The following is a 111013-nucleotide window of genomic DNA, read 5'->3' as shown; positions in this document are numbered from 1 at the left end:
CAAAACCTCATCCTCCATTTCAGACAAGTTCAGGTAAAACAGCATTGCAATTTTCGATGCGTGTGAATCAACCTCAACATTGTCACTAAATGGATAGCACATGAATGTAGCGACTGGCTCCAGTAAAGCAAAGAGGCTTGAAAGCGTCTGTCAAACTCAGTGTTAAATTGCGCACAAGCCTTCCACTGTGTCTCCAGCTCTGAAGCAAGGTTTTGGGAAGTTCCCAAAATCATGGCGTTGCAGCTTTGAGGACAGAAGTAGCATTTTCCATTTAAAGGCATTAACTGAGCTGATCATATTGACCACGGTTTTGTTCATTTAACATGTTGGTCAGATCGGTTAAAAATGCCAAGCCCAGCAGCCACTGATCATTTTTGAGTTGGGTGTATTCTGTATGTTTAACAACAAAAAGAAAATCCCTTATCTCCAGACAGAGCTCTCAAAATCTCTGCAGGAGTTTACCCCTACTAAGCCATCTCCCATCAGTGTGTAGCACTGGTTGGCGAGCGTCTCGTGCACCTCAGGCAGGGGACGAGGAGCGTGCAGGCCTTCGCCCTGGAGTTCAGGACCCTGGCGGCGGGGTCGGGCTGGAACGACAGGGCACTTATTGATCATTTCCGGTGCCACTTACAGCCTGACGTCCGTAGGGAGCTGGCATGCCGGGACGCCATGTTGACATTTGACCAGCTTGTCGACATGGCGATCCGGCTAGACAACCTGCTAGCCACCCGCGGACGCACCGGGAATGATCAGCCCCCTCTGGCACACCCCGTTGCCAGACCTGCACCCATGGAAGTGGGAGGCGCCGCACGTGCGGTCTAGGGAGTGTTCCTTTTGTGGGAGGAAGGGACACTCTGCCTCCTATTGTTTCCAGTGAGAAAGGGCTGAGCGGAGGAAGCCTGACACCCCTACACTGAGTCAGGTGAGTAGACCACACACACTGTCAGGTCTCTCTGCGAAGCACATGACACTTTTGGTGGCCTTCCCTGATTTTCCTGCTAACTACCAGTGTAAGGCGCTCGTAGACTCAGGCGCAGCTGGGAATTTTATGGACAGCGGTTACGCACAGAGACTGTGCATTCCGCTGGTGCCATTGTCTCAACCTAGGTCCATTACGGGCTAAGACAGCAAACCACTAGGCACTGGTCTCGTTGAGCACGTCACGGTGCCCATCACTATGACTGTACAGCACACCCATACTGAACAAACTGAATTCCATGTTATCCATTCACCTGCTTTCCCTGTGGTGGTGGGTCTTCTCTGGTTGTCAGGACACAACCCGACTATTTCCTGGTCGCAGAGAGTGTTGACAGGGTGGTCTCAGGGGTGTCAGGAGAGGTGTCTAGGTGTCTCCGTTGGTGCGACCTTGGTGGAAAGTCCAGACAGTGTCTCCGCAGTGTGCATTCCCCTGGAATATGCTGATTTAGTGCTGGTCTTTTTATGGCTAGTCGGTTGCCACCACATCAGCCCGGGGATTGTGCTGTAAATCAAAGGCGATACGCTGTGCCGCCTTATTGTCATGTGTATCCACTGTCGCAGGCTGAAACGGCAGCGATGGAGACCTACGTGGCCAACTATCAGGTATCCCTCCTAAGCGTCGCCCCAGCGCTTTTTACTCGTGGAAGCTCAGTGAGGCAGAGCGCAACTATGGTGTCGGTGATAGAGAGCTGTTGGTTGTGTTTAGCGCCTTGACTGTTTGGAGACTTTGGCTCGAAGGAGCGAGACACCCGTTTGTAGTCTGGACGAAAAACGACAAGGCAGACGCACTGTCTCTGTTGTGCGACGCGGGTGTGAGGCGAGTAGATGAGACACTGATTCTACCCGCCTCATGCATTGTGGCGCCGGGTCTGTGGGGCGTGGACACGGACATTCAGCGGGTGTTGCGCGGTGATCCTGGGCCTCCTGGGTGTCCTGCGGATCGTCAGTACATCCCGCTGGATGTCCGTGACCGTCTCATCTACGGGGCCCACACGTCCCCTTCCACAGGTCACCCGGGCATAGACCGTACTGTGCCCTGCCTTACCGTACTGGTGGCCTGGTCTGGCCAAGGATGTGAGGGCGTACATGTCCTCCTGTTCGGTGTGCGCTCAGTGTAAGGCACCTCGACACCATCCGGCAGGTAAGTTACATCCTTTGCCCGTTCCACAACGACCATGGTCTCACCTGATTTTTTAACCGATCTACCCCCCTCACTAGGCAACACCATGATCCTGGTTGTTGTGGACCGGTTTTCAAAGGCCTGCCGCTTCCTTCCCCTCCCCGGTCTCCTGACGGCTCTGCAGACCAAGGAGGCTCTATTCCTGCGGTCCTATTGCCAGGACCGGCCGAGGGAGTGGTCGGAGTTCCTGCCCTGGGCAGAGTATGCCCAGAATTTGCTCCGCCACTCCTCCACTTCTTTGACCCCTCCAGTGTGTCCTAGGGTACCAGCCGGTCTTGGCACCCTGGCAGCCAGCCCGAGACCGGGGCTCCGGCGGTGGGCGACCGGGTCTGGCTCTCAACCCGGAACCTCCCTGTCCGCCTGCCCTGCCTGAAGCTGGGCCCGTGGTTTGTGGGGCCGTTCAAAGTCCTGAGGAGAGTGAACGAGGTAACCTATAAGTTACAACTTCCCCCTGATTACAGGATTAATGCCTCGTTCCATGTGTCTCTCCTCAGGCCGGTGGTGGCAGGTCCCCTCCAGCGATCAGAGGTGCGTTCCCTCATTAGATTGCATATATAAGTTCCTGTGTTTCTGGGTGTCTTTGTGTGGTATTGTTCTATGTCCTTTGACTGTACTGGAGTATACGGATGCACGCTTGTTTTGCGCTTGTGCGCTTTTCTTTTGCGTGTCATTTCACTGTGTTCAATACAAGAAACGTTCATTGCCTCCCTGCATTTGGCTCGCCTTTTTTCGACGCACTCCACTACACCCACACCGTGACAGTGCCGCTCCACATTTCCCTTTTTCGGAATACCAATGGTAGCTTGGCAGATCAGACAAATCACTTCGAATATGACATTGTGGAAAAGAAATCATCCTCCCATTCCGTATGGAAGTGATAAGTATTGGGTTTCTTGCTTAATCCCGCTACCTCACTCATTTTGTACCCTTATATATATTTTTTCTTGCTTGTAGTTCCTCAACCAGCGTCTTCTACAAATCGCTCTTCATGGGTCCAGAACAACGATTCATGGCGTGCAGAGATCCTGTGGGCAGTGAAAAGTGGAGTCTCCCACCACTCCTGCAAAGGTTTAGAGGACAACAATACACTCTTCCCTTTGATGATTCCTGTCTGTGCAATTGGGTTAGGGTTATTGCCAAATCATATGCCTGTGGGTTGAACACCGCACACATGATTAATGATGGTCTTGCACCGCCTCCTAGACAAGTAATCAAAGAAAAATGGGTATGTGCAGATTTTTGACAAATCACTTAATAAACAAGTTCATGTTAGGTAACCCTACAATCCACAAAGTGACCATACAATTTGGACTCATCTTTCATGGGACTTGGCACAACTGAGGTGTCTTTCTCACTTCACAAAGTTGACAGGCAAACATGTCTAACCTTCTCCAAATGTCTATGGATGGACCAAATGTTAACCACAAGTTTTACAGGGAATTCACATCTCATGTCATTACAGAAGCCACTGATAAAAAGCTAATTGATATTGGTTCCTTGCACAATGTCCACAATGGACTTTGAAATGACTGGGATATGACATCCCCACAAGAAGGGAGCATTTTATGACAATTACAGGTTGCTCACTTTTCCCAAAGATATTTTGTGTTCATCGGTGGATAGAAAACATTGAGGTAGCCAGCAGAGCCCTTGAGGTTTTGCCAAACCTTATAACCTTTATAAATACATGTCACGATGCTGTTGTGGTGGAAAGGAAAATAGAGTAGAAATGGACAAACATTTCAGAACACCAACATGCATTACATTCAAAACCATTAAGGAAGCGATTATAGACAAACCTCTTCCCACTAAACAAAAGTTTTCTATATTTGTATCTAAGCACTAGGAAGAGTGCTTAGATCATCAGGATGGGGATTACATGACATGGGGCGACTGGTCATTAGGGGCAGGTGGGGCACAGCCCCAGTAGGTCGTAGGCTTAGCATGAATGTGGGGCTAGCCCCTCTCTCACAATGCAATGTACCTTGTAGGGTGAAAATATTAATACGCATGCTCAGAATGTTAATTAATACGAATGCTCAATGTAGATCACATGAATTTGATGCCAAGTGTGGCTGACAGCCGGTAGTCCCATTACAGCGTTACCCGTATTTCAGACCTGATTGGCTTTCTGTTGGTCTGGTGCCAACATTAATCGGCAAGAAGAGCGAGGAGGCTAGCTTGTTAGCTTCACAAAAGCCAGATTACTTGAGACCCTAACCCTAACCGTAACCCATACTCGAGCACCAGTTTGAAACCCTTAATTTGGAGGAGAAACTTGAAGTAAAGCGACTTGGTGCCAATCAGCCACGGGATATTGATGGTAAATGTAACTGGGATCTTTCTGGTAAAAGTAACCGCGGGTTAAACGTGGAGTGGTTTTTGAAGAAAAAGTGGCTAACGGTTAGCATACAAAAGAAGGCACTCTTCTGTTTCCATGTCTGCTATTTGGTGGAGATGGTACTTGGTTGAGGATGGGTTACAAAGATTTGAAACATCTTTCTGAGAGGATTGCACAACATGAGAACAGCGGGAGACATCTGGACAATGCTGTGAAATTTGGCTTACTTGGAAGGGTAAATGTCGCAGCCCAAGTTGACAGTACATACAGGCGCTCCATTGACCAGCATAAAAACATGTGGAGGAAAACCGGTACGTTCTCAGTTCGATCATAACATGTGGAAAATGTGAACCGACGAGTCGGTGGACTCCCTGAATCCTGGAATATTCTGATTCATTTTCGAGACTATGTGTGAGGGTGATTCAAGTCTTCAGAGGCACTATGATGCTCAGCCTGTCTTCAAAGGGGCATCTAGAACTGTACAAAACGAACTGCCTGTATGTATTAAGTATAAAGGGAGGAGATAGCCAAGCAAGAGGACAAGACATAATTTGTTTCCATACAGGCAGATGAAACAACTGATGTCTCCAGTAAATCACAAATGCTGGTTGTGTTGCGATACATGTTGCCTGACAATATAGTGACAGAGAGGTTTTTGGAGTTTGTGGAAGTCAAAGAAAAAACTGGACTCTGCCTCTCTAATAGCATCAAGTGTGTGCTGGAACCACTGAAGCTGGGAGAAATGATCGCTCAGACTTATGATGGTGCAGCTGTAATTAGTGGAAAAGTCTGAGGGGTACAGACGCTAATGAAAGAAACATACCCCCATGCCCAGTTTGTTCACTGCTATGCTCACCAGCTGAACCTGATCTTGCAACAACTTTGTTCAGCAAGGATAAGCATCCTGAATGTGTTTTTTGCAGATTTAACTGCTTTTTATTTTCTCTGGGGCTTCAAAACGTGTTACGGCATTTGCCGAGGCAACACAGAGACCATTCCAAGGCCACCCGCTGTATGATGGAACTTTAAAAGTAGAACTGTCTATGCAGTTTGGGAAAGCCACGCTGCGCTGCTCCTGTATATGGAGGACATATGCACACAACCAGGATGGGATGAAGCCACCATAAGTAAGGCATACGGCCTGTCAAAAAAACTCCAGGACCAAGCTTTTCTCCAGCTGCTGGAAATTTTTTCTTCCTTATGCCAGAAGTTTATGTTTTATACAACACTCTGCAGAACTGGAGCATTGATTCATCTGGGATTAGCAGTGCGCTCACCCGTTTCAAGGAGAACCTCCAGAATCTGCGGAAGCAAACTGATGAATGGGCTGCCATCATTCAATGATGGAACAGACGAGCCAGGCTGACGAGTAACCAACACATGATGAAGGAGGCATGCGCCACAGTCATCTCCCAGGTGGAGCAACTCGCTCTTCCCACAATTTGTCCTGTCATTCCCTACATCTGGAGTTGACTGTGTGGTGAAACTATGGCCTCTAGGAAACAAGGAAAAGTTGAAGTCTGAGCTGACCACTCTGTACCGCCACACTGAGCTTCACACTGGTAAGATGGCCTTGCCTCTGTTAAGATCCATCCATAAGAACAACCTAGAGGAGGCTTTTGCTGAGACCGTCACTCTGCTGAAAATTATCATAACAACACCAATGACGACATCCGAGTCAGAGAGTGAAGGTTTAACCAGAAGAAGGTAAAAACCTTCACTACCACTACTTCTTTCTGCTCGAGGGACAGCCGCGACTCAATGCACTGGCCATGTTGTCCATCGAAAGCCAGCTTATTCAGCAGCTACATTCCCAAAGTCATCGGAAAGTTTGCCCAGAGGAAGAAACGCCGTGCCACCTTTCTCTTCAAGTGAGCCCTCAGCCTTGGTGAGTGAAAGCATATTTTATCATCCTGCCTTTGTGGTGCTGGTCCGTGCATTGGCCATATTTTTGAGCTGGATCGATTGATATAGATGGTGACGAGTGTGTGTCCATGCTTATCCATTAATGTTGTTGTCATAGAATGGATCTGTATCCCTAAATAGTTGTCTTTCCGCTTCGTTGTGGCCTTCAGTGGTGTTGAGCTCATTGATGTTTGCGTATGGCCCTGTAGGCACATTGGTTCTGAGCTTGGTTGCATTCCTAATTTAGGTTTGTAAATGTGACTGGTAATTTTACATGTGTGTGAGAGAGAAGGAGAGCAATAATATAAGAAGGTATCTCTCTCTCCAGTATGTGTACTACAACACCTAGTAGAAGCAAGTTGCTCTGTCGTTAAGTGTTTTGTGGAGCCACGCTGTTTGTTGATGTGTTAAATTAACACATCAGTAGCAAGAAGGAGTTTTGTAGCTTTACTGGTATGTATCCTATATTTTAAAATGGTTTGTGCCCCACCAATGTTTTACATATACTGTACATGACCACAGTGGAGGGTGAAGAAAGGAAGAACAATAGATAGAAGAGGAAAAGAAGAGAAGGGGAGTGATATCAACCCTATCAGCACTTGAAGCTGCTCTGACCCAGTGATGCAGGAGCAAAATAATTGGTCATTTCTCGCATGGAGTTGCCTTTCAATTCTTTGTTTCTGGCCATTTTGAGCCTGTAATCAAACCCACAATTGCTGATGCTCCAGATACTCAGCTAGTCACTTATATAACTAGTAGTCTATACAGTGATATAACTTGTAGTCTATACAGTGATATCATTAGATGCGTATACAGTGATATCACTAGTAGTCTATACAGTGATATAACTTGTAGTCTATACAGTGATATCATTAGATGCCTATACAGTGATATCACTAGTAGTCTATACAGTGATATCATTAGATGCCTATACGGTGATATAACTAGTAGTCTATACAGTGATATAACTAGTAGTCTATACAGTGATCTCATTAGATGCCTATACGGTGATATAACTAGTAGTCTATACAGTGATATCATTAGATGCCTATACGGTGATATCATTAGTAGTCCATACAGTGATATCATTAGATGCCTATACGGTGATATAACTAGTAGTCTATACAGTGATATAACTAGTAGTCTATACAGTGATATAACTAGTAGTCAATACAGTGATATCATTAGATGCCTATACGGTGATATCATTAGTAGTCTATACAGTGATATAACTAGTAGTCTATACAGTGATATAACTTGTAGTCTGTACAGTGACATCATTAGATGCCTATACGGTGATATCACTAGTAGTCTATACAATGATATCACAAGTGGTCTATACAGTGATGTCACTAGTAGTCTGTACAGTGATATCACTGTGTTACTGTGTTACTAACCTCACACTACACAAAACATGCAACCTGTGTTACTGACCTCACACTACACAACACATGCAACCTGTGTTACTGACCTCACACTACACAACACATGCAACCTGTGTTACTGACCTCACACTACACAACACATGCAACCTGTGTTACTGACCTCACACTACACAACACATGCAACCTGTGTTACTGACCTCACACTACACAACACATGCAACCTGTGTTACTGACCTCACACTACACAACACATGCAACCTGTGTTACTAACCTCACACTACACAACACATGCAACCTGTGTTACTGACCTCACACTACACAACACATGCAACCTGTGTTACTGACCTCACACTACACAACACATGCAACCTGTGTTACTGACCTCACACTACACAACACATGCAACCTGTGTTACTAACCTCACACTACACAACACATGCAACCTGTGTTACTGACCTCACACTACACAACACATGCAACCTGTGTTCAGAGTGTGTCTGTGTATGTGTGTATGTAAGTGTGTGTGCTATACCATTTTAAAACCTTTCATATTTGAGAAAATCAGTTTTTTGTGATCAGGACATCTGTGGCTGGTGCTATTTAATACAGCTTAGTGCTTTAATGCTGAGCTTTATTTGGGTGGTTCCGGAAAGTAGTGACTTTAGTGGATGATGATTATAGTCCACTAATCTACTTGGAATCAATGAAAGAGAATCAGTGTTCACAAGTAACTTTCTGCTATACAGTAACCCCCACCGCCCTTCAAGTGTCCCTCACTATAACAGAGACAGGGAGCCACTACAAGGACGCACACAGCCCTTGCACCCGGAAATGTCCCTTATTATAACAGAGACAGGAAGCCACTACAAGGACTCACAGAGCCCTTCCACCAGGAAATTTCTCTCACTATAACAGAGACTGGGAGCCACTACAAGGATGCACACAGCCCTTCAACCAGGAAATGTCCCTTACAATAAGAGAGACAGGGAGCCACTACAAGGTTGAGTGATGAATAAAGGGGAAATGTGACTCAATGCGTCTGTGAGTGACATTGTGATGGTATGAGATCAGGTCCACTCTGCAGATAGTGAGTCATTCTGGACTCTGTTTTCTGCAGTTCTCTGTGTGTCATGGCTGTTTATATTCTGGAACTCTTCAATGTGTGAAGGACCCAGTTCAACCACATATCTGACTGCTAGTAGTACATTAAATACATATTTAAAATGGATATAAATATAGAACATATGTAACAGATCTCTTGACAATGACACAGGATTTCCTCTCCCCCATCTATTTCCTTTTTCCAACTAGAAAACCGTGCTAGTGTGTGTGTTTAAGTGTGTTGGCGTGTGTGCGTTATTTTTACACTCCGTCCAGACATGGGGTTGCGTTGTATTCTGTGGACAGACTGGACTCTGTGTCTGTTTGAGCGCATGGTGTAAATGTTTGTATGTGGGTCAGTCTGTGTTTCAATAAACTTTGCCTACTCCGACCAAGATGGTATAGCCAACATCTCCCAGAAAAATCCCCTATGCCATTTGCCCTACGTCCACCCAAGACCCTAAAAGAATGTCCAAGAACTGTTGATCACTCACCAACTGAGGTCATGTAGCTGAGTAGGACGACTGATCACTCACCAACTGAGGTCATGTAGCTGGGTAGGACGACTGATCACTCACCAACTGAGGTCATGTAGCTGGGTAGGACGACTGATCACTCACAAACTGAGGTCATATAGCTGGGTAGGACGACTGATCACTCACCAACTGAGGTCATGTAGCTGGGTAGGACGACTGATCACTCACCAACTGAGGTCATGTAGATGGGTAGGACGACTGATCACTCATCAACTGAGGTGATGTAGCTGGGTAGCATGACTGATCACTCACCAACTGAGGTCATCTAGCTGGGTAGGACGACTGATCACTCACCAACTGAGGTCATGTAGCTGGGTAGGACGACTGATCACTCGCCAACTGAGGTCATGTAGCTGGGTAGGACGACTGATCACTCACCAACTGAGGTCATGTAGCTGAGTTGCAAGAGGGAAACGTAGCAGGGCACCCATATTGCATTAATAACCCCCAATACTGAACTGGGCTGGCCAGTTGCACCGCTCTCCTTGGGAACCCTTGGTTAATCGACAAGCAGGAAGTCGATGCAGTCACGTTAATACTTTTTCATTGAGGGGATCCAATAACATTGTTTTTGAATATCTCACAGAGTAAAGTCTCAATAATACTGAAATTATATTAAAATCCCTGTCTGAAGTATTACTTTTTCTAAATGAAGCAGTACTAAGCTATCAGTGTTATTTCAGAATGGGCAAAACAGATGCTACAAAAAAAAGTCTCAAATTTAATATGTTCTTATAAAAGAAATTCTACTTTTATGAAATGAGCATTATGTTTCTGAATGACATAGCAAGTAGATGTGTTGAAATAATGTCACCCAGGCAATTATCAAGTGTTTATGGGAATCTATGTAGGTGAAATAATGGAAAACTAGGTAGGAAAGAGTAATCAACTCACAGCATCCCTACTGCAGAGATCAATCAACTCACAGCATCCCTACTGCAGAGATCAATCAACTCACAGAAGCCCTACTGCAGAAATCAAAGAGGGGGTTAATAAAAAAAAAAGACACAAAATGATAACGAATCATAAAATGTATAAATCATAAAATGTATAATTTTTATTTAAGGTAAAAATATTTTCTATTTAAAATAAAATCCAAATAATTTTGAGAACAGATATTTGATGTACCAAAACCATGTAAAGCTGATCAATAAAAAGACAATTAACATGTCCCTCTGCGTTTTTCACTTTAACACATTAAATAAATAATTGGACATTGACATAAGTTTTGTTATTTTGGTAGTTTAACAAAATATATTCAAGATACAGTTAAATAATGAATACGGACTAAAAATGCAGTCACTCAGCTTTAATTGGTGGGTAAGACAACAGTGGTGGCTGATCGTAGGATCCCTTCACAACATCCAGCCAAGTGAAGACCACTCTCCAGGAGGTAGACATATCATTATCCAAGTCTACCATAAAGAGAAGACTTCAAAAGAGCATATACAGAGGGTTCACCACAAGGTGCAAACCATTCATAAGCCTCAAGAATAAAAAGGCCAGATTTTGTCAAAAAACATCTAAAAAAGCCAGGCCAGTTCTGAAACAGCATTCTTTGGACAGATGAACATAAGGTCAACCTGTACCAGAATGTGAAGGAAAATTATGAAGAAGGCATGGAACAGCTCATGATCCAAAGCATACCACATCATCTGTAAAACATGGTGGAGGCAGTGTGATGGCATGGGCATGCATGGCTTCCAATGGTACTGAACCTAGCATTTGGTGATGTCCATGTGTTTCCAGACTTCAAGCAGTCATTGCCTCTGTAAAAGATTGACTGCAAAACTGCAAAAATTCAGTACAGAGTCAAAGTACAATCTTTCTACCAGGGCTCCAATACCAGGAACATGTGGAGTGGTCTGAGAACCATCACTGACTATAAAGGCAATACAGGTAGTGTGGGGGAAGTGCCAGCTTCTCTCATTATTTAAAATGTATAGAGTGTTGGTGTAAACATCCAGAAGGTTCTGTCTGGAATATTGGTGTAAACATCCAGAGGGTTTTATGTGGAGTGTTGCTATAAACATCCAGAAGGTTCTTTCTGGAGTGTTGGTGTAAACATCCAGAAGGTTGTATGTGGAGTGTTGCTATAAACATCCAGAGGGTTCAATGTGGAGTGTTGCTATAAACATCCAGAGGGTTCTATGTGGAGTGTTGCTATAAACATCCAGAGGGTTCTATGTGGAGTGTTGCTATAAACATCCAGAGGGTTCTATGAGGAGTGTTGCTATAAACATCCAGAGGGTTCTATGTGGAGTGTTGCTATAAACATCCAGAGGGTTCTATGTGGAGTGTTGCTATAAACATCCAGAGGGTTCTATGTGGAGTGTTGCTATAAACATCCAGAGGGTTCTATGAGGAGTGTTGCTATAAACATCCAGAGGGTTCTATGAGGAGTGTTGCAATAAACATCCAGAGGGTTCTATGAGGAGTGTTGCAATAAACATCCAGAGGGTTCTATGTGGAGAGTTGCTATAAACATCCAGAGGGTTCTATGTGGAGTGTTGCTTTAAACATCCAGAGGGTTCTATGTGAAGTGTTGCTATAAACATCCAGGGGGTTCTATGTGGAGTGTTGCTATAAACATCCAGAGGGTTCTATGAGGAGTGTCTCTGTAAAGCACTTTGTGACAACTGCTGTTGTAAAAAGTGCTTTATAAATACATTTTGATTGATTGATTGATTGTTGCTACAAACATCCAGGGGGTTCTATGTGGAGTTTTGCTATAAACATCCATAGGGTTCTATGAGGAGTGTTGCTATAAACATCCAGAGGGTTCTATGTGGAGTGTTGCTATAAACATCCAGAGGGTTCTATGTGGAATGTCAGGGAAAACAGCCCTCTGCTCTATTCAAAATGACCTTTACACGCACAAACACTACTTGAATGCATGCACACATACGCACACACACGTGCACAGACACACAAAGACACTAAGTTGTTTTCATTTAAGTAATTCAGCTCTTATCCACGGTAGTGAGTGCATATACTTTCATTATTTTGTCTCAACCACGCACACACACACGTGCACACAACAACAACACAGTAAAGAGATATTGATCAGCCAGAGCTGTTGACTAATGGTGGAGAGCATGGAGGAGGAGGAAGTTGTCTAACTGTTTTATGTTCATAATGGAGAGAAGATAAGTGTACTAATGCTTTCCCTCTCTCTCCCTCCATCTCCCGCCTCTCTATCTCTCCCTCTATCTCTCCCTCTACCTCTATCTATCTGTCTCTCCCTCTATCTCTACCCCCATCTCTCCCTCTCTCTTCCCCTCCCTCTCTATCCCTCTCTCCCTCAATCTCTCCAATTTCCAAAGCTTTATTGGCATGACAAGAAAATGTTCAAGTGTTGCCAAAGCAATACAACAATCACGAATAGAATAACAACAACCACTGTAATGATACATATTATAATAATAATAAATGAATGATAATAAAGAAAATATATATTATCAAAGTAAACAGGGTAAATATATACCGCCCCGAAAACAATTAAGAGACCACTGCACCTTTTCTTTACTTTCCAAAAAAGTCGAAAAAGAAAGCTTTTGAGTGAGGAACAGAAGGGTTACATTATTTTTTTTCCAGAGCTATATATATATGTACATACAGTGGGGAGAACAAGTATTTCATACACTGCCGATTTTGCAGGTTTTCCTACTTACAAAGCATGTAGAGGTCTGTCATTTTTATCATAGGTACACTTCAACTGTGCCGGAAGACATGAGTAAACAGTGCCTCCGCGGTCTGCAGAGCCGTCGGGAGACCGGGGAGAGGGAGGAATTGGCAGGCCTTTGAAAACCGTTCCACAACAACCAGGATCGTGGTATTGCCTAGTGAGAGGGGAAGATCATTAAAAAAATGGACAAGTGAGACCACGGTCGTTGTGGAATGGGCAAAGGGAGTAACCAACCTGCCAGAAGGTGTCTAGGTGCCTTACTCTGAGCGCACACCGAACAGGAGGACACATACACCCTCACATCCTTGGCCAGACCAGGCCACCAGTACTTGTCGGTAAGGCAGCGCACAGTACGGTCTATGCCCGGGTGACTCGTGGAAGGGGACATGTGGGTCCAGTAAATGAGACGGTCACGAACATCCAGCGGGACGTACTGACGATCCGCAGGACACCCAGGAGGCCCAGGATCTCTGCATACTGCACGCTGAATGTCCGCATCCACATCCACGTTTGTTTAACGCTCTGTAGTCAATGCATGGACGCATCCTTCTTCCTCACAAAAAATAAACTCTAGGAGGTGGGAAAGGTGGAATGGCGGATCTGCCCCTGCCGCAGGGATTCAGCCACATAGGTCTCCATCACCACCGTCTCTGCCTGCAACAGGGGATACACATGACAATAAGGCGGCACAGCATCTAACTTAAGGTTTATCGCACAATCCCCATACCGATGTGGTGGTAATATGCAAGCCATGGTTTTAGAAAATAGCTAAATCGGCATATTCCGGAGGAATGCGCACTGCGGAGACATTGTCTGGACTTTCCACCGACGTCGCATCAACGGAAACACCTAGACACCTCTCCTGACACCCCTGAGACCACCCTGTCAACACTCTCTGTGACCAAGAAATAGTGGGATCGTGTCCCAATAACCACGGTAGCCCCAACACCACCGGAAAAGCAGGAGAACAAATAATGTGAAACTCAATCTGTTCTGTATGGGAGTGTTGGGTAACCATAGTGAGGGGCACTGTGATGTTCGTAACCAATTTAGAACCCAGAGGTTTACTGTCCAAGCCCGTAATGGACCTAGGCGCGGTAAGTGGCACCAGCGGAATGCGCAACCTCTGTGCGTAACCGCCGTCCATATAATTCCCAGCCACACCTGAATCTACGAGCGCCTTACACTGAGAATTAGCTAGGAAATCAGGGAAAGTCACCAAGGGTATCATGTGATTTGCAGAGAGCCCTGACAGTGTGTGTGGTCTACTCACCTGACTCGGTGAAGGGGTGTCAGGCTTCCTCCGTTCAATCCCGGAGGGGGTAGATCATGGTTAGTAAATTGTCCATCCGGATCGTCATGTCGACGAGCTGGTCAAACGTCAACATGGTGTCCCGGCATGCCAGCTCCCTACGGACGTCAGGCTGTAAGTGGCACCGGAAATGATCTAGAAGCGCCCTGTCATTCCATCCCGACCCCGCTGCCAGGGTCCTGAACTCCAGGGCAAAGGCGTGCACGCTCTTTGGCCCCTGCCTGAGGTGTACGAGACGCTCGCTGACTTCCCTGCTATCGGGTGGATGATCGAAAACGGCCCGGAAAAGGCCAACGAACACCTTGTTGTGAGCCAACTCCGGTTCATTTGCGGACCATGCAGAGTTGGCCCAATCCAACGCCTTGCCTCTCAGGCAGGAGACAAGGGTCGAGACCTTCTTCCTAACCCCCAGGTGTGGGTTGAGAGAGGCGAAGTAGAGGTCAAGCTGCAGGAGGAATCCGGAACAATGCTCTCCCTCAAATCCCTGGGGAAGGCTCAGCTGGATGGTCCTCCTCTGCGACGGTGGTGATGCCGGCAAGGGCACCTCTGCTGGGCTGATCACTACCGGCACCTGCTCGGCCGGCATCCTCGCCTCCAACCGTCGCATCGATTGGACCATGGTGTTCATGGCCTCCCCCGTGGTGGCGTAATTGATCCGCACCCTAACCCTAACCCTAATCTGTCACGGGGATGGTGTGTACGCAGGTTTTGCTAGTACAGACAGTCTGTGTTGTTTTGAATGTGGTGATCTGGGACATAAGAAGTTTGCGTGTCCGCACAGAACTCAAGGAAAGGGTGAGCAGCCGGGCAGAGTGTCCAACCAGTAGGTAGGGAGGGGGATCTCCCTGTTGTGGCCGGTCCTAGCTCCAGTTTGGGACAGCAGACCGTGAGGGGTCGTGGTGCCCGGGAGAGTGTGGCTGGGTTGAGTGATAGTGTGCAGCCCACGGTGTTAGTTGGTGTTGTTGATGATACAGAGGTTGTGGTGTCGATGGATAGTGCTGTTGCAGTGGAGAAGGTTGTGGTGGGAGATTCTCCAGTGAGGATTGTTGGGAATGAAGGGAGTGGTGTGGTGGTGGATGCTGTGTTTGTGGAGGGTATGAGCGAGGGGGGCCTTCACAAGCCAGTTGGTGGTGTTGTGGAGCGGTTCACTCCAAGGAGGAAAAAGGGTGTGAAGAAAAGTGTGGTGGAGGAGGTGTTGGCGTCCCTGGGTATTTCACCTGGCATTGGGGAGCAGGGCCTGGGTAAGAAAAGGGTGCAGGTCAGTACGGTGTTGGGTCAGGGAGAAGAGGAGGTAGGGGAATCAGGTGAAGGGGAGTGTGAGGAGATGTCCTTCTCTGACTGCTCTCTAAGTTCAGTGCCACCAGCCAGTCAGGATGCAGGCCCTACTTACACGGTAAGGGAGCTGTCTGAGTTTTTGACTGATACTAAGTGTAAGAAGAAGGTAGTTCTGGAGTCCCATTTTCCTGACTCTGTGAGATTTATGAGGTCAGTGCAAAAGGCTATGAGAACTGAGGGCCTGGGTGTCCTCTCACCTAAGAAATGTTTCCGGTTGAAGGAATGGGTCACTGCGGTGCGAAAGGGTGTGCCTTGTGATACAGCTTAAATGGCTTGGTTTCTTCCAACATGTTGGTGTTTTGGTTCTCACTACTGGGGTTTGTTCTTGCTCCTTTTCCTCTCTTTTTTCATGGAGGCTCTGCGGGTTGGCTCTCTTAATATAAATGGTGCCAGAGACCAGGGAAAGAGGGGTCTGTTGGGGGAGGGCTCTGGTGGAAGGGGGCACAGGTGCTGAGCCACGGTATGAACAGTAGTGTAAGGGGGCTGAGCCATGGTACCAACAGTAGTGCAGGGGGGCTGAGCCATGGTACCAACAGTAGTGCAGGGGGGCTGAGCCATGGTACCAACAGTAGTGCAGGGGGGCTGAGCCATGGTACGAACAGTAGTGCAGGGGTGGCAGTATTTTTCTCCCTTGGTCTGGGCTTCAATATTACATCATCAAAGGAAGTGCGTGGAGGCAGGTTCTTGGTTGTAAAGGCAGAGATTGAGAATGTGCTGTTTGTTTTCATAAATGTGTATGCACCTAGTACAGGTCGGGAGCGGGGTGTCTTTTTTGGGTGCTTACGCAAAGAACTGGCACTGATAGATCAGGCTGAGGTGCTGGTATTAGGGGGGGATTGGAACTGCACTATCAGACAGTATACCTGAGTGAAGGTAGTCGGTGGGAGGGTTAGTGCCTCTCGCCTGGATCGTATTTATATGTTCAGGCACCAGAGCAATAGGCTGGTGTCAGCCTCCATACTCCCAGTTGGGTTTTCTGACCATCATATTACCATGGCTCAGCTCTCTGTTACACCGGGGCTCCGGCATGCGTCCTATTGGAAATGTAATGTAAAGCTCTTACAAGATGCTGCTTTTTGCTCTTGTTTTCTTAAATTTTGGGGGTGTTGGGTGCAGCGGAAGGATGATTGATGTCTCTTAGTCTTGGTGGGATGTTGGGAAGGCACAGATTCTGCTTTTTTGTCAACAATTTACGTCTTTTTCCTCAGCTGAATCTAAGAGAGTGTTGGGGAAGCTTGAACAGTACCTTAGTGAGGCGGAGGCTGAGTTGCTCGGGCAAAACGGTGGGGGGCTGGTTCAGAACCTGCCTGAATTGCGTAGGGATCTGGGTGAATTTTTTCAGTTGAAAGCAAAGGGGGCACTTGTAAGAGCTAGGTTTTCTATGTTGAATGAGATGGATGCTCCCAGCTCCTTCTTTTTTGGCTTGGAAAAACAGAGTGGAGAAAGGAAGTGTATGAACTGTTTACGTATGGCTGATGGTCTGGTGTCTTCTGTTGTGGGGGAGATGTAGGAGCGAGCTGTGGAGTTTTATTCTGATTTATTTAGGGCTGAAATGTGTGATCCTGCTTGTTCCCAAGAATTGCTTCCGGACCTTCCCACACTGTCCCAGTCACAGAGGAGTGACATGGATGTTCCTCTGACATTGGGTGAACTGGAATGACATGGATGTTCCTCTGACATTGGGTGAACTGGAATGACATGGATGTTCCTCTGACATTGGGTGAACTGGAGTGACATGGATGTTCCTCTGACATTGGGTGAACTGGAGGCAGCTGTCACCCAGATGAACTCTGGCCGTGCTCCAGGACTGGATGGATTGGCAATTGAATTTTATAAGACATTCTGGGGCCTCATTGGTCGAGATTTATGTTGTGTTTTACATGAGTGTGTCAGGGTTGGGGAGTTGCCATTGAGCTGCCGTAGGGCAGTTTTGACTCTCCTCCCAAAGGAAGGGGACTTGAGCAACCTGAAGAACTGGCAACCTGTAGCCTTGCTTTGTGTGGACTATAAGGTCCTTGCTAAGGTCCTCGCCAATCGGCTTAAATCCCTACAGGACTCTGTTGTACATGTGGACCAAACTTACTGTGTGCCAGGTCGCACTATCACAGATAATCTGTTTTTGATCAGGGATATGTTGGATTTGTCAGGGTCTTCGAAGGTGGCATTTGGACTGGTTTCTTTGGACCAGGAAAAGGCGTTTGACAGGGTGGATCACATATATTTTATTTAGGGGGTTGTCTGCTTTTGGGTGTGGGGAGCGGTTTTTGTCCTGGGTTAAAATGTTGTATGCTGAGGCTTCTTGTCTGGTGAAGGTGGGAGGGGGCTCAGTAGGCCAGTCCAGGTGGGGAGGGGCATACGTCAGGGTTGTCCTCTATCTGGGCAGTTATACACTCTTGCTATTGAGCCCTTTTTGGGTCTGTTACGCAGGAGACTGCAGGGAGTGGCCTTGCCAGGTATGGGGTTGAGGGCAGATTTGGTGATGTCTGCCTGCGCTGATGATGTCTCAGTCCTGTTGAAGGACCAGGACGTCCTGGCGTCCTGTTTAAGGGTAGTCATGTTTAAGGGTATATGAGGGAGCATCATCTGCCAAGTTGAACTGGGACAAGAGTGGAGCATTGCTGTGTGGGGCATGGGGGGACAGAGTACCTCCTGGGCTTCCTGGGGGGTTGGAATGGGATAAGGAGGGGCTTAGGTTTTTAGGGGTATATTTGGGATCAGAGTGTTGGGTCACAAAGAACTGGGAGGGGGTGGCTCAGGCGGTGGTGTCCAGGCTGACGAGGTGGAGGTGGCTCCTCTCCCAGGTGTCATACCGAGGAAGGGTGCTGATCATTAACAACTGGGTGGAGTGCTCCCTGTGGCATCGACTTGCTGTTCTTAACCCCCCGGACGGGCTGCTGGCGGACTTACAGCATCGGCTGGTGGACTTCTTCTGGTCTGGACATCATTGGCTGAGGATGGCTGTGTTGTTTTTACCGGTCCGGGAGGGCGGTCAGGGCCTGGTGGACCTTGAGAGCAGGGTGGCAGCCTTTCGACTTAAAGCGGCATAGAGACTGTTATATCAACCAGGTGTCAGTTGGAGGGGACCAGCTTGTGCTTTGCTGAGGAGGGCCGGTGGTCTCGGGCTGGATCTGCAGCTCTTCCTCATGAGACTGCAGGGGCTGAAGCTGTCCTGGGTCTCAGACTTCTATTATGCAGTTCTGAAGGCCTAGGGATTGCTGAAGTTTGTGCGTGAGGACGGAGTGATACCTGGACCTTGGGTGTGGAAGGAACCCATTTTTCATAACCCACTGATCCCTTTGGTTTCTGTCCATTCTGCAACCCTGCTTGGACGGTTAATGGCAGCAGGTATCAGGACACTGGCGGATTAACGGCAGCCCGGGGGTGGAGGCTGGAAGACCCCACAAGAGCTGGCACGGCAGTCTGGGATTACGTCACACCGGGTGCTGGAGAGGTTCATGGGTGAGGTACAGGATGCGCTGTCGGAACCGGTGAGGGGAGTCTTCGAGTGGGCACAAGGGGAGGGGCCACCACCGGACTGGCAGAAGGGGGGACATATTGTCTTTTAGTTCTCCTGAACTGGGTGATTTTGCAGAGGTGGGGAGCAAGGGTTTGTACTCCCTCTGTGTGAAGGTCAGGCACATTAGGGAGTTGGAGGGTGTTAGGGGCCACCAATGGCAGGGGGTTCTGGGCTCTGATGGCCTGGCTGGGTATAGGTGGAGGGTGCTCTATAAACTCCCAGCTCCCAAACGGTCTGGTGACCTCCAGTGGAGGGTTTTACATGGGGCCCTGGCCACCAATAGCTGGTTGACTCGAGTTGACCCTGGGATTGGGGAAGGCTGTCCTTTTTGTATGATGGCTGAGACCGTCCAACATGTCTTCTCTGTATGTGCTGGATTGGTGCCGTTGATGTCATTGTTGGAATCTGTGTGTGTGAGGTTGGGGGAGTGTTTTTGTTTAGAGATGTTTGTGATGGGACCTCAGTATTCAAGGGAGGAGAAGAGCAAATGTGTTTTGTTGAATTTTTTGTTTGCCCAATCTAAGTTGTCTGTTTGGTTGACAAGGAGGAACCGGGTCAGGGGGTCAGGGGTTACGGACACGGTGTTGTTATTTAGAGGGATGGTCTCTGCGCGCCTTACGGTCGAGTTTGAATTTTACAAACTTATAGACAGTGTTGAACTATTTGAGGAGGTTTGGGGACTTGGGGGGCTGTCTGTGTGGTTGGACAAGGGGGCTTTGAGGTCCAATTGTGATTGGGGTTCGATGTATGTATTTGTGTGTGGTGTAAGATGTATTTGTGGGAGGTGTAGCAGCACACCATGTGTTTTTATGGCGGTTGGGTTGTGTGTGTGCTGGGGGTGGGGATTTCTTAATGTAATGTAGTCTTATTAAAGAAGGATAAAAAATCTCCCCCTCTCTCTATGTCTCTCTCTCCCCCCTCTATCTCTCTCTCTATCTCCCCCTCTCTCTATGTCTCTCTCTCCCCCCTCTATCTCACCCTGTCTCCATATTCCTTTCTCAGTGCAATTACATTGATTTTAAAGGGCTGTTTTGACATGCAAAACATGTGTATTTACAGTGTTGTAATTTAGTTGTTGGGTAGTTCTGAGTTAGTTTTAGTGTAGATACAGACAGACTCAGTGTGTAGTTAGTTATACAGACAGAAAGAGACTCAGTGTGTAGTTAGTTATACAGACAGTGAGAGACTCAGTGTGTAGTTAGTTAGACAGAGAGAGATTTATCATGTAGTTAGACAGACAAAGAGAGATTCATCATGTAGTTAGATAGACAGAGAGAGACTCATCATGTAGTTAGATAGACAGAGAGAGACTCAGTGTGTAGATAGTTAGTTAGGCTCTGATACACATGGCCTGTTGTCTAATTAGTAATATGGCTCATATGTGTCTCTGTAAGCATTTGTGTGTGTGTGCGCGCCTGTATGTGTGCCCTTTCTAATTGTTGTTTGTCAGTGACATGCTGACCGCCTCTCCTACCCCCAGGACATACATATGAATGACAGAGCTGAGGAGGGGGTCAGAACAAAGGGATTTACAGAGTGAAACAAAGACACAGAAAGAGGAACAGCAAAATAGAAATTGACAGAGGGACGTTAAAAAGAGAGAGAGCGATGGTGAAGGAGAGAGAGAGATGGTGAAGGAGAGAGAGAGAGAGACAGATAGACTGAGGGAAAAAAGAGAGGGAGGGAGAGAGAACAAGAGAAAGAGGGGAAGGAGGGTGAATCAGCCAGTGGGAGGAGAAGAAAAGGAAATAAAATAGGATGGTTGAATGAGCTGGTGAAAGAAGAAAGGAGAGGAAGGGAAGGAGAGAGGGAGGGGGAGGATAGAGGGACTCAGAGGGGGGGGGGGCAGGAAAGAGGGACTCAGGGAGGGAGGGGGAGGGCGGGTGTTTCTGCTGTTAGTCAGTCAATCGACTGCTGGTCTCCTCAAAGGCAGAGCAAGAACTGGCCAGAGAATCAGAGAGGTGTTTTAGAAACAGCCAATATAGTTAACCCAGAACAGGAGTGAAGAAGAGAAGACTGGATTTAACCCAGAACAGGAGTGAAGAAGAGAAGACTGGATTTAACCCAGAACAGGAGTGAAGAAGAGAAGACTGGATTTAACCCAAAACAGGAGAGAAGAGAAGAAGACTGGATTTAACCCAGAACAGGAGAGAAGAGAAGACTGGATTTAATCCAGAACAGGAGTGAAAAGAAGACTGGATTTAACCCAGAACAGGAGTGAAGAGAAGACTGGATTTAACCCAGAATAGGAGTGAAGAGAAGACTGGATTTAACCCAGAACAGGAGCGAAGAGAAGACTGGATTTAACCCAGAACAGGAGTGAAGAGAAGACTGGATTTAACCCAGAACAGGAGTGAAGAGTAGACTGGATTTAACCCAGAACCCAACAGAACAGAACATTTCCATGGATTAATACTGTCATTATTACTAGAAAGTAAGATGCCCAGTAATAATAATAATAATGTAATAATAGAAAGACAAGACTGCATTATTATAGCCTTTCAAAGATCAAACAATGTCAGTTGAAAGTGGGATGGATAGCGTTAATGTGTGTGTCTGTGGTGGAGATAGATCTGTCACAGATGTCATCTGTAGAGGGATACAGTATGTAAAAAATGTTTTAACTGATTTGGTACATAATTGATTTAGTGTGTAACTGACTCTGTGTTTTGCTGATTTAGTGTGTACATTACTTAGTTCTTAACTGGTTTACTGTGTTACTGAGACTCCTCTTCTCTGTAGGGGTGATGCTGGATGCTAACATTAGCACTGGTGCTAAATCTCCAACCGGAGGTCAACCAGATATGACCTCTAGAAGGGGCATCAAGCCCCCTTCTCTCCCCCAGGCAATCTCAGTTCACTCTGGGCCTGAGCTCAGGGTGTACTGCCCCGGATCTAACCACAATCCTAGCATTCTTCGGAAGCAGCGCTCCCTCACCAACCTGTGTGTTCTGACTGACACAGAGAAGAAGTTTCACTTGTACCAAGCCCCCTCCTGGACAGATGACATGGATCGGCCCACAACAGGCATCAGTAAGAAGGGCCGTTTTAACAAAGGCCGGGTGGGAATGGGAGAACAGGGGAAAGCTTCTCTGACCCGTAGCCTGTCCAAATCAGAACAGTCTTTGTTCCACAGAAGCAAACCCCTCTCCCCTTCTGCCATGGCCTGTGTCCCTAAGCCCGGCATAAAGCCCAGCCGAATCCCCAGGGGGCCCTCCACAGAAGGCAAAGGCAAGGCCCCTAAGGAAGGCAACTGCAATCAGAAGGCCCCTTTGGTGGAGAACATCCTTCAGGACCAAGATAAGAGGAACAGTACTGGGGCTAGTGACGGGAGGGCAGGAGAGAGGAGTAGTTGGACATCGCAGTCAGTGGAGGAGAGGAGAAAGAGGAACGAGGGAGATGTTGAAGAACAGGAGAAAGGTTTTCTGAAGGTGGATCCTGAGCTGGTGGTGACTGTGTTAGGAGATCTGGAACAACTGCTCTTCAACCACATGCTAGGTGAGTTACTATTTATAACTATGACTAGTAAATATTACTAATACTACTATACTACCAATATTCTGCAACTATATTACTTCTACCATATTACACCTATAAAACTCCTTCTGCAATACTATACAACTTCTATACTAAAGGCTCTACTGCTACTCTTCTACTATAATGCTACTATAATACTGTATTGATACTATACTATCACTATAATATAATAATATGCTAAATTGCTGCATTTTCACCGGTGCTTTACCCCCGTACCAGGGCTCCACCAGTGATGTATGCTAATGTTGGCTCTAGACTTTCCTGTTTCCACTATACATTTAGTACCAAAGACTTAAGGAGGGGCTCAGGTGGGAGGAATAAACTATCAACGTGATTTGGTTTTCCAGTTACAAAAAATAAAAGGCAATATTTTTCCAGTAGTAAAATAAAATAAACAATAACGACTTTCTCAGTTTGTTTATAATACAACATTTGAACTTAATAAAAGTGATTTCTTCCTCAAACTCTCCCGACCGGCTCCTTCTCCACATACAGCTCCTTCTCCACCTACAGCTCCTTCTCCACCTACAGCTCCTTCTCCACCTACACTCGTGACACTGCAACTGTAAGCCAGTGTATTCATGATTTAGTTTAAGTAGTCAAAACTATCTACCTTTATACCAGGATTTGGGAGGATGCTGAGGTAATTTTGTGTTGTTATAAGTTCTCTAGGTTACATCTCGGTCTCAGTGCTCCGTTTTTGAATCAATGGCATATTGTGAGTCTTTGCTTCCCTGTACTATTGCTTTATTTTCTTTGTTTTATCAGGGATCTGTTTGTTAGATGAAAACCACTACGAGAAGCCTAAAGACTGAAGCTTAAAGACTTCAGCAAATTATAGGCTACACATCGCTATTTGAATGGCACAACATGCAGCGTTTTCGCAGCACATAACACATCAAACCACAAGCCCCGCCCATAGTCCTTTAGTCCAGGGCTTGGCATCAAGTGACAGCCAAGCCACTCGGCCACTCTACCAAGAAAAATTGTTATATGATGGAGATGATCAAATCTAATTTTGAATTCTTGAATTAGCTTAAAAGGAACCTCATGTTATTAAAGGGATAGTTCGTCCAAAAATTATATTTTGGTGACATTCCACTAACCCCGAGTTGTTCCTTCAGACACAAACTGTTGTAAAATTAAAACAATCCATTATTCAGCTCTGTCTCAGCCAGTAATTAACGTTTTAGCATTGTACAAATTAATTAATGGAAACGGTATGTACTGCTATCGCAAAGCTGCATTGCAAGCTGAAAACTACTCTAAAACACTCAAAACTAAGACAAGTGGTGTTGTAACCTCAAAGAACATGATATTGTATTCCTCAAAATAAATTTTAAATGTTGATGATATGTGACTGTGTTCACCAGTCAGTTTTTGTTCACAAAACTGATCAATCCACACATTCTTTCGGGAAGAGTAAGTAATACATCAAAGTAAATGAAAGTTAGTATTCGCTAACAGATTTAATTTAAAAGTGAAATGTTTCCAGTTGCGTCACTGATATATTATGAAATGTTTTTGTAAAGAAATCTACTAATAGCCTACACAGAAATAAACACTTTAATTACCTTAAGAAATAATATAACACAAATCAAAGAAATTTGCTTAAATAATGTTTTTGAAGTAGAGTATGTTAGAAGAACATATTTTGACATGACAATTTGCGAATTCACTTTAAAACTAGCAGTAGGAAATACTATAGGCTACTATAGGCTATACTATCTAACAAGGGATAATGACAGAACCGTAGATTTAAACCTTATTATCTATGGACAGAACTACCTTTCAATTTCACTTTCTGTTTTTTTTATTCCACAACACTGAATAAAGCTTGAGAATGAGAGTTCAGTCGTTGGAGAAACTAAATTATTATATCCTTATTATGATTGGCTTTTCTGTGTTGACTTTGGCAAATTATTAAACCAAGTACAAGCTATAAGACCAAAAATATGATACTGTATCAACTATACTAGAAGAGATGATGAGGTTGTTTTCTCCAAGTGAATAGGCTACAGAAACCATGTTTCTTTGCGGGTCTCTCAGGGGTTGTGATGGGGATAACAAGTTGATTTCAATGCAAGTGCTTAGGTCCAAATCGAGAGGATTTGTTTGGGGCAAATATGTTGCTTAAATTACGAGTCTGGTCCTATGAACTGGCACTGAAATGTACCCATTTCAACGCCAGGACTCTTGGGACAGACACACAAAGACGCTCCGTTCTTGCAGCCTACTCGCTTGGTGAAAACTTTGTGTGATTGGCAACATGGGGACCAAGGACCAGCACTCATCGTCTTCACAGTCTGATTCTATTTGGCACGTTAAGTAGGAATACAGTGTAAAAAAATTGTCTTAGAGTTTAGAATTTTGAACAGAACAATGTAATATACACCTATTTAGAAAAAGTCATGGAAGACGTTTGTAGCTTTCAAAATGGTAGTTTCCATATAAATTGCATTGACTAATAAATAAAAGTTACATTGCAACAGCCAGGTACTTTAGGCCTGACAATTTAATTTTGTTGGAAATGAAATAATGAAAAAAATCCAGATTTGTCTAATTAACATTCAAAATAATCATACATTTTAGTCGCTAAACTACAGAGGTAAGACCTTGTTTTATGTGATCAATGTACACTCACCTAAAGGATTATTAGGAACACCTGTTAAATTTCTCATTAATGCAATTATCTAATCAACCAATCACATGGCAGTTGCTTCAATGCATTTAGGGGTGTGGTCCTGGTCAAGACAATCTCCTGAACTCCAAACTGAATGTCAGAATGGGAAAGAAAAATTATTTAAGCAATTTTGAGCGTGGCATGGTTGTTGGTGCCAGACGGGCCGGTCTGAGTATTTCACAATCTGCTCAGTTACTGGGATTTTCACGCACAACCATTTCTAGGGTTTACAAACAATGGTGTGAAAAGGGAAAAACATCCAGTATGCGGCAGTCCTGTGGGCAAAAATGCCTTCGGGGCTGTTGCTGGGCAATACAGACTTTCCAAAATGCTAAATTTTTGTCTCATCAGACCACGTGACCTTCTCCCATTCCTCCTTTGGATCATCCAGATGGTTATTGGCAAACATCAGACGAGCCTGGACATGCGCTGGCTTGAGCAGGGGGACCTTGCGCGCGCTGCAGGATTTTAATCCATGACGGCGTAGTGTGTTACTAATGGTTTTCTTTGAGACTGTGGTCCCAGCTCTCTTCAGGTCATTGACCAGGTTCCTGCTGTGTAGTTCTGGGCTGATCCCTCACCTTCTTCATGATCATTGATGCCCCACGAGGTGAGATCTTGCATGGAGCCCCAGACCGAGGGAGATTGACCATCATCTTGAACTTCTTCCATTTTCTAAGAATTGTGCTAACAGTTGTTGCCTTCTCACCAAACTGCTTGCCAATTGTCCTGTAACCCATCCCAGCCTAATGAGTGGAGAACAGGAAGGCTTCTTAAAGAAAAATTAAAATTTACTTCCACCACAAATAGCATCTATGAACTGCATGGCTTTTGCCACTGGTCATTTTAAAACCTTATAAGCCAGTAATACTAGTATCTTAATATTTGGAATAGAATTGAGACATTTCCGGTGAGACTAAAGACAAACTTTACACTGCTAGTTCATTTCAGTGCACAAGAATGGTTGACATTGATCCAATAACTATCAATATACGTGACGATAACTGACTTTTTGGTCAAGTGATAAGATGAAAGAATCATGGAAACCCCTCCTCTTTCACTGTGCAAGTAGTTGTGGTCTATATTACTCCAATAAGCATGCATGGGTGCATACTTAAAAAATCCACCAGAAATAGGAGACCAACTGGGAACGTTTGGCATACTATTTTCAGCAGACAATGGTTTGAGACAGTTTTGGCATACTATATAATATGCAATTATGCAATTTGAGATTCAGCCTATATAAACAGTGCATCTAAAGACCAGCCAGTTGCAACCATCTATGACATGTCCATTCCTCAACAACCCTGTGGATGAAGGTGCTTAGATTCTGCCCAGAGTGTTTATACCACCAGCCCCAAGGATCTTCAGAGACAGACGTTCTCCACTGGGCTTCCCTGATGAGTATCTGTGGGAGAGGTTCAGGTTCAGTAGGCCCAGGAAAGTTTCCCTATGCAGTCTGCTGGAACCACACAAGGAAGCACACTCAACTCAGCCAAGCCTTGGCCACTATTCTGTCTGTCTGCATAGCTCAGCGTTTCTTTGCGTGTGGAACATTCTTGTACAGTGTTGGTGATGCAAAGGAAACTGCATGCCAGGAAATAATATGAATATTTTAATCACTTTCCCTGGTCATCTTGAAATACAGAGAATCAATGAGGTGTTTTATTCAATTGCAGGTATGTGACAGTTAAAATAAATGTAAAGTAGCCTAAAGGTTGACAAGCCTCAATAATAACATAATCCTCTTTTTCAGGCTTCCCCAATATTATAGACCCAATAGACTATATCCATGTGCATGCGCCACCTGGACTATATCCATGGGAAATCTTTCTATAGCCTGAACATACAGGTATATACTGGGGACATCTGTCCACACACTGTCAGGCAGAATAGTAGCAATTGGATTTGGATTAAATGTGCACATCTGTGAAAATAGATGAAATAAGTTTGGATGTCAAGACTTCTTTGGATTTAAATCCTGTTACCCAAGCAGTTGTCAATTTCAATGTCAGCCTCACACAAAGTAGTAACTGTACTGTACAGAGATGTTTCACTTCACTTCAGCACAGATCGATCAGAAAAAAATCTCTTATTTCCTTTTCTAACTTAATATGTCATAGCACTAACATGTACAGGCAGGGAAACATTTTTCATCCCTTGCTGATTTTGTACGTTTGCCTACTGACAAAGAAATTATCAGTCTATAATTTTAATCATGGTTGATTTGAACAGTGAAAGATAGAATAACAACAACAAAATCCAGAAAAAACAGATGTCAAAAATTTTATAAATTGATTTGTATTTTAATGAGTGAAATAAGTATTTGATCCCGGAACTGGAATTTACATTATGAAAGACACCACTGCATCAACTGTTCTTAATCATTCTGAGCAATTTAAAATGAATGCTCTGCCATTCAAAGTGTGCCATATCTTCGGTGACCCTCTATGCTGACAGATGATCTGCAATGGAAGTTGCCTGATATCTAATATAATAGCTGTTGCCACATTCTTTTTGGCTATTCAGTTGGCCCCTGTTGAGATGTAAACGCCCGAGAATGAATAGGCCAAGGGTTACTAGGTCAGAAAGGCTTCAATCCTCACTGAATTAGGCTAATTAACAGTAAATGCATTTTAGTTCTGTCAGTTCACATAAGTTAGCGTAATTAATTTGTATTGATCATAAATCTGATATCATTTAGCCTGACAATATAGCCAGTCTTACTTATCTTGTGATCTGAATGTTCATTTATAAAAAAATTACAATAAATTGGCTAGAATGACTTGTGCATTTAATCTGTCAGATTAATCTTGCCAAGTCATCTCCTCTCCTTGTCAATTGCAGCAGTAGTGCCCTTTTTGGGGATGATTCTTCATAAAGTCCCATCAGTAGGGTTTGTTCTGCTGTTGAGAAGACCACCGCTCTAGTTTTCTTAATTTCGATGATCGCTTGTTCTGGACTGCTTATTTACTCTGTGAGCGTGCACAATGCAAGCGTGTTCAAGCCTGGTTTGAGTTAACGTTGTCAAGACACGGCTAAATTGTGTTAATGGAATGGCTTGAGCCTGAAGTGGAAGTTGGATTTCATTCAAGCCAGGCTTTTTAATCAAGGGCAGATTTGATTAGCGTTGTTGATGGAATACCCCCCTGGAACAGAATTTCTGGGTTCATGACTTTTCTTGTTGTGGTGCATTTTTATATTGTTGCAATACAGAACTTTTTTCTCTCTGACAGCATTTACTGTTCGTGGTCTTGAAACAATGTGTGTTAGTTGTGTGGTTGAATTTATTCTGCCACTCTTTGAGTGACTGTTTTGGCAAATGTTTATTTGAAACGACACAACTGTATTTTCGTGGAACATTGTTCCTGCTAGCGATATTTGCAACCATTGTGTAAGCTACGTTTACTGCTTCTGAGACACACCTGAGGCGCGGTTTAGGATTATTTGACTCTGTCATCAAAGAATTGCTTCTCCTACATAGGTCTGCAAAAGAAAGGTCTCAAGTCATGCTCTGTATACAAAGGCTTCTGAGGTTTCTATCTATATGTACGACATCAGATCTGTTTCCGCTACTGAGGGCCTAGCTCCAATAGTCACAGTTCACTGCTACTGCTGTACTATCATACTATGTTAGTATACTACTATAACTTAATATACTATTACAAAATATTACTACCACTGGTGTGTGTGTTTGTAGTTGTCAACATCATAGGGTTTTGTTGTTACAGTTAAAACTATAATTTTGTCTTTCCCATCTTATATTATCTGATATGCTCACCCCTGTTTGTATATAATGTTACTTTGTGTAGATTTGCTGGATTCTCATCTGAGGTTTATCACAAGCAGCATCATATATTCTGTCTGCGCTGACTTACTGATTAAAGGTGATTCTGATTTTAGATTGTTTTTATTGTTGCATCATTAGCATGCTATTATTATTAATGTCTACACTGCAGCCAAACTATGGCTACTTCTCCTGGGATCCAAACATAAATCAGAACTTAACAAATCTAGGGTTGGCAGAGTGTTCAATTTAATCATGGCATCATGTATTGCTAATAGATAGAGACCTGTGGTAGCATGTCTTGTGTGGTACTGATGGAGAAGTGTGTGTTAACTGTTTGAACAGACCGTTCAGTACCTTTAACTAACCAACACTTCTTACAAAAAAACATCTCAGGACAGATTAACATGCTGTTGACCATCTGTGGGAATCTAAATCCTCAACATGCTGCGCTTTTTTGCAAATGTAGTCTTTTTATGTATGTCTTTTTGGCACTTGAACATGTAACTGGGCAGTGGTCCAATATATGGAGGGTCTGCAGGGCAGTAACTGTAATTACATTAAATATCGTTGAATTCTTTACTGAGTTAATTAATATGGCTTCATCCACTATGCAGCTCAGCCTCTGTAGGAATGAATCAGTTAGGATCAGCTCATCTTTACTATAACCACCTCCTCCTAACCCTTCTATTCCTCCTTCCATCCTTCTCTCCCTTCTACTCCTCCTCCTCCCAACCTTCCACTCCTCCTCCTCCCAACCTTCCACTCCTCCTCCTCCCAACCTTCCACTCCTCCTCCTCCCAACCTTCCACTCCTTCTCCTCCTCCCAACCTTCCACTCCTTCTCCTCCTCCCAACCTTCCACTCCTCCTCCTCCCAACCTTCCACTCCTCCTCCTCCCAACCTTCCACTCCTCCTCCTCCCAACCTTCCACTCCTTCTCCTCCTCCCAACCTCCAATTCCTTCTGATCCTCCCATATTTGATCTCCCTTCTCCTTCAATCCCTCCTCCTCCTAGGGGGTTCATTGATCTCGGGGCAGTGGACAGATGGCTTACACCGCCCCACCCCATCTTTGTAACCAGCAATGTATCAAGGACTGGGGGGTTTGACAGGACCCATATAGACACAAAAAGGGTTACACACACACAGACACACGCACACAGACAGGGTTAGACACACACACACACACACACACACACACACACAGAGACAGGGTTAGAGGGTTAGAGACACACATAGACAGGGTTAGAGACACACAGAGACAGGGTTAGAGACACACAGAGACAGGGTTAGAGGGGTAGAGACACACAGAGACAGGGTTAGAGGGGTAGAGACACACAGAGACAGGGTTAGAGACACACAGAGACAGGGTTAGAGGGGTAGAGATACACAGAGACAGGGTTAGAGACACACAGAGACAGGGTTAGAGGGGTAGAGACACACAGAGACAGGGTTAGAGACACACAGAGACAGGGTTAGAGGGGTAGAGACACACAGAGACAGGGTTAGAGACACACAGAGACAGGGTTAGAGGGGTAGAGATACACAGAGACAGGGTTAGAGACACACAGAGACAGGGTTAGAGGGGTAGAGACACACAGAGACAGGGTTAGAGACACACAGAGACAGGGTTAGAGGGGTAGAGATACACAGAGACAGGGTTAGAGACACACAGAGACAGGGTTAGAGGGGTAGAGACACACAGATGATCAAGTGTGGCAAAGAAGCACATTAGTCAGGAGATTAGGAAGTGCAGCTCCATTTCCATGCTTTCTCTACATAGCCTGTCTTTTTTCCAAAATTGGGTTGGTCGCTGTGGGCATGTATCATGTGTAGTTTTTGCTTTAGGACATATAGTATTCCATTTTGATCAGTTATAGGCTGATTCTTGTGATTCCAGTATGTAAATATATTTTTCTTTCAATGTCTATAAATAGGGGAAAAGGGTTTTTCAAGACTTGAGGAATATTTAGCCTTTACATTTTAATAAGTAAAAAAGCTACCAAAAATATTTTCTTAAGGGATCTACTAAAGCTTAAATGATCTAAGCAGCAGAGAAAGCAGAAATAAATAAAATAATAACAGGCATGTAGGAAATCTATTATTGTGCTATGCCTTTGGCATTATTTGCTAGTTAATTACATGTTTATGTGTTTAGCTAACCAGCTCAATAGAGCTGACTTGTTGGCTAAAGGCATCAGCCTAGAGTAATGGTTACCAACCAGGAGTACTAGAGCTCCTGGGGGTACTTGATTTATCCTTGGAGGGTATTTGATTTACATTATCCACAGAGGGTACTTGATTTATCCACGGAGGGTACTTGAGAAGAATCATGAGACCATAGGGTGAACTGGGGATTAGAATACTTTAAGGTTAATTTAGGTTTACTGGTAAAATGTCTATGAGGGGGTACTTTAAGTTTAATTTAGGTTTACTGGTACTTTAAGGTTAATCAGTGCAGAGGTTATAGCATGTGACTAAACATATGCTGATCAAGAGACTTAACACTAATTGTTTCTGTTAATTTAGATTATTTCCATGTGAATTTACAATTTTTTTCTAAATGTGTAACCTAAGTAGGTGGTATGATAACCTCTTACCGTAGCTGTCTAGATTTAGTAACTTGGTCATCTTTCCAGCTGTCTAGGTTGTTAGTTGGTTTAGTATCTAGTTGGTTAGATGGTTAGTTAGTTTGGTACATAGATATGCAGTTGGTTGGGTGGATACATTGTTAACTATTGTATCAGGCCAGTTATATAGTTGGTCGGGTGTATAGTTAGTTATTTGGTCAGGTGTCCTACTAACGCTCCCCAGTCAATACCCTGCTAACTCTGCCCCCATTATTCACCCCCAGTCAATACCCTGCTAACTCTGCCCCCATTATTCACCCCCAGTCAATACCCTGCTAACTCTGCCCCCATTATTCACCCCCAGTCAATACCCTGCTAACTCTGCCCCCATTATTCACCCCCAGTCAATTCCCTGCTAACTCTGCCCCCATTACTCACCCCCAGTCAATACCCTGCTAACTCTGCCCCCATTATTCACCCCCAGTCAATACCCTGCTAACTCTGCCCCCATTATTCACCCCCAGTCAATACCCTGCTAACTCTGCCCCCATTATTCACCCCCAGTCAATACCCTGCTAACTCTGCCCCCATTATTCACCCCCAGTCAATACCCTGCTAACTCTGCCCCCATTATTCACCCCCAGTCAATACCCTGCTAACTCTGCCCCCATTATTCACCCCCAGTCAATACCCTGCTAACTCTGCCCCCATTATTCACCCCCAGTCAATACCCTGCTAACTCTGCCCCCATTATTCACCCCCAGTCAATACCCTGCTAACTCTGCCCCCATTATTCACCCCCAGTCAATACCCTGCTAACTCTGCCCCCATTATTCACCCCCAGTCAATACCCTGCTAACTCTGCCCCCATTATTCACCCCCAGTCAATACCCTGCTAACTCTGCCCCCATTATTCACCCCCAGTCAATACCCTGCTAACTCTGCCCCCATTATTCACCCCCAGTCAATACCCTGCTAACTCTGCCCCCATTATTCACCCCCAGTCAATCTCCAACTAACTCCCCTTTCTTTTCATCTCACCCCGGGAAAATTAGGTATCTGTCTTCCTGAGCCCCCCCCCCCCTTTCTCTTTTCTCCTTTTTTATGGCCCCAGCTGGATTTTGGAGATGGGAATTAGTAATGCAAAAACCCCTATCAGGAGTGCGCACACACACACATACACACACGCAGGCAGACACACACACACACACACACACATTCATTCATTCATACACACACACACACACACAGGTTTGTCTTTATATTCTTATAGGGACCTGAGACCCCCCGATATAGCAATCCATGCTCCCTATTCCCAAGACATACCCGAACCCTAAATCTAACCCTTACCATAATCTAAATATCTTCACCCTGAAATTCACCTAGCCCATCACCTCACTCTAGACCTAAATGGTGAAGGCTAACAGTAACTCAAATTCTAACATTATGACACATTGTAAGTTTTAAGCTAAACCTAATCCCAAAACCACAAATCAAATTTGTTCAAAACAGCCTTGTGGCTTCAGCTTTTAATATTTATTTTACTATATTTGTACACATTCATTTGGATCCCACACACACTCTTCTTTGCTTTAATTGGTAGAATTTAATTACCCTTACTGGGAGGTTTGTTTTTCATTCATTAATATATTTTTGTGGGTGGGGGGGTTTAACTGACAGAGACAGAGACGTCAGTGTATTATACTGGTCTGTCCCCAGGGAAGTTAATCAATTGCCAATCTGAACACTCACTTACATAGGATCAATCTGCACTGAATGGTGATCTGATCTGTGTGTGTGTGTTTTAGGCAGCAGCTGTCGTTGAGGCTGACACCATTAGAAGATCATGACTCCACCCATGTCATTAGGACACACACACACACCCCTCTGTTGTTATGAAGATCTACTGCTCTGTAGCCATCTGGTCTGATCCATGGGGACACCACTGCTGGAAGGGGCTGAAGTGGGGGGGGGGGTGTGTGTTAATGGGACTGTGTTCATTTGGTAATGTTACAGAGGAAGTTGTCATTGTATTTCTCACATCCTTTTATTTTCATTTCAAGGTGAAACACACTCACACGCACTCTTACACACACACTCTCACACACACACACACACACACACACGTGTGTAGCAAACACACATGTCATACATATATATGTTAAGTCATACATATGTTCCTCACATGCATACAAACCCATGTTTAGCACACACATGTATTTAGCAAAAATATACACTCATGCATACATGTTTAGCTTACATGCATAATTTACAAACACATTTAGCTCATACACACCCTTACACACAAATTCACTTTATTTTACCAGGCAAGTCAATTATTAACAAATATTGGGATACTTTTTTTTTTTTTAAAGGAACCAGGCAAGCGTTCTGCAATGTTCTCCAATTAGTCAAAATTCCACGATTCTCAAAACTAGTTCCCTACATTACCTAACATCCAAACCAACAACAGGTATAACATGATTGATACTCTACATTTCTCATTTAATTAGTTAAATTAGAAAGATTACTGTAGGGACCGATTGGGACGTACTACCTCTTCATAAAATTGCGTTTCAACATTAGATAATTTTGTCACGCATTAACATCACGGCAAGTTTGAATATTTAGCTAGACACCATTATGCATTGTGTTAAACTGACTAACATTTCATATTAAGTTTACTTCCACCACAAATAGCATCTATGAAATGTGTGGCTTTTGCCACTGGCCATTTTAACAGCTTATTAGCCAGTAATAAGCTTAGTAGTATCTACAGTACTAACTTACTACTTGGAATTGAACAATTGCTAGCGAGACTGAAGATGAACTTTGCACTCCCAAAGCAATTTAATATCATGGCACAACAACATTTGTTTTGATTTCATTCGTGAAAGTTATTATATCAAAGCCAATATAGGTGAAAATAACTGACTTTTCATCAAGTGAAAAGATGAGAGAATTGTGGAAACCCATCCTATTTTACTGCCCAAGGGGTTGTGATCTACACTCACCTAAAGGATTATTAGGAACACCATACTTAATACTGTGTTTGACCCCCTTTCGCCTTCAGAACTGCCTTAATTCTATGTGGCATTGATTCAACAAGGTGCTGAAAGCATTCTTTAGAAATGTTGGTCCATATTGATAGGATAGCATCTTGCAGTTGATGGAGATTTGTGGGATGCACATCCAGGGCACGAAGCTCCTGTTCCACCACATCCCAAAGATGCTCTATTGGGTTGAGATCTGGTGACTGTGGGGGCCATTTCAGTACAGTGAACTCATTGTCATGTTCAAGAAACCAATTTGAAATGATTCAAGCATTTTTGCCCACAGGACTGCCGCATACTGGATGTTTTTCCCTTTTCACACCATTGTTTGTAAACCCTAGAAATGGTTGTGCGTGAAAATCCCAGTAACTGAGCAGATTGTGAAATACTCAGACCGGCCCGTCTGGCACCAACAACCAAGCCACGCTCAAAATTGCTTAAATAATTTTTCTTTCCCATTCTGACATTCAGTTTGGAGTTCAGGAGATTGTCTTGACCAGGACCACACCCCTAAATGCATTGAAGCAACTGCCATGTGATTGGTTGATTAGATAATTGCATTAATGAGAAATGTAACAGGTGTTCCTAATAATCCTTTAGGTGAGTGTATATCACCCCAAAAAGTAAGTTTTATTTTAGGCTTACTATATAACGTAGCTACTGAAGCTTGAAGCAAGCAAGGGTTTTGTTTATCCTGAACAAATCCTAATGCATCATTTGTTTTGAAGAATTGAGCAATTGCTACCGAGAAAGAAGATTACATTTACACTGCCAAAGCTATTTAATTTCATGGCACAACAATGTTTGTTTTTCTTTCATTCGTGAATGACATTGACACAATAACTATCAATATAGGGGAAAACTAACTGACTTTGTCGTCAAATGAAAAGACTAAACAACTCTTTTACTGTGCAAGGGGTTGTGGTCTATATTACCACAAAATGCATGCACGGATGCGACTTTGAGAATCCACCAGATATAGTCACAATATAATCTTTAACAGTTTTATTTTAGGCTTACTATAATGTGGCTACTAAAGCATATTGTAACAAGGAAAGTTTGTCTATCCTGAACAAATTCTAATGCGTACTTTGTCCTGCCCAAGGTGTGGATTGAACACCAGCCTCCCACATGGGAGTCCGCATATCTAACCACTAAGCCATTTAACAATGGGTAGTGATGTAACACTTCTGTGTCGTGTTGGTTAGGAACCAGGCGCAGGCAGATATCACGTTCGTGGGTTTTAATAATCAACAAACAAATCAAACACGAACGGAAAACAATACTAAGGACTGAATGAAATCAAAGTGCGCGACAACGCGTCTTAACAGCTAACATTCAAACAGTACATTAAACAACACTCACCGATTAAATGGACAAACATAACAGCAACAATGATCCACAATGTGGGGAGCAGAGGGGAAACATTTAAACACATACAAACGCTACAAATTGGGACCTGGTGTGGAAGATGGGAAACATGTGACAGTCCGGGATGTGTTCGTGAGATATGGGAACTCGAGAAATGATGGCACGGTGGCGCTGCTGCTCACCGCACCATGACAAGTAACTTACTCACTAAGAGACATTCTCTCTTCTTGGTCGGCTCCGCTTAAGTAGTCCAGCAAAAAGACAGATGACACAGGGCAACAGCACAGTACTAACAAAGAAACATTAAAACATAGAGAGACACTGCTAAACTACATAGCAATGTTTCCTCTGGAAACTTTTCTTACTGTTGGGGGAGTGTTGTTGACCTGGGGGACAACAACACTATTCCCTCCTCTACATCTATTCATTAGTTTCTTCCTCTCTCCTCTATTCCTTTTCCATTATCTCCATATCTTTTTAGCTCAAGTTACCTGACACTATTGTGCCTGCTCCCCCTTTCTCTTTTGCTGCAACAAATTTAAATATTTCATTAAACTCAACTTAAGAAAACATATCCATCTACGTTGAACAACTAGCTAACATTGCAAAATAGTACTGTTAACTAGCAAAACTAGCTTTGCTTAACATGTTTCCCAATAACTGGGGATAACATTTTTGCAGCAATATTGATAGCTACATCTAAATGAGGTAAGAATAATTCATGTTTTAACTGAATAGTTAGCTATTAACGAAGTCAAGTAAAAAAATGAATGCTAACTTCAACGTGCGTTCCTCTGGTGAACTTTATTTCCTTCCTTCTATGGAGGCATACACTTTGAAATAATTAGTTTTGCGTATTGGGAAAACAAGACTTGTTTCACGCACGGTGCTCACTTTGAGAACGAGAGCAATTTCGAACGCGGATGAGAACGTCTGTGCTTCTTGTACATCTTGTCTGCATAGTGCCTATGGGTGGCTCCGATTACTATGATAATACGATCTGTGTTTCTCAAATTGCAGGCAGAAAATAGCACCATGAGATAAAAACCCTTAAGAAAGATGTTGTACCCTGACAAAGTAGTTGTCAAAACAAAACGTTTAGATTATTGATTTAATTCTTGATGTGGCGGGAAAGATTTTGCCATGGCAGGCTGCCCCGGTAAAATTAATGCAAAAGAATCACTGCTACATAGAGAGAAACCGCTAAACTACATAGAGACAGCGCTAAACTACATAGAGACAGCGCTAAACTACATAGAGACACACCGCTAAACTACATAGAGACACACCGCTAAACTACATAAAGACACACCGCTAAACTACATAGAGACACACTGCTAAACTACATAGAAACACCACTAAACTACATAGAGACACACCGCTAAACTACATAGAGACACACCGCTAAACTACATAGAGACACCGCTAAACTACATAGAGACACCACTAAACTACATAGAGACACCACTAAACTACATAGAGACACCACTAAACTACATTGAGAATCACCACTAAACTACATTGAGAATCACCACTAAACTACATTGAGAATCACCACTAAACTACATAGAGAGACACCACTAAACTACCTAGAAAGACACTACTAAACTACATAGAGACAACACTAGACTACATTAACACGACTAAACTTCATAGAGACACGACTAAACTTCATAGAGACACAACTAAACTTCATAGAGCCACAACTAAACTACATAGAGACACTGCAAAACTACATAGGGACATGACTAAACTACATAAATACTGCTAAACTACATAGAGAAACACCACTAAACTACATAGAGAAGCACCACTAAACTACATAGAGAAGCACCACTAAACTACATAGAGAAACACTGCTAAACTACATATAGACACCTTTATACTACATAGAGAAACACCACTAAACTACATAGAGAAACACCACTAAACTACATAGAGAAACACCACTAAACTACATAGAGAAACACCACTAAACTCCATATAGACACCTTTATACTACATAGAGAAACACTACTAAACTACATAGAGACATTACTAAACTACATAGAGACATGACTAAATTACTTAGAGACACGATTAAACTACATAGAGACACGATTAAAATACATAGAGAAACACGACTAAACTACATAGAGACACGACTAAACTACATAGAGACACGACTAAACTACATAGAGACACGACTAAACTACATTGAGAATCACCACTAAACTACATTGAGAATCACCACTAAACTACATAGAGACAACATTAGACTACATTAACACCTCTAAACTACATAGAGAAACTACTAGGGCTGCAGTGCCATAATCAAAACCAGAACAGAAACCAAACTGCAGACTTCATATTTCACTGGGGTTTAATTGTGAGGGTTTAACTTTTTCAGTCATCCATCAAAATATTGAAAGACAGAGGACACACAAATGAAATGAGGCATAAAGGGTTACACGTAAAACAGTTAGCACCTTGTATAGATTAGCAATTGTCATGTCACTACTTCACAGCAGGGATCAATGTGTAGACTGTTAGTTTTGCGTGCGCTAAATAAATACTGGCTCTAAATGACTCTTGCTTGAAAATTCTTCTATTGTTTTCTGATTGGCTCAGAGTTGGAGTCTTGTGACTAGTGGTTCAACAAGATGAAATGCTAACTGCTAGACGCTACCCGGTGGGTAGTCATCAAAACACAGCAGCAGATGAGTTATGAAACTTATGTAAGACAAGCACCAACCGCAGTAGTGTGCCCCTAACCCCAACGCTTAAGGTTATTGACTTTTTTACGTAACCAATGGCTATGAACACCTCCAAGCTTGAAAATATCCATCTCCACTATTAGCTGATTTGTAAATGTGTGATGTTTCTTTTGTTGTGTAGACCCAGAGACCCAGCGGAAGAGGACTGTTCAGAATGTTTTGGATCTCAGGCAAAACCTGGAGGATACAATGAGCTGCCTGAGGGGGGACACACTAAGACACAGGTAGCGCTGGACTCTTCACTCTAATGGGCTCTCCCTAGTCAACATGCATATATTGATATGCTATGCACTCTGGGGCAGAGATTTGTGTTTTTATATTATCCACTAGAGGGGTATAGCATAGGTTTGAGTGTAACTTCAACAAAGGCTCTATCACTTCCTTTGCTTTTTGTGCTATTTGACTGTAGTGACAATATTTAACTTCCGGATCTGATTGTTCTGTAAATCTGGCTCTCTACTTTTTATTTGTTGAAATTGCCAGACAAGAATGAAACTGGTCTACCATTAACGATTAAAAGAAAAAAGGTGTTGCAACATTTCACTTTTCCATCCATGTACAGAAGTACTAGCTCAATGAAAAATAACATTCTTCACTACCAATGCTACCGTGTATATATTTTCCAACAATCTCCTCAATACTGTCCCTCCAGCATACACATGGTAGTACTGGCCCACAGTCACCACTTTATGTGGGGTCATCTGCTTTCGTAATTGGGTCTAAAGAGAAAGTGGAAATACTCAATATTTTATTTTAACAAAGTTACATTCATATGTTGGTAGAAACATGGTCACGTTAGATTTTCCATTGTAATAAACAGCTGTTTATAATAAACAGTTGTTTTGGCAGTAAATCATTCTTTTTCTAAACTATATTTTCTCAACTTCCTAAAACAAACTGTCAGTTATCACAATTTATTTTCAAGGCTTTATCCCAATGAATAGTTAAATATCAGAATGTGGTCATGGGACCAAACATTTTAAATTAAATAACCTGTTCTAAAGGGTGTCTCCTCTCTCGGTGTAGATGCCTTAATGGGGGCGTGTCCTACGACAGTGACGATGTCACCACCTACTCTGTCTCCAGCCAGTCAGATCACTTCTCTCCATTGTCCTGGCGACAGGGCCAAGCCAGCCCCCGTTTACAGGCAGGCGATGCTCCCTCCACAGTCCACACACAATCACATGACCACACCCATCTAGGCCATTTCCACGGCATCCAACTCCTTGAGGAATTGGATGATGCTGATCCCTCCCACCTAAAGAGTGGTTACCTTAGCAACACCGACCTGGGAGGAAACAGCACTGAAGATGATCCGGTCAATGGGTGAGTGGAATAATTAACTGATCAATGCGGCCCGGGGTACAGCCAGGTCAGATCAACACGGCCCGGGGTACAGCCAGGTCAGATCAACACGGCCCGGGGACAGCCAGGTCAGATCAACACGGCCCGGGGTACAGCCAGGTCAGATCAACACGGCCCGGGGTACAGCCAGGTCAGATCAACACGGCCCGGGGTACAGCCAGGTCAGATCAACACGGCCCGGGGTACAGCCAGGTCAGATCAACACGGCCCGGGGTACAGCCAGGTCAGATCAACACGGCCCGGGGTACAGCCAGGTCAGATCAACACGGCCCGGGGTACAGCCAGGTCAGATCAACACGGCCCAGGGTACAACAAAGTGGGATTCATCGGGCTCAGCTATAGGCTACAGCCTGTCATGTTTTTTTCCATGTTTGCACATGATAACACAGTATCACACTCACCATTCTTATAACTGCCAGTTGATATACATTATATTTGCTTAAACAATTTAAAAAAGGTACACACCAGCACCTAAAAAAAGAAACAGCAGCTAAACAAGAGAAACAGCAGGTAAACAAAAGCACAAGCAGTTAAAGAAAATAATCAGCAGCTGAACAAAATAATGAGCAGCTAAACAAAAGTACAAGCAGCTAAAAAAAGAACCAGCAGTTAAACAAAAGAACCACCGGTTAAACAGAAGCACCAGCAATGTTTGATAAGAAACGTTACCATAACTTCAACCGTACTGGACAGAGTAATTATACTTCCTGATATTTAGATAGAGATAAAGCTCATTATAACTTCTACATGTTTGCTAGAAATGTGTGAGACATTCTGTTGTTTCCGAAGCAATTAACCAGATGAAAATGAGGACAGAGTCATGATTGTATCACTTAGGCAGGGCTTTTTATTGCCTCCAGGCCTGGTGAAAGGCCATGAAAGGTGAAACTGTAGTGTGTATTCAGGTATAGACACTACAAGAGGTATGGACACATGCACCCATTGAACAGTATGAGTACAGTACGACAAAATGCAATTAGCATCTAACCAGAAGTGCAAATAGAAGAGTGCAGGAAAAGTACAAGTATTAAGTATATGTAAGTACAAGTGAGAATTAATAGCCGTGCGATGAGGCAAATGTAAGTACAAATGGCAAATCTGACTGTGCATTCGAGGAAGTTGGAGGTGTAACTTCGCATTTCCACCTGAAATACAGGGATAGCAGCAATGAGGCTCCAAGGTAGTAGTGCAACAAGGTCCCACTATTCCATAGTTTGTCATACAGCATGGCTGTCCCATAGTTTGTAATACAGCATGGCTGTCCCATAGTTTGTAATACAGCATGGCTGTCCCATAGTTTGTCATACAGTGTGACTGTCCCATAGTGTGTCATACAGCGTGACTGTCCCATAGTGTGTCATACAGCGTCGCTGTCCCATAGTGTGTCATAAAGCGTGACTGTCCCATGGTGTGTCATATATCGTGACTGTCCCATAGTGTGTCATACAGCATGGCTGTCCCATTGTGTGTCATACAGCATGGCTGTCCCATAGTGTGTCATACAGCATGGCTGTCCCATTGTGTGTCATACAGCATGGCTGTCCCATAGTGTGTCATACAGCATGGCTGTCCCATAGTGTGTCATACAGCATGGCTGTCCTATAGTGTGTCATACAGCATGGCTGTCCCATTGTGTGTTATACAGCATGGCTGTCCCATAGTGTGTCATACAGCATGGCTGTCCCATAGTGTGTCATACAGCATGGCTGTCCCATGGTGAGTCATACAGCATGGCTGTCCCATGGTGTGTCATACAGCATGGCTGTCCCATTGTGTGTCATACAGCATGGCTGTCCCATTGTGTGTTATACAGCATGGCTGTCCCATTGTGTGTTATACAGCATGGCTGTCCCATAGTGTGTCATACAGTGTAACTGACTGAGAAGGAACAGGCTGCTCAAATCATGAATGTGCTGCCGTCCAATCTTCAGTAAATGACTGAACACTATTCCTGTGGAACATTTCCAACATCTTGTGATTCAATGACCCAGGGAATTCAGGCTGTTCTGGAGGACAAGGGGTCTGACCCAATACCAAATTAACTGGCCACTGAGTGTAGGTCAGAGTCTAACCAGCACAGTCAACCTCTGTTGGTTTGGGGTTGGTTTGAATCCTTTTCTCTGTCTTACTCAAAACACGCTTAGTGGCACTGAAACACAGGCATAGGCAGACCCAAAAAATAGACACACACACACATTGACAGACTTGTGTGATGTTTTAGTGAATTCAGCCCTGTTTAGGTTTCCTGACATTCAACCCCCACCCCCTCCTCCGGTGTGATTTCCACTTCCTGTCCTTTCTGTGACAGGATCCCCCACCACCCCCACACATGAACATACACACCTTCCATGACAGCACCTCCCTTGCCTTACTTTCTGATGAGTCCTCGTCTTCCATCACAACACTCCCTGACATTTCCTGACGTTCCCCGATCTTGCCTGAAATTCTCGACAGAAAAGGTAGCAAAGAGGCGGTGTTCTCATGCCTTAAAACCAACCTTGGTAGTGTGCCACTAACCCTAATCCTTAAGGTTATTGACTTTCTTAGTTAACCAATGCCCATCTTCACTATTAGCTGATTTGTAAATGTGTGATGTGTTTTCAGATCAAATCAAAATCAAATCAAATGTATTTATAAAGCCCTTTTTACATCAGCAGTTGGCCAAAGTGCTTTAACAAAACACCCAGCCTGAAACCCCAAAAAGCAAGCAACAAGTGTTGAATCACAGCGGCTAGGAAAAACATCAGTGAGCCACCACCATGCTTCACAGTGTGGATGGTATTCTGTTCACTATAGGCCTTGTTGACCCCTCTCCAAACACAACGCATATGGTTGTGACCATGAAGCTCTATTTTGGTCTCGTTACTCCAAAGTGTTCCAGAAGCTGTGAGGCGTGTCAAGGTGTTGTTGGGCATATTATAACCAGGTTTTTTGGTGGGATTGGCGCATTAACGGTTCCTTTCTGGCAATTTGACCATGCAGTTCATTTTCATTCAAGTATCGTCATATTGTGCTCCTTGAAACAACCACACAATCTTTTCCAGGGCAGCCTGGATTTCTCCTGAGGTTACCTGTGTGTTTTTCTTTGAATCCTGGGCAATTCTTCTGGCAGTTTTGGCTGAAATCTTTCTTGGTCTACCTGACCTTGGCTTGGTATCAAGAATTCCCTGAATTTTCCATTTCTTAATAAGTGATTGAACAGTACTGACTGGCATTTGCAAGGCTTTGGATATCTTTTTATATCCTTTTCCATCTTTATAAAATTCCAATACCTTGTTAAGCAGGTCTTTTGACAGTTCTTTTCTACTCCCCATGGCTCAGTATCTAGCCTGCTCAGTGCATCCACGTGAGAGCTAACAAACTCATTGACTATTTACACATAGACACAAATTGCAATTTAAAAAGCCACAGGTGTGGGAAATTCACCTTTAATTGCCATTTTCACCTGTGTGTGTCACCTTGTGTGTCTGTAACAAGGCCAAACATTCAAGGGTATGTAAAACTTTTGATCAGGAGCATCATTATGAATTAAAAAGGAGCCAAACAACTATGTGATAATAAATGGCTTCATATGATCACTATCCTTAAAAGAAAGTTTTCAAAAACAATTCCACAATTTTACAATTTCTGCCATGGTATGCAAACTTATGAGCACAACTGTATGTTGTGCTCATATTGTTATTTACTGTATGTTTGATTATTGTTATTTATTTATGTTTATTCTCTGTAAAACTGTCAATATTATTTGGTATACTGTATTCATTAATCTTGATTATGCTTTTATTGATTCATTGTATTCATTTATGTACATTATCACTATTGCTACCAAATCATGTTTGCTTTGGCAACAGTGGCCACCATCCATTCATGCCAATAAAGCACCTATTGAATTGAATTGATACCGGATGTGAGATATATATACAGGAAAAGAGAGCGATTTACTTGAAAAGAGAGAGATGCATATAGGAAAAGAGAGAGATATATAGCCAGGGAAAGAGAGAAATATCTACAGGGAAGGAGAGAGATATCTACAGGGAAGGAGAGAGATATATAGCCAGGGAAAGAGAGAAAGAGAGAGATGCATACGGAAAAGAAAGAGATATATAGCCAGGGAAAAAGAGAGAAAGATGCAGGGAAAGAGAGAGATATATAGCCAGGGAAAAAGAGAGAGAGATGCAGGGAAAGAGAGTGATATATAGCCAGGGAAAGAGAGAGAGAGATGCATACAGGAAAATAGATATATAGCCAGGGAAAAAGAGAGAAAGATGCAGGGAAAGAGAGAGATGTCTACAGGGAAGGAGAGAGATATCTACAGGGAAGGAGAGAGAGAGAGATGCAGGGAAGGAGAGAGATATCTACAGGGAAAAAGAGAGAAAGATGCAGGGAAAGAGAGACTTCCAAACAACTACTACTACTGCTGTAATGAGTTGTTTGGTGCTGCTAGGCAACACTGGTGGCAAAGACCCCACACACCTGCACCCTATTTACATACACACACACCCATAGACACACACAGACACACACATAGACAGACACGCACACACAGACATGCCCACATAGACACACACACGCACACAGACACATTGACACACGCGCACACACAGACACACACACAGACGCACACACATAGACACACACACACACACAGACACAGACACAGACACACACACGCACACAGACACATAGACACATGTGCACACACACACACACACAGATGCCAAAACACACACTCACAGACACACACACACACACAGATGCCAAAACATACACACACAGATGCCAAAACACACACTTTCCCCTGCATGGTACTATTCAGCAGGGCTCTGAAGAATCCTCCCTTTGAAACATTCCACTCTCCCCCTCCATTACTCTGTCCCATCTCTCTCTCCCCCTCCATTACTCTGTCCCGTCTCTCTCTCCCCCTCCATTACTCTGTCCCGTCTCTCTCTCCCCCTCCATTACTCTGTCCCGTCTCACTCTCCCCCTCCATCCCTCTGTCCCCCTCCATTACTCTGTCCAGTCTCACTCTCCCCCTCCATCCCTCTCTCCCCCTCCATTACTCTGTCCCGTCTCTCTCCCCCTCCATTACTCTGTCCCGTCTCTCTCTCCCCCTCCATCCCTCTCGCCCCCTCCATTACTCTGTCCCGTCTCTCTCCCCCTCCATTACTCTGTCCCGTCTCTCTCTCCCCCTCCATTACTCTGTCCCGTCTCTCTCTCCCCCTCCATTACTCTGTCCCTTCTCTCTCCCCCTCCATTACTCTGTCCTGTCTCTCTCCCTCCATTACTCTGTCCCGTCTCTCTCCCCCTCCATTACTCTGTCCCGTCTCTCTCTCCCCCTCCATTACTCTGTCCCGTCTCTCTCTCCCCCTCCATTACTCTGTCCCGTCTCTCTCTCCCCCTCCATTACTCTGTCCCGTCTCTCTCCCCCTCCATTACTCTGTCCCGTCTCTCTCTCCCCCTCCATCCCTCTCTCCCCCTCCATTACTCTGTCCCGTCTCTCTCCCCCTCCATTACTCTGTCCTGTCTCTCTCCCTCCATTACTCTGTCCCGTCTCTCTCCCCCTCCATTACTCTGTCCCGTCTCTCTCTCCCCCTCCATTACTCTGTCCCGTCTCTCTCTCCCCCTCCATTACTCTGTCCCGTCTCTCTCCCCCTCCATTACTCTGTCCCGTCTCTCTCTCCCCCTCCATCCCTCTCTCCCCCTCCATTACTCTGTCCCGTCTCTCTCCCCCTCCATTACTCTGTCCCGTCTCTCTCTCCCCCTCCATTACTCTGTCCCGTCTCTCTCCCCCTCCATTACTCTGTCCCGTCTCTCTCCCCCTCCATTACTCTGTCCCGTCTCTCTCCCCCTCCATTATTCTGTCCCGTCTCTCTCTCCCCCTCCATCCCTCTCTCCCCCTCCATTACTCTGTCCCGTCTCTCTCCCCCTCCATTACTCTGTCCCGTCTCTCTCTCCCCCTCCATTACTCTGTCCCGTCTCTCTCCCCCTCCATTACTCTGTCCCGTCTCTCTCCCCCTCCATTACTCTGTCCCGTCTCTCTCCCCCTCCATTATTCTGTCCCGTCTCTCTCTCCCCCTCCATTACTCTGTCCCGTCTCTCTCTCTCCCTCCATTACTCTGTCCCGTCTCTCTCTACCCCTCCATTACTCTGTCCCGTCTCTCTCTCCCCCTCCATTACTCTGTCCCGTCTCTCTCTCCCCCTCCATTACTCTGTCCCGTCACTCTCCCCCTCCATTACTCTGTCCCGTCTCTCTCTCCCCCTCCATTACTCTGTCCCGTCACTCTCCCCCTCCATTACTCTGTCCCGTCTCTCTCTCCCCCTCCATTACTCTGTCCCGTCTCTCTCCCCCTCCATTACTCTGTCCCGTCTCTCTCTCCCCCTCCATCCCTCTCGCCCCCTCCATTACTCTGTCCCGTCTCTCTCCCCCTCCATTACTCTGTCCCGTCTCTCTCTCCCCCTCCATTACTCTGTCCCGTCTCTCTCTCCCCCTCCATTACTCTGTCCCTTCTCTCTCCCCCTCCATTACTCTGTCCTGTCTCTCTCCCTCCATTACTCTGTCCCGTCTCTCTCCCCCTCCATTACTCTGTCCCGTCTCTCTCTCCCCCTCCATTACTCTGTCCCGTCTCTCTCTCCCCCTCCATTACTCTGTCCCGTCTCTCTCTCCCCCTCCATTACTCTGTCCCGTCTCTCTCCCCCTCCATTACTCTGTCCCGTCTCTCTCTCCCCCTCCATCCCTCTCTCCCCCTCCATTACTCTGTCCCGTCTCACTCCCCCTCCATTACTCTGTCCTGTCTCTCTCCCTCCATTACTCTGTCCCGTCTCTCTCCCCCTCCATTACTCTGTCCCGTCTCTCTCTCCCCCTCCATTACTCTGTCCCGTCTCTCTCTCCCCCTCCATTACTCTGTCCCGTCTCTCTCCCCCTCCATTACTCTGTCCCGTCTCTCTCTCCCCCTCCATCCCTCTCTCCCCCTCCATTACTCTGTCCCGTCTCTCTCCCCCTCCATTACTCTGTCCCGTCTCTCTCTCCCCCTCCATTACTCTGTCCCGTCTCTCTCCCCCTCCATTACTCTGTCCCGTCTCTCTCCCCCTCCATTACTCTGTCCCGTCTCTCTCCCCCTCCATTATTCTGTCCCGTCTCTCTCTCCCCCTCCATCCCTCTCTCCCCCTCCATTACTCTGTCCCGTCTCTCTCCCCCTCCATTACTCTGTCCCGTCTCTCTCTCCCCCTCCATTACTCTGTCCCGTCTCTCTCCCCCTCCATTACTCTGTCCCGTCTCTCTCCCCCTCCATTACTCTGTCCCGTCTCTCTCCCCCTCCATTATTCTGTCCCGTCTCTCTCTCCCCCTCCATTACTCTGTCCCGTCTCTCTCTCTCCCTCCATTACTCTGTCCCGTCTCTCTCTACCCCTCCATTACTCTGTCCCGTCTCTCTCTCCCCCTCCATTACTCTGTCCCGTCTCTCTCTCCCCCTCCATTACTCTGTCCCGTCACTCTCCCCCTCCATTACTCTGTCCCGTCTCTCTCTCCCCCTCCATTACTCTGTCCCGTCACTCTCCCCCTCCATTACTCTGTCCCGTCTCTCTCTCCCCCTCCATTACTCTGTCCCGTCTCTCTCCCCCTCCATTACTCTGTCCCGTCTCTCTCCCCCTCCATTACTCTGTCCCGTCTCTCTCCCCCTCCATCTCTCTCTCCCCCTCCATCCCTCTCTCCCCCTCCATTACTTTATCCCATCTCTCTCCCCCTCCATTCCTCTGTCCCATCCCTCTCTCACCCCTCCATTCCTCTGTCCCATCCCTCTCTCACCCCTCCATTCCTCTGTCCCATCCCTCTCTCCCTCCCTCCCTCTCTATAAATTGTTTCACTCGTTCATTCAATAAAACAGAAGGCATAAAGGCTTATTCAGTAATATGTATGGTGTTAATGTGAACAATAAGGGCATGTTTCACAGACACAGACCAACCCTAGTCGTGGATAAAAAAAGATTGAGCTGGATTTTTTGTCAGGGACTGAGCTCTATCTGTTTGCTTGAAACAGATTCCAAAGGCTATTTTTTTATTTTTCCAATATGTAGAATGGAAAACAGTTGTTGTTTTTTCTTTCTATTGCAGAATGTATGGTATCGTAATAGCAACAGTACTGCAACATACAGCCAGACCAGTTGTCACAATTCTAAATATATAGAAATGAGATTCTGATTGGTGGAATCAAGGAGGGTGTGTGAGTATGTGTGTGAGTCGGGGCGGTTCTCATTCTTTAACTTGTAGAATAGTGTGAAGACATCTTAGCATGTGATAGAGAATGTGAAGACATCTTAGCATGTGATAGAGAATGTGAAGACATCTTAGCATGTGATAGAGCATGTGAAGACATCTTAGCATGTGATAGAGAATGTGAAGACATCTTAGCATGTGATAGAGAATGTGAAGACATCTTAGCATGTGATAGAGCAGGGGTTCCCAAACTTCTTTGGCCGACGACCCCATTTCGATATTGAAAAATTATTGCAACCCCAACCATGAAAAATGATATAATCGTTATTTTTTTTATTTTGCTTCTTTGAGAGTCGATTGTAAAACATTCTCCCCCGACCCCATTTTCATAGCAGGTGACCCTACATGGGGTCGCAACCCCTAGTTTGAAAACCTCTGTCATAGAGAATGCCTCTGGTTATAGGTTATTATTAGGTGGTGCTCTTGTAAGACCTTGTCTCGACTGGTTATAATAACAGACCGGGGAGAGGGCAGAGGGTGTGATTGTAGAATGTAGTAAAGGGGTGTAGCCTGTATGAGTCCTTCCACCCCCCCCTCCCCACGTGTGACTGGGCCGGAGATGGGAGGATTGCGGTCTGTAGTCTTCAGTCACTCCGTATCGCTGAGACCAGCGGTTTCCCTGATCAGCCGAGAAGAGGGCGGACAAATAGACAGAGAGAACTTGGTGGATTATTTTCGTATCGTTAACGTGCTCAACTCTACTATGCAGTCCGATAACAAAGGTGCCTGAAAGGATACGGCCACTTCAGCAGAATGAGTGGGCGCGTGCTTAACAGGAAAATGCTGCAGCTACCCGCGCAGCGCGCGACACATTTACGTGGGAGGACAATGCACTTTTTATCAAGGTAATGGATAGATATCTCGAGCCGGGTTGGAAGGGGGGGGCGGCGGCTACGTTTCTGCTACTAACGGGCTACTTCACGCTGATACCGCAGACGGACACAGCATCTGTGCTGTGGACATTGGCTGTTCAGTAGTAAAAGAGGGTACAATCAATGATTGATAAGCTGATTGCGCTTTACTGTGGGGACAGATAGCGGGCTCCTAGTTTAGTAGGTTGGTGTTGGTATGGAATGAAGAGTACAGTGTCATTGATTCAAGAAAATCGCAGCTGATCACCATTTTTGGTAGCCAGTATCAATGGATTGACAGATGCTTGCAATCTGAACTTGGTTTATAGACTGTTGGTTTTAAGCGGCAGCTAATTGAGCTGAATGGGTGTTGAGTTCGGAGTCTTTGTTTTAACGCATGCGGATATTGTAGGCTACACTGCACTATTTGTCCGGAATATACTCAACGAGAATGACTCGGAAATGCAGATGGAAGCTCGAATATCACATACAATTACGTCTTTAGTATTAATAACTAATTGCGGATTTGAGAAATAGTGTAAGGCATTTACACGATGCTGAAAATACATATTGTATTGTATTCGTGTGAAATTAAACGTTGACTTGCAGTTATGCCTTTGTCCAGGTCGTCTTTGTAATGAGAATTGGTTCTCAGTCGGCTCACCTGGTTAAATCAGTGTTAAATAATAATAAAACAAGTTAGTGCAACAGTCTACTGTTAGCTCACATCCCATTGAAACAATTCCCACAACAATGAAGTGGCAACCCTTTGACCAATCCGATCAGTGTCTTAACCCAGAAGTACATTTTATGTTCGTCTAACACCCGTAACTGTGCAGCAACTCGATCTCAGGGGTTGACATAACATAGTATACATAAATTTAGGACACTCCATTTATTGCGTTTGGCTATAATAGTTGACATTACATTTAGCGTTTGGCTATAATAGTTGACATTACATTTAGCGTTTGACTTGAGATAAAAAATGTGCAGGAACTTCCAAATTATACATTAGACTATTTTCATCAAAATGTATGTGTTAATAAGGCTTGTTCCAATAAGGCTTGCTCTTTTGCCTAAAAAAGGAACCAGAATGCTGTTTGCCTAAAATTAGAAGTACTGGAACATGGTTCCGGACCATTCCAGCCCAAGTCAAGCACTGATTACATTAGAATTAGCTAAATGTGTGTTACGGATTTTCCAAAATGTAGGATATGTTACGAATTTGCAAACATTTAAGATTGGTTGCTAATATGTTAGCTATTCATTCCTAATGATTAAGGTAACTTTACCCCTGTCCCCCAGGTTATTGCACACAGAACACATAAGCCCTGGAACAAAAACGAATTAAATGTTGGCCCTTACAGGAGTATTTTCTTTTCTCCATGAATTCAAACTCACCATCACTGGGACAGAGTCGGCATCTAAATCTGTAGCCCAGCATCCCCTCTGGCCTAGCAGACCGCAAAAGTATTTTACCTGTCGCCCATCATCCCCTCTGGCCTAGCAGACCACAAGTCTTTTACCTGTCACCCAGCATCACCTCTGGCCTAGCAGACCACAAGTCTTTACCTGTCGCCCAGTGTCACATCTGGCCTAGCAGACCGCAAGTCTTTACCTGTCGCCCAGTGTCACATCTGGCCTAGCAGACCACAAGTCTTTACCTGTCGCCCAGTGTCACATCTGGCCTAGCAGACCACAAGTCTTTACCTGTCGCCCAGTGTCACATCTGGCCTAGCAGACCGCAAGTCTTTTACCTGTTGCCCAGTGTCACCTCTGGCCTTGCAGATTTCAAGTCTTTTACCTGTTGCCCAGCATCCCCTCTGGCCTAGCAGACCGCAAAAGTATTTGACCTGTCGCCCATCATCACCTCTGGCCTAGCAGACCACAAGTCTTTTACCTGTCGCCCATCATCACCTCTGGCCTAGCAGACCACAAGTCTTTACCTGTTGCCCAGCATCACCTCTGGCCTAGCAGACCACAAGTCTTTTACCTGTTGCCCAGTGTCACCTCTGGCCTAGCAGACCGCAAGTCTTTTACCTATCGCCATAGGCGGAAATCCCGGGGGGGACAGACGGGACACTACCCCCCCATCCAGGGGTAACCTATGATTTGTCCCCCCCAATATATCACTGTAAGCAACTATGCAACTTTAATAATATTTATATGACTCAATGAAAGCACCTGTACTGACTATCGATGCTTAACGCTTTGAAGCATACGATCACACCGGTGTGATTAGAACGTGTTGTTTAGAACGCACCATTAGAACGCCCAGGTACAAGTAACGTAACAATGGCTGGTCAGACCGCTCTTTTATTTACTCAAATTGAGCTCAAACAGTGTTTTTTTCCTGATTGTAATTGTTTCAAGACCACACTATGATGTTAACCAGGTAGCAAGCATTCAAATTGGGACAAGAAGTGTTACTTACGTACCAACAGGGAGCCAACACTAGCAGGTCACACTGTTAGCTAGCGATTAGCTGATGTTTGTTGGCTAGCTACAGTTACACCAACCAGCTTTCGCAGCTCTTTGAATTCGAGTCAATGAGAGAAGCTTGCCATTCAATGTATGTAGTGTTGCTTACCTGGCAAGGTGACGGTTCATGTCAACCGTCTGAACGGCACTCAATGCATGTAGCTAACGTGGGGTTAATCCAGTCAGTTTGTTTTGGTAGGGTTCACACACAATGGCTCAATTGGCAGATCTAGTAGCGAACCGATGGCGCAAACAAAAACAGTATTACAGCACTACTTTTGTTGAGAAAAAAGCTCAACGTAATCTTCAAAAATCTATTTTTTCACTGATCTCATTTGTCCATTACTAAATTCAAGAATCGGAATTCATAATTGGTCAAACTTTTGGGAGCTTCTGAATAATTACCTAAATAAATGATTTACACACCACCTATTGTCTGATTGATAGCCTATGGTTTATTGATACAACAAGTGAAGCGTGTCAGTATCTTTCACTCCTGCGATCTTTAGAAAAAGGACAGCATTTTTAAGATTGGTCAATAATTATTCAATATACATTTTTAACAGTTACTACCAGTAGAGGTTTGCTAATATAATTGAAATAAAAAAATAGATGCATAATTAGTAAGCAGTAGGGTGTTTTTGTCAAGCTGCGGATTAATTGTATTGTGATGTCATAATCAAATTCTGGAACTCTGACTGAGTACTGATCTCACGTGCAAAAAATCGCATGCTGGGGGGCCGTTAAGGCATATTTGAAACTCACGCGTGAAAAGGTTAATAGTGCATTTTTTAGTTCCAAAAGATTGCGTCCCGTCCCCCCCACCCTTTGCCTCATAGTGGTTTGATCCACTGCCCCCCTCCCTCAGCAGTGGCACATCGTACAGGTACAGTGCATAGGTGGGTATCTGACAGAGTAGGTCATTGGTGGTTGAATTTCAGTAAGTAGTTCAAACATCGGATATGTTAGACATTTCTTTACTTCTACCACTCAGTAGCTAGCTTGCAATGCAATGTCTAATGTTCCTTAACTGGCAAGGTGACTGTGTTTATGTCTACTGTCTAAAAGGCACTCAATGCACATAGCTATTTTGAGGTTAATATAGTAAGTTTGTTCTATGTTATTAGGGTTCAAACTCTCAATAGCTGAGAATGCAGAGTAACAGTGAGCAAACCGATGGCGCAAACTAAAACAGTATTACAGCACTACTTTTGGTGTCCCCATCAATAATTGCTCTTGAGAACATTTCATGTAATCCCCTCCAAAGTTGATATCAGATATCACATTTTCATACTCTTCACAACTTCAAAACTTTCTTTCATCGTTTGGTCCATCACATGCAAAATGAACCATTCAATTATCAAAATCTGTCAGACATACATGTACATGTATACTCCATAAATACACTTACCTAAAGGATTATTAGGAACACCTGTTCAATTTCTCATTTATGCAATTATCTAATCAACCAATCACATGGCAGTTGCTTCAATGCATTTAGGGGTGTGGTCCTGGTCAAGACAATCTCCTGAACTCCAAACTGAATGTCAGAATGGGAAAGAAAAATTATTTAAGCAATTTTGAGCGTGGCATGGTTGTTGGTGCCAGACGGGCCGGTCTGAGTATTTCACAATCTGCTCAGTTACTGGGATTTTCACGCACAACCATTTCTAAGGTTTACAAAGAATGGTGTGAAAAGGGAAAAACATCCAGTATGCGGCAGTCCTGTGGGCCAAAAGGCCTTGTTGATGCTAGAGGTCAGAGGAGAATGGGCCGACTGATTCAAGCTGATAGAAGAGCAACTTTGACTGAAATAACCGAGGTATGCAGCAAAGCATTTGTGAAGCCACAACACGCACAACCTTGAGGCGGATGGGCTACAACAGCAGAAGACCCCACCGGGTACCACTCATCTCCACTACAAATAGGAAAAAGAGGCTACAATTTGCACGAGCTCACCAAAATTGGACAGTTGAAGACTGGAAGAATGTTGCCTGGTCTGATGAGTCTTGATTTCTTTTGAGACATTCAGAATTTGGCGTAAACAGAATGAGAACATGGATCTATCATGCCTTGTTACCACTGTGCAGGCTGGTGGTGGTGGTGTAATGGTGTGGGGGATGTTTTCGTGGCACACTTTAGGCCCCTTAGTGCCAATTGGGCATCGTTTAAATGCCACAGCCTACCTGAGCATTGTTTCTGACCATGTCCATCCCTTAATGACCACCATGTACCCATCCTCTGATGGCTCCTTCCAGCAGGATAATGCACCATGTCACAAAGCTCGAATCCTTTCAAATTGGTTTCTTGAACATGACTATGAGTTCACTGTACTGAAATGGCCCCCACAGTCACCAGATCTCAACCCAATAGAGCATCTTTGGGATGTGGTGGAACGGGAGCTTCGTGCCCTGGATGTGCATCCCACAAATCTCCATCAACTGCAAGATGCTATCCTATCAATATGGGCCAACATTTCTAAAGAATGCTTTCAGCACCTTGTTGAATCAATGCCACATAGAATTAAGGCAGTTCTGAAGGCGAAAGGGGGTCAAACACAGTATTAGTATGGTGTTCCTAATAATCCTTTAGGTGAGTGTATATATGACATGAAATGTTTGTGATATCTACTATATTTGCACATTACCTGCCAGGTGACATAGTAATCAAATAGGAATTGCCAGGAAATGTTTTCCCCTGGTGCATTGAAAGGGAAAACATTAGATGAGATGTTGATGAAAATCTCTTGCTAGACCATCAAAAGTGACAGGATGTCAACCAAGAAGATGAACTTGTAGTGTTTTGTACCGTGAGGAGGTACAATTAATAGTTTTTTACGGAACTACCGCAGGATTTTTTATTGTTGCAGTTTTTTTATTTTCATGGATGTAATTTTTGTGGTGATTTTTCAGCTCACTATATACTACTTTATATGTAAGAAATATGTAAAAATGTACATGGAAAAGTGAATTTTCTGTTTACATGTCACACATCGCTAAATTTACTATATAAATACAGATATGCATATCCTTTTTCTGTGTACTACAGAATTGTACAGTATTCACTTTTCCCAGTAAACTTTTCCCATTGTTGAAACTGGTTTCTGAAAAGCTCAGTGTGATACACACCAGCATTCAGCTAGACAAAAAAGTAGAACAAAACAGTTGAATACCATGATGAAAAAACATCTAAACATTTTGATAGATAGACAGACACACAGAAAGGAACAGGAAAACAGTTGTTTCGATAAATCAGTATTATATTTTTGTACAAACACATACACACACGCACACACACTCCCATGTAAGCCCACCCACCATAACAATCCCTTTTGTAGACTGCAGTCCTTGTTTAACCTGAGGGACAGATGGAATCAGTGCTATTATCTATTACTGAATAATCCTGTGAAACCTCTAGACGGCTAAATAGTGCTGCCTCCTCTCTGTGCCCTGGTTGTCACTCTGTGCCCGGGTGTCTCTCTGTGGCCGGGTGTCCTCTCTGTGGCCGGGTGTCCTCTCTGTGGCCGGGTGTCCTCTCTGTGGCCGGGTGTCTATCTGTGCTAAGATGGATCAGGGGCCATATTGTCAGCCATCTGTCTTTTATGCCCCAAACCCTTCTTATTGTGCTGTGAGTATGATATGCATGTGGTGTGTGTCATGAATGTGTGTGTGTGTGTGTGTGTTTTTAGATTGTGTCTCCAGTCTGGTACTGTTCTCGTCAAACCCCCCCCCACGTAAGTCTTCCCCACTGATTGCAGTAATGCTTGTGGTGTTTGTCACTGTGAATTTAACAGCTTGGAATTTCTAGCCTACAGTGCTGGTGGAACATTTTCTGTCATCTTTCTCTCTCTGTCTGTCTGTCTGTTATGACCATCACTCTCTTTCTCTGTCTGTTTGTTATGACCATCACTCTCTCTCACTGTCTGTCTGTTATGACCATCACTCTCTCTCACTGTCTGTCTGTAATGACCGTATCTCTCTGTCAGTCAATTAAACTCAGTTTTCAATTCAATATGTGCTTTATTGGCATGAATGCATGGTTGCCACTGTTACCAAAGCATACATGTTTAGGTAGCAATAGTGATACAATACATAAATAAATACAATGAAACTATAAAAGCACAATTACAATAAATGAATACAATATAGCAAATAATATTGATAATTTTACAGAAAATAAACATAAATAAATAACAATAATCAAACATCTACATTCTGGGTCATAAAGACCAATATTGTACCTTTGAGGGAACATTCTTCAAAAGTGTACCTACGAGTACAGCACTGTTCTTGTTTCATACCTCCATTTTTGCAGGCCTTAAAAAATAAAGCAGGCTTTACCGCTTTTCAGGCATTTCAGTTTATTATTTAGTTTGGATAACGTAATACCATTTTCCAGTTTATTATTTATTTTGGATAATTTAATGCCATTGTCCAGTTTATTATTTAGTTAGGATAATGGAATGCCATTGTCCAGTTTGTTTGGTTTTTCTTTAATTGTAAATTGTAAATTTGATGACCAATTTTCTGGTTGGGATAAGTTCTTTATCTGTGAATTTATAGATGTTTTCAAAAGTGTTGCCATCATTTATAGGGAGGTGTTGGGTTTTTCCAGGATTATCTAATTTCCTCCATAGTTCCTGACAATTATTTTGGTTGATTGACTCTTCTATTTTGGTCAAAGTGTGGCCAGAGGTAGCAGTCTCACTACTACAACACCAGTTTCAACACACAGACTGGAGACACTCAAGCCACCCTTGACTCCTATACATTTGACTCCCAGACATTTCAAACATTTGCTTTCTCCGTTCTGGATTACATGAACAACTGCATCAATGACGTCACCACCCATAAACTAATAAAGACCTCCAAGCCATCACAGACTACCAGCCAAATAACCTCACCCGACAGCCAGTGACATCTCCTTCACCTACGAGTTAAACAGGTTAAACGCACGCTTCGACAGGAACATCAAAGAGCCAGCCGTCAAAGCTGAACTCTTTCGACCTGTCGCACTCACCTCCATGATCATGAAGTGCTTTGAAAGACTAGTTCTGACCCACCTTAAGTCTTGCATCCCCCCAACACTGGATCCCTACCAGTTTGCCTACTGTTCAAACAGGTATACAGAGGACACCATCTCCACAGCTTTACAATCTCCCCAGATCCACCTGGACAAAACCAACACCTATGTTAGAATGTTGTTCATAGATTTTAGCTCTGCATTCAACACGGTCATCCCCTCTATGCTGGTCAACAAACTCCATGACCTGGGGATCAGCCCTTCTCTCTGTAACTGGACTTTGGACTTCCTAACCAGCAGACCCCAGTCTGTCAGGTTAGACAACCTCCCCTCCTCCACCCTGATCCTGAACACTGGTGTTCCACAGGGCTGTGTGCTGAGCCCCCTCCTGTACTCCCTCTTCACCCATATCTGCGTTCCTGTACACAGCTCCAACATCGTCAAGTTCAGAGATGACACCACGGTGGTAGGCCAGTGACAATGATGAGTCGGACTACAAGTAGGAGGTTGAGTGCCTGACGGCATGGTGCGCTGATAACAACCCCTCAATGCAAAGAAGACCAAAGAGCTCATTGTGGATTACAGGAAGGCTGCAGTCACGTCCCAGTTCTCATCGATGGCATTGAAGTGGAGCATGTGTCCAGCTTCAAATTCCTGGGTGTCCATATCTCAGAGGACCTTTCCTGGTCCCTCAACACCTCAGACCTGGTCAAAAAGGCGTGGCAGCGCCTGTACTTCTTGAGGAGGGTGAAGAAGGCCCGTCTGTCCTCCAAGATCCTTGTGAATTCACTGCTGCACAATCAAGAGCATTCTGACCAACTGCGCCACAGTGTAATTTGGTGGTTGGTCCGTAACCGACTGGAAGGTCGGTTTTCAACAGGTAGTGAAAACCTGCCCAGCACATCAAGGGTACCCAGACCTCCAGCGCAAGCTGTGTAGGGCGCACAGCATCACCAGGGACCCTTCACATCTATGCCACAATCTGTTTGCCCTCCTCCAATCAGGCAGGTGGTACAGGTCTCTCCATTCTTGCACCAGCAGGTTTAGAAACTGCTTCTTTCCATCTGCTGTAACCCTGCTGAACTTGGTGACCTCCCATCACTAACTATGCCCTCCCTACTGGACTCCCTACTGGACTCTGTTATGACGATCTCTCTGTCTGATAGTCTTATCTTGATTTGCACAATCATTTCCATGGCGTTTGAATTTACACCAGCATGTTCGAGACATACCACGAAGAATTATGGCTGTCAGTCTCAGGAAAATGGAGCAACGTGTGCACACTGCACAGAAAATTGAAAACAGTCTTGCAAAATTCCATGGGGGGCTCTAGCAAAATTGTGGCACACTACCTCATAATGGGGTTTCTCGGACTGTCTATCTGTAAGTTAACACAACAAAATAATCTCAAATCTTCTTCTGTATGTCTCAAAAAATGTAGCGTAATATAAACAAGGCCTTAGTTAGTCCTGCATTAGGAGATTGTATGGGGTTATCCTGTACTGTTGTATGGTGTTAGCCTGTACTGTTGTATGATGTTAGCCTGTACTGTTGTATGATGTTAGCCTGTACTGTTGTATGATGTTAGCCTGTACTGTTGTATGGGGTTAGCCTGTACTGTTGTATGGGGTTAGCCTGTACTGTTGTATGGGGTTCGCCTGTCCTGTTTGTTGTTGCTGATCTTTCCTGAAGTCAGTTGATAAAGCTACACCTTTGGGGTCTATATTTCTAGGAACATGATATGATTACCCATTCTGCTCTCTTATCTCATCCCTCTCTTAATCTCTCCCCTTACCCCTCATGTCTTCTCTTCTCATCTCTTCACCCCTCTCTTTATCGCTCCTCTCACCCCTCATTTCTTATCATCTCTTCACCCCTCTCTTTAGCTTTCCTCTCACCCCTCATTTCTTCTCATCTCTTCATCCTTCTCTTAATCTCTCCTCTCACCCTGCACGTCTTCTCATCTCTTCATCCCTCTCAAACTCTTGTTCTCTCACCAATCTTATCTCCTTATTCCTCTCTCAGTCCCTCCTCTCATCCGTCATGTCATTTCCTCTCATCTTATCATCCCTTTCTCAATCTCCCCTCATCTGCCCTTAATATTTCCTGCACTCCAACCCTCCAGCTGTGTTGTGACCTAAACATGCACCCATCCGAAAGATGAACACCCCTCACCCCTTCTGACCACTCTACCCATGATTCATTATTAAAACAACTCCCCAACCCCAGGCCCCATCCATGACCTTAATATGGTCACGCCGGCCCCCCACCTCCTTCCCCCCACACACACCCACATGCAAATGCTTCCATACCCCTGTCCCTCCCCTCACACACCCAACCTTCACACATCACCTCTACTCTATAGAAAAATAAGGTTTCAAAAGTTTTGCCCATGGACAGGGACTCTGCTCTCCTAGAACCCATGAAAGGGACTCTGCTGTCCTAGAATCCATGACAGGGACTCTGCTGTCCTAGAATCCATGACAGGGACTCTGCTCTCCTAGAACCCATGAAAGGGACTCTGCTGTCCTAGAACCCATGAAAGGGACTCTGCTGTCCTAGAATCCATTACAGGGACTGTCTTTGTTAAGCCGAAGGACTTTTTTCCGGCGTCCATCTTAATTTCGATGTCTTTGTTTTGGCGACTTTCTTTATGTCAGGATTGCAGAGGCAGGACACAAGTGCAGGGAGAACTGAGGACATTTAATAAAATACCTAAAACATGACAGAACAAAAACTAAACAACAAGCCCAAACACAACAACCATAACAGAAGGCTTACACCAAACAAAGGCCAACAAGATACACTGGGAAAGGAGGAACTTAAATAAGAACAGTAATTAGGGAAACAGGTGAGGGCGATAAACAACAAAACAAGAGTCCATGATCCAAACGAGGAAAGAGGGCATTGGATGTCACTGGCCCAGAAATCCTGCCATGGTCAGGATGTGACACTTTATTTCGTTGACCCTCTTTGATTTGCCATCAGTCTTTGTTTCCACTACTTGACATTCTAGTACTGTTCACAGGAACATTTTGAAAAATTATGACAAATGAAATATATCAAACAAATATTCACACTTCATGTAAGCTGTTGGGTAGATAGAGAGTACTTAAAGTAAATGGTTAACTAGCAGTACTACACAGAGATAGATTAAGAATAAAATATACTTGTGATAAGTAGAGCATGAGTAGTCAAGCTAAAAATATCATTATTTTCTAATTTCCTAGGCTGTCTGAAAGGTCCTCTACTATAGCACACTTTCATTCAATTAAGAAACGCTAGGAACATTTCAGAATATTTTTCGAATTCATTTACTTTTGCTTCCATGCCTGTTCATGTGTGTATGACTGTGTATTTGTCACAGTTTTTCTATATGTTATGTAACACTAAAGCTGAACCAAATGCAGACGCAACTCAAAGACAACGGACACGAAACAATGTATAGATTATCTTGATACGAACACAGTGATACATTTGTAGTGTCCAGTAATGAGAGCCGGTGTCCTGTGTGAGCTTAAGGGTTGCATTGCCAATAGGAATTTGGCATGTAAATATGGTGATAGTACTGTGATGTCTCAGCCCTGCTACAACATGTCATTGTCCCTGATAAACATGGAATTGGCATGTAAATATGGTGATAGTACTGTGATGTCTCAGCCCTGCTACAACATGTCATTGTCCCTGATAAACATGGAATTGGCATGTAAATATGGTGATAGTACTGTGATGTCTCAGCCCTGCTACAACATGTCATTGTCCCTGATAAACATGGAATTGGCATGTAAATATGGTGATAGTACTGTGATGTCTCAGCCCTGCTACAACATGTCATTGTCCCTGATAAACATGGAATTGGCATGTAAATATGGTGATAGTACTGTGATGTCTCAGCCCTGCTACAATATTTCATTGTCCCTGATAAACATGGAATTAGCATGTAAATATGGTGGTAGGATTGTGAGGTCCAAGCCCTGCAAAAACAAGTCATCGTCCCTAACAAAGGGATAATGTATGTGGTGCTGTTATAACAAAGAGATAATGTATGTGGTGCTGTTATAACAAAAAAATGTATGTGGTGCTGTTATAACATAGGGATAATGTATGTGGTGCTGTTATAACATAGGGATAATGTATGTGGTGCTGTTATAACATAGGGATAATGTATGTGGTGCTGTTATAACATGTTGATTGTCCTAATGGCTTCTTCCTCCTTTTTCTCATCTAGCTGGGATGAGAGCAGCTCTATCAGCAGTGGTTTGAGTGACGGGTCTGACAACCTATCATCTGAGGAGTTCAATGTTAGCCCCACTCTCAACTCACTTCCCACCACTCTAGTTGGCCCACGCAGAAACTCTACTATAGTTGTGAGTACATCCTGCATCATTATACTACAACCTTGTTTCCAAAAAGTTGTGACGCCGCGTGAAATGCAAATAAAACCAGAATGCAATGATGTGTAAAACATTTATCCCTATATTTAATTGAATATAAAACAAAGACAGCATATAATTTCCATTTTAATGATTTAGCAGACATGTGTATACAGAGCAAATTACAATAAGTGCATTCTGCTTTAGTTGTCTTGGAAAGTACATATTCCTTCAACAAAGCCATTTGTTGGCAAAGTCAGTGCCAGAGAAATCAAAAATACGTTTTTTTTTCCTTTTTCGGGTGGTGTGTGTAGGGGGGTACACACGCTAATTAAGATACTCTTCAAAGAGGTAGGATTTCAGCTGTTTTCAGAAGATTGGCAGGGACTTTGCTGTCCTGGCTTCAAGGGGATGTTTGTTCCACCATTGAGGTGTCAAGACAGAGAAGAGTTTTGTTTTGGCTGTGCGGAAGATGCCCACCTGTGAGGGTTGGGTGGCCAAAAGACATCAAGTGGCAGGTCTGAGTGCACGGGCAGGGTTGTAGGGGGTGACATGGGTGAATTTGGGAAGGTTGAACATAAAATGGGCTGCAGGGTTCTGGATAAGTTGCAGGGGCTTGATGGCACAAGCAGGGAGCCCAGTCAACAGTGCTGGGCTCCCTGCAATAGTCCAGATGAGAGATGACAAGTGACTGGATCAGAACCTGAGCCAGTTCCTATGTAATGTAGGGTTGTATTTTTGCGGATGTTGTAAAGCATTAATCTATAACAGTGAGTCACTGCCTTGGATGTTTGCATAAAGCAACAAGTTCTTGTCGAGTGTCACGCCAAGGTTCTTTGCACTCTGTGTGGGGACTACCATGGAGTGGTCAACCATGATGGACAGATCTTGGAGTGGGCAGGCGTTTCCCAATGCTCAGAGCCTAATGCTCAGAGTTTCTGTGGTGTGGGGAGCCTAATGCTCAGAGTTTCTGTGGTGTGGGGACCCTAAGGCTCAGAGTTTCTGTGGTGTGGGGAGCCTAATGGTCAGAGTTTCTGTGGTGTGGGGAGCCTAATGCTCAGAGTTTCTGTGGTGTGGGGAGCCTAATGGTAACAGTTTCTGTGGTGTGGGGAGCCTAATGGTCAGAGTTTCTGTGGTGTGGGGAGCCTAATGGTCAGAGTTTCTGTGGTGTGGGGAGCCTAACGGTCAGAGTTTCTGTGGTGTGGGGAGCCTAAGGCTCAGAGATTCTGTGGTGTGGGGAGCCTAAGGCTCAGAGATTCTGTGGTGTGGGGAGCCTAATGGTCAGATCTTTTGTGGTGTGGGGAGCCTAATGGTCAGATCTTTTGTGGTGTGGGGAGCCTAATGGTCAGATCTTTTGTGGTGTGGGGAGCCTAATGGTCAGATCTTTTGTGGTGTGGGGAGCCTAATGCTCAGAGTTTCTGTGGTTCCTTAATCAGATGTGTGGGTTGTTGCTGCAAATGGAAATGTGTTCTCTGTTGACTTACCTGGTAAAATAAGCATTAAAACATTCTCAGCTGACTTACCTGGTACAATAGCATTAAAACATTCTGACAAGCAGTGAACCATTTGATGGGTGAATATTAAGGTTTGTAGTGGATGACAGCAAATTCCATGTCAGGAGAGTAGTCCTCGCACCAACCCTGGCCTAATGACATGCAAATGTTTAGCAAGTAATACTGGGATTCCTAGAATTAATATAGATCAGCTTGGTTGATAAAGGTTGTAGGAGAGAAAGAGCGAGATGTATTGTGTTAGTGGAGGCACTGTAACCATAACATTTATAGTGCCGGGATGCTGAGCGGCAGTGTAACCATAACAACTGTAGTACGGGGATGCTGAGAGGTAGTGTAACCATAACAACCGTAGTGCAAGGATGCTGAGAGGCAGAATGAGGCTTTGTCTCTTGCAGAACACAGAAGGACACTCAAACACACATATATAACATTTCCATTTTTGAGAAAATTGTATCTGAATGGTTTTTAAATGTATGGACACTCAATGCCTTCTCCAGGCAGCTACACTGCCCACCACAGCTGAAACAGAGCAGGACCTGGACAACTGCTTTCTGATAAGACAAGACATAAGAGTTTTGAGGCAGCACACTGCAAGCTTGTGTCTGTGGCCAAGACTGCCAAATAGCCTGCGTTTAATTCTGCAGCTGTCCAAGCTCACTACTCCTCATCAAATTTACACTGACTCCCTACGAGGGGCTGGTACTTAAGGAGCTTTTCTTCCAAGTCCTGTTTCATCTAGCAATCGAAGGAGCAACACATTTACAAAATGACAACCCATAAAACAACATTATCTGTCTTATTTTGCATGCTTGAAAACACATTATTTTCAGTGTCTTCCCAGGCTCCTGTGACAGCAAAATAATGTCTGTATTGTTTTTAAGACCACCTGAATGACCTCAAGTAACTCATGGATTTTGTTTACAACAACCATTAGAACATGGCAACAGACTACGTTATAGTTAAGCCAGGGTGAAACACACACACATCTGCAGACCCGGCTTTAATTCAGCTGGAAGAACCAGAACCTCTCTCCACATTAACCATATCAAGTAACCCATAACATAATTTTTGTCTGTTCTGTTTGTCTGATTTGCTATGTTCACCTCGAAACACCATTTTGAAAGCGTTAAGCTACCTAACTACCCAAGGAAGCTAACATTCACTAAAACAGACAAAGTAAACAAACATCAACTGAGGGGAATCCACACATAATGTACATATATAAGGTATGATACAACCATAAATTTTTCTTTTAATATGCTAGTCACAACTTTAGCCAGTTAGTTTCTTGGCTTGCTGGCTAACGTTCAGGGCTTTAAGTATGGAACCACCACCATTAGCTTTGTTAATATGTGCTAGCTTGTGAAAACTTGTTTTGTTAACAGCTAAAATAACTTTCAACATTTGCTTCACCAGTGTGTATGGCTATGAAAGCAGAATGTGTCAAATATACACTCACCTAAAGGATTATTAGGAACACCTGTTAAATTTCTCATTAATGCAATTATCTAATCAACCAATCACATGGCAGTTGCTTCAATGCATTTAGGGGTGTGGTCCTGTTCAAGACAATCTCCTGAACTCCAAACTGAATGTCAGAATGGGAAAGAAAAATTATTTAAGCAATTTTGAGCGTGGCATGGTTGTTGGTGCCAGACGGGCCGGTCTGAGTATTTCACAATCTGCTCAGTTACTGGGATTTTCACGCGCAACCATTTCTAGGGTTTACAAAGAATGGTGTGAAAAGGGAAAAACATCCAGTATGCGGCAGTCCTGTGGGCGAAAATGCCTTGTTGATGCTAGAGGTCAGAGTAGAATGGGCCGACTGATTCAAGCTGATAGAAGAGCAACTTTGACTGAATGAACCACTCGTTACAACCGAGGTATGCAGCAAAGCATTTGTGAAGCCACAACACGCACAACCTTGAGGCAGATGGGCTACAACAGCAGAAGACCCCACCGGGTACCACTCATCTCCACTACAAATAGGAAAAAAAGGCTACAATTTGCATGAGCTCACCAAAATTGGACAGTTGAAGACTGGAAGAATGTTGCCTGGTCTGATGATTCTCAATTTCTGTTGAGACATTCAGGTGGTAGAGTCAGAATTTGGCATAAACAGAATGAGAACATGGATCCATCATGCCTTGTTACCACTGTGCAGGCTAGTGGTGGTGGTGTAATGGTGAGGGGGATGTTTTCTTGGCACACTTTAGGCCCCTTAGTGCCAATTGGGCATCGTTTAAATGCCACGGCCTACTTGAGCATTGTTTCTTACCATGTCCATCCCTTTATGACCACCATGTACCCATCCTCTGATGGCTACTTCCAGCAGGATAATGCAGTGCTGAGCGTTTCTGAATTGGAGCGGAGGCAAACGACGAGGAGACGCAGCCCACGGGTTAAATGCATTGAGCAATCATACAAAGGTTTTCCTTACACAGTTTTATAATAAATATCAGGAGACATTTAATATATGCATTATTTCATAGTAACCATAAAAGTTGCGACCTTGGTTGGGAATTAATATCCTAGCTATATATTTTCATATATTCTGGGGCGCATAATCTATTGCACGGTGAAGTCATCCAAGTAATGTTAGGATATTGTTTTAAGTGTGTATTTATTATATACATATACACAAGTGTGAACTAGCATCAATTGGTAGACTTATTGAATATTATAGATATGAGTGCAATAAGTTTATGAATAGTGGGATAGCTCACTACAACCACATAGTGAGAATTAAGAAGAAAAATTTATACACAGCAAAAATATAGCAAGGGGATAAAGATACCTATATTTACCCTAGCCATAACACCTAACCCTAGCCATAACACCTAACCCTAAACCTATCTGGTAACACTTACACCCAAAATTAACTCCAATTGCACAATACTCAAAAAAGTTAAGGGACACCTAAATCACACATCGGGTCTCGAATAATGAAATATATTTCTGTAGTGTGGTAATATCACATATCAAAAATCTTTACTGTACATTGTGTAATTTGTTAAAAACAAAGTGACGTAAAAAAGGTCAATAGAAACCAAAATCACCAACCAATTGAGGGCTGGCTTGAAACTCACACCGAAAATCTGAACAAAACAATTGAAATCACAGGGTGTTCCAATCTGCATGAATTTCATCACAGCAACTCATAATGTGACTCAGTAGTGTGTATGGGCCCTGTGCGCCTTTGTGCACTCCTGAAAACGTCTGGGCATGTTCCTGATGAGACGGCGGATGGTGTCCTGGGGGATCTCCTTCCAGACCTGGATCAGGACATCAGTGAGCCCCTGGACAGTCTGTGGTGCTACTTGGTGGCGTCAGATGCACCGATACATAGTCCCCTACTGTCTTTAGTCCCCTACTGCTTCAATCAGGCCACTGTCATCCCTGTCCCGAAGAAACCTTCCATCACCTGTCTGAACGACTACCGCACTGTAGCACTGAACTCCACCATCATGAAGTGCTTCGAGCGGCTGGTCAAAACTCACATTGGCTCCACCCTTCCTGACACCTTGGACCCCTTTCAATTTGCATACCGCCCCAATAGATCTACAGACGATGCCACACATCGCTCTCTCCCACATGGACAAAGGCAACACATACACCCATCAACCATAACATTATGACCACTGACAGGTGAAGTGAATAACACTGATACACCCATCAGCCATAACATTATGACCACTGACAGGTGAAGTGAATAACACTGATACACCCATCAGCCACAACATTATGACCACTGACAGGTGAAGTGAATAACACTGATACACCCATCAGCCATAACATTATGACCACTGACAGGTGAAGTGAATAACACTGAAACACCCATCAGCCATAACATTATGACCACTGACAGGTGAAGTGAATAACACTGATACACCCATCAGCCATAACATTATGACCACTGACAGGTGAAGTGAATAACACTGAAACACCCATCAGCCATAACATTATGACCACTGACAGGTGAAGTGAATAACACTGATACACCCATCAGCCATAACATTATGACCACTGACAGGTGAAGTGAATAACACTGATACACCCATCAGCCATAACATTATGACCACTGACAGGTGAAGTGAATAACACTGATACACCCATCAGCCATAACATTATGACCACTGACAGGTGAAGTGAATAACACTGATACACCCATCAGCCATAACATTATGACCACTGACAGGTGAAGTGAATAACACTGATACACCCATCAGCCATAACATTATGACCACTGACAGGTGAAGTGAATAACACTGATACACCCATCAGCCATAACATTATGACCACTGACAGGTGAAGTGAATAACACTGATACACCCATCAGCCATAACATTATGACCACTGACAGGTGAAGTGAATAACACTGATACACCCATCAGCCATAACATTATGACCACTGACAGGTGAAGTGAATAACACTGATACACCCATCAGCCATAACATTATGACCACTGACAGGTGAAGTGAATAACACTGAAACACCCATCAGCCATAACATTATGACCACTGACAGGTGAAGTGAATAACACTGATACACCCATCAGCCATAACATTATGACCACTGACAGGTGAAGTAAATAACACTGAAACACCCATCAGCCATAACATTATGACCACTGACAGGTGAAGTGAATAACACTGATACACCCATCAGCCATAACATTATGACCACTGACAGGTGAAGTGAATAACACTGAAACACCCATCAGCCATAACATTATGACCACTGACAGGTGAAGTGAATAACACTGATACACCCATCAGCCATAACATTATGACCACTGACAGGTGAAGTGAATAACACTGATACACCCATCAGCCATAACATTATGACCACTGACAGGTGAAGTGAATAACACTGATACACCCATCAACCATAACATTATGACCACTGACAGGTGAAGTGAATAATACTGATACACCCATCAGCCATAACATTATGACCAATGACAGGTGAAGTAAATAACACTGAAACACCCATCAGCCATAACATTATGACCACTGACAGGTGAAGTAAATAACACTGAAACACCCATCAGCCATAACATTATGACCACTGACAGGTGAAGTAAATAACACTGAAACACCCATCAGCCATAACATTATGACCAATGACAGGTGAAGTAAATAACACTGAAACACCCATCAGCCATAACATTATGACCACTGACAGGTGAAGTAAAAAACACTGAAACACCCATCAGCCATAACATTATGGCCTCAAAGCAAAAATATTTCAGGAATGTTTTGAGGAACACGACAACGGGTTTAAGGTGTTGACTTGGCCTCGAAATTCCACAGATCTCAATCCAATCGAACATCTTTGGAATGTGCTGGACAAACAAGTCTGATCCATGGAGGCCCCAACTTGCAACTTAAAGGATCTGCTGCTAACATCTTTGTACCAGATACCACAGCACACCTTCAGATGTCTAGTGGAGTCCATGCCTCGACGGGTCAGGGCTGTTTTGGCGGCAAAAGGGGGACCTACACAATATTAGGCAGGTGGTCATAATGTTATGGATGATCGGTGTACGTGATGATGCTGTCTGAGGACTACTGCACTGCATTCAACATTATTGTGCCCCCCAAGCTTGTTCCTAAGCTCAGGGCCCTGGGACTCAACACCTTCCTCTGCAATTGGATCATGGACTTCCTGACGGGCAGACCCAAGGTGGTGAGAATGGGCAACATCACCTCTTTTGCACTGACCCTGAGCACTGGTGTCCCACAGGGCCACTTCCAGACTCACAAACAGTTTTTTTCCCTCAGGGCATGAGGCTCTTCAGCAATCCATGATCATATTGATCACACTTTCCAGATGTCCAGATTTCCAGGCATTAGAATATTCCTTTGCATGTACCATTCATAAGCATTTTACACTCATATGTATCTATAATATTCAATACTTCTAACATACTGTTCATACTTCCCATCTTACTCTTTCAAAAATTGATGCTACTTTAAATGTTTATGTAAATTACTGCATACTTGCCAAATCAGTCAGGAAGGATAAGGAGAGAGCAATTGTCTGTAGCCACCACCTGCAAAACCATTCCCTTTTTAGGGGTTGTCTTGCTGTTGCCTCTCCTGTGCACCTGTGGTCACTTTCATTTGCACCAAAACAGGGGACATTGATTCACAATTGCTTATGCTTCCTAACTGGACAGATTGATATCCCTGAAGTTGAATTGAGTTGGTGTTATGATTACGTGTTGCCTTAATGTTTTTGAGCAGTGTATTTCTGGCCAGTTCAATCCTAACCCCTAAGCCGGACATCAGATTTGTAGGGACAAATCTTTCAGGTTTTACTGTGTTTGTGGTCTTTGGGTCCCACGGGTACACATTTTGATGTATCTCACATGTACATACACCTCTCTTTCTCTCTCTCTCTCCTCACTCCTCTCTCTTCCCCTCTTCTCTCTCACCTGACCTCTCCTCTCTCCACACCACTTCTCCTCCTCACCTCTTCTTCTATCCTCCTCATCTCTCCTCTTTTCTGACCTCTCCTCTCTTTCTCCAGCTACGAACAGATACAGAGAAACGGTTGGAGAGCAGTCTGTCATGGGACAGTGATGATGTCAGCTCTTCTGTCACCAAGTCTCCAAGCCAAAGCTATGACACAAATAGCCTGAAGACCCGCCCACAGGGGGAGGGGTTGGAACCAAGGGGCCAACTGAAGAAGCCCCACACACTCAGGCCATCAAATGGGGCATTGAAGAAGAGGCGTAATCTTCCTGTTGGAATCTCCTCCCCCGTCACTCACGTTTCAACACGTGGGCTGAAAGTGACAGGTAGAATACAAACATACATACTTGTCTGCTGTTAACACACTGCCACTCTAACAACCTTGAAGATGTTTGTTTTACCCACTTTTTGTTAACGTGTCCTGAAGCACCAGGAGATGACAGATTTTCAAGTGGTATATGGGGGTTTGTTTATCCTTCTTTTTCTGTCCCCTGTCTTTATCTTATGTGTCTTCCTCTCTTTCTGTCCTCAATCTCTCTCTTATTTCTCTTCCTCTCTCTGGCCTATATCTCTTTCTTATGTCTCTTCCTCTCTCTGGCCTCTATCTATCTCTTATTTCTCTTCCTCTCTCTGGCCTCTATCTATCTCTTATTTCTCTTCCTCTCTCTGGCCTCTATCTATCTCTTATTTCTCTTCCTCTCTCTGGCCTCTATCTCTCTCTTATTTCTCTTCCTCTCTCTGGCCTCTATCTCTCTCTTATTTTTCTTCCTCTCTCTCTGTCCTCTGTCTCTCTCTTATTTCTCTTCCTCTCCCTGGCCTCTATCTCTCATTTCTCTTCCTCTCTCTGTCCTCTATCTCTCTCTTATTTCTCTTCCTCTCTCTGGCCTCTATCTCTCTCTTATTTCGCTTCCTCTCTCTGGACTCTATCTCTCTCTTATTTCGCTTCCTCTCTCTGGCCTCTATCTCTCTCTTATTTCTCTTCCTCTCTCTGGCCTCTATCTCTCTCTTATTTCGCTTCCTCTCTCTGGCCTCTATCTCTCTCTTATTTTTCTTCCTCTCTCTCTGTCCTCTGTCTCTCTCTTATTTCTCTTTCTCTCTGTCCTCTGTCTCAATGTATCAAACACCCACTGCCAGCCCGACACACAGACACACATCTGTGCAAACAAACACACAAACATACACACAAACGCATACACAAACATACACACAAACATACACACAAACACACATACAAACATACACACAGACAGAGACAGCTGTGTGTTTCCTATCCAGTGGTCCAGCCTCTCCCATACAGAGAGCATTTTATAGTTAGAAAATAAGCCTTACAAGGAACTGAATGTGTTTGACACAGTTTAGAACACACACACACAAGAGCACAATAGCTGGGTTTGTGTAGCTGGCTGTTACACACACACACACACACCCAAACACACTCTGAAACACACACACCCACACCAAAACACACTCTGAAACACACACACACACAATAAAAAAACAACATGGTGGCCTGTAAACCAGTGAAGCCTAACTATTGACAGATACAGCTTGTTCAGATGGTAGGTGATGTCAGTTAAAAAAGTCAGCTTTAATATCCAGCTCTGGCTCCTCTCTCCCTAGCGTGCAACAAATTCAGGGATTTGAATGAGGAAATAAAGAAATCTGTTAAAACTCTTCCATAAGACAGCCATCTCACCTTACTGTGAAATATCATGTCACTGTATTCAGTCCAGTATTCCTCCAGCAACTTGTGGAATTGAAGGTGATTCAGTTCCCTCGCAATAATAATGATCACCACACGCACAATGTGCTGTATAACATTCTGTCTGTCACAAGGGCTTTCAGAAAATCCTCTCCTTGTGTTTGTCCCTGAAGAGGCGGTAAACATAAAAGTTCCTGTCTGAACGACTCGTTTAGGCTCAGGAAGCAGACCCTTACATCTGTGGAAGCGGACCCTTATATCTGTGGAAGCAGACCCTTATATCTGTGGAAGCGGACCCTTATATCTGTGGAAGCGGACCCTTATATCTGTGGAAGCGGACCCTTACATCTGTGGAAGCGGACCCTTATATCTGTGGAAGCGGACCCTTACATCTGTGGAAGCGGACCCTTATATCTGTGGAAGCGGACCCTTATATCTGTGGAAGCGGACCCTTATATCTGTGGAAGCGGACCCTTATATCTGTGGAAGCGGACCCTTACATCTGTGGAAGCGGACCCTTATATCTGTGGAAGCGGACCCTTACATCTGTGGAAGCGGACCCTTACATCTGTGGAAGCGGACCCTTATATCTGTGGAAGCGGACCCTTACATCTGTGGAAGCGGACCCTTACATCTGTGGAAGCGGACCCTTACATCTGTGGAAGCGGACCCTTATATCTGTGGAAGCGGACCCTTATATCTGTGGAAGCGGACCCTTACATCTGTGGAAGCGGACCCTTACATCTGTGGAAGCGGACCCTTATATCTGTGGAAGCGGACCCTTACATCTGTGGAAGCGGACCCTTACATCTGTGGAAGCGGACCCTTACATCTGTGGAAGCGGACCCTTACATCTGTGGAAGCGGACCCTTATATCTGTGGAAGCGGACCCTTATATCTGTTGAAGCGGACCCTTACATCTGTGGAAGCAGACCCTTATATCTGTGGAAGCGGACCCTTACATCTGTGGAAGCGGACCCTTATATCTTTGTATTCATCAAGTACAAATCATGACGCCACGGATACATCTGTAATCAGTTGCTTACCGATGTCCACGCCAATATCTTCTATGTGCCTTGTTATGGTAGAGTCTGAGAGTTGCAGTCCCTTAATTTGCGCAAAAATAGCTTCCTTGTAGGTCTGGGCGATAAAGCAATATCGATATTTATCACAATAAAACATTTTACAATTTCAATGATAAACATGTAACCAATTATCGATAAAATCCTATTTTTGTGGAGTAAAGATATCCTCAACTTACACCGCAAACCTGCTATAAACAGCCAATGAAACTTACTGCAAAATGAACCATGGGATGAGAAAAATTATCGTGATAAATGTTTTTGCCATATCGACCAGCCCTACTTCCTTGTTTGTGAAATCCAAAAAATATTCTTTGACTATTTCTGTGTCTGTGAAGACCATGTTTCTCCAAGCAATCTCATATGAGTTGCGCTATTTTGTTGTTTCTGAGGTTGCTTTGTGGCGGTTATGTTTTGTCAAAGTGGGCAGCATGGTGTCACTGGAAATGGCACTCTAAATTTGCTTGTTTAAAACAAGTGATTGGCTTCTGGCAAATAAGACAAAGTGAGCTAGTCCCCTCATGCAGTACAAAAAATACTTGTCTGTTCATTTCTCTTGGAACTCTGTGTTTGTTTTGAATTGACCGTATCCTTCTCTTAGGCACCGAAGCCCCGTTAGCAAGTTGCATTTCCCCGCCACCATCTTCCTGATTGGTCCCCCGGTGGTTGTTCATTCATAACTGTCACGCTGTTCTCCAGCTCTTTCCCCTAATTTTCATTGTAAATCGATTACTTTTTTTACAATAAATGTATCCATGTCAACAAGACTGCAAAAGTAGCTAATAGAAAACTGATATGGGTTAGCCGCTGTAGATGAGTAGTTACTTTCTATTTCCAAATGTTCTGTTTTGGCCTTTCTGTTCAACAGCTGCGCTAGACTGCCATCTATCAGCCGTCCAGGGAACAATAGATATATTCAATGAAGTGATTCTGCCACGGAATTAAACAAAGTACATTTAAATTGTATTTTTGTTATGTATAATGAATGGAAAATAAGAAAACCACCGCGAGCCACAAATGAAGGGCTTGCGGGCCACAAGTGGCCCCCAGTCTGCACAATGAGTACCACTGGGCTAGGGTATTCAATATAACAGCCTTCTCATTAGACTCAGTTATTTGAGCGTGACAGACAGTGTTGTGTGTTATTCTAGCGTGACAGATAGTGTAGTGTGTGTTAAGCTCTTGGGTGTGTGGGTTGAGCGCTTGGGTGTGTGGGTTGAGCGCTTGGGTGTGTGGGTTGAGCGCTTGGGTGTGTGGGTTGAGTGCTTGGGTGTGTGGGTTGAGTGCTTGGATGTGTGGGTTGAGCGCTTGGGTGCTTGGATGTGTGGGTTGAGTGCTTGGGTAGGTGGGTTGAGCACTTGGGTGTGTGGGTGTGTGGGTTGAGTGCTTGGATATGTGGGTTGAGTGCTTGGGTATGTGGGTTGAGTGCTTGGGTGTGTGGGTTGAGTGCTTGGGTGTGTGGGTTGTGCTCTAGGGTGTGTGGGTTGAGCGCTTGGGTGTGTGGGTTGAGCGCTTGGGTGTGTGGGTTGAGCGCTTGGGTGTGTGGGTTGAGCTCTTGGGTGTGTGGGTTGAGCGCTTGGGTGTGTGGGTTGAGCGCTTGAGTGTGTGGGTTGAGTGCTTGGGTGTGTGGGTTGAGCGCTTGGGTGTGTGGGTTGAGTGCTTGGGTGTGTGGGTTGAGTGCTTGGGTGTGCGGGTTGAGCGCTTGGGTGTGTGGGTTGACTGCTTGGGTGTGTGGTTTTAGTGCTTGCAGGTGGAGTGAATATATTTTTAGCTGCCGCAGAGATGCAAATAAAATAAAAATATTTCCATTGACACACCAGATTTAGATAGACAGGGGCTATGTCAGTGACGTATTCCTGGAAAGTGCTGAGAATTATGTCAGATAATGGGGATAAGAAAAACCTTTGAATGTTATAAAATGTTTTATCACATTCATAAGTCTCTCCCTTATTCTCCTTCCAGGCGTACCGTCAGATAAGTACGAGTTAGCGGTGCGGTCTTCTGGTCTGCAGAGGTCGTGTTCTGACGCTGGTAATGGTAAAGAACACAAGGGCGGAGCCAGCGATCCATGTAAACCTCCCTTAGGTGTTGCGCGCTCAGCCCAGCCTCCAACCACACCCAGCCAGACTCGTCCATCATCTGCTACACCCTCTACCGGAAGCTTTGGCTACAGGAAGCCTGGTGTCTCTATGGCCAGTGGATCACGCAGTTCAACCAGCATGGTGACACCGTCTGGGGGAGTGGCAATCTCCAGCGGAAAAACCTGCAAGTCTTCCAGTATACCTGTTAAACCATCGGTGGTCGGGGTCAATGTTGGGAGGAAGACCAGTCTGGACGTTACAAGAACTGATCACACCAGCTTCACTTCCCCCAATGCTAGAAACAATGTGCAGGTACAGAACCATTCAGCTTCTTTATAGAATTAAAGAGGGAGATGGATGAGGCTCTGTTGGGGAGTCCAGCCACTGTGCTTCAACTTCTGTGTTGCTCTTTGGCGTTTCAGGCTGGGTATCTGTAAAAGTGCTTTGTGACAACTGCTGATGTAAAAAAGGCTTTATATAGTGAATAGGATTATAAAGGGGGCTTCTTTGCATAAGCATAGAAATGACTTTTTACAGACCTCTATTTACAGAAGTGGATGAAAGGTTGAGATTATACATAATAATGTATTTTGTCCTTATTCCAGTACCGTTCCCTCCCCCGGCCAGCTAAGACCACCCTGAGCACACCTGGAGGTCGACCCGTCAGCAGCATTATAGACAACAGCAGATCTGGCAACCCCAGTCCAACACAGCAGTACTGCCTCAAACCTAGCAACCCCAGTCCAACACAGCAGTACTGCCTCAAACCTAGCAACCCCAGTCCAACACAGCAGGGCTCCAGGATGAAAGAGCCAGGGTCAGGGCTTGGGATGGGAGGGTTGGGGAAGGCAGGGAGGCATGGTGGGATACCTAGCTCCAGTCCCAGCCTACTCCCCAGTCCCAGCTCCCGTTCCAACTCCATTGGAGTCAACCAGACGGATCGGGAGAAAGAAAGAGCCAAAGCTATAGCTGGAAAAATAGGAGGGATGGATGGAGAGGCTCTATGGACCCGGGAGGAAAGGGCCAGGGTGGAGGCAGCAGAGCTAGAGTCAGAATGTGTGAAGGCTGGTCCTCCTCAGAAGACCGCAGAGGAGAAGGGAGGACAGATGATTGGACTGAGGACTGGGGGGAGGGCCTGTGAGCTGCCCTCCCCTAAAACACACAGGTACACACATGCGCACACACGCAAGCAAGCACACACGTGCGCACACATACATGTAGTGCAGTTTACATAATACTATATGTGTCCCCTGTCTCCCTCTTCTCCTCCCCCCCTTCTCCCCTCCCCCATCTCCCTCTTCTCCTCGCTCTCTGTCTCCCTCTTCTCCTCGCTCTCTGTCTCCCTCTTCTCCTCGCTCTCTGTCTCCCTCTTCTCCTCGCTCTCTGTCTCCCTCTTCTCCTCCCTCCCTGTCTCCCTCTGCTTATCCCCCTGTCTCCCTCTTCTCCTCTTTTCCTCTCTCCCTCTCCTCTCCTCCCCCGTTCCCCTCTTCTCCTTTTCCTCTGCAGAATGTCAGGTGTTAGGACCCTGGGGAAACCTTCCTCTACACCTCTTCAGGACAGTCTGACCTCCTTCCCCAACATGAACTCTAACCCCAATCTGACCTCTTACCCTAACCTGACTTCTAACCCAGATGGTCTAGAGCCCCAGGCCCCCTTTTCTCTTAGTGTGCCCCCCTATTCCTCCACCCCCACCCTGACTCCCAGCCCGGCGCCCCTTCTCAACGTCAACTCATCGGCCTGTTTCTCCAGCTCTGCATTAGGGGGTACAGGTGGTCCTGGGGTACTGGGGCAGAGGCAGGGGTCAGTGATAGGGGTAGAGTCGGGTGGATCACCACTGATCTACCCTCGCCTCTCGGGACTGCATCGGAGCATGGAGTCCCTGCCCCTCCAGATGAGCCTGGCTCCAGAGACTCCCAGCGACACAGAGGGAGCCGCATACCCAGGAACAGAGCCCAGAGACCAGGACGGACAGCAGGACAAAGGTCCTGATGGCTGGAGCTCTGGGAGTACAGCCCCTTTCACACTCATAGACAGGTGGGTGTCCAACACACCTAACACACAACATCACACACTCACTGGTTCTTGTTTAGTTGAATGGTGGAGCCAGAAGAGCGGTGGAGACAAAGGTGGAGCTCCCTCTAGTGGTCAGACAGAGACAGAGGTGGAGCTCCCTCTAGTGGTCAGACAGAGGTGGAGTTCCCTCTATTGATCAAGTGGTGACAGGACAGTGGAAGTTAACAGATGAAAAACTTTTTACTTTACCTTTTTTACGAGGCAGGTCAGTTACAGGCCCAGCACTATAACCACTTGGCTTCCTGTATCTTACTCTTCCTCTCCTCTTATTCTGTAGAGCAATTTACAGTACGTGCAGACATTTAAAGAAAGCAAAACAACCCCATAGTGTAGTACTGAGTGCATTCCACTCAATTGATTAGCTATCAGAAAAAGTCAATGCTGGGAAGAAGACCATAAAAACAATAAGCAGAGTAAGCAAAGTTTTGAAAAAGTCAATAGACAGAAGTGGTGGCTGTAGAACTATTTTAGGTGCATTATGGAAAGGTATGTTTTCAGATGTTTCTGAAAATGGCCAGTTATCTTAACCTTGTTCCGCATTTGAGGTGCCAGGAAAGAGAAGTGTTTTGATCTGAATTGTCTGATCATGTGTCTATAGTTGCAGTGGTCCATCTCAGACAGTTGAGAGAAGAGAGGAAAGGAGACACTCTCACACCATCATGACTCCCCCTGCTCTGTTGCCCTCCCCCTCCTCCCTTCCGCGCACCAAGACAAATACAGGTCAGTCTACAGCTTCAATGGGAGGTAACTAGGAGGTCACTGAGAGGTCACTTCTGTAACATCTTTGTTCTCTCCCCAGTACCGCCACCCCTCTATGCCGCCCCACCCAGGATGACCAGGTCAAACAGCATTCCTATCCATGATGCATCTCTGGAGCTGTACAGAGCAACCACATTGGGCAGCTGTCTGTCGCTGTCTGACCGCCCCCGCAGTCTGGGAATGGTTCGGTCCGGTTCCTTCAGAGAGAGCCATTCCATTGACGAGGGTGAGATCAACTATGAACCAAAATGGAACCACAGTGTGTGGAATGTGTTTCTGTACAGTTTTTTTTACCTTGTGGTGGTACTTTTCACTTTTCTGTATCTTTTCTGTATTCTGTATCTGATAACTAATACACTGATTATAGATCTGATGACCAATACACTGATTATAGATCTGATGACCAATACACTGATTATAGATCTGATGACTAATACACTGATTATAGATCTGATGACTAATAAACTGATTATAGATCTGATGACTAATAAACTGATTATAGATTTGATAACTAATAAACTGATTATAGATCTGATGACCAATACACTGATTATAGATCTGATGACCAATACACTGATTATAGATCTGATGACCAATACACTGATTATAGATCTGATAACTAATAAACTGATTATAGATCTGATGACCAGTACACTGATTATAGATCTGATGACTAATACACTGATTATAGATCTGATGACCAAAACACTGATTATAGATCTGATGACCAAAACACTGATTATAGATCTGATGACCAATACACTGATTATAGATCTGATGACTAATAAACTGATTATAGATCTGATGACCAATACACTGATTATAGATTTGATAACTAATAAACTGATTATAGATCTGATAACTAATAAACTGATTATAGATCTGATGACCAATACACTGATTATAGATCTGATGACTAATAAACTGATTATAGATTTGATAACTAATAAACTGATTATAGATCTGATAAATAATAAACTGATTATAGATCTGATGACTAATAAACTGATTATAGATCTGATGACTAATAAACTGATTATAGATCTGATAAATAATACACTGATTATAGATCTGATGACCAATACACTGATTATAGATCTGATGACCAATACACTGATTATAGATCTAATGACTAATACACTGATTATAGATCTGATGACCAATACACTGATTATAGATCTAATGACTAATACACTGATTATAGATCTGATGACTAATACACTGATTATAGATCTAATGACTAATAAACTGATTATAGATCTGATGACTAATACACTGATTATAGATCTGATAAATAATACACTGATTATAGATCTGATGACCAATACACTGATTATAGATCTGATAAATAATAAACTGATTATAGATCTGATGACTAATACACTGATTATAGATCTGATGACTAATACACTGATTATAGATCTGATAAATAATAAACTGATTATAGATCTGATGACTAATAAGCTGATTATAGATCTGATGACTAATAAGCTGATTATAGATCTGATGACTAATAAGCTGATTATAGATCTGATGACTAATACACTGATTATAGATCCTTTTTAACAGTCTTCCTCCCTTTTCTCTCTAGTCCATGGTTCAGCCCTCTCTCTAGCCTCAGACTCTTCCTCAACATACTCCTCGGTGAGTGTCCCTGGCATGCAGTATCAGGTAGTTACTGTGTGTGGATATATAGTATATGTGTGTGTGTGTGTGTGTGTTTACATTGTGTGCATACAGTGGATACAAAAAGTCTACATACCCCTATTAAAATGCCAGGTTCTTGTAATGTAAAAGAATGAGAAAAAATCATGTCAGCACTTTTTCCACCTTTAATGTGACCTGTAACATGAACAATTCAATTGAAAAACAAACTGATATCTTTGACTAAAAACAAAACAAAAAAAACACAACCTGGTTGCATAAGTGTGCACACCCTTAAATAATAAAATATTTAATAATAAAAGGGCTCCTGTGCCCCTTCGGGGCAGGGACCCCTAATAATAATACTAATAATAATAATAGGGCTCCTGACTGAGCCCCTTTGGGGCAAAGACCCTTAATAATAATAATAATAATAATAATAGGGCTAATGATCTCCTTCGCAGCAAGTGCCCCAAACAATAATAATAGAGCTTCTGAGCCCCTTTGGGGCAAGGACCCTGAATAATAATAATAATAGGGCTCCTGAGCCCCTTCAGGGCAAGAACCCCTAATAATAATATTACTACTACTAATAATAATAATAATATCAATACTAGGGCTCCTGAGACCCTTTGGGGCAAGGACCTCTAATAATAATAATAATAAAAATAATAATAATAGGGCTCCTGAGCCCCTTGGGTGCAAGAAGCCCTAATAATAATAAGAATAAAAATAATAAGAATAACAGGACTCCTGAGCTCCTTCAGAGCAAGGACCACCAATAATAATAATAATAGGGCTCCTGAGCCCCTTTGGGGTAGGGACCCCTAATAATAATAATAATAATAATAATAATTAAAGGGCTCCTGAGCCCCTTCGGGGGCAAGGACCCATGAAAATAATAATAATAATAATTGGGCAAGGACCCCTATTATTGGATAGGCATGGCTAAAGATATGTTGGTAAGCGTTTGACGCGTCTCTCATATTTGCAAATATTAATAAACCTTTAGAATGTGCCTAGAGTATTTCATCTCTGTACTTCCTTCTTAAAGAGTTCTGATCGATAAAAATACCATCACAAGCTAGCCAGTGATGTGAGTCTTCATACTTTTGCCAGCCAGTGATGTGACTTCTAATACTGTAGCCAGTCAGCGATGTGAGTCTTCATACTGTAGCTAGCTGACACAATGTTGAAGATTTCCCTGCTAATCCCAAAATACATTGTGAATCTGACCAACGATACATAGCAGATTGCAATTTTACTTGAAATTAAACCTGCCTAAGTTCATTTACAAGCGGCATGAGACCACTTCGTTCATGAGGACCATGGTACAGGTATTTAGGGCTACCCGGATGGGACTGGTGAGTTCTCACAGATCAGACTAAAAGGGTTTCAACTAAAGCCAACACCTTAGATCTGAAAGTTTATGGACAACATGTCTCTTCTGTTTTTTTGTCTCCATATCTCTCTCTTTCTCCATCTGTCACTCTGTATTTCCCCACTCTGTCTACCTGGCTCTCTCTGTCTTTCTCTGTCTTTCTCTCCATTTCTGTCTTTTTTTTTTTTGCTTTCTTTCTCTCATTTTCTCACCATCTGTCTCTCACTGCTTCCCAAGGCTGAGGAAAGGATCCAGGGAGAGGTAAGTCTGGTCTCTCTCTTTCTGTTTCTCAATTCAATTTACTTTATTGGCATGATGTACTGTAACAATGTACATCTTGCCAAAGAATATCAGGAGTTAACATGAACTAATTCACTATAGAACATCATTAAAACAACGGTGAGTAAAAGAACAGCCAAGAAAAGAATTAACAAAGAATAATAACATTAATAATAACGATGAATACGGCTAAAACCTTCAGTAGCTACGTTATAGTAAGCCTAAAATAATACTGTTTATGGTTATATTGTGACTATTTCTATAGTTTTTTTTAAGTATGCATCCTGGCATGCTCTGGTTCAAATCCAGAGAAGGCATCATCTTTTGAATCATGGGCCAGCTGAACTAGTCTTGCCAGGTTCCCTTTCTTGTTTTATTATTAGTGGAGATTGGACTGATTCTGACCAAATTATTTGCTTGATCTTTTTGGTGTTTACTGCCATGGCCCTTGTCTGTAGGCCATGTTGTGTTTGACAGAAGGCTGTAAAGACCTTTCTACAGTGGGGAGAACAAGTATTTGATACACTGCCGATTTTGCAGGTTTTCCTACTTACAAAGCATGTAGAGGTTTTCTAGAGAAAATCACATTGTATGATTTTTAAATAATTAATTTGCATTTTATTGCATGACATAAATATTTGATCACCTACCAACCAGTAAGAATTCCGGCTCTCACAAACCTGTTCGTTTTTCTTTAAGAAGCCCTCCTGTTCTCCACTCATTACCTGTATTAACTGCACCTGTTTGAACTTGTTACCTGTATAAAAGGCACCTGTCCACACACTCAATCAAACAAACAGACTCCAACCTCTCCACAATGGCCAAGACCAGAGAGCTGTGTAAGGACATCAGGGATAAAATTGTAGACCTGCACAAGACTGGGATGGGCTACAGAACAATAGTCAAGCAGCTTGGTGAGAAGGCAACGACTGTTGGCGCAATTCTTAGATAATGGAAGAAGTTCAAGATGACGGTCAATCTCCCTCGGTCTGGGGCTCCATGCAAGATCTCACCTCGTGGGCCATCAATGATCATGAGGAAGGTGAGGGATCAGCCCAGAACTACACGGCAGGACCTGGTCAATGACCTGAAGAGAGCTGGGACCACAGTCTCAAAAAAAAAATTGTAACACACTATGCCGTCATGGATTAAAATCCTGCAGCGCACGCAAGGTCCCCCTGCTCAAGCCAGCGCATGTCCAGGCTCGTCTGAAGTTCGCCAATGACCATCTGGATGATCCTGAGGAGGAATGGGAGAAGGTCATGTGGTTCGATGAGACAAAAATGTAGCTCCACTCACCGTGTTTGTAAGAAGAAGAAGGATGAGTACAACCCCAAGAAAACCATCCCAACCGTGAAGCATGGAGGTGGAAACATCATTCTTTGGGGATGCTTTTCTGCAAAGGGACGACTGCACTTTATTGAGGGGAGGATGGATGGGGGCCATGTATCCCAAGATCTTGGCCTTCCCTCAGTAAGAGCATTGAAGAAGGGTCGTGGCTGGGTCCTCCAGCATGACAACGACCCGAAACACACAGCCAGGGCAACTAAGGAGTGGCTCCGTAAGAAGCATCTCAAGGTCCTGAAGTGGCCTAGCCAGTCTCCAGACCTGAACCCAATAGAAAATCTTTGAGGGAGCTGAAAGTCTGTATTTCCCAGCGACATCCCCGAAACCTGAGGGATCTGGAGAAGGTCTGTATGGAGGAGCGGGCCAAAATCCCTGCTGCAGTGTTTGCAAACCTGGTCAAGAACTACAGGAAACATATTCTCTCTGTAATTGCAAACAAAAGTTTCTGTACCAAATATTAGGTTCTGCTTTTCTGATGTATCAAATACTTATGTCATGCAATAAAATGCAATAACTTAATTTAATAATTACTTAAAAATCATACAATGTGATTTTCTCGATTGTTGTTTTAGACTCTGTCACTCACAGTTGAAGAGTACCCATGATAAAAATTACAGACTTCTACATGCTTTGTAAGTGGGAAAACCTGCACAATCGACAGTGTATCAAATACTCTCCCCACTGTATAACCAATATATGGTGGAGAATAACACCAGAGGCCTTGGATTTGTCTATAATGTTGGCCAAATTGTTATTATACATTTTTGAAGTGTGCATCCCTGGCGAAGTCCCCGTCCCGTTTATATTAATCTTTTTTTTTCTTGTCAATTTTTATACTGCACATGTTGCCAATATGCACTGGTATTTTTATGCCATATGTTTTTTTTTCTACACCTCTTTCAGTAACTTTGTAAACTATAACTAGTTCACTCCCTCTATTTCTCTCCCTTTCTCTGTGTCTCTCTCTCCATGTATTCTTCTTCAAGCCATCCTTAAATCTCATTTGGTCTACTTTTTTACAAGTCCAACTGATCTCACCAGGTTTTACTTCTTAACGTTTCTGTATGTGGAGAGACATTTCCCCATGTAACATTGTGTGTGTGTCTTTGTTTTTGTGTGTTTGTGCATGTTTGGTCTCACACAGCAAATCCGGAAGCTGAGAAGAGAGCTGGCATCATCACAAGAGAAGGTGGCTAACCTGACCACCCAGCTATCTGCTAATGTACGTAGGTTAACGTTTACTTCAAACCACCCATCTGCAGATATATTCAGTATTATGCTAATTCATAGACCACCCAGACAGCTATGTATGTATGTACAACTCTGTTTTCAAATAAGTTGGGGCGCTGAATAAAATGCAAATAAATACAGAATTATGTGCAAATCATTTATCACTATATTGAAATGAAAAAAGTAAAAAGAGAACATATCAAATGACATGCCCATTTTGAATTTGATGCCAGCAAGACGAATCTGATGTTACAACCCTGGGCAATTGTGATTGCATACCATGAAGACCAAGTGCTGATCATCTTCCGTTGCATGTCTTTCACAGCACCAGCAGCGTTAAAGGTCCACTCACAAAACATTGGGGGCTGACCAAGAAATAGAGCCCTGAAAGCCTGAGTCTAGTGATGTCCCTGATTTTTAGGCAATTGTTGGGTTGATTTTCAACTTGGCAAAATGTATCTGCAGATCTAGACGACATGCTACACAAATAGCTGTGTTTTGTTATTTATTAAGCTGATTTAAACAGCCTCCATTACTGTGCTGCCGGTCACATTGTCCAGAAATCCTAATGTGTATGTGTTTATGTAAGCAATAAGACACAAAAGGGGGTGGTATATTGCTAACATACCATGTTTATACATAGAGGCACTGTAAAAACATTGGTACTGTACGTATATATACACAGAGGCACATGCAGACACACACAGCTCTTCTCTAATCTGAGCCACATTGTTTATTGTCTCATCTGTGCCTGTGTCTTTATTTTCTCATCTGTGATTGTGTCTTTATTGTCTAGTCTGTACCTGTGTCTTTGTCTCATCTGTGCCTGTGTCTTTGTCTCATCTGTGCCTGTGTCTTTGTCTCATCTGTGCCTCTTTATTGACTCATCATCTCTCTCCCAGCTACTGTCCTTCTCTTCTCCTCTTTTGCTCCTCCTCCTTCACATATCTCTTCTCTAATCATGTATTCTGTACTTGGATTCTTTCTGTAGTGAATATGTGACTGTGTTGTGTTGTCTAAACAGGCCAACCTTGTGGCTGCCTTTGAACAGAGTCTTGCCCTGATGACCACACGTCTACAGAGTCTGTCAGTCAGCCAGGAGCAGAAGGTACTAAACCACTACTATAAACAGTTTGTCATTTATTTTATTTACCATGCAGCTTTAGACATGCTGGATATTTGTAGCGACTGTCATCGTAAAACTGTCTGTAGATCAACATCCTTGTGATGCTCTTTTCAAACAGCTGAATAAGCTGCTGTCAGAGAATGTGGCAAGCCAACAACAGACAGCTGGCTTTGTGAAAAGTAAATTCAGCTAGCAGCTACTTATTAACAATTGCCAGCTCTCTGTTCTGGAAGATGTTTACCTTTGTATGCGTGGTTAGCACCATGCCTTTACAGTTGTTGTTTTTTCAGGATTAAAAAGGGGCTTGGGAGGTGCCTGTAGTCAGAGGCATATGAAAGCCTCCTTCGCAGGACATTCTGATTTTCTCCTCACTTCTCTTCCATGTTCTAATCCTCCGTTGCATCCAATTGGCTCATTCATCTTGTTACTTCCCCCTGTAACAAAATGTAATACGGCAATCTCTATTGGTACTAAATATATGTACGTTGATTAGGGTAAGAGTTTCAGTTAAATGACTAACTATTGAAAAATTAACTCATCAGTGATAGATCCTTATTTTTTTTCTGCAGGACTCTGAGTTGCTGGCAATGAAGGAGACTATTGATGCTCTAAAGACCAAGAACGAAGAAGCTCAGGCTGTGATCCATGTAGCACTCAACAACCCAGACACTGCCCCTAGTGGTGAGGAGAATTATACTTTAATAAACATTTTCGTCATTTAGCAGACACTTTCATCCAGGTGTTATTGCATGCAGATTAAGATAGCTATTATGTGTCTTTGAGCAAGAAAGAACACTAACCAAGACACTGCCCCTAGTGGTGAGAACGGTTAACACTAACCAAGACACTGCCCCTAGTGGTGAGAACGGTTAACACTAGCCAAGACACTTCCCCTAGTGGTGAGAATGGTTAACACTAACCAAGACACTGCCCCTAGTGGTGAGAAAAGTTAACCCTAACCAAGACACTGCCCATAGTGGTGAGAAAAGTTAACACTAACACTAACAAAGACACTGCCCCGAGTGGTGAGAATGGTTAACACTAACCAAGACACTGCCCCTAGTGGTGAGAAAAGTTAACCCTAACCAAGACACTGCCCCTAGTGGTGAGAAAAGTTAACACTAACACTAACAAAGACACTGCCCCGAGTGGTGAGAAGTAACCGGGCCTTTGCTCTACGGGCCGCTAGACTCTGGAACAGCCTTCCACAGAATGTCAGAGATGCTATGTCAGTGCATTTTTTTTAATCTTACCTGAAAACAAAATTTTATAATATGGCTTTTATTAATATTTTATTTTATATTTTGTTTATTCTTTTTAATAATATGTTTTATTATTATTTTAATGTATTTCTATTTGTATTGTGTGTAAAGCACTTTGTGCTTTTGTGTGTAAATGCACTATGCAAATAAAGTTGTTATTATTATTAATACTATCCAAGACACTGCCCCTAGTGGTGAAGTTATTAATAGTTATCCTTCTTTCAGATCTGCATATGCATCGTCAGAACTCCTGTGAGAGTCTCTCCAGTCTCTCCAGCCTGGGGTCGCTGTCTATGAAAGACCAGGACAGCAAGAAGAAGAAGAAGAAGAACTGGGTAGAACACACACACCTCACACACACAAAGCACAAAGACACACCCCACACATATAGACACACACCGTGCACACAAACACCACAAATATACACACATACCACACCTACACACACCTTGCATACACATACAGCTCCAGAAAAAATTAAGAGACCACTGCACTTCTTTCCTTCCCAAAAAAGTAGAAAAATAAAGTTTTGAGCGAGGAACAGAAACGTTTCAATTTGCAGTTTAATTTGAACCTTTCTGTTCCTCACTCAAAACCTTCCTTTTAAATTTTTTTGGGAAAGAAAAGAAGGTTCAGTGCACTTTTTTCTGAAGCTGTACATACATATAACACAAATATACACACACACCATCCGTACACGTACATTATGCATTAAACACACAAACTGTACCTCATAAATATGTTTTCTCTATTTTTGTATTTCTGTCCAGCTGAGAACTTCCTTCAGTAAGGCGTTTAAAAAGGGTTCTAAGTCTGGAACTTTGTACTCTGACATCGAAGAGATCTCCACCCCCAACTCCTCTACTCCCTCCTCCCCCAAACTGCCCCATAATGGAGGGGAGGGGGCAAACACACTTCTTTCCCAGAAAACCTCTCTCTCTGCAGCCTCCTCTGTGTGAGTACCAAGTGAGGGGAGGAAAGGGGGAGGTAGGCAGTCAATGCCCTGTTGTGGACAGAGGTCTGTGTTTGGGGCCTAACGTGTGTGTGTGTCTTAGGATCTTTGAGGGGGAGGAGCCTGATGGTGAGGAGCGTGTTGTTTCGGAGCTTCGCTCGGAACTCTGGGAGAAAGAGATGAAGCTGACAGACATCCGATTGGAGGCTCTAAACTCTGCCCATCAGCTGGAACAGCTTAGAGATGCCATGAATAACATGCAGGTAGGACTATGTGTGTTGGTTAGATTCAAAGTATTAGTAAATTATTTTCCTGTGGTTAACAAAGTAACTGATGTGTTTGACGTGATTGTCTAGTCAACAGTGGAGAACCTGAAAGCAGAGAATGACAAGTTGAAAGGAAGCCCTGCCCCTGTCCCCTCCTCCAGACCGCCTACTTCTACTTCACAGCCCTCCGGGTTGGCTGGCCTGCTCGGGGCATCACCAAGACAGCCAGTCAGCATGTCTCTCACTAACTCCATCAGCCTCAATGACTGTGACATAGGTGAGACACAGACTCACATCCACACATCAGTGTTTAACAGTGTGGAGAAACCGACACATCATAATGCATTATTTATATGAACAGCGTGACGTAAAGTGGAACTTGAATATATGCAGATATACTGTATCTCACAAAAGTGAGTACACCCCTCACATTTTTGCAAATATTTGATTATATCTTTTCAATTGACAACACTGATGAAATGACACTTTGCTACAATGTAAAGTAGTGAGTGTACAGCTTGTATAACAGTGTAGATTTGCTGTCCCCTCAAAATAACTCAAGACACAGCCATTAATGTCTAAACCGCTAGCAACAAAAGTGAGTACACCCCTAACTGAAAATGTCCAAATTGGGCCCAATTAGCCATTTTCCCTCCCCGGTGTCATGTGACTCGTTAATGTTACAAGGTCTCAGGTGTGAATGGGGAGCAGGTGTGTTAAATGTGGTGTTATTGCTCATACTGGTCACTGGAAGTTCAACATGGCACCTCATGGCAAAGAACTCTCTGAGGATCTAAAGTAAAAGAATTGTTGCTCTACATAAAGATGGCATAGGTTATAAGAAGATTACCAAGACCCTGAAACTGAGCTGCAGCGCGGTGGCCAAGATCATACAGCGGTTTAACAGGAAAGGTTCCACTCAGAACAGGCCTCGCCTTGGTCGACCAAAGAAGTTGAATGCACTTGCACTCAGACCATACGCTGCACACTGCAATTGGTCTGCATCGCTGTGGTCCCAGAAGGGAGCCTCTTCTAAAGATGATGCACAAGAAAACCCACAAACAGTTTGTTGAAGACAAGCAGACTAAGGACATGGATTACTGGAACCATGTTCTGTGGTCTGATGAGACCAAGATAAAGTTATTTGATTCAGATGGTGTCAAGTGTGTGTGGCGGCAACCAGGTGAGGAGTACAAAGACAAGTGTGTCTTGCCTACAGTCAAGCATGGTGGTGGGAGTGTCATGGTCTGGGGCTGCATGAGTGCTGTCGGCACTGGGGAGCTACAGTTCATTGAGGGAACCATGAATGCCAACATGTACTGTGACATACTGAAGCAGAGCATGATCCCCTCCCTTCGGAGACTGGGCCGCAGGGAAGTATTCCAACATACCCTAAACACACCTTCAAGACGACCACTCCCTTGCTAAAGAAGCTGAGGGTAAAGGTGATGGACTGGCCAACCTAAACCCTATTGAGCATCTGTGGGACTTCCTTAAACAGAAGGTCTGTGATGTCGTCATGGAGGAGTGGAAGAGTACTCCAGTGGCAACATGGGAAGCTCTGGTGAACTCCCTGCCCAAGACGGTTAAGGCAGTGCTGGAAAATAATAGTGGCCACACAAAATATTGACACTTTGGGCCCAATTTGGACTTTTTCACTTAGGGGTGTACTCACTTTTGTTGCCAGCGGTTTCGACATGAATGGCCCTTTTTGCATGAGCAGTTGTCGCAAAGTGCTTTTACAAAACACCCAGCCTGAAACACCAAGGAGCAAGATGCAACAGTGTTGAAGCACAGTGGCTAGGATAAACTCCCTAGAAGTGGCCAAAATGTAGGAAGAAACCTAGAGAGAAACCAGGCTCAGAGGAGTGACCAGTCCTCTTCTGGCTGTGCCGGGTGAACATTTTAAGAATACAAATTGTAATAATTAATAAATGTATGTGGGCAGTGTCCAGAGTCTATAAAACCTAATCCAAGTCAGAAGCATGACCAGATCGACAGGGCTTCACAGTATCATGCCATTCCGTTCACCTTCACACCCCTGTCTGCATTTCTAACCTTAATTGGCAGATCATTTCACAGTAGCTCTCTCAATCCTCTTCCTACAGTCCAGCTTAAAGCCTCCTTATCTGCTCTCTGTCCACACATCACAAGCATAGTCAACCTCCCTCTCCAACGGTATTTTCCCCTCCTGCTACAAAGCTGCTGCTGTCACCCCCATCCTAAAGAAACCTGGACTAGAAAACACCATCCTTAACAATTTCCATCCCATCTCCAATCTCCCCTTCCTGGCTAAAACTCTTGAAAGAATTGTTGCCTCACAGCTCCAAACCTACCCCCTCAGAAATATACTATATGAGCCTCTTCAGTCTGGTTTCCGTCCAATCCGTAGCTCAACTCAAACTGCACTCCTCAAAGTTGTCAATGACCTTCTCCTCTATGCTGATGCCGGTTACCTCAACATCCTGATTCTCCTCGACCTGAGTCCTGCCTTTGACACCGTTAACCACCAGATTCTGCTCACCAGGCTCGAGGGGCTGGGTGTTGAGGGAACTGCACTCTCCTGGCTGAACTATCTCACTAACCAAACCCATTTCATTTCACTCAAAGGCCTAAACTCTGACTAAGCCACAGTCACTCAAGGTGTCCCCCAGGGCTCAGTACTTGGTCCCCTACTCTTCATCATCTACATCTTTCCCCTTGGTCAGATCTTCTGTAACTTCAACCTTAATTTTCACTGCTATGCTGATGATACACAAATATATCTAGCCACAAAGTTTCATAAAACTCACCAACCCACCTCTGACCCATATTGAATCCTGCCTGACTGCAATAAACTTCCTCAAATTAAACAGAGACAAAACAGAACTCCTACTCATTGGAACCAAATCCACCCTCAACAAAACTAGCACTTTCAATCACAGCATCGATGACACCGTTGTTTCTCCATCCCCCAACGCACATAACCGTGGCCTCATTTTGGCCAACATCGCCAAACTCAGACCTTCCCTCTCTCGTCCTGTTGCTGAAACCCTAATACATGCTTTCATAACCTCCCGTCTTGATTACTAAAACTCCCTACTTACCGGCATCAAATCTACATCCCTCCATGCTGTTGGATTCTGTCCATTTTTTATCAATTAAATGTATGCAACCGGTAATCAGGAGAGAACCTTTATTTGCATGAGTCCAAGAAGTTGATCTTCCATAGTTCTTACATGTTCTCCAGTAATTACAAGTGAGGTGATGGAAGGCTCCGTGACCTCCCGTTTTTCCCGGTTTCCAGTCACTCACAAACTCACCCCGGACTCATTAATTGTCTTGTGTTCAATCATCACGCACACCAGGTCCCAATTAAGTCATTAGTATGTGTTTAAATGTTTCTCCTCTGCTCCCCTCACCTGTCAGTTATTGTTCCCTGTCTCTGTATGTTCACATTAGTGGCGAGTTTTGCTGCTAAGCTAGCCTTTTGTTTTCATTCAGTTTGTTTTTGTTCTCGGTGTTGTTTTCTATTAAATCTACCACATCGAATGCCACCCTGCCTGCGCCTGGCTCCAACACTACACAACCCTGACACTGACACATAGGAATGTATGGCATTGCAGTCGTGGTGACCATAATGATCGATCTTTACCATACATATCAAGTCCCAGGCTACTATCAGTCTAACCCGTGTCCAACAGAAACAGACCTAACATGACATATTAATGAAATGCATAATTAATTCCCAATAAACCCCTTAAATGATCAAAGTCCCCCCTTGTCCATATCATGAGTCATTCATCAATATCATACTAACGACCCAACATATCCTGAATGTAACACAATACTCCGCTCCAATGAATGTACTAGAGACAGTTCCTACCTTTGAAAAGGAATATGGCACTAATAAACATGTCAGGATATCTGTTGTAATTATGACTATTAAGCAACTTCACAAAAAAAAAGTATCAATGACCAATGTTTGGGTAGTGATCATATGTAGTCCTCTACCTGTCTTGTGAGGAATGAACATACAGTGGGGCAAAAAAGTATTTAGTCAGCCACCAATTGTGCAAGTTCTCCCCCTTAAAAGATGAGAGAGGCCTGTAATTCATCATAGGTACACTTCAACTATGAAAGACAAAAAAAAGAAAAGAAAATCACATTGTAGGATTTTTAATGAATTTATTGGTCAATTCCTCAGTAAAATAAGTATTTGGTCACCTACAAACAAGCAAGATTTCTGGCTCTCACAGACCTGTAACAACTTCTTTAAGAGGCTCCTCTGTCCTCCACTCCTGTATTAATGGCACCTGTTTGAACTTGTTATCAGTATCAAAGACACCTGTCCACAACCTCAAACAGTCACACTCCAAACTCCACTATGGCCAAGACCAAAGAGCTGTCAAAGGACACCAGAAACAAAATTGTAGACCCGCACCAGGCTGGGAAGACTGAATCTGCTTTAGGTAAGCAGCTTGGTGTGAAGAAATCAACTGTGGGAGCAATTATAAGAAAATGGAAGACATACAAGACCACTGATAATCTCCCTCGATCCGGGGCTCCACGCAAGATCTCACCCTATGAGGTCTAAATGATCACAAGAACGGTGAGCAAAAATCCCTGAAACACACGGGGGGACCTAGTGAATGACCTGCAGAGAGCTGGGACCAAAGTAACAGTGGCTACCATCAGTAACACACTACGCCGCCAGGGACTCAAATCCTCCAGTGCCAGACGTGTCCCACTGCTTAAGCCAGTACATGTCCAGGCCCGTCTGAGGTTTGCTAGAGAGCATTTGGATGGTCCAGAAGAGGATTGGGTGAATGTCATATGGTCAGATGAAATATAACTTTTTAGTAAAAACTCAACTCGTTTTGTTTGGAGGAGAAAGAATGTTGAGTTGCATCCAAAGAATACCATACCTACTGTGAAGTATGGGGGTGGAAACATCATGCTTTGGGGCTGTTTTTCTGCAAAGGGACCAGGTCGACTGATCCGTGTAAAGGAAAGAATTAATAGGGCCATGTATCGTGAGATTTTGAGTGAAAACCTCCTTCCATCAGCAAGGGCATTGAAGATGAAACGTGGCTGGGTCTTTCAGCATGACAATGATCCCAAACACACCGCCCGGGCAACAAAGGGGTGGCTTCGTAAGAAGCATTTCAAGATTCTGGAGTGGCCTAGCCAGTCACCAGATCTCAACCCCATAGAAAAACTTTGGAGGGAGTTGAAAGTCCGTGTGCCCAGCGACAGCCCCAAAACATCACTGCTCTAGAGGAGATCTGCATGGAGGAATGGACCAAATTACCAGCAACAGTGTGTGAAAACCTTTTGAAGACTTAGAGAAAACGTTTCACCTCTGTCATTGCCAACAAAGGGTATATAACAAAGTATTGAAATTAACTTTTGTTATTGACCAAATACTGATTTTCCTCCATAATTTACCAATAAATTCATAAAAAATCCTACAATGTGATTTTCTGAAAGAAAAAAATCTCATTTTGTCTCTCATAGTTGAGGTGTACCTATGATTAAAAATTACAGGCCTCTCTCATCTTTTTAAGTGGGAGAACTTGCACAATTGGTGGCTGACTAAATACTTTTTTGCCCCACTGTACATACGTAAGAGATCAAAATCCCAGTCAATTTAGGAAAACTATTAATTGTTAGGAATGAATTCCCATCAAATCTCCTGTAGTTCTAGTCTTCAGTCTTCACTGTCCTGTATCAGTGATGTAAAGTTCCAATATCAGTTATACAGTCAGTGTGATGTGGACCCAGCAAATTGCCTGGTTGTTCTAACAAGTCAGTGTAGGTGTGTAGTGGAGTAGTGAGTTTCCAACACTTCACTAATTCAAGATTAACACCACAACAGTTTCTTCCACTGTGTTGGGACCATGTGACCTTTCCAGTCAACTGGCCCGTGGAACTCTGACCTGTAGTATGTGGAGTCCTTCACTGTCTATGGTTCTTCTAGAAATGGAGTGTGAAGCCAAGTGATCTGATCCTGGCATCGTTCTGCAATGTGAGTGTTCAGGAAGATTTGGAACAGATTTGATCAATGTGGTTGTAGAAATCCTTCTTGAACATGTTGCTGGTACTCACACACTCAGTATCCAGTCGGTAACGTGATGTATCATCAGAAAAGGGGTTGTGATGTCCCGATCTGTTGAACTTATAACTGCAAAACATTGATTTTGTGTGCTTCAACAATCCATCAGTCTTTCATCCACTGAGTATTGTTCCATCAACTCCCAACAATGAAGACAATAGATCACTCCTGAAAACTAACAGATGTTCCATCATTAGAGTTCCATCATTACACCCCATTAGACAAGTTTCCATAATAGTCTATGTCAAATTTATTTTTCCTCTCAATACGCTCCAAATGGTTCAAAATAGTTTTTTTGTTTTTTGTTTGTTAGTTTCTGTTACTGTTAATTTTGTACAGCGTCTTTAGGTCCTTGAAAAGCGCTATATAAATATAATGTATTATTTTTATTATTAGAGTAGTGGAGCTCAATGGGAGAAAGCCCTGCCTCTGGCTGTTTGTTTAGAAATTCTAGGTACAATTAAAAGGCCTGCATCTTACAATCTTAGGTTACGTGTAGGTATATAGGCGCAAGTCCATGTATTGATTTATAGATTAACAATAAAACCCCAAAATCAACCCTAGCCTTAATAGGCAGCGAGTGTAAAGAGGCTAATACTGGAGTAATGTGTCCACAATTTTGTGTTCAAGTTAAGATTCTAGCAGCTGTGTTCAGCACCAATGGAAGTTTTGTTGATTTATCAGGGTAACTGGAGAGAAGAGCACTGTAGTAATCCAATCTAGAAGTAACAAAAGCACTTGTTCATCTAATGAGAGATCAGGGTCGAGGGTAACGCAGAGGTTTCTCACAGTTTTTTGGGATACGACCATACAACCATTGAGGATCACTGTGAGCTGCCAACAAAACTCTTTGTTTCTTGGGTCCTGCAACAAGCAATCTTTTTAGTTTAACAGGCCAAACATTTTCTCCATCATCCACTTCCTAATATCTGAAACACATGCTTCCAAAGTAGCTAATTTTAGGGCTTCTCCATGTTTCATCAAAATATACAACTGTGTCATTAGCACATGGTTCTGGATGACATCACCCAAAGGAAGCAAAATAAATCGATAAAATAATAATGGGCCCAAAACCGAGCCTTGAGGAACACAAAAACATACCTTTGATTTGTCAGAGGACATGCCATCCACACATATGAACTGATATCTTTCAGATAAATAAGATTTAAACCAGGCTAGAATGTCAGCGTAGCCCAAAATGGGTTTCCAATCTCTCCAAAAGAAGGGAGTGATCAGCAGTGTCAAAGGCAGCAGTAAGATCAATATATATATTTTTTTCACCTTCAAGAGTGCAGTCTCAGTGCAATGATGGGGTTGGAAACCAGACTGAAGCATGTCATAGATTTTTTGTCTTCAGGAAGGTATTTAGTTGTTGGGAAACGCATTTTTCTACGATTTTTGAAAGGAACGGCATGGTTCTATATTGGTTTATAATTTCATTTATCTGGATCCAGATTAGATTTTTTCAGAAGAGGCTTTATTTCTGATACTTTTAGTGAGTTTGGTACACATCTGGAGGATAGGGAGCAATTTGTTATGTTCAACATTGGCTGACTTATCATAGGAAATAGCTTCTTAAGTAGCTTTGTTGGAATCAGGTCTAATTGAAAATTTGTTTAGTACTCATTAAAAATGTAGGGAACATGTCAAACAGGGTTTACGTTAGTCGGCAAGTACCAGCTTTTCACTGGTATCAAGTTTAGTTGTCCAGCAGATGAAAATATCAATAGCCAAAATGTCTGTTGGGAAATATGCCAAATTAATATATAAATAGATTAATAGCATATTAAATAGCCTAATATTGTGTGACCTATACGATCTGTTGCCAAGAAAACAGCAAGCCTCCGCTCACTCTTACAGTAAGACATTACTGAGTGTTTGGTCATGTGACTAAGCATGTCCTGAGACTCAAAAGCAGCACACTCAAGCAGCAACTTCAGCATACAACTCTGAAATGTCGAAAGGCGAAGGAGACATCCTTGAATGGGTTTTAAAAAAAACTGTGATGGTGCAACTGAGGCCAGCAAGACCACAGAAAAGCCTAGTTATTTAAAATAGTCTAGTTATTTAAAATGGCCTTCCTTACGTAGCAAAATGTGTTTCAATGTTTAATATTTAATGGAACAACATATCCATACATTTTAATAAAAAATATTAGCTTGAGTGTTTTTTCCTTTGGTCCATCAGAGTTGATGCAAGCAAGCAAGTTTATTTATATAGTACAATTCATACATCGAAGCAATTCGATTTGCATTACAAAGAAAAAGACAATATAAATATATATATATATATATATATATATATATATATATATATAAAATAAATATATATAAAAATACAATGACATAAAAACAAATACTCAAATGAAAACATCAAAACAACATCATAATAATAAAAAATTGAAAAAATTGAAAAACAGGATAAAAACATAGGAAGCTATAAGGCTAAACAGTGTGGTTACGTTTAAGTGGTCAGTCATAGGCACGTGAAAAGAGAACTGTTTTTAACTTGGATTAAAAAATGTATACGTTTGGGGCACGTCGAAGATCTTCTGGTTGTTTATTCCAGTTGTGTACAGCATAACTGCTAAACGCAGCTTCTCCATGTTTAGTTTAGACTCTGGGATCTAATAGCTGACCTGTGTTCATGGATCTAAGAGCCTTGCTCGGTTTACATACTTCAAACATATCAGAAATGTATTCGGGTCCTAAACCATTTAGAGATTTATAAACTAAAAGCACCCTTTTAAAATATGTTCTGTAACTGACTGGAAGCCAATACAAAGATTTAAGAACCGGAGTGATGTGCTCTGTTCTCTTGGTCCTGGTTAACATTCTAGCAGCAGCTTTCTGAATGAGCAGCAGCTGTTTTACAGTCTTTTTGGGGAGTCCAGTTAAGAGGCCATTACAATAGTCAACCCTACTAGAGAGAAAAGCATGGATGAGCTTCTCTTGGTATTTTTGGGACACCAAGCCTTTGATTCTGGCTATAGTTTTTAGATGAATGAATGCTGTTTTGGTGACCATTTTGATATGACTGTTAAATGTGAGATCTGAGTCTATCAGAACACCAAGATTACGCACTTGATCCCTGGTTTTAAGGGCCCAAAAATCCAGCTCTTTATTAATACTTATTTTATTTTTGAGACCAAACACAATAATCTCAATAATCTTTTAACTTGGTTTAATTGTAGACAATTTTGGTTCATCCAGGTATTTATGAGAATACCAGTAAGCCTGATTTATTATTTTTCTCTTATTATTATTTTCTCAATATGCATAATTGGTAGATTCTCTCAAAAATATAAAACATGAACATGAACACACAGAATCAAGCAACACTATCTCTTAAACCCTGTTCCTTCTCTCCTTAGATCGCTTTCCTGTGGATGTGAGGATCGTCTCCTTTTTGCATGAAGAGGTTTGCATGTCTAGTAGTGAAGAGGCATTAGTGAGTGTGTTGGTGCACATCGAAGACCACTCTGTCCCTGAGGTAAACACATCAAATATGAAAACCTTTTAACTGAAGTAAACATGAACCAAACACATCAAAGACTAATACTCTGTACCAGAAGTAAACATTAAACAAACATATCAAAGATTAATACTCTGTACCTGAAGTAATCATGAACTAACCACATGATAGACTAATACTCTGTTCCTGAAGCAAACATTACACGGACACATGGACTAATACTCTGTCCCTGGAGTAAACATGAACCAAACACATGAAAGACCAATTCTCTTTCTCTGAATAAACATGAACCAAACACATCAGACTAATACTCTGTTCCTGAAGTTAACATGAAACAAACACGTCATAGATTAATACTCTGTACCTGAAGTAAACATGGGCCCCCTGTTGGGTCTCACATTCACTGTTCTCCTGTAGTATGAACAAGACTAATAGAAGATATCCTTTCTACCCCAGGATAAACATCCTCAACAGGATCTCCACTACCTGGGTAGTGTTCAGCTGTCTGGAAGGACTGGCTGGTTGGAACTGGACACTCTTGTCAACAACACCTTCATGGTGAGGAAGACTTGTTCGTACATTTGTTTCTATATTGTATTACATTCAAGGAAAGCAGATGTGGAACACCTTATCATAGGGTTAGGGTTAGTACCATAGTACCATTCAAAGGTTTGGGGTCACTTAGAAATGTCTTTATTTTTGAAATTGATCATCAAAATGATCAGAAATACAGTGTAGACATTGTTACTGTTGTACAGCTACATCTCAGATAATTTGAATATATTTTCCCATAATTCAAATCAAAAAGTGACACCTTCATATATTCTACATTCATTATACATAGTGTAGCATTTCAAACTTTTTTTGTTTCAATCTTGATGATTATGGCTTACAGCTCATGGAAATCCAGTACCTCAAAATATTAGAATAAATAATGTATAATACAGAAATGTTGACCTGAGAAGAGCTCTTATCAGCTAATTAACTCCCTGAGCCTTCAGTACACACAACCAGAGTCATGGGGAAGACTGCTGACTTCACACTTTAAATTACTATAAATGACTATTGTAGCTGGAAATGGCAGATTTTCATTTGAAGATCTACATAGGCATACAGAGGCCCATTATCAGCAACCATCACTCCTGTGTCCAATGGCACGTTGTGTTTGTTATTTTAATACTGAGAGGCCAATCCCATCTTTCAAATACTGAGAGGCCAATCCCATCTTTCAAATACTGAGAGGCCAATCCCATCTTTCAAATACTGAGAGGCCAATCCCATCTTTTAAATAACAAGCGCCCCATCCCATCTTTTTTAAATACACAGTTCCAAAGGTTCTTTCATAAAAACAGCACAATGGCATTAATACATCAACATCCAAAAATCACCTCTTTAAATATGATGGGATCCCATTACAGATTTTGTTGGGGCATAGAATAGGAAATGCTGTTTTTCAAGGCTTTAGCCAGGATCTCTTCATAGTGAAACATTGTTCACACTAGGATTTAGCTTTTTGTATTGGTGTTATAAAGAGAAGCAATCAGCAAACTTAGCTGGTCATCTGCATTATGTAGACTTATACAGTGGAGAGAACAAGTATTTGATACACTGCCGATTTCGCAGGTTTTCCTACTTACAAAGCATGTACAGATCTGTATCCTAGGTACACTTAAACTGTGAGAGACGGAATCTAAAACATAAATCCAAAAAATCACATTGTCTGATTTTTAAATAATTAATTTGCATTTTATTGCATGACATAAGCATTTGATCACCTACCAACCAGTAAGAATTCCGGCTCTCACAGACCTGTTAGTTTTTCTTTAAGAAGCCCTCCTGCTCTCCACTTATTACCTGTATTAACTGCACCTGTTTGAACTCGTTACCTATATAAAAGACACCTGTCCACACCCTCAATCAAACAGACCTCTCCACAATGGCCAAGACCAGAGAGCTGTGTAAGGACATCAGGGATAAAATTGTAGACCTGCACAAGGCTGGGCTGGGCTACAGGACAATAGGCAAGCAGCATGGTGAGAAGGCAACAACTGTTGGTGCAATTATTAGAAAATGGAAGAAGGTCAAGATGACGGTCAATCTCCCTCGGTCTGGGGCTCCATGCAAGATCTCACCTCATGGGGCATCAATGATCATGGGGAAGGTGAGGGATCAGCCCAGAACTGCACGGCAGGACCTGGTCAATGACCTGAAGAGAGCTGGGACCACAGTCTCAAAGAAAACCATTAGTAACACACTACACAGTCATGGATTAAAATCCTGCAGCGTGTGCAAGGTCCCCCTGCTCTAGCCAGCGCATGTCCAGGCCCGTCTGAAGTTTGCCAATGACCATCTGGATGATCCAGAGGAGGAATGGGAGAAGCTCATGTGGTCTGATGAGACAAAAATTTAGCTTTTTGGTCTTAACTCCACTCACTGTGTTTAGAGGAAGAAGACGGATGAGTACAACCCCAAGAACACCATCCCAACCGTGAAGCATGGAGGTGGAAACATCATTCTTTGGGGATGCTTTTCTGCAAAGGGGACGACTGCACCTTATTGAGGGGAGGATGGATGGGGCCATGTATCGTGAGATCTTGGCCAACAACCTCCTTCCCTCAGTAAGAGCATTGAAGATGGGTCGTGGCTGGGTCTTCCAGCATGACAACGACCCAAAAAACACAACCAGGGCAACTAAGTAGTGGCTCCGTAAGAAGCATCTCAAGGTCCTGGAGTGGCCTAGCCAGTCTCCAGACCTGAACCCAATAGAAAATCTTTGGAGGGAGCTGAAAGTCCGTATTGCCCAGCGACAGCCCCGAAACCTGAAGGATCTTGAGAAGGTCTGCATGGAGGAGTGGGCCAAAATCCCTGCTGCAGTGTGTGCAAACTTGGTCAAGAACTACAAGAAACATATGATCTCTGTAATTGCAAACGAAGGTTTCTGTATCAAATATTAAGTTCTGCTTTTCTGATGTATCAAATACTTATGTTATGCAATTAAATGCAAATTAATTACTTAAACATCATACAATGTGATTTTCTGGATTTTTGTTTTAGATTCCGCCACTCACAGTGAAGAGTACCTATGATAAAAATTACAGACTTCTACATGCTTAATAAGTGGGAAAAACTGCACAATCGACAGTGTATCAAATACTCTCCCCACTGTATATGATTAGGATGTGTATAATTTACGTACGTGAAGTGATGTTAAGTCCTTCAAATTACTTGAGTAACATAAGTACAGATTTGAACATGTATAGCGCTTTTCTAGGTACTCAAAGGACTTCACAGAGGCCCTCATTTATCAAAAGTGCGTACACCGAATTTCCAGCGTACACCTGGCGTACACCCAAAACCACGGTGACTTTGAGATTTATCAATATGGACGTTGGCGTACGGCACTCTCAAATCCTACGCCAGCTCAGGAGGTGGTGTACGCACGTTTTGTGTAAGTGCGAAAATGCGCAGAAAAAAAATCCTAACGCACTGACAAACTAAAAGATATGATATATTATGACCCACTGTAAAAAAAAACAACAACATAATAATTACAAACTTCAGTGTTTATTTTTGTGCAACATGGACTTCAATGTTTAATTTGTGCGAGTTTACCAAAGCATTTGATTTATATGTATTCCTTCAGATACGAGCCTGTGCGCTTTACATGACGTTTCAGGGATAGGCCCGGCAGTTGCACACGGACTGGGTTCAGTAATAAAAGGCTTTTACTGATCAAAATATAATTCAGACTGACAAAATAATAAAAATCACATTCTTCTTCTTTTAAATAATAATAATAATAATAATAAAAATAACGACATTCTTCTTCTAAATAACAATAAACGTCATTAATAAAAATTTCATAAAATAATAAGACGAATATGACGTTAATATTATGTTAATGAATGGTACTCCACATCATATCATCATCTTTTATTCCTCTTTTTAAACTGCCAAATAAAACCATTTTCTTTCATTCTACCTCCCTGGTGATCGTCTCAATCTCCACGTCAGAGAAGTAAAATTTTTTTCCGTGTGTCTATGGCGTAAAATGAGGGCGTGGGGGAAGCGGAGACTTGAATATATAGGGGCGTGTTATTCTAATGACGATCGTTTTCAGCCGCGGCATTTATCAAGGGCAGGTATTGCGTACACCTGGATTTTAAAGGTACGCACAGCTTCATAAATCAGGCGGTGAGAGGAGTGTAAGCAAAATCTTACGCCAACATATACGCCCGTTTCTACGCAAGAATGATAAATGAGGGCCAGAGTGAGCACACAGGGTAAAATCACTTTAATTGGTACAAATAAAAGGTAAAATATATGACACATAGGGCGGTAATGGGGATTAACTACAAATGTATTCATTCCTCAAAAAGGCACCTAAGTGCATGTAACACATTACTACTTACCACTGCACGAGCATCTGTTGAGGATGGATGGTTTCTCAGGACTACATATCCCAGCTGTATGGTTTTTGATATGTAGATATTTTCTTCTCCTCGGGACTACATATCCCAGCTGTATGGTTTTTGATTTGTAGCAATTTTCTTCTCCTCGGGACTACATATCCCAGCTGTATGGTTTTTGATCTGTAGATATTTTTCTTCTCCTCAGGACTACATTTCTCAAGTGGACCCCACTGCCAGTCTGGGATTGTCGATTGATTCTCTGCACAGCTACCAGCTGCCTTTAGGGGGACAGAGAGTTTTGGGCGGAGATGTGCCCCAAATCCTTCCTTCTTGTTGTCTTGGTAATGGCCCCGCTCGCATCATTGTTACCCTGAAAGGTGAGTCTCTAACCCACCAAGTTATAACACTGGCATCATCGCAAGGAGCCATCACCTTTCCTCTTAAATAGTACTTGTACAACCTTCCTATTAAACTAAACTAGTACAACCTTCCTCATAAACCAGACTGGGACATCCTTTGTCTTAAACAGTACTGGTACAACTTTACTATTAAAACAGACTGGTACAACCTTTGTCTTAAACAGTACTGGTACAACTTTACTATTAAACTAGACTGGTACAACCTTTGTCTTAAAGAGATAGTTTGTCCAAAAATCATATTTTGGTGACAGTAACAGTGTAAGCAATCCATTATTCAGCTCTGACTCTGTCCCTAATTAGCGTTATTAGCATCATAGAAATTCATGAATGGAAATGGTATGTACTGCTATCGCAAAACAGTATTGCAAGTGGTGTTTTATTCCTCAAAATAATAAAATTATTTTGCGATATAATTCTCATTTCAAATAAACTGGTACTTCCTTTGTTTACGGGTCAGTTTTGTTCACAATTCTATCAATCCATGCATTTGTTCGGATTGAGTTTATACACAGTATACAAAAGTAAGTATTCACTAGCTAGAAAGCAAATTACCTACTTCATCTTTGATATTTGCCTCGGACAGTCACCTCGGTGATGGTGAACATGTTAATCCCCAAACCTTGCCCAGAATATCCGGAATCAGTGTGTATTTTGTGTATTATAACACAGCAATTATAAGTATTACTTACAATCTGTCTTGTCTCCACGGGTTGAACTAGGTAACTTAATGGAATGGCATTTTCCTTTAGTCCTCTTCTAAGTGAACGTGGGTCACAATCCTCTTTATTAAAATGTTTCTTGCAAAAATGTTATGTCTCGTTGGCGAAGGTGATCCATTGATTCTCCCAAAATATGACTCGGGAGAGGCAGAGGTATTGTCCCGATTGCAGAGCAGGTTGAATTTAATTAACTCAAGACCCACAAGCAGGCAAACGAGCAAGCAGAAGTTGACATCAAACAAAGGAAATCCAAAAGTTCGAAGTGTGTTTATCAAATGCACCAAATAACACAGCATCATTTTGGACAATGAAATTCTTGTGACATCTACGTATTTAGAATTAAGAAACATATAAAGCAAAAATATGTCAAAAAATATTGCAATAATATACCTAAGTATAAACTAGCAGCAATTATAGAAAGCTAGGTGAAGCAACATATCTTCACATAGCTGGTTGAGGTTAAAGTTCACGCTCACTGATGACATCACTGCCAAAGAACAGAAGCTGTGTATGGTGGCTATAGGAAATAGTTCGCTAGTGCCCTTTTGAATTCAGGCAGTTCTGCCGGTTGTTTCGTCAGTGTACAGTTTAAAAAAGCGATGCTACTGCAACAGATTACTGTGTGTTTTAAATTACGTAGTAATTTTCCGCTTGCAATGCAGCTTTGCGATAGCAGTATGAAACATTTCCATTCAGGAATTTGGACGATGTTAATAACAGTAATTACAGACTTGGACAGAGTTGAATAATGGATTGTCGGAAGAAATGACTCTATAGGCCTTCTGGAACATCTATTCGTGAAATTTCAAAACAATATGAATTTTGAACAAACTATGCCTTAAAACTAGACTGGTACAACCTTCCTCATACACTCTACTGGTACACTCTACCTCTACCACTCTACCTTTCTCTTCTTCCATCTTTATTCCTCTATATGTTCTTCCTCTTTTAGACTTCCTTTCTCCTCCTTTAGATATCCTTGCTCCTTCTCTAAAATGGCAGAGTCTGATGCTGATTCAGTGTTCATTGTGCCCTCTCTCCAGGTCTCAAGGAGCAGAGTGTGGACTCATTAGTTTTTGACTTGTTGATCCCTAAACCCATGATGCAGCATTACATCAGTCTACTGTTAAAGCATCGCCGACTAGTTCTGTCGGGACCCAGCGGTACCGGGAAATCACACTTGGCAACCCGCCTGGCACGATACCTGCTGCTGAATCACAACCTCTCACCTCCCCACGACCTCTCTCTCCGAGGGCAGAGAGAGGTTGTCACATTCAACATGCACCACCAGTCGCACAAGGTAAAACAGCTGACCTTTAACCATCCATCCTTAGGAGACTAACCCTCCTCCTGAAACCACTGACTATGCAGGCCTTCGTTCCAGCCCATCATCAAAACATTGAGTCTGTTTTTGGTTGAATGCCTTTAATGACTTACTTTTTAATCATCCAATCACCAGGAGCTCCAGCTCTACCTTTCAGATGTGGCCACTCAAATAGAGCACCAGATTGGTGGCAAGCTGCCACTGGTAGTTATTCTGGATGACATCAGTGATGCCGCGTCTGTCAGTGAGCTGGTTAATGGAGCACTAACCTGCAAATACCACCACTGGTAAACAACCGAATCAACAACCTATAATCAAACTGTACTTCAAACTGAACTTGGTGGTGTCCTAAAGGAATGTGGGTGGAGTCTTACAGGGGAACTTGGTTGTGTCCTAAAGGAATGTTGGTGGAGTCTTACAGGGGAACTTGGTTGTGTCCTAAAGGAATGTGGGTGGAGTCTTACAGGGGAACTTGGTTGTGTCCTAAAGGAATGTGGGTGGAGTCTTACAGGGGAACTTGGTTGTGTCCTAAAGGAATGTGGGTGGAGTCTTACAGGGCAACTTGGTGGTGACCTAAAGGGATGTGGGTGGAGTCTTACAGGGGAACTTTGTGGTGACCTAAAGGGATGTGGGTGGAGTCTTACAGGGGAACTTTGTGGTGACCTAAAGGGATGTGGGTGGAGTCTTACAGGGGAACTTTGTGGTGACCTAAAGGGATGTGGGTGGAGTCTTACAGGGGAACTTTGTGGTGACCTAAAGGGATGTGGGTGGAGTCTTACAGGGCAACTTGGTGGTGACCTAAAGGGATGTGGGTGGAGTCTTACAGGGCAACTTGGTGGTGACCTAAAGGGATGTGGGTGGTCTTAAATGGGAATTTGGGTGGAGTCCTATCTATATTTGACAACGTGTGTGTGTTTGTTTGTTTGTGTGTGTTGTCCTCAGTCCCTACATCATTGGAACCACCAACCAGCCGGTTAAGATGTCACCTAACCATGGACTACACCTTAGCTTCAGGTAAATCATAACAGCAATGGATTGGGGTCATTCACATTGTGATTCCAGTTTGTTCATGTTTACGAGTTGGTATACTGTGAATCAGACCTATTGCCAGTTGACAACACGTACATACAACTACACACACATATATCACAACACATACAACTACACACACACATATATCACAACACATACACACATACAACTACACACACACATATATCACAACACATACACACATACAACTACACACACACATATATCACAACACGTACACACATACAACTACACACACACATATATCACAACACGTACACACATACAACTACACACACACATATATCACAACACGTACACACATACAACTACACACACAAATATATCACAACACGTACACACATACAACTACACACACACATATATCACAACACGTACACACATACAACTACACACACATATATATCACAACACGTACACACATACAACTACACACACACATATATCACAATACGTACACACATACAACTACACACACACATATATCACAACACGTACACACATACAACTACACACACACATATATCACAACACGTACACACATACAACTACACACACACATATATCACAACACGTACACCCATACAACTACACACACACACATATATCACAAAACGTACACACATACAACTACACACACACACACATATATCACAAAACGTACACACATACGACTACACACACACATATCACAACACATGCATACATACAACTACACACACACATATATCACAATACGTACACACATACAGCTACACACACACATATATCACAACACATACAACTACACACACACACATATATCACAACACATACAACTACACACACACATATATCACAACACATACAACTACACACACACATATATCACAACACATACACACATACAACTACACACACATATATATCACAACACATACAACTACACACACACATATATCACAACACGTACACACATACAACTACACACACGTATATCACAACACGTACACACATACAACTACACACACATATATATCACAACACATACAACTACACACACACATATATCACAACACATACACACACACAACTACACACACATATATATCACAACACATACAACTACACACACACATATATCACAACACGTACACACATACAACTACACACACACATATATCACAACATGTACACACATACAACTACACACACACATATATCACAACACATACAACTACACACACACATATATCACAACACATACACACATACAACTACACACACATATATATCACAACACATACAACTACACACATACATATATCACAACACGTACACACATACAACTACACACACATATCACAACACATACACACATACAACTACACATACACCCATCCACCTAGCCTAACCACTCTTCTATCCACAGGATTGTGACATTTAGTAACAATGTAGAACCAGCTAACGGCTTCCTGGTGAGGTATCTCCACCGCAAGGCTGTGGAGGCACAACCCCACCAACCACACCCACCATCACCACAACAGAAGGAGATGGAGAGGCAAGTTCTGCTGAGGGTGTTGGACTGGGTTCCTCAGCTCTGGTACCATCTCCACACTTTCCTGGAGAAACATGGAACATCTGACTTCCTGATTGGTCCCTGCTTCTTCCTGTCCTGCCCAGTAACCATTGCAGAGTTCCGACCTTGGTTCATCGACCTGTGGAACCATTCGATCATCCCGTATCTCCAGGAGGGTGCCAGAGATGGACTGAAGGTATCACTCTAAAACCAACCCTGATCTTAACACTGGGACCACCAAGCCTTTCAAATGAACATTCACAGCCAGACCCCAACACCATTTTCATCATTAGCATACGAATCGTCCCTGTTAGCATGGACATCACCATCCAGCCAGAGCATCAGTTCATCTACTGGGTCGTCATCAAACTATATAGAATAGTATAAAAATTATGAATTACAGAATTTATTTGTTTTAAATGGTTAATTAATTTAATAATAATGTGTTTGTATTGAAAGACAAAAAAAAAGAATACATAGAACATTTAAGAACATAGGCTGTAGTTTGTTCGTTCATTTTGCCCTACAAATGTTTATTTTATTTTATTGAACAACACTTACATTTCTCAGAAATAACTCCATTAGAATGTAGTTTTGATCTAATTTTGGTGATGTACAAAGTAAAACAGACGTTATCCACCACTCCACATGACTAGCCCTACACAGGCCTAAAACACGATTGCTTGATTTCAATGCCAACGCACGGCTCTAATCTCCTAGATTACTGGCATATAAGACATGAATAAAAACTGCGAAGAGTTAAAGACGAGGTCCAAAACGAATAGGCTTTGTGAACGGCTTGTCTTTGCTGGTCTCTCCAGGGGTTGTAGTGGGGTTATTGATTTTAACACCAATGCATAGCTCTAGTGGCAGAGAATATTGTTGGTATTTTGCTTTGTGAATACCTATTTAGCCTAATAAATTTGTAGAATATTAATCTCCAGTAATATAAGCAGAGAAAATTCTGAGACGATAGGATGTGTGCATGATTTAGTTTCTCTTTCCTAAAATAAAAAAAGTAACAAACTACATTTGATGAATTAGCCTATACAATAGTTGAATCTCCTATTGAAAAATTATAACGTGTGTTAAGTTGCCTATATCGTTTGTACTATTGCCGATTTAAGTCTGAAAACAGGGTAAAAAAAACAGGTAAATTGTCTCCAAATTGTTTTAGAGTTTAGAATTCTGACAACGGAACAATGTAATATACACCTATTTAGGAAGAGTCATGGAAGGAGGAGGGTGTAGCTTTCAAAATGGCAGGTTTATTTTAATTACAAATTCAAACGCCAATTCACGTAGGCATTTGGCGCTCCTAGTGTTAACCCCAACCTTCTCAGAGAAGGGTGTGAAGGGTGTGACCTGTCTGTCTGTTTGTCCTGTAGGTCCACGGTGTGACCTGTCTGTCTGTTTGTCCTGTACATCCACGGTGTGACCTGTCTGTCTGTTTGTCCTGTACATCCACGGTGTGACCTGTCTGTCTGTCTGTTTGTCCTGTAGGTCCACGGTGTGACCTGTCTGTCTGTTTATCCTGTAGGTCCACGGTGTGACCTTTCAGTCTGTCTGTGTTTCCAGTAGCTCTATGATGTGAACTCTGTCTGTCTGTCTGTGTTTCCAGTAGCTCTATGGTGTGACCTGTCTGTCTGTCTCTCTGTGTTTTCTGTAGGTTCATTGTGTGACCAATCTGACTGTCTCTGTGTTTTCTGTAGGTTCATGGTGTGACCTATCTATCTGTCTGTCTCTCTGTTTTCTGTAGGTTCATGGTGTGACCTATATGGCTGTTTCTGTGTTTTCTGTAGGTTCATGGTGTGACCTATCTGTCTGTCTGTGTGTTTTCTGTAGGTTCATGGTGTGACCTATCTGTCTGTCTGTCTGTCTGTGTTTCCAGTAACTCTACGGTGTGACCCATCTGTCTGTCTCTCTGTGTTTTCTGTAGGTTCATGGTTTGAAAGCTGCGTGGGAGGATCCAGTTGAATGGGTCAGAGGAAGCCTGCCATGGCCCGATGCCCAGGAGGACCAGGCCCAACTGTTCCACCTGCCTCCACCTAACCCCACCCTCTCTTGGGTCAACACAGCCCCAACTAGCCCAAACCCTGGCCTCAATGGAAGACAGCTTGAAGACAGTCCTCTACCGTGTCCAGTGCACACTGACCCACTGGTGAGAGACGGAGAGGGTGTGTATGTTTTTCAGGGTGTGTGCGTGCGTGTGTGAGGGAGAGAAGGGTTTGGGTGTGTGTGTGTGTGTGTGTGTGAGAGGTTGGGTGTGTGTGCGTGTGTGCGTGTGTGTGTGTGTGAGAATGGTTATGACAGGTTGGGTGTCTACATGGGAGACCATTCATTTATTAATGCTGTTTGGGGTGCATTTCTACACTGTACAACTGAAGTTTCACTGTTCTGTCTCTGTCTGTCCCTACCTTCCTGTTTAGTGTTTGGTCTGTCTCTGTCTTTCCCTACTTGTCTTTTTTACAATGTTCTGTCTGTCTCTGTCCCTACATTCCTGTTTACAGTGTTCTGTCTGTCTCTGTCCCCACATTCCTGTTTACAGTGTTCTGTCTGTCTCTGTCCCCACATTCCTCTTTACAGTGTTCTGTCTGTCTCTGTCCCCACATTCCTGTTTACAGTGTTCTGTCTGTCTCTGTCCCCACATTCCTCTTTACAGTGTTCTGTCTGTCTCTGTCCCCACATTCCTGTTTACAGTGTTCTGTCTGTCTCGGTCCCTACTTCCCTGTTTACAGTGTTCTGTCTGTCCCTGTCTTTCCATATTTTCTTGTTTACAGGGTTTTGTCTGTCTCTACTTTCCTGTTTACAGTGTGCTGATGATGGCTTCTCTGTCTCTGTCTCTCTTGCTGTCCAGATGGCCATGCTGCTGAAGCTTCAGGAGTCAGCCAACTGCATAGAGTCCCCAGAACAGGACTTAGCCCCATCCATGCTTCATTAACATAGCCGTTCCTGCAGACTACAATCTGATGCTAACATAATGCTGTCCTAACGTAGCCTAGCCTCTAGGCTAGCAACATGCTACCCTAACATAGACTTGTCTCCAGTACACACTATTTTGCACAGCCTGTTAATCATCTTTGGCTACAATCCAAATGAGCTGTTATTTTACCAGAGTTTGAAGTTGAGCATCATGGAAGGATCTACTGACAATGCTCACTTAGCACTCTGATGTGATGTACAGTGCTTAAATACAGACTCAATGCTAACCTAGCATGTTGATGGCCAGCGCTAAGCTATAGACTCAATGCTAACCTAGCATGTTGATGGCCAGCGCTAAGCTATAGACTCAATGCTAACCTAGCATGTTGATGGACAGCGCTAAGCTATAGACTCAATGCTAACCTAGCATGTTGATGGACAGCGCCAAGCTACAGACTCAATTCTAAACATAAATTGAACTAAAACCATCCTAAAGCATCCCAATGGACTAATGTACTGTTTAACCCCTGAACCCTTCCCTGCTATATAATGTACTTTGTAGAGGGATCGAGACATCTCTGCATGGCAACAGAAAGATGATAATGATGTTCTACTCTCCCTCCATCACATCCCAGTCAAACTGCCAACTAGTATTTCAAGTAATTGATTCTCCCAGTGTTTGAAGGAGACAAAGGGGTACCCTACCATTACCAATGTCTCTACACTGCAGTCAAATTAATGCACTTTATTTTCTATTGGTCTGATGGTCTGAATGATGTTTCATGGCCTGTGAGTGTTTCACAGCGGATGCAGTTCAGCAGTTAGTCCTGATGTGGGTGCTGTTCTACTGCTTAGCCTTTAGCTCTGCTGGAGCAGTTTGAAGTAGTGATGGCGAAATGAGGCTTCATTAACGTTATTTTAGCAGCAGGATATTATGCTGGCAGCACTCAAATTTTCTTTTTCTAAATAAAAGCCATCATTGAAATTTACAAGGCAATATAATTAACAATCTGAGTTAGCACTGCTAGCATAATATCCTGCTGCTTGAACAACAGTAATGAAGCCTGGAATGACTAGTGTGAAGAGTTAAGGGTTCACAGTGTGAACCAGTTACATGATGTCATAAACTTTATTTAATGTTGCTTTTTATATCCACTGTCTTTACTGCTGGTCAATGTTGAATAACATAGCGATTGATAAAATTAATCCAACACAGGGTCAAATTTTACATGGACCAGACCTTGAAGTTTAGTATGCAAGATGTAAGTCTACTGTAAAACTACTGCCAACAGAACCCAAGTGGTCTGGATCTGGTTATAAACCATGTTCTCAAAGAGTTTGGAGAGAAGGTAATAATTTCTGGTTGTGACAAATTTGTTCTGAAGGGGTTGGTTATGACCAGTCTGTGTTGGGGGTGTTGGAGGTTATATTTGGGTTATGAAGTGTTTGGGGGAGAACTAATAGTTTTTGTATGTTTGTTCCTTGGAGGATTGGACCAGAGTCACAGAGACAACTGCTTTTGTTCACGGTTACCATGGCAATAACATTACCTTATCTTAACCACAGTTCGACCAAGATCTTAACCAGGAAATACCTCAGATCACTTCAGTGGCTGGAGTTTAATCACCAGCCATCTGATCTTCTCACATGGATCTAGGATGTGGGAGAGTTGGTGCTGATCATCTCATTGAGGCAATACGGTCCTATATTGACCTCTGACCTTTCCTGGGGGATCATAAATTAATATATGATTTTCTTTTTTTGTCAGTATTTTAAAGAAAATATACTTTCTAGCGCAGTTCTTTGTAAAAGGTTCTTTCTAGCTTGTACAGAACATCACTACTGTACATAGCCAATGCATCTGCGACAACAATCATCACTTAAACATAGAAATAGTGGACAACGAATGAGGATTGCTATTGATTAATTGATTGAATAGCTATAGGGAATGTGGTTCATTATAAGAGCATGTTAAACTGATACCATACACAACATAACACTGTTATGTTCTTAATAAAGCCATGTCTTCTCATTCTCAATGGTCTTTTCTGTCCTGTTGCTGTGTCAATAAAACCTTCCCATTCTCACTGTTAACCTTTTGTGAGGCTGTCTATGTGTTGTTGATAAAAGCTTTCTATAATTTTTCTCACCATATATATATATTCTGGTTTTGGAGACACATAACTATTGTGGTTATAACAGAGATGGAGCTGCGGTCTGGAGACCACTCAGACGGTCTGTGTCTCGGTCTCCAGTGTTGCGGTCTGGGTCTCCGGGGTTTGGGTCTTGGTCTGGGTCTCCGGGGTTTGGGTCTCCGGGGTTTTGGTCTGGGTCTCCGGGGTTTTGGTTTTGGTCTGGGTCTCCGGGGTTTGGGTCTGGGTCTCCGGGGTTTGGGTCTCCGGGGTTTTGGTTTTGGTCTGGGTCTCCAGGGTTTGGGTCTTGGGCTGTGTCTTGGTCTC

The 111013-nt window shown here is 43.3% G+C and overlaps 1 protein-coding gene across 8 annotated transcripts; it reads left to right on the top strand.

Moving 5' to 3' along the window:
- The first annotated feature begins 21176 nt into the window (after nt 1-21176).
- nav1a (neuron navigator 1a) lies at nt 21177-109542 on the top strand. 8 transcript variants are annotated; one of them, XM_020044995.3, is made up of 29 exons: nt 21177-21712; nt 22021-22776; nt 39157-39259; nt 40062-40361; nt 61251-61389; nt 69448-69718; nt 74139-74569; nt 74863-75422; nt 75764-76291; nt 76929-77050; nt 77130-77315; nt 78681-78733; nt 80352-80375; nt 82897-82962; nt 83995-84078; nt 84666-84777; nt 85584-85693; nt 86129-86313; nt 86414-86573; nt 86667-86853; nt 96047-96165; nt 96604-96705; nt 100765-100936; nt 102741-102997; nt 103157-103308; nt 103964-104035; nt 105486-105828; nt 107572-107809; nt 108490-109542. In XM_020044995.3, the coding sequence occupies exons 2-29, from the start codon at nt 22026-22028 to the stop codon at nt 108576-108578; spliced, it is 5916 nt and encodes a 1971-aa protein (XP_019900554.2). In that variant the 5' UTR covers nt 21177-21712; nt 22021-22025; the 3' UTR covers nt 108579-109542. The 8 variants fall into 8 exon arrangements, with proteins under 8 accessions (XP_019900554.2, XP_019900557.2, XP_019900553.2 ...); XM_020044998.3 differs by having other exon boundaries at nt 82885-82962; nt 107572-107793; XM_020044994.3 differs by having other exon boundaries at nt 82885-82962.
- The last annotated feature ends 1471 nt before the right edge of the window (nt 109543-111013 follow it).

Source organism: Esox lucius, chromosome 12 (genome assembly GCF_011004845.1).
Source record: "Esox lucius isolate fEsoLuc1 chromosome 12, fEsoLuc1.pri, whole genome shotgun sequence".
Classification (NCBI taxonomy): domain Eukaryota; kingdom Metazoa; phylum Chordata; class Actinopteri; order Esociformes; family Esocidae; genus Esox; species Esox lucius.
This window is presented reverse-complemented; position numbering and strand designations above follow the sequence as displayed.

Excerpts from the sequence above, each read along its gene's own strand:
- nav1a (XM_020044992.3), top strand. The coding sequence starts at position 22,026 with ATGCTGGATGCTAACATTAGCACTGGTGCTAAATCTCCAACCGGAGGT. Across the intron at positions 74,570-74,862 it reads ATGCTAGAAACAATGTGCAG|TACCGTTCCCTCCCCCGGCC; the intron begins GTACAGAACCAT and ends TCCTTATTCCAG. Across the intron at positions 105,829-107,571 it reads GTGCCAGAGATGGACTGAAG|GTTCATGGTTTGAAAGCTGC; the intron begins GTATCACTCTAA and ends TGTTTTCTGTAG.